At 39.7% G+C, this 144,179-nt stretch overlaps 2 protein-coding genes and 1 pseudogene across 2 annotated transcripts; 2 read left to right on the plus strand and 1 right to left on the minus strand.

The window, feature by feature from the left end:
• Positions 1–4,290: 4,290 nt before the first annotated feature.
• On the minus strand, positions 4,291–43,219 carry LOC135707976 (uncharacterized; annotated as a pseudogene).
• An 8,631-nt stretch (positions 43,220–51,850) lies between these two features.
• Positions 51,851–57,025, plus strand: LOC135708002 (serine protease 55-like). The gene is made up of 7 exons (XM_065229938.1): positions 51,851–52,221; positions 52,276–52,367; positions 52,425–52,534; positions 55,492–55,906; positions 55,964–56,147; positions 56,207–56,775; positions 56,836–57,025. The coding sequence occupies exons 1-7, from the start codon at positions 52,107–52,109 to the stop codon at positions 56,992–56,994; spliced, it is 1,644 nt and encodes a 547-aa protein (XP_065086010.1). The 5' UTR covers positions 51,851–52,106; the 3' UTR covers positions 56,995–57,025.
• A 46,231-nt stretch (positions 57,026–103,256) lies between these two features.
• Positions 103,257–109,104, plus strand: LOC135707987 (toll-like receptor 6). Its single transcript, XM_065229897.1, has one exon. The coding sequence runs from the start codon at positions 103,606–103,608 to the stop codon at positions 107,557–107,559; it is 3,954 nt and encodes a 1,317-aa protein (XP_065085969.1). The 5' UTR covers positions 103,257–103,605; the 3' UTR covers positions 107,560–109,104.
• Positions 109,105–144,179: the final 35,075 nt, after the last annotated feature.

Raw genomic sequence — 144,179 nt, forward strand, 5'->3', positions numbered from 1 at the left:
ATGGAGTCTTTCAAACGAGATATCAACCAAATTGATCGGATTAGCCATCTAGGAGAAAGCTTGCTAGATGGTGCGCGTTCACAGACGTACCAAATTTCACCTTGCCAAGTCGATTTCTCTTATTCAATTTGATTTTACGATGTCGTAATCAAACTTTCGAGCTAGATCCCACAAAGACCTATCGATTGGGAATTTTTTATGCAGGTGAAATAGTTTGTGTGGCTGGCTATTGGTCACAGACGTAAAGACATGTTGAATCCAACTTAAATACCTTTGTTACGTTAGTATCCCGGATTTCCCAGTATTTAATATAACATAAACTACTACACGGTGGGTGGTGGGTAGACTGATGCAAAATTTGACTTTTTCGCTCCACAGTGCTTAAATGGTTTCAAATCTGGTCGTGATTAGCCTCCAAAAGTTACAACTCATTTGGTTAGAAACAGACTTCGCACAAACCATTTGAAGTTCACATGTAAATTACTATGGGAAATCTCAACTTTTTGTTCATTGCCTTCTAGTCTTTTTCCATATTTAGCTGCAAAACAGCTCGATAGCTATTTTTAAAGAAAATTTTCTCAGCTACAACTTTGCTGAAGTTCGTTTCTATGTAAAACGAGACAGGAAAAAGTTATTAATTATTTAAGAGATTGGTAAACTTATGACATGATCAAGCAGCTGCTCTGTAGGCAACACTGTAGTAGCCATGTTTTTTGTGTCCTATTCAACGCCCCAGAAACACCAATGTTGCCTGCTGAGCAGTTGATTGAGCATGATCATAAGACATCAGTGCATTGAACCATTAATAACTTTCGATCCTTGCATTTAATCAAAAAGTGGTCTTCAGCAGTCTTGTAGCTGGGAAAATTTCCTACAAGTTTAGTTGAAAGCTTTTGAAGCAGACCGATATGGTGAATTATTAGATAGACATGAACAAAAATCTTGGTTTTACGATAGTAATTCCCATACAAACTTCAAATGGTTTGTGCCATCTCAGTTTCTCACCAAATGGGTTCAAATTTTGAGAGGTTAGTCAGGATCCGATTTGGAATCGTTTAAGTATTGTGGAGCGAAAATTTCAAATTTTGCATCACTCTAGTGGTGGGCTTCCCAAATATTTAAATCGATTTATCTCCGTAATTACGGCTCTGGCTGAGCGTTACCGCCATGGAAAATAATCCCTGATAATATGATCGCATTATTGCACATTACCTGCTGTCTAAGTAATGTATTTTTAAAGCATTGTGTATTGAACCACGTATTGAACAACCTTTCTTCACATTTTCCAGAGCATCCGTATGGTTTTCGGTGGAGTAGTGCATCTTTTTTATACGGATATAATTCGTATGCAAGAGAGTGGCTGGTAAACGGCTGGACAATGCGCACACTAATAGAATTCCGCACATTTTTATTGAAGAATATTCATGTAAAATTCCACATGATTTTCATGTGACCACACATAAACAGAATCCACCCAGAAGCAAACATTAATTTTATGAGTCAAATGAATAGTATGTGTGGTTACACATGGCTTTTATGTGTAAACATATTAAGTATGTGTCCGACACATAGATATCATTTGTTGATCACATTGCAAAAATTCATGTGTGGGACACATAAAAACAATCTTTGAAATTTTATCAGTGTACCATTGATACTTCGCGTACCTGCAGGTATAAAATAGACCCCACTAGCGGTCCTTAGCCACAGTAACTCCTATCCGTACCTCTCCGCGGTGTCAGCTGGGGTACGAGTAACTATAGGGAAGATCGAGTAACCAACCCCGGTGGGACCTTGGTCGTATGCTGACAGTGAAGGGGGGGGGGGGGGACTCCTCACTCCTCTCTCCGGAGAATGCAGTCTTCGAGCATCTGTTCACCATGGAGGTGCGGCTCAAAACGGCGTCTGTTTTCCATGTTAGGAGCGGCGCATCAACGTTCTGGTGCCAGCGTGGGACTCTAAACAGTGCTGTGCACGATGGTCCCCCGGCGAGACAATGGGGGTTGGTGCAGGCCCTACAAGCCAGCCATAAAAAAAAAACAAAAGTACAGGAAGCAAGCAATGTAAATATGGACCGGAACAATCAGCATAGACCCAAGCAATGGGAATGGACTAACGATTGGAAACTCGGAGCATGGAACTGCAAGTCTCTCAATGTCTTGGGAAGTACCCGCATTCTTTCCGATTTATTGAGGGTCATCGACATCGTAGCGCTGCAGAAGGTTTGCTGGAAAGGATCGTCGGTACATACGTATAGGGATGGTTATACCATCTACCAGAGCTGCGGCAATACACATGAACTGGGTACAGCTTTCATCGTGATGGGCGAAATGCAGAAGCGCGTGATTGGGTGGTGGCCAATCGATAGCAGAATGTGCAAGTTGAGGATCAAAGGCCGTTTCTTCAATGTCAGCATAATCAACTGCACAGCCTTCACTTAGCAAGTGACGATCACGACAAAAACGCTTTTTACGCGCAGCTGGAACGGGAATACGACAGCTGCGTCAAAATCGTAATCGGAGATCTTAACGCTCAGGTCGCCCAGGAGGAGACCGGTTATAGGAAAGTTCAGCGCATACCAGCTAACGAACGTCAACAGCCTTAGTACTTACGTCCAGCATAGCCTCCCATATCGATACACCTGGAGATCACCGCAGCAGACAGAATCGCAAATCGACCACGTTTTGATCGACCAAAGGCACTTCTAGGACATTATCGATGTCAGGACCTATCGCGGCGCAAAAAACGATTCGGACCACTACCTTCTAACTTTCCGTTGCCAATCACATACGGTACCGACGCCCGCCACGGAACAATCTGGAGCGACTGAAGCTGCCCGAAGTCGCAACTGAGTACGTGCAATGCCTCGACGCAGCGTTTCCGGATGAGGGAGAGCTCATCGAAGCCCCTCTTGAGGACTGCTGGAGCAACGTGAAAGCAGCCATTAACAGCGCTGCTGAAGGCGCCGTTGGGTTCGTGGAGTGGAATCGACGGAACGATTGGTTCGACGAAGAGTGTCAGACAGTTTTGGACGAGAAGAACGCAGCGCGGGTGGCGATGGTGCAGCAAGGAACCCGTCATAATGTGGAGTGATATAAACAGAAGCGAAGACAGCAAACCCATCTTTTCCGGGATAAGAAGCGCCGCCTGGAAGAGCTGGAGTGCGACGAAATGGAGCAGCTGTGTCGTTCTCAAGAAACACGCAAGTTCTACAAGAAACTCAACGCATCCCGCCAAGGCTTTGTGCCGCGAGCCGAAATGTTTCGGGATAAGGAAGGGGGTATTTTAACGGACGAACGTGAGGTGATTGAAAGGTGGAAGCAGCACTACGATGAACATCTGAACGGCACAGAGGCGGAGGACCAAGGCGGCAGGAGCTGGGAAAGATGGTATCGGAGTGGAACTTATCAAAATGGGCCCGGATAAGTTGGCCACTTGTCTGCACCGACTGATAGTCAGGATCTGGGATACAGAACAGCTACGGGAGGAGTGGAAAGAGGGACTAATATTCCCAGTATATAAAAAAGGCGACAAACTAGAATGTGAGAACTATCGAGCGATCACTATTCTTAAGGCGGCCTACAAAGTGCTTTCCTAGATCATGTTTCGCCGTTTATCGCCGCTAGCAAGCAGATTTGTGGGAAGTTATCAAGCCGGTTTTGTGGACGGGCGATCGACAACGGACCAAATCTTTACGTTGCGGCAGATCCTCCAAAAGTGTCGTGAATATAAAGTCCCTACGCACCAACTATTCATCGATTCCAAGGCCGCTTATGATACTATTGACCGTGAAGAGCTATGGAAGATTATGGACGAGATTATGGGAGCTGACCAGACTGATCAGGGCTACGATGGATGGTATACAGTGCTGCGTGAAGATTTCGTATGCGTTATCGGACTCGTTTGAAACTCGCAAAGGACTTCGACAAGGCGATGGTCTTTCCTGCCTCCTGTTCAACATTGCGCTAGAAGGTGTTATGAAACGTGTGGGCTTTAACATGCGGGGCACGATTTTCTCTAAGTCCAGCCAGTTCATCTGCTTCGCTGACGACGTGGACATTGTCGGTAGAACGTTTCAGGCCGTGGCGGAGCAGTACACCAGGCTGAAACGTAAAGCAGAGAAGGTTGTATTAAAGGTGAATACGCCGAAGACAAAGTATCGAGTTGTTAGTCAAGTTGTTGAATGGCAATCAGAAAATTGGAGTTTCGTCAGTTTATAGAAAAATAAAACAGATGAAGAAATGGTATCAGCAATGTTTTCAGCAAAAGTGCAAAGTTAAATTATACGTCTTAACTTGACGTTCGGATGAGCTTTTTACCCGGAGGTTGGCTTGGTTTCTGAAAAAGAAAAGGAGAGTGTTAATAAACATACAGTGACTCTTTTTCAGGGCCATACCCCAATCGCTGGAATCGGATTCTTGCTGATTGTAGATTTCAAGTAACTTTTTGTGAAATGCCTCCTTGTTCATCGCTAGTTCCTTCCATTGCTCGTATGTAAGATCGCCGTAGCGTTGTATTGTTTGATGGATACTGCCTTACCAAGTAAAACTAGGTCTGCAGCGACGCAAATGTTGTGCTCTCAGACGAGCTGCACAGCGTAGTGGATGAGATGAGGGTCGTCTCCGTACATGGCCCCACCACCGCATGCGTACCTTCTTGGTGATCCGCCGTTTCTGCAGCAATTGATTTACAGACCGTGGAAGTTCAGATCCATCCGAACTGTTACATAGAACGGACATCCCTTTCACGATTTGTTGTTCGTATCCCCGTATCGATTTTCGACTGTATTTCGTTAGTACGGCAACCTGTGTGCCGTACAGCATAACAGGTGCTATAACAGTTTCATCGATGATTCGCCCAATTCTGCAGTCTGGTTGATACTTTTTAAGAAATTGCATAACGGCTTTAGAGATACGAACTGCATTTCGGCATCTCGTGCGCGTAGTCATTGGCCTTTCTAATCTGGAGGTTAAGTATACCCCCAAGTATCGCAGAGGTTCTGTCGTCTTGTACGTTGCCCCGTTGATGACGATTTCCGAAAAAGCCTCGCCATTTGGCTCTCGTATAAGTGCCTTACACTTTTTCTCATTCAGGTTGAGTCCGACGTAGGATAGGTATTCTTGCAGCTTCGAATAAATTTTCACAACATCCTCCTTCGATTCCGCAATGATTATTAGATCGTCCGCAAACGCTAAAATCATGGGAAGCGTAAAACACTCCGACTGATTCAGTTTCAGATTCTCTATTTCATCCTCAACTGATTCGAGCACAGATTCCATCAGCAAGTTAAAGATGAATGGTGATAAGGGACAACCTTGCTTGATTCCCCTTCTGCGGTGGAAAGGTCGCGACAGCTGCCCTCCCCACAACACTTGCTGCTGTTCATCTCTAAGACATTCCATAATCCGATTTATGAAGAGGTCCGAAACACCCTTGCCTTGAAAGGGAGAAGAAAAGGAGAGGAAACCAGAGGTTAAATCAGATTTAGCATACGTCATTCACATCAATAAAACATACCTCTTAAAATGGCAGGTAGTGCATCAAGAGACACTTGATCGAACGCCTTTTCAATGTCAAGGGACATCAATAGAAGAGGTCTCCCATCATTCCATCGTTCCTGCAGAATCCTCTGCAACACATGTAAGTGATCAGTTGTTGACCGTTCCGGAAGAAATGCAGCTTGGTGAAGTCCTATTGACTCAATTGATCCTTGAAGTTTCTGTAGAATCCAAGACGCCTTATATGCTGTGCAGCTTAGGCTAATACGCCTATACTCATCCACCGATTTAGCGTTCCTAACCTTTGGTATTGGAACTACCAGAACTCTCTTCCACTCCTCGGGCAACTTGTTTTCGTTCCAAACTCTCACTAGAAGGCTGTGGAGCTCTTGAATCGTTCGCTCATCGCAGTATTTGAAAAATTCGGAATAGAGACCATCTATTCCAGGAGACTTCCCGTTCTTCATACTGTTGATGATCTGCTGCACCTCACTCAAGGTAGGAGGGTTAGGAATGACACTTGTAGAATCTTCAGGCAGATTTCCAGGAATCATTGAGGGACCATAGCTATTAGGTATTCACTCATCCAAACGAATTTGAACCCTATTCGACCGACGTTTGTTCTTCTTATTGAACCTCTTGAGATACCTGAAAGTGCGATTGATCCTTTCTCCGGCTGGGTACTGGTTAAGGTCTCGAAAGAACTTCTCGATCTCTTTCTCTTCGAAGTTTCTCAAAGCTTTTCTATACTCTTCATTTGCCTCAGCGAGCTTATAAGTCCATTTTGGATTAAAAGATCGATTTGCCCAGAACAAGAGTTTCTTAACCTTGGCGAAAGCCAATCGGCAGACTCTATCCGGTGGAATAGGTGACGTTTTTGCCAATACAGCAGATGCTGATCCTTGTATCTTCTCCTTTAAGAAATTCCAATTATCTTCCAAGCTGTCCTGTGATGAAATGGCTACCTCTTGCAGACCCAATCTTTCACGAAATTTCTTCTGAACACCTGTATTCTTCAAAAGTGCTACATTTAGGTTCTTCCTAGGTATGCTGGATGCCTTGAATGATATAGTCCCTCGATCATCAGGAGTGGTTGTATTAGTACGAGTCTCGATTATATTACAAATTAATAGCTTATGATCAGTTGAAACTGTACCTGTAAATGATCAACCTGACTTCTGGAAAATTCATTACCCCACGTCCACTTGAAGCTGTTGTTTGAGTTGTGTTGTGTTGATCGAACAGCCATGGAGTACAAACTCAAAAACATCCTCATCTGTTGACCATTTTCATTGAATTGTTCATGACCTGCAAAACTACCAATAAGGAGAGCTTCATCTGCAGTCAGGTTGACATTAGTCAAATGGCTGTTAAAATCTCCGGCGACGATCAAGTAACGAGTGTCAGACTGTTGGCATAACAATCTACCTAGTTCTGCGAAGAAACATTCAGCGTTTCGATTTGGACCATGAACGTTTATTACTAACAAGCACCGTCGAGCAGATCCAATCTACATAGAATGAGATACAATATATAAATGAAGTTAATAATAACTTATGGTATATTATTCTATATCATACCTTGTAAGAAACCTCTAAACACTGTAGGGATGGTCCAGCATCATCGTATTTTATAATCTCCATATCAACACCGTGTCGTATGAGAATGGCTAAGCCACGCTTCCTGCTGGATGCAGGATGCCCCAGGATCCATCGATAATTCGCAGTACTCATCATTTGGCAATCCAAGTTAACCTCCTGTAGAGCTGCAACAACGACTCTCTGAACCAGCAATGCAGCGTCAATAGTTTCACGCTTACTCACTTTTCGACAACCGTTAACGTTCCATGATGCGAAGCGGATACCATGCTTTGCGTCAATCAGGACCGGAAGATGTGAATCGGAAATCTCTTTACGCGCTAGCTTTTGTGCCACTATCAGTGGATCAGGAAGACGCCGACAGCGTGAACCAGAGGCTTCAGAGTATCGATGTAAGGCCAAGATGCTGCCATAAGCACCAGTAATACTGTCCAAATCTTCAAGTACATGTATAGTGAGAACAGGGTCACGGGCTGCTGGATCGTAACGGAAAATATTCCGTGAAGGACTATGGACATATATTCTTATTCCAAACAGCGCAGAAAGCACAACAAGCGTGGCCATGCCTCCGTCCTGGCATCCTATACGTAGTAGGAATACAAAATGGGATACCTCCTCCTGTGATTCATAGGGTAACCCACACGATTGAACTATAGAGTCGGGGTGTCTCTCAATTTCTCCGGCTATCAAATATCTAACGATAGTTAGAGTCTCCTCATATGGCAAACTACCACACAACTGATGCATTACAGAACAAACGGAAGAGTTTGGACCGTTAAACCGAACTAACAAAGCATCAGACTCCAGGGTGCGAATTCTTTCGGATTGATAGCCAGTTGGAGGAACTAAATCTAGCGCATGAGGCCTGAAGCACACCACGCTGTCATAGTGGGTTCTTGAATTCAAGACGCCACGATAGAATAAATGGTACCGTGGAGCAGCAGTAGTATCGTAATTTGTGGGAACGAATTCAACCTCACCGTCACTCTGATGAATAACAATAATTGCCTTGAAGTGATTAGAAAGGGCTGAAATTGATTCTGCTCCTCCCCAAAATCCTGGTCTTTGTAAATTTTCCATGTAGATATGCACCTTTTCCTTGATGGTAATACCAGGCTTTATGATTTCCATAGCGAATTCAGAAAGTGTTACGAAGTAGTATTCCATATTTCTGCGAATTTCTTCGACGGCTGCTTGTCTCATTTGTAGACAGTACAAAGCATAGAGTTTGTGACTCGGGGGTATCCCGTAAACTTGATGAACAATCGACCCAAAAAGGCAATTTCCATCTCCTGGGATATTTAATAACCAAAAACGGGTTCCGTTATTATCTCTCTCAAAATCCATTCCTGTTCGTAAAAGCAATAAGGGATCTAAAACCAAAATGAACTGACTGCGTGGCTTAATAAGTGTTAACTAAGAAAAGCACCGAGTATATTGAAATCAGATTGGTAGTAATTTTGGCGCAAATTGAGCTGTCAAGAGTTTGAAAGTATTTGTGATGATGATGGGTCTTTAGGGTCGGCTCAGGCATTGCAGCACATCCCTGATTCCGGGTAGACAAGGTTGCCAAATAATGTACATATGTTGGGTATGTATATGTATATGTATGTGTGTATGTTTATGTGCATTTATAAGTATGTGTATGTATGTATGAATGTATTAATTAATTAATTTATTTATTTATTTATTTATTTATTTATGACTATATATAGATGTATGTATATGTATGTATGTATAGTAAGATTTAGGAAAGCTTCAAAAAGTCTTGGACACCTTGACCGTAATCTTCTGGGACCACTTATCGTATTACTTCGGAGGTTGCAAGACACAGCGCGTCTCACTTTGCCTCAGCTAACTGGCGCTTATGGTTCGCTGATTGTCTCTCCATTTTGTAAGCCATTTGTTTATATGTGTTTTTTTTGTCGGTCGTATTAGCATAGAGGTAACTCTAAGACCACTGGGTCCCGAAGAAAATCATTATTATTTTTGGCTCACTCAGTACCAGAACAACGGTCCCAAGCAGTCCCAAGCTATTTCACTCATCCCTGCATGTTCTGCATGAATCCACACACCCCTGATGTTATCTGTCAAACTTTCATAGCGAATCAAAACAAACATAGTGTAGTAATAGAATTTCAACTAGAATAGGGTACGTTAATCGTTTGCTTGGGACCAATAGGCTACTAAAGTGGTGAGCCAATTTAAAATCGTTAGTTTCGTATTGATTGTTGGTATTAGTCTTATGTGATAAAAGTGGGCTCGATGGCCTAATGGTAGCCGCTTTTGCTTACTGGGCAGAAAATCATGGGTTTAATCCCAAGCCCCTTACACAATTGAGCTCGTAGGATTGCATAATTTCATTGTCAGGCTTTAAAAGATCGCGTCACTGTTGTCGGTCGTATTAGTCTTATGTGATAAAAGTGGGCCCGGTGGCCTAATGGTAGCCGTTTTTGCTTACGGGGCAGAAAATCATGGGTTTAATCCCAAGCCCCTTACACAATTGTGCTCGTAGGATTGCATAATTTTATTGTCAGGCTTTAAAAGATCGCGTCACTTTCCAAAGTGATTCCAGATCTCATTTATCCTCCCTACTAACAAAACGTCCCTCCTGTGACAACCGTGGAGATGCAGAGGTGTATTCGGTCTCTAGTAACAACGGTTGTCGAACTAACAATCCTTCCCTTCCCCCGATGACCGTAAGGACGTGGCTGGCGCCGTTATTGACCATATAAAGTATTGAACCTTCGAAACGTGTACATAGAGAATGGATAGCTCATCCCAGGCCCCATTCGTTTGGATCTATGTGCAATTTCGCTGGTTCTTGTCAATCACGGAGTAGCAACTGCTGAAATGTACGGTCATCCAAGCTCAAGCTCAAGCTCAATACGCCGAAGACAAAGTATCTGTTAGCTGGAGGAACGCGAGGAGAAGAGGACTCGCATAGGCAGAAGCGTGACAATCGACGAAGATGAGTTCGAGGTGGTGGATGAATTTGTGTACCTCGTATGGGTCCATGTATGGGTCCTTATCCTTAATTCAGAAGGATAGACGACGATAAACAACTGCATCAGAGAAATTTATCGGCGTATAATGGTCGGAAGCCGTGCTTACTACGGACTCCACACGACCCTGAGATCGGGTAAACTTCACCTTCGTACTAAATGTACCATGTACAAGACGTTGATAAGACCGGTTGTTCTCTACGGGCTCGAGACGTGGACGATGCTCGAGGAGGACCAGCATGCACTGGGAGTTTTCGAACGACGAGTGCTTAGGACCATCTTTGGCGGGGTATGTGAGAACGGTGTATGGAGGCGAAGGATGAACCACGAGCTGGCGCAACTCTATGGCAAACTCTGTATCCAGAAAGTTGCGAAAGCTGGACGGGTACGATGGACGGGACACATTTTAAGAATGCCGGACAACAATCCTGCAAAAATGGTGTTTGCCTCGAATCCGACCGGTACAAAACGAAAAGGAGCACAGCGAGCAAGGTGGTTAGAACAAGAGGAGCAGGATCTTGGAAGTGTGGGACGGTCAAGAAATTGGAGACAAGCAGCCACGGAACGAGTGAATTGGCGTAACATTGTGCTGCAGGTGCAATCCTGAGGGAGGTCGGACCAGGTTAAGGAAGTAAGTAAGAGAGCGGAATTATAAACAACAATAAAGCATTTGCTCCTTTTCCGTGCATAACTATTTCTGTTATTTAAAAAGATTTAGAAACTAATTGTTGATTTATGAACATGGCAGATAATAATTTCATTTACTTGATCAACACCATTGCACTACAAAATTTTCATGTAAATCCATGAAACAAATAATTATTTACGAGGTAGGTTGTAAGCTTAACAACTAACGGATTTTATTGCAATGACCGGTTGAGCACCACTCGTTCGATTTATGTTTGCATTTTTTTTTACAATCTACACAATCCCGTATATTTTTGACAGCTACCTAGAACGTACATAAGGAGACATAATTATACAGATTTACACCTTTGTTTTAACCATTTGCATGACCAATATCAAATTGACTGTCAAGTGTGCGGAATAACAAGCTGCGTGGAATAACCCACCTTCACGGTACATGTAGGGAAAATTCAGTTGATAGAATCGTCAAAAATAAAAGATAGCCATCGGTTGCAGCGTTATTCTCAGTACACATACTGGCACGATACAAAAGCCCATTCTGGGGAACAAATATAATGGGTAATAATAAGTGAAACCGATCGTGATTAAACTCAACTGCACCCAAGGAGGCAACGGAACATGGGCCGTGGTACGCCGAAAACAAGGTGGTCTTCAGTTTTTTTTCATCAAATTCTATGGAACGTTGTATCTCAGCTTGTCGATTCCACCGGTTAGATGGACAATGTGCAAGCTTCCCAATTTTGCAGGTATTCCAGGAGGGGGTTTGAACACGTGACTCGTTATGTTCCTCCTACCAACAATGCTGGGGAGTTCATGATGCAGTGCTGCTGGACTCACAATACGAACAGTTTACTTTATGCAGCATCATTTTTGGAAGATCAACCGTTGTATCTGCCATCGCTGCAGAAGTTGCGCCTAAATCCACATAAAATCCGCGATCCGGACAAAATCTCCTTCATTACTTCGTCTTAATCGTCGCTGATTACGGCTCACGTCCGCATATTTTCCCTCAAACATGTTCTATAGGGCCTTGTCTTTAAAGCCCTACAACGTACCTAAGCGTAGAGCACTCGATGTTTCCGATCATCCCGGGGGACAGGGTAGAGAGAAAGAGCATATTGCATAAAAATTGACGATGAAAATCGATCGATAATGATAATACCTACCCGTTCCGCTTTGGTCAACATCAGTGTAGGACATTAAGTATGGCTTTTGTTTGTTTTACCAGCGCAGCTTTTTTTTTGTTTGGTGCATGCACGTTTTGCCACAAGATTAAGATATATTCGCCATGTGGTTATAATCTACCTTTGCTGTTCGAGGTATTACGTGGTTGGTGGTAGGATCAAGGAAGGACAAGTAAACATAAGTTCACGAACTTATAAATTTCAAGAACGAGAATAAATTGCTATAAGATCTTCCTCATTCTTGATGCTGATAAGTGCACAATAGCTTTGCAATATGAAAGAGAAAGAGGGATATCGATGCTGGGAAGTGAGCACCAACTATTACGGAACGTGAGGTCGATCGATAGAGTTGCACGATCGAGGAATTTATTGGGAATCTGATTGGAGAGGCAATTTAGATACCACACAGAACAAATAAAGCCAGTACTAATTATTATTATTGGTACTTTTGAGCTGGACACATTTTTCAAAATCGAACAGAAAACCAATCATGGATTATGGGCAATCTATCTTCTTTTCCCTTGGGAGACTTACGCACACAACATATACCAACGTGTCAGCTGCAAAAGTAATTAACGCCAAACGGGAGCTGTATCATACCATGTGGCAGACAGTTCAGCTCTCCCGTGAGGTCAAAGTTGAACAGTAATTAGGATTCAATTTTAGACGATGTGTCGACGTATTTGAAAATAAAAAAAAGTGTGTCTCTGCATTTGTAGAAGATCTAACCATCCATATATTCCCATATTGCTTCGCTACGCACATATATTTATAAAGCACTTCTTATGCTATATGTATTTCTCCCCGTTGTTGTTGAGTGGGAAGAAACTAAAACTCAGTGAAACACTGATGTGAGGTCCATATGTGTTTTATCATTTGACGTTTTTACCGGCGTCGACTCCCGTGTTGAGCCGTAGAGTGGTGAAGAATTTCTCAAGTTACAGGAGTAACAGTTTTCAAACAGCTGGATCGCGTCAGCTCTTGATGGAAAGCTGGGATAATTAGCAAATTTAGAAATCTGTTGAACAAGTCATGGAAGTGAAATTTTAGGAAATAATGTGATTTTGGCCATTTTAACTATTTTTAGTCTTTGTCACTCGAGCTAAACGACAATTTCATCAAAGGTAAGTTGAGTTTGGCAACCATAGGCACGTTAACGGCGCCGGTGGTGTAGTGGTAAGCGTGATTACCTCTCACCCCAGCAGGCCTGGGTTCAATCCCAGTTGGCGCCGCCGGGATGTTCTGAGGCATAACATCTCTGATCACGCCTTCCTTCGGATGGGAAGTAAAGCCGTTGGTCCCCGGTTCATGAGTTGATGGGTCGATAGGTAGGGTCCAGGTGTGGGAGCTGCCTTCCTGGCACGTCGGTAGCATTGGTGCTCAGCACGGAAAACAAGATCGACGGAAAAAACAAACCAAAGAAAAAAAAAAAAAACCATAGGCACGTTATTTCGCCTTTTATATATACAGCTGTACAACGGCTATACCGGTATTTGTAAGTTCTGATGAGGCCCGTTTATAGCCAAAAAAGGCGGTATTACGTGCCTATGGTAGTCTAGTTGATTATCCTAAAATTAGAACTAACTTACCTAGAGTAAAGTTACGTGAATTACTTAGAACTAAATCCATGCTAGTGATTAGTGTTAGTTTACACCAGGAAACGTGTGCATTTCTTTGGAAACTGAATTCTTACGCTGATTTATGTTTTAATTTACGACATTGACTGCATGCACTAGAACTTCAATTCAACTATTACACATTTTTTTTTAATAATTACTCTACAATAACAGGCTCAATCGAATAAACTTTACAGAGCCGAGTTATCATTTTTGTTATACATCATTACTGTCTTATATTTAAAGTTAAAGGAACTGAACCGAATACTCGCGGTTGTCTCGAGGTTAGTGGAGATTTACAATATTTTGGATGGGAAAAGGGAGCACTATTACACATTACAGCTACTAATTAAAACAATTAAAACAACGAAATTAGTATCGCTGTAACATAATCTTAATATTGCTAAATGCAGTACAGTGAATTCCCAAACTAATATCCGTGAAGGCGTGATAGGATCCTAACATTTCCTAAGGTCACCAAAATTGTAAATTTGTGAGGAACAATAAATTGTTTACTCTAGATCAAAGCTTACCACACAGCAGATATCGGTTTTCTCACTGGAGTTGGAAGATTAGTCCCACAACACTACTCAAATAAAGTACTCAAAAAAAAAAATAAAGAAACATTCCAATGCTCAAAAAATCAAGAGTAGGGTAGAGAAATACTTCGGCCTAATCGCCCATTTTGGGCCTATCGAGCAGAAAACATCAAATAAATCCATGATCTCAGAATTAACAAATCAATTATGCGTTTGGTAAAGCTACCGAATGAAGTCAATGAGAACGCGTGATATGAAGGTTGCAACCATAATTCACAACTACAAAAGAAGCGCTTCGACCGAATCAATTTTTATCTTCATCCGATAGGCCGAAGTGAATTCATTGGCGTTTCAATGCGTTAGGCCGAGTTTAGAATCGGTAGGCCGAGTTTGGCGTCAAGAAGCAACACAGTTCGAAAAAGTAGTGTAAATTTCTGTTCAGTATGATGCACATAAATGGAGTGTCACATATCATATAAGTTTACATTATTATATCATGTAAAGTTCTGATACATTTCATGCAATGTAGCAAATATTGTATACAAAAGCCCATTGTTGTAAACAACATTGTTTACAAGTTGCTTGGTTGCGTGAAATGAAATACAAATTTACGTGAATGAATGTTTACATCACTATTAAAATTCAGAATTTTTATCTGTGAATGTTGGACTTTTGACAATATCTCAACGATTGGTTTCTCTTTATCAAATCTTACGGTTCGTACGGAAAGGTAAATAAATTTGGAAGCCATCAGTAATAATAAAATTCCGTTTGGAGCTAAGCTGCGCTAGATTAAGAAAGATAAAGTGCGGGTTGTGCTCAATAGGCCGGAAATGGGGTTGTTAACCCTATTAAAACCACCATGATAAAAAATAATCCACGGAATGTTATGAAAATTCTGTTTGATTCCGCAAATTTTTGCCACCAAAATAACGTTTCGCTTTCGTGAAACAATTTTTCGAAAATTTCGTTTCGCGTATTTCACGGAATATGCTTGATGAAAAAATTCCGTTTCGTTTCGTATCGAGCATAAAAAAAATATTAAGCATACCCATACACAAATTTTCGCGACCACATGCTCAATCAGACCGACTTAAAATCCAAGAGTAACCTGCTCAGAAAACCGATTTTTTGTTTTTTTATCAATCAATACTAACTGGGCGCAGAAATATAAATCTACATGTGTTTCTGTTATACAAGCTGAGCACAGAAACGCTTAAAGGAACATTGGGCATTTTATTGCGCACATATTAGCAAAGTTGCACTGCAAACCTACTTAACATTACGTTGATTACATTAACAGCGCCTTTAAATATAGAAATAATCTGCATTTATCAAGTATACAATTTGTTGCGTTTTAGATTTTTCCTCAAATGTATTTTTAATTCACTTTCATTTGATATATTGATCTTTGAAATCCCCAGTGGTTCAAAAGTTATGAAAAAGTCATTCTTGAAAAAAAAAAGTAGAAGGGTCTGTGCCTAGGGGCACGAACGGAAGCTTGACGTAGGACCGCTAGTGGACGGAATAAATGTGAAGAGCATTAAGTTCTTTTAATTGATCAAATCAGGCATAACATTTGATAACGGCACAAAAGCATTTGTAAACAAACATTCTAAGGCCCTTTACACGCGAACTAAAGTACGCCCACGCAAACCAATACCACTTACGGAAAAGTGATAGTTGCCCCTATGCGATGATGTAGTTGGTTTGCGTGGGCGTACTTTGGTTCGCGTGTAAAGGGCCTTAGAAGGTTTGTTTACAAATGCTTTTGTGACGTTATCAAATGTTATGCCTGAAATATCTATTACCTCAACTCTTTCCGGTGTTGAATTGTAGGCGATCCAAATTTGTAGTAATCTTTTTCAAAAAGAAAGTTGATTACGAGAATCAATCAAAATCACTTGCACCCCTGCTTCCAAGTTTGTGTGGTCGTTGGGGGCTTGTGGTTCTGAATATGGACAAACAAGCATAGATAAATTCTATTCCAACTCTTTACTGATGTAAGCTTGATGGCCCTGAAAAGGGCCGTTTTATTGAAGAGGACATCCATGGCCACTTACGCTTGGCGTGTTTAGTGTAGGTGACAGCATCACGGACCTCATTTTCCACGAACACCTTCAGCACACCTCGTAGATCAGACCGGAGATACGTCAGACACTGCCACGGCGAGCCAGACGACGGATGGTGGTTATCTCGAAGAATTTGCGATGACGATTGGCACCTCCTTTGCCACGATCTACTGCTACTATTGCTGACCACGCCGTCCGAAGCGAAAATGAGCTGATACCAGTTAGTTAAATGATCTTTATTTCTTGTGTTTGTGTGGTTTACATGTATGAATTTTTCAAGTGACACAGATGCGTCTTTTCAACTTTAGTACAGTGAGATTTTAATTATTATTTGCAGTTTCTAGTCCTATCAGGCCTATTTTAAAGTATGACCACCTTGGTGGGATTGGTTTGATTTGAATTGGAAAAAGGAGTCTACTTACCTATAACTACTATTTACAACTACAACTAACCTACAGCTACTATGTACACCTAACCTACTATATACAAATTGCTTATCAAAGCATGTTCTGATAAATTACATTTTTGTGCAAATTTAGTCTTAATTTCGTTAATTTTGGAATCTATTTTGGCAATGCCTGCCTCTTCATGTAAATTTGTTATTCTAGTGTCGAAAGGACGATCAAGAACCATCCTCAGCACTCTATTCTGAGCGACCTGAATGTTGTTCCTGTGAGTCTGTGCACATGATTCCCACACCGGAGCAGCGTAGAGGATCGCAGGTGCTATGATTTGTTTGTAGACGGCCAGTTTGTTCACCTTTGAGAGGCGGGATCTGCGGCAAATCAGCGGATACAGACACCTAACCAAGGCAGAACACTTGACTACAGTTTTCTCTACATGCGAACGGAAGAGGAGCTTTTCATCGATCAACATCCCGAGATAGGTTACATCGGCGGACCACTCAACCCTTGTGCCATCCATGATTACAGTACAAGATGGAGCCGGTTTCAGTTTGGGCGATTGCCGATGGAGGAACATGATCGCTTGTGTTTTGGAGGGATTGATTTTAATTTTCCACGTGGTGGCATAGTCAGCAAAGGCGTTAAGGCATCGTTGAAGTTTGTTCGTTATTTCGCGAGGCATCCTTCCTTTGACGGCTATTGCGGTATCATCTGCGAACAGGAAAAACACGCAACCGTCTCCAAGGGGAGGAATGTCGGAAGTATAAATGCTGTAAAGCAAGGGGCCCAGCAGACTGCCTTGCGGCACTCCTGCTGGGATGGAAAACGTGTCGGAAAGACAACCATTCAACGATACCTTAAACGACCTTTGCTGAAGGTAGTTACGGGTGATTTTAACCAGATGTAATGGGAAGTTGAAGTTACAAAGCTTGTACACAAGTCCGTCATGCCAAACATTGTCAAACGCCTTTTCAACGTCTAACAAGGCCATGGCTGTGGACTTGGATACAGCTTTGTTAATTCGGATGTTATTCATCACCCGTACTAGCTGATGATTGGTGGAGTGCCCCTTTCTGAATCCAAACTGTTCCGGAAGGAGAATGTTATTTTCCTCGACAAACTTGAGCAAACGATTGAGAATGAGTTTCTCGAACAATTTGCTCAGCGCTGAAAGGAGGCTGATTGGTCTGTAGCTTGAAGGCAATGTTGGATCCTTACCGGGTTTGCGGATTGGTATGATTTTTGCTACTTTCCAGATACTTGGAAAGTAGTGCAGTTCCAAACATCTGTTGAAGATAGCGGTTAGAAGAGACTGCACTTTCATGCTGAGTCTCTTCAAGATCAAGTTGAATATACCGTCAAACCCGGGAGCCTTCATGTTCTTGGTGCATTTCAGCGCTGAGCAAATTTGTTGTACTGTAATCATATCCGCCGGAGGCACGACACAAGGGGAGACATCTAGGTTTTGAACGCATTGCGCAACCTGATCTTCGAGCGGACTTTGGATATTCGAGCCAAGCAAATGCGATGAAGCGACATGCTCGCCGATCGCATTTGCTTTCTCCTGTGGGGTGATTAAAAGCCGATCGTCATCATTTTCGACTCTGAGAGGTGGAATGGGTTTGGGATGAGTTTTCAGGACCTTGGCTACCTTCCAGAATGGTCTGGAGCGGTCGTCCAGATTCTGGACAACACGCCCGAAACTTTCATTTCGGAGTGAGTCCATTCTGGAAGCAATCTGTCTGTTCAGATCAGCCATTTCACGTTTTTTGCCCAGATCTCCAGTCCTCTGAAACTGGCGTCTACGAACATTTCTCAGGCGAATCAAAAGTTGGGTGTGGGAATCAATGGCAATAAACTTACCCCTCACAGGAACTCGTCGGACGCACGCCTCGTCAGCCACGGTTATGGCTTGGTGGAGTCCCTCCAACGCTCGGTCGATGTCCTCCACGGTGTCAAGCGGCGGGTTGTCGATGATGTGCCTGTCTACCACGCGTCCAAACTGGGCCCAGTTAACGCGATGGTAGTCCTTGCGCAGGCTTGAAGCAGGAGCCACGTTGCAGCCCAGTTCAGCCACCACCGGTTGGTGGTCGGAGCTGAGTTCGTTCAAGGCTACCGGCTTGGACAAGCCGATATTTGTCAGGAACAGGTCTAGCGTCGATGGGTTGCCCGCCGGTGAGATGAATGTTGGTTCATCCGAAAACCAAACGGAATACAGCCCATGCTGTGAGTGGTCGAACAGGAGACGACCGTTCTGGTTCTGCTGGTAGTTCCGCCAGGCCTCATGGCGAGCATTCAGATCTCCTCCAACTACGAAGCGGGAACCGGTACGGGTGATGGTGGACAGGTCCTTCTTGAATTTAGCCGCTAGTCCACTGCTGGCGGCACACTGTCGAGGGCAGTAGACGGCGATGAACTGGACGTATCCAGTCGACGACTCCACCTCCACACCAAGGGCCTCGATGATAGAGGTGCGGATATGGGACAGAGTGTGGTATTTTATTCCTTTCTTGACGACGACCGCAACACCACCCCCCCTGGAGCTGGTGCGATCAAGCCGGATAGTGTTGTGGTCAGGCAACCAGAAGCTGTCGCCGGACTTTAGATGGGTCTCGGTTAGAAGGCCCACGTCGATGCTGTGCTTGCGGAGGAAGTCGGCAAGCTCAATCTTTTTTGCTCTTACAGAGCAAGCATTCCAGGTGACGATAGTTAGCGGTTTAGACGCCATACTGGATGATGAACTTACCGAGCACTTGGATCTGTTCGGGCTTATTGCGGCACTTACGAAGAGCACCGGACATGTTGACGAAAATTTCCATCAGTTCATCCGCTGAGAACAGATCGGGGTTGTTGTTTTGCGCTGTTGGTTGTCTCCAGAATCCAGGGGGGGATGGAGAGCTTTGACCAGCAGAATCACCGGAAGCTTCTTGAGGGGGGGTGGGTTGCACCCGCGAATTCGCTTGCCTTTGCTGGGGAGCACGAAGAGGCGGAAAATCCTCCGTCCTGAATGATGGGGTTTTGTCCTTCTTGCGTCCTGGTTGATTGTTGCTTGACGCCAGCTTTCGGATGCGTTTGAAGTCCTCGCGTTTGGAGCACTGTCTGTCAGAGCCTTGATGTGCACCACCACAGTTAGCGCATTTTATCGCCACGGCTCCATCCGCAGGGCAGTTGGAAGTGGCGTGTTCTTGAGCGCAGTTGCTGCAGCGTGGCTTGATGTTGCAATTGCGGGTACCGTGTCCAAAATTGAGGCACCTCTGACACTGCGTTACGTCACGATGACCACCACGGTATGGCTCCCACCGTACGATGATGGAGTAGATCGATCGGATGGCTTGCAGCGCATTGAGCGTCACCGTTCCTTTCTGGAAGTGCACCAGGAAAAGACAATCCGGGTACGTCTTCACGTTTTCATCTCTCCTTGTCATTCGGAAGACAGCGATTGGGGCTAGCTTGTACCGGTTGATTTCGGCTTCGACCATCTTGGGGTCGAAGTTTGGTAGACCCCTGATGACTACCTTGAAGGGCTTCTCACCGGGGATGTCGTGCGTGAAGAATTCCGCCTTGGTATCCTTCAGATATTTCACGGCCACTTCGTACTCCGCTTTGGTTCGGAGCATCACCTTGGTGCCGATCCTGCCGAGCTTAAACTCAGCTGCAACGCCGAGCGATGAAAGATCGCCAATCAGCGTGTTGAGTGGGACTTGTTTGACCACCAGTGGAGGAAGCTTCATTTTTGCTGCACTCGGGCTGGCAGCAGTTTCGTTGTCGACGGCGTCGCCGAAATCACCAATGACGCTGACGTTCGTCGCGGTGGCATCGTCCCGTCCACTCGCACCATCGGACTGGCCTTGATTTTTCTTCCTCTTCTTAGACCGCTTCACCGTGGCTGAGGTGGGATTCCCTACATCGGTGGGAAGAGTAGCGTACCTATTCGAAATAGGTACACTCAAGCTACCCTCACCGCTGTTCTTCTTCTCCGTTTTCTCTCGGAGCCTGCTCCGGGAGCGCTGTCTTCCCATAACACGAAGCGACCGACACTACTGACGACGCGATTAAACTGCGAATGTTTGGAACAAACTAGAAACTTTAGAACAACTCGACAGAGCGAGCAAAGACCGAACTGAACTGCTTGACGTTCAAGCAGAGAATGAATACCATGAGCTGATACCAGACAGCAGCGCTACTTTATATCTTTTTAGGTTAAAGCAGAATGATGTGCAACCAAGTGGTATAAAAGCTACAAAGACTCCTCCCATTATGAGTAGTTTGCTATCAAGTAGCGACACTGGCTATTTTCTTTTTGCGTACACGGCGAATGAGAACGACCCAAATTTGAGTTTATTTCACTCATAATCGCTAAAAGTGTAGGAACTCAGCAATCAGTAAATTTGTCTCATGATTTCCTGTGAAAAACCTAAAAAATCTGCCAGAAAATGAGGAAATTGACGAAAGTTTTATTCAGTCTCGGAGTAGTACCAATAGACTGAGTGAATCCAATCTTTACTTTTCTCAAATTCGGGATTTTTTCGCTGGAAAATCCTGGGAAAACATGAAGAATATTTACTCATCGCTGAGTTCCTGCACTTATTTCTGAGATAACTAAACTCAAATTTGGGTCGTTCTCATTCGCCGTGATAGATATCGGCGCCGGTGGTTAGCGTGATTACCTCTCACCCCAGCAGGCCTGGGTCCAATCTCAGTCGGTGCCATCGGCATGTTCTAAGGCATAACATCTCTGGGAGCTGCCTCCCTGGCGTCGGTAGCATTGGAGCTCAGTACGGAAAACAAGATACAAGATGTTGGTGTTGGTTTGTGTGAGCGGCCTTCGATTTGTGAGGGTTTGGAACGGTTTGTTTAGAAATGCTGATTGGCCCTATTCTATTGTTGATCCAGAAATGTTTCCTGCCGTCTTCGTCGAATTAGATGCTAGATTGTTGCTTCTTCCATCGAAAATATCCGTCCGTGGCGATACAAAATGATCAAGGTTGATCAAAACAATTTGTATCCCTGCTTCCAGTTTGATTACATGAGCATTTTGTATGGTTGGTGGTTCTGAATATGGACAAACAGGCAGATGAACTCTATTCCTACTCTTTACTGTAATAAGCTTGGTGGCCCTGAAAAGAGCCGTTTTGTTTCCAATGTTTGTGATGATTTACCCTGAAACCAAACAGAGTGCGTCTCTGTCACTTCAAAACGTAGATGACATCCATGGCTGCTTATGCTTGGCGTGTTTAGTGTAGGTGACAGCATCACAGATCTCATTTTTCAGAAACACCTTCAGCACACCTCGTAAATCAAACCGGAGATACATCAGACACCGCCACGGCGAGCCAGACGACGGATGGTGGTTATCTCGAAGAATTTGCGTTTGGTTCTGAACATTGCGATGAGTGTGTAAAATATTACGCAATTCCATCCTCCCTATTCGCACGCGCCCGAGGATCGGAGGCGAATGCCACTTCGACTTGTTTCGTCTACTTACTACTCTCTGACGACTGTGCTGGGGAAGCAGCATATGTATGTAGGTAATTGGTGGATTTGTTAGTTAATTCGACGCTTTTGGACAATGCTAAACATTTACCAGTTTTTCAATAGTTTCTTGTTGAAACTCAACATTCGGAAGCATTGTTATCAATGCGTAGCCATATTTCTAATCGATTGGTGATAAAATTATTGAAATTGGACCAGGGGAAGCTGAATTATTAACGTTCAAAATCTTTCTTAATTTGTTACATGTTCCATTTTCGGTTTTCACAAAGTGTACCCCCATATAGAAATCAAAGACGTAGTCCTACGTCAAAAAAAAATTACACCCAAAACCCAATACAAAAAAGTACAGGGCTAATATTTCACGATGAGGAACAAAACTATATTTTTTTTTCAAAACTCTGAGAACCACTATATCGTTTTGGTGTGCCCATCAAATACAAACAGTTTGTTTTGGCCAGCCGTGTGAATTCTCATGTCAGGACAGGTACATATATTTCCAATATTAGATTTCCAAATTTTCGCTTAACTTGAACTGGAGAAATGTGGCGTAGGAATATTTCTCCACTTCAAGTTCAGTGGAAATTTGGAATTCTGCTTGAATTGTGCTTCTAACAAATTAAAAAACTAAAATATACAGCCCTATGGGGTTGTACGAAATGGTGACGAAGGACTACGTAGTCTTATATAATAAATCTTATTTGTTAACTGCAGCAGGAGCTTGTGTTTTGTGTAGGAATAGGAATTTGAGCGGGGTTCTCATACTCTTTAGTATGACGCGCTTGACTTAGATGGCCCACAGCGACTCCCGAAGAGCTAGTGATTCCGATCAATAGCGGTGCGGCCTCTTGCTCCTTCTATGGATGCTCCTGTGGGCTGCAGCTCACTGCTTGCAGGGCCTAAGGCTGAAAGCCTCCTAAATAAAGCTAAATTAATTAATTGTTACTTGGGTCAGTTCCAAGAAGAAACGGCGAATTTGATCGCTGGAGGGGTTGGATGTGGTGTGGAAATAAGGGCATTTGTTGTGAGAGGAGTTTTAGGCAAGGAAGATCGGCGGTTGGAAGATTTTTTTTCGGCGAGAAGGGACTGATAATAGGGAAGGGAATCGATCTATGGCAGGTGACGATTGACCAAAAGCGCTCAATCCACCCTGCTCTCTGGTGTGCGCCAACTGCTGCATTGGGACTCGTGCGGGTAGCCAGCTTCACTGTGTTCTGATGAATGAAAGGAAATACCAAGGATTTTTAAGAAGTTTCGTGGACAGCCTGCGAGATAGTAAAGAAATTTCTGTAAAATTCCGGGCACTTCAGGAAGCTTCGAGATTGTTCTATCAGCTTGAGGGAAACTACAGGAACTTTAAAACAGTTATTGAAAATTTAGAGATATCCTGATAGCTTCAGGAAAGTCATAATAAGTTCAGAAAACTTGAGGAAAATTGTGAAAACTTTAGAGTAACTCCAAGTACTCATGGAAGATAGGTCTAGAGATTATCAGGGTGGCTCAGAGACTGTAAGGTTCTAACAATAACTATAGGGACGTCCAGACTTTTTGGCAAGTTTAAACGCTTTGAACATGAGTTTCGATGAATTCAGGATAACATCGTGAACGTCAGCAACAGCTTGAGAAAGTTTAAGAAGTTCAAGGAATTTTAAGAGATTTAAGATTTAAGAGATTTAAGAGAAGTCCTGCAAGTTGTAGAAAACTCTAAACATATTTTGTGATTTTCAAAGCAGGTCAGAAATTTTAAGGGAAGGTCAAAGATTTTTAGGAAAGTTACATTTATTTCAGGGCAGTACCATGAACTCCAGGGGATTGCAAGAACTCTAGGATGGCTTCGAAAACCTCAGGCAGTTCAATTTTCTTCAAAGAAATTACAGGAACTTTAAAGAAATTTCAAGAAACTTAGGGAATTTCCGAAAACTTCAGCAAAGTTCCAACATCTTCAAAAAAGATTAGAGAGCATTAGAGAAATTTAAATATTTTTAAGCAGTTTCATTATTTTCAGAGATATTCCAAGTAGGGGAAATGGATGCAATATCGACCTAAATGCCCCTAATTTGGGCCCATACATAAATTCAGCAATCGACTAAATTTTCAATAGCGACCAAAACTATCCATTAGTACCGTCCCAATGACGCGTTCATCTAGATCAAATTGATAAACAGCAGATTTTTAGCGATGGGCCCAATCTTAGATCCATAGGCCTGTTCCGCAGAAGTTGCATCATATGTGGGGTACCCTAAACCGTAGAAAATATCCTGTGCAACTGCCCGGAGTTCCAAAATCTTCGGGAGTCACTCTGCCTAACTTCCAGCATCAGCGATCTGCTCGGGAATGATACTTTGGTCTTGGCAGCACTAGTAACCTTCTTAAAAGAAGCCAAAATCTACCACTTGGTATAGCAGGAATTTATTTGGGCCGTCGGGACATCTCAGCTGGATGGATTCCCCCAGCTGCGCTCTGTTTTGTTTGGATTATTCATTTGTAGCTTGTTTTAAATCATTTTGTTTTCTGTTGTTCCTCTGTTTCATTATTTTATAGGGTAAGTGACCCAATAGTGGGGGAGCTAAGCACAATTAATTCTCATTTCACTAAGTTATGATACAATAAAATGCATAATACTGAAGTGTTTTATCATTTTCCGATAGTGTGGATCTTCTTCTATCATTTAACAGCGTTAACCTACTTAATAAAGTCTATTGGAGCTTGAAATTAGTTATGACAAGCTGAACGTATTTGTTCCTATAGTTGCGGTAATGTCCCTATAGTTGCGTATGGCTGTTCCTATAGTTGCGTTATATATGGTTCAACCATTTAAAATACCTTTCGTATATGGTACTTGTGTATAAGGGATATGAATGCATTGTATTATCAAACCGCATGGGGTTGATTTGATTCTCAAATGATATATAAATTATACTGGTTGGACAGTTTCACAAATTCATTGGTAACAGGGTTCCATCGTACATTTTTTTTTTTTCCCCTTTATTAGAGAGATTTTTAGCCTAAGGCTAGTTCATCTCTTGTTCCATCGTACATGCCATACATTAAATATATATTCATGAATTGCTTGACGAAAGCTCTCACGTAATAATGGAAGAAAATGCCTCAAAGAATACTTTGTTGCGAGCATTAAGGCTTCCTCATACTACTGATTGCTTAGCGAAGCTGGGGAAGCTCAACATTCAATTTACAGCAATGCAATGCATATAAAATACACGCAACAGAAGCGCCAAAATGTCAGGAAGAAAGAGATGAGCATAACTAATTCGCAGTTTATATATTTTATTGGATTTAATGAAATGGTGAGATGAAATCCAATAAGTTTTCAGATCAGCGTTTCTATCTATTTCAAAAGAAAGTATGGAAAAAATGATTAAAAATACAAACAATGCAGATTATTTACGAGCAGATAAGATTCAAGTTTTTAAACACGTTTGTTTTTTCGCGTTTTTTAAGCTTCATCGCAGCTTCTCCTGTCGCAAATTTTCACGTTCCTGTTTCCTTATGGCCGATTCCTGACGTCTACGTTCACGTGTTACTGCTTTCAGTTTCTCACCTTCAGCTTTTTCTTCAGCCTTTTTCTTCCTTTGCTCAAGAGTTACTGCTTTCAGTTTTTCAGTTTCAATTTTTCGTTCAGCACGCTTCTCAGCTTTTTCCTTCCTCTGTTGAACAGTGTTTATCTTCTCATCTTCGATTCGCCGAATCTCGTCTAAGCGTTCACCTGCCGTAAGTACAGGGTAAAATTTGCGCTTGTAATTTCGATGAACACGATTTCTTTTCGGAGTTTCAGGACATTCAAGGAAGGTGGAAATGCTCATCTTCCTTTTCATACCTCGTTGTTCGTTAGAAATATCTACCAAAACGTGTTTCTCTTGTTCAGTAACATGTATACCTGTGCCAATGCTAGATGATTCTACTGAGCATTCTAAGGCATTGAGGGACGTATTGCTAAAAGTAGCAATGTTATCTGTAAATTTTATAATTTTATGCATCAAAATCTTTAATTCATACAACTTTAAATTTACCTGCTATGGCATCAGTTAAATTTATGGTGATATCGTGTGACACAGGAAAGATTTTAACACATTCGCTTAATCCAGTATTGCTTAAATTATCCGTATATAATTCAAGCGCTGTATTCCAGAGGTCGTTGTTTAAAGCTGGTTCTGATTTGCTTATCACTTCCAAAGAGATGCATTCTTGAATCTCATCTGATCTCTCATCAAGAATTGGCAGATTAACTATAAAGTTTGTTACCGTTTTGGTTCCTGTACCCTATTGGTTCACTTCGAGCGAGAAAAATCAGGAGATAGCGAGAGCGAGGAATAGGGTATATGTGTGTTCATTGTGAATTCAATCTGTATGTCAGTTTCTTGTATGCAATATTGTCTTGTTTTGAATGTAAATATAATTAAATATGTAAGGCAAATGAAAGACCACTCCCAAACCAACGGTCCAATTAAATATTGTAACCCAGTCACACCAACAACACATAACACAGAACACATAACGGGAAGGAGTAAGGATGAAGGTGGGCGTTGGAAACAAGAGAAGGATATGGACAAGGAGTGGTGAAAAAGTGGGAGGGAGGTGGAAATCGGCTTAGGTCAAGGGGGAAGCTACTGGGTCAAACTGAAGAGAAGGTTCTCTTTCACTTTAGCCATTGCGCGAGATAGATCGATCTGCCAAGTTGAGTTTATTAAAAGTTCTGAAGAGAAGTGAAAAATATAGAGTCGCCAACAAATACCGGTGAAACTACCTAATACAGAGCCAGGACCCATTAATTACGGGCTAAACCACGAGGGCGTCCATTAACACGCCAACACCCGTGTAGCAAGCGTCCATCGGTAATACACCGACAACCACTGGGAGATCACCGTCGATCACCCGATCGAGCCCCAGTGCCACATCCGTCGTGCCACACGGTGACAACCGTCGAGCACCGGCATCCACTGTGAACAGTCCGTTCATCCGCCGCCGAAAAACCCCACCCGTTGCAGAATTCCGTCATCGCTGGCCAGCAATCTACACACCCACACTACAGACATAACAAGTGAGTGAGAGAATAAAAAGAAAAAGTGATAAAGAGGTGTTTTGTACTTTTGATCAGTGTCGACAAGCCAGGAGCCGACCTTGAAGCTCCAGGGTTTCAAGCTCAAGCTAGCCAACAAAAGAGGCGAGTGTAGCCCACCCCAGACGATCTCCGTGGCTAGACCAGAGGTTAGGGGAATCCCTTTAAACTAGCCCATCTGGCTAGCAATTAACAAGTTATGTAAAAAAAAGATCAATGCTTGTTTTTTATGAAAATAAATCACGAGTTACCTGAAAAGTCCTGAATTTGCTCAGTCGTGAGACTTAGATGATTATCGTCAGATTGATCCGAAACAGGCATTGAAGATTGGGTTTCTAAATCAATCGTACCAGCAAGCAATGCTTGCTTGCGAGTGAAATGGTTTCAACAGTTTTTCATACATGTTCTTGATGACAACCTCATCATCGGTCAAATCATTGTTTCTAACAAACTTTTGCAAACGCTTTTCACCAATGTCCTTCAAGGCGAGTTCAATGATCTTGAAAGGAATGAGCACAGAATTCGTAACATACGAAGGAAATTGTGATTCTGAAGATGTGGGAGCAACAATACTATTGGGCAGTACACTTTCTTCTCGACATACCAATGATGCCTCTGGATTGGGAGCAGATTCAGCAGACTTGGCAATGCACTTGCTGTAGTCAATACTGTCTGGATTGAAGGGGTACAGCCCACACGCTTTAAATCGATTTATAATGCTGTTTTTCACGATTCCTCGTTTCATCGCCTCCTGGAGAACCATACTGAAGTAATTTAACGTGAGAATTTCTCCATTATTTGAATCATGCCACTCAGATACTGCTGCCTTCCACGCATTCTTCAAAGGTTTAAAGATGGCTACGTCAGCAGGCTGAGTTATTCGTGTGGTATTAGGATACAATACTATAAGTATTATTCCTAAATCGAGGCACAAGTCAGCCACATCTACAGCCATGTGGGATGAATGCCCATCAACAAAATAGATTACTGGGAATGTTACACCTTTTTTTAAAAAGAAAGGGATAAAAAACTTTCTGAATATACAACTTGAAATTAGGAGCATCCATCCATCCTTTGGCACTTTTTCCAATGCCCCAGTCCGCTGGGAATGTCCGCAATAAGTCAGCACGAATCATTTGCATTGGCAAGATGATATTCGGAGGTACAATAGAGCCATCCGCTGCAAAACTGAACATCACAGTTATGTTCGTGTGACTGCTGGCGTGTTCCACTTCATAAACATTACGACTCCCACGAGCAGCTAGTACTGCTTTAGTTTTGGGATGAAGGAAGAAAGAAGTCTCGTCACCATTATAGACCCTTGATGGATCTAGAAGAATATCGGACTGGTTTCGTTCCTCTAATCCACGTTGGTGAACCAGCTCCGAATAGTACACTCGGATACATTAGCACTGGCTGTAGAAACAGCTTCTGGCGTTCGCAGTGAAATAGATTTATGTCGCTGGAGGAAACTGTTAAACCATTTACGCCCTTAAATTGCAAATATTTTTGTTAAATAAATATGCCACCAGGAGCATTGTTCGGAAAACGATTTGGCCGCGATGTAGTATCAAAGAATGTTTTGATCTTTGAAAAGAGTGTTTCCTTCACGACCGGAAAACCCTGCATTTCTTTGAGCCACACCACAAGTTTTTCCTCTTCATCTTTCGACATCACTGTTTGCGGACCTTTCCGAGCCTTCTTGCTCCATTTGTCACTGAGGCGAAACCTGATAGTGGATTCCGGAACACCGAAGGATTTTGAAGCACCGTAAATGGTTTGTTTACCATTTTTCACGTTCAAAATACACTGCCGCACGGTGTTCTCATCGTACTGCCGACGCTTGCGTGATGATTTTTTCTTTTGCCGTTCAGTTAGGGTTTTTGATCTAATTTCCGTCCTACTAAGCAGTAGCCGCGCTTTACCTCTCTTTTCTGAACGAGTTTAAACAAAAAATGGAATATTTCTGTCAAAGATGACTTCTAAATTTATTCACCTTTCCATACGTACCGTTGGATTTGATAAAGAGTGACAAATTGTTGAGATATTGTTTAAAATCTAACACTGCTTCTTGCTTCTAAATTCGTCTTACGAGTTTCAATTCCGTCCTAACGCATTGAAACGCCATTAGATTTTCTTCGTCCTACGGATAAACGTAGAAAAAGGGGATTCGCTAGGAGTGCTTCTTTTGTTTTGAGAAAAATGAGCGTAAATATTCATACAATGCGCTCTAATAGGATTTATGTTGTAGCTAATGAACTAACGCATCGGAACAAACCTATTATTGATTTGTGCACGGTGAAATCATTGATATTATTGATCTTTTCTGATCGATAGAACGGAAATGGGCGATTACGACGAAGTAGCGCTCTACCCTACCATGCTTAAAAGAAAAACACATTTCGCTAAAATATGCACTACGATTAGACTATAATAATGACTAACTTACATAAATATTTAAACTTGAAGATTAGTAGGAAGACAATAATTTTTCTCCGCCGCGAATGAATGGTAAACAAGAGCTGCGGCAGCAATTGTCAAACTTACAGCTTACAGCAATGCAGTGCGCCCGAACGTGCGGAATATACCACAACTAAAGGAACGTAATGTAATTTGTGTTCCAATAATGGAGGCACCAAATTAAAGGTTCAAATCAAATTATTGAACGATTTTCACATTCTGTATGGTAGATATCATAGTATCTGATGCGTAGGAACATATATATAGATATTATTTATGAAATACGGTATGAAATATCATTAAAAATGTGAGGCAGAATGTACAGAAAACGTTAGCGGTTGGTGCAGTTAATCGTCAGCTGAATAAAAAATCATAATTTTTTGACACCTAGTGTTTTTAAGAAGGCAATAACTGTGATAAAAAGCATGAAAACGTTTAATGTTTGTGTTTTTTTTATCCATTTTAAGTATAATTGACTTTAATTTAAAGATATAATATGTTTTTATAGCAATACCGCAACTATTGGTACTACCGTAACTATAGGAACATTTACCCTATATTGTTATTTTTCAAATAAGTTGAAGAGCCAGCAACCAAAGTTATTTACAAAATGTTAATATACCATGTATTTAGAGGCTACTCACTCTGAGGACTCTCCTTTCTCCGGAGATGAACCATAGGCTAAAAATCTCCTTAATAAAGAATTAAAAAAAAAAGGTCCATAGGCCAACATTAGAGTCATTTCCCCTATTTCGAAGAAGATCAGAGATCCTCAAAGCAGTTCCATTAATTAATTGCAGGAACTTTCAAGAAGTTCCGAAGAATTATGGAATATGGTGACAACGCTCTGATGATACAACAAAACCTGACCCCCAAACTCCTCCCCTGATCCTATCCTTCAGCAATGTAACCTCGGGTAAGCCGCGACTATTTGACGCAACTCTTACTGGACATAGATTAAAGTGAATTTTGTTACAAACAACGAACAATGAATTATCGGCTCCGTAAAGGTAATGGGATGGAGCCGTCCAAATAAACGAACTAGATAAAAAAAATATTCCAAGACTTTCAGGAATGTTCTTAAAATGTCTGTAAATAAGTGGGGTCTCTAGAGAAGTTCCATGAATATTAGGAAACATTTTGGACCGCTAGAATGGTACTGAGAACTAATTGAAAAATTAGGAAACGGGTGCACGACGTTAGGCATACGGTCGTTAGGCATACGTACGTTAGGCATACGGACGTTAGGCATAATGTACGATAGGCATAATGGACGTTGGGCATAAAGGACGTTAGGCATAATGGACGTTAGGCATAATCTACCGGATGAATTCCAGAAGGATGATAATGGAGACCGTCTATTGATTGCTGACTTCGGTGACAATAATGAAAGAGCCTTAATTTTTGGAACTCATGAACGACGTCTTGGACAGGCAAAGTATTGGGTTACAGATGGTACGTTTGCCACAGTTCCTTGTTTGTTTCGGCAACTCGTCACTGTTCATGGAAGTATCGCTCCCTCACATCAGCAGACGGTTCCGCTAGTTTTCATTCTGATGACAACAAAATCAGAATCGTTGTATCGAAAAGTATAGCAGGAAATCCTGGAAGCAGCAGGTATGTTTTTTTGTTTTTGAATGAAAAACCACAGAATTAACCATTCTTGATTTCATGATTTGTTCTTTGGCATCATATTTTATTCAACCTTGGCTGTTTTTTTTTTTGTTATTGAATGAAAAATCACAGAATTCACCATTCTTTATTTCATGAGCTGTTCTTTGAGGAAAACCTTTTCTTCTATGACTTTTGCAATATGTGTGTAAGAATATATTACAACAAACGTGTGATTTTTTATTTCTAGACGCGATTGATTTCAAGATATAGTTCAAAACTAAGCTGAGTTTTCATTGTAAGATTACTTAACCACTATCGCTACTAATCATGGATCTAAGTTAATATGTAGATACGTCACTTATGATATGATAAATAATGGATTCCAAACTGTGCTTATTAAATAAACTATGTTTGTTAAACTTGTATCATTTTTTATTCAACGCTAAGCCTAATTTAAGCATTGTTTACAGGTTTACAGGTTAAGCAGGTTATAACGTATATTATGCCTAACGTCCGTATGCCTAACGTCCGTATGCCTAACGTTCGTATGCCTAACGTATTTATGCCTAATGGGGTACACTCTTAGGAAACATAAGTGAACATTAGAGAACTTCTTGAAAATTTGGGAAAGTTTTCATATTTTAATGGAAGTTCCATGAGTTTCAAGGACGTTGAGAAAACGTCAGAAAAAATGTAAGAGCTTCAAGATAGATCAAAGAATTTCAGGGCAGTTGAATTATCTTCCAGAAATTGCGTCTACTTTTTAAAACCTCTGATAAATAATGCAGGTCTAGAGAACATTACTGAAGTTCAGAAACCTTTAGGGCAGTTTCAATAACTTCAGGGAAGCTCTGAAAACTTCAAGAAATGCCTTGACTTTCAAGGAAGTTTGAAGATCTTGAAGAATTAGTCATCCGTTTTCGGCTTTCAGTTTTGAAGTTTTTCGGATTTATCATCGTCAACGTTTGGATCCAGGCGTTGAGAGCTTCATCAAGGCTAATTTTAGTAAAAGATCGTAAAGAATTTTCAACTGAACGAAAGATGGTATAACTTTATATACTTTGAATTGTGATTGTGATTGTGTAGTGAATTAATATAGTCGGAGTAATAGTATAATACACTGAAGAAGCCTGCACATTGTAGACGAAATACTATCGAGGATAAGCAAATAAGATAGTGGGATTAAATGGAAATTACTTATACTTCTCTCTGTCTTTATACAGGTATTCCACTAATACACCCACATTAATCAGGTTTAGTGAATTAGCTGCCATAAGGGAAGAGACAAGGGAGGGAGGGGTTTGTGTTGATTCATAGATAGCTGGAGCTTAAGGCGGTTAATACTAATTTAAGTAGAATATAGGTAAAATTAGTAAGAAATTACCTGATTGCTTACGATGCTTGATTTTACCGTGATATGTTGGCGTGTTGGCGCTCTTGAGGACGCCGCCCTTTATAGGATTGACGATGAGTCTGAAGAAAATCCCAGTATGGCGTTTATCCCCTCATCAGGGAATGACGATGAGTTCACCTCCGCATTTGTGACTCCTTTGAACTCTGAACCCTATATTGATGAAACACTTGACGTTTTAGGATCCATGATGAAACGTTGACATTTTCAGACTTCTTGATTTTATTTTCATTGCCAGTCTTGTGCTTCTCCTGAAAAACTTTGTTAAAGACATTAACTTTCTATCTGGTCAGGATCTCTAGACATATCACATGCGAGAATTTCACATGTATTCTAGCGCTACGTAGTGAGAAAATTCTAAATAACTGTCCACCAGCAACAAGGCTATGATCTCTTGAACAACTTTGTCGGAGACAGTAATTTTCTATCTGGTCAGGATCTCGATATATTCTATGTTGTAATCAATTAAGTCAAATCCCACGTAGTATGATCACAGTTTACGCGGTTTCCATTTACATTTTCCCTATTATCCGCATTTTTAGGTGTTAACTGTAATCAAAGTTTAGCTTATTAAGATCAAACATGTTTTTTGAGAAATACTCGTTGGTTTCAGATCGATTGGTAACTCAGCAACAAAATGGCAATGGAAAACTCATGTGTGCACGGGAAAAAAAGAGTTCCCATATTCGTGAACCACAGCCGTGAACCATAGTTCACGGTGTATATTTGAGAAAATTTTGTTCTGGATAGCTGGCCGTGATTTTTAGTTCACGGTCCGTTCCCGTTTTCGGGAACGGATTTTTTTCCAAGTGTTGTACAAAGTACAACAGCGCGAGTAATGGAGGGTTAATTGGAGAGAACTACATTTACAGTTAACATTCCGAAATTAACAGGGCGCACATTTGAAAAATCAGTGAGTAACTAGCTCTGAATTGGCTATAACTGCACTGCTCAAAATTAATTTGGGTCGTCTCAATTTCCTCAAAAGGGGATTTACTTAAAAGTGTGTTGAATTTTCCGGGCTTTTCCAGGCAAAACTTCTCGAGTATGTGGAAAATCAGTCAATAAGTATTCTACTAGACTATAGTTGAATTTTCATAGATTTTCCTCATATTCGATAAGTTTTTCCCGGTTTTCCACGGTTTTTGTCCGGAAAATTCAACTCACTTTTGACGAAATTGAGACGACTCGACTCAACGTTTAGTTAGTCTGCAGTAGCTTTAATCATAAGCTCAACTGTAAACTTTAAATTCTCGCGTTGGACTATCTAAATCACGGAAGACTAAATGTATGTAACTTTAAAGTCCTGGTGGGAAGTCAGAACAGTCACATCATCGGAAGTGGGATTGAATGTATATTCTGTGCACTAACACATGCTTTTCCTGTTAACACATATGCAAATGGAAATGTTTATCGGGACTTGTGAAATTTCCTCCCAACTTCTTAGTCTCTATACATATATGACGAATCTTACAACAAAAGAAGCAAATCATCGTCGGTTTGTGTGCAAAAAAGTTTAGAATAAATATGATAATAAGTTTTACCATTCTTACCCGGTTTTCTTTGTCGTCTCCGGGAAAGTTTCCAACCGTTTAGCTGCTCATCCAATATCGGAACTATTTTTCCAGCATTCCTCTTCTTAGCACCCAAACAAAGAATGTTCGTGGTCTAATGTGAGCAAATAGTTTTTTTTCTTGTGACGGAAAAAAAGAAAGAATACCGTGGCGAACCGAAATCCGTACACCTAAGAAATGAATCAAAATCCGTACATGTCATACAAAACGCCTACTTTTTGTATTAGGTGTACGGATTTCGATGCTGTACGGATTTCGGTCCCCCACGGTACCTAACAATTTCCACAACCGAAGAGAAGATTTTCCCATAAGGATCTGCTTCGATGGTATTGTCTGTCGTCCAGGACGCTGCCGCCACTGTCGCCGCTGCTGCTCAGGCGAAGGACTGTGTTTTATGGCACGAAAGAGTTGTCGACGCCGCCAAGTCTCGATCACCGCAACATATGAGCATTCGGGATACAATTTGCGAACGTATAAAATATGCATAAAGTTTAGGGTGAAATGTGCGAAAGTTTTGTCTGCTCACTAACACATCCCCGCACACAAATATACCAAGTTTTATTTTTATTGCGGACGGAAGGCTATCAATTTGATCGTTTCCACTTTGCGAACAATTTGCAAATAGGTGATGGTGGTGACAGTGGATTCGAAGCGTGTGTGGCTATGGAATATGATGAGCAAACTGAGGAAGCATAGGGTAGGAGTTCCAGTAATAGTGGTGTACCTATAGCTGCGGTATGGGGCTTATGCCAGAATAATGGTGGAAAATCAGATACATTTATTTGTCATAGATAACTCAACTAAAATAAAGTAGTATGCAATTGAAACTTTAAATTAACCCAACAATGACGGGAAACACTACATTTTCTTTAAGATTTTGACACCTATAATTGCGTGTTAATAAGTGTTCCTATAATAGTAAAATTCTTCAGAAACCAATGCGTTCCACTATTATAGAAACCAATGGTAGCAACTACCACAACTACTGGAACAGCGTACATACATATCGTTTATTTATTTAATAGTCAATAAATTGTCTTCGTTTTTCCACTACTGGCTCACCCACCCCAATGATTGCTGAATTCGATAGGAAAGAAAAGTTGCTTCAAATAACATTCTGACGATGAAGTAAAGATTTCCATGATTAATTTTCAAAATTAATTCTTATTTCAGTTGAAGTTAAACTGTTCAACAGTATAAGACATTCTGTGTTTTAAAACATGAAAGTATTTAGTATCTCATTTTATATGCACCCATAGCCTTATCTTTGATACTATTTTTCCATTCAAGGTCACGTATAGAGCCACGGATTAACTCCATTCCAAGAACTATCCTGTTAACCTCACCTACAGGGTGAAGGCACGTACGTATTTATCGATCATACTCCACTTCAGTAAGACAGCTAACCTTCCGGGAAACGTAGCCCCTCGCCACTGGAGTGGAAATTGATTTCCGACTGTAAATATTTTATTGAGACTAATTCACGGAAAGCAGCATAGCAGCAACAGCAGTAGCAGTAGCATGGTAAAGTGCCGGACTGTACCGGATGCGATAGCGGTCCAACGTGGTTTCGGCAAGGGACTCCCTAATGCAATAATTTTAATCGGCGCCATTTCTCACAATCCCCATCCTAACAACCGCACTCACGTACACGGTTCGAACTGTATACTGATGGTGTCTACAGGAGCGACGGTGTTGTATGGTCGATGGAACTGAAAAAAAGAAAACAGGATCGGGTGTTTATCTAATAAAAGAGGAACCTTTCAATTTTCTAAAGTGAAAACGAGTAGGGTGTCAATCCGTTCGCTTTTGAGGCTGCTCTTTGCTCTACCCCAAACGGGATCAAACAGATCGATGAGAAAGGAGTAAGCAAAAGAAGTCAAGAGCCATGATGGCCAAAATTAAGTGACGTTCTCAAACAGCTGTAGAGTCCGCAAATTAATTATTCATTGACCTGAATTTATCAAAACGATCCCTTAGGTGCCGAATGGCAATGAGATGTACGTTCGGTCCAACAAGATCATACTACCATTCGATGATGACTGCATACCACGTTATTTGATCAGCCCTCAAATCAGCAAACGAGCACGCACCTTTATTTGCTTGGCGGGTGGAAATTTCCCATTTCCCATTTCTGTTCGGTATTGTATCAAGGATTAATGCTCAATTACGATGCTCCAGTTTTGGCTGCTACGATTCCATTTTATATGAGCAACCTCCAGATAAAAACGAAATTAATGGGCGGTTTTTCCAGCTTCCGCTTTCGTGTTGGTTCATCATGGCAGAATACTAGTAGCAAGAATAAACATTCGATTAGGTGTTCAGTTTCCGGAGTACGGAGACTGATGCTCTCCACCCGTTTCCAAAAAAAAAAACGTACCAATAAAATGTTTCATGGTGAGCTAGAAAAAGAACATCCGTTCATTTATTTGCGGTAATAAATTCTTGCTCAACGGTTCGTGTTTCAAGTTAGTATAAACCTTTGGAGCTTTTTAGTACCCACTGAACTGAAGGATTAGAATGTGGTGGATTAACGATGTATGGCTGGAGTGGAACCTTAATCGTTTTGCAAAAACTTTTCACTGATATAGAACACATCCTATTTAAAGCAGATTTTATTTGATTTAATGGACACAGATGTGTTGCCAAAATCGAATTGACACTGTATAATAATCCCAAAGCCGAATTTAGGAAGACACAAATGTTTGCGCTTAAACCGTTAGTTTTAGGTTCATGGTGTCTTGAACAATATTTTCAGTCCAAAATATCAACTTTTTAGTTATTTGTGATACCCAGCACTATTTGCAATAAAACTGTAGAACAATTCATATAAAACAACTTTGCAGAATATATCAATTTTCTATCTAACATGGTTCTCGTTTTAAACTGGTTTTAAGAAGGTTACTAAGGGTGACCCCTAATAAATTCGTTTTTTACATTATTGTATTTCTTATTTTTTTCTTTCAGTATTTTTTCCCGAAAATCGTTTAAAAAAATTTATTTATTAGCGCATTTAAGTTCTCGCTGTTTTTTTATGAACATGCAACTTTATTGTGAAAAAATGGTTCCAAATGAATCATTCAAGATATTGCCCATCGCTAGCTACAACTTTTCCAATATTTCTTGGGCTGTGAACCATTTGCGGAGTTAAATTTAGCTCGTGGTTAAAAGTGACACATCGAAAGTTATTTGCCATGTTCGAAAATCCTCGTGCTGTAGATCGACCGGTTTTCGAGCCACGGTTGTCAAAATTTAACTTCTTGTCTGTCAGAAATAACCACGCTCGGATAGCAGGGTTAATCGATAACTATCCATCTGTCAAATTTTAACCAAAAATTAAAAAATCCACCAAATGGTTCAGAGCCTTGAAAAGCTCGAATACCGTGACGGATTGAAGTGTTCGTCTTTTGATGCTATTCACGAATCAAGCCATTTTGTGATGTCTCCATATGAGCGGAACTGCTGATCAGCCAGACCATGTGCCATCGAACGGACCAAGTAATCATTGGACAGCGCAATATCTGGGAAATATGGCGTGTGGGGTAGGACATCCCATTTGTGCGTTTCCAAGTAGGTTTTAACAGCAACGTTAAGCCGAGCGTTGTCACTTTTTCGTGCCTCTGCTCGTATTGCGGCCGTTTTTCGCGCAGTGCTCGGCTCAATCGCATCAATTGAGTTCGATACCGTTCCCCAGTGATGGTTTTGTTCGGTTTCAACAGATCATCATAAATTACACCGACCTGGTCCCATCAAATATACAGCATAGACTTCGCGGCGTGAATATTTGGGCGAGCCGATGACGTAGAAGCATGACCGGGCTGTCCACATGTTTTGTTTCTCTTTGGGTTGCTGTAATGAATCCATTTTTCACTACCCGTCACGATGTGATGAAGAAAACCCTCCCTTTTTTGCCGCTGGAGCAGTTGTTCACAGGCGAAAAAACGACGCTCAACGTCTCATTGCTTTATATCACAAGGAACCCAAGTTCCTCGCTTTTGAATAATTCCCAACGCATGCAATCACTTGGAAACGGCTTGACGGTTAACTCCTAATGCTGAAGCAAGCTCTTCTTGCGTTTGGTACGGATTCTCATCGAGCAATCCCTCCAATTCAACGTCTTTTAAGGTTGTTGGCATTCCTTCACGCGGTTCAGCGATGGAAAGAAAATTGAATAAAGTAATTATGCCGAAACATAATCCATATGTATAAGTTCATTTCCTAAAAAGTTTCAAGAAAATCCGACTTAAAATAAATTTTTGGCGAACACTTTTGTCTGGTGCATTTTTTTCGAGTACAGGCCTTAGTGACCAAACGATGTGCCCGGAAGTTGTACAATGAGGTTCTTACAAAGTACGAAGGATGCATCCTCATGGACGACGAAACGTACGTGAAGATAGATTATGGACAGCTTCCCGGACAAAAGTTGTATGAAGTCACTGGTCGAGGTGATGTCCCTAGCAAGCTCGAGGTTCGTAAAGCTTATGATCTGGCAAGGTATTTGCAGCTATGGACAAAAAACCCAGGTTTTTGTGACAAACAAGACTATGAATTCCAAAACGTAAAAACAGGAGTGCCTGAAAAAACGTATTCTTCTGTACATTAAGGCTCACAATGGTCTTGTAAAGCTTTTTCTATGATTTGGATAGCCGCCACTACAGTGGAGATGTTCTACAGTGGTAGATTTTTTCGAAAAGGACATCAATCCACCCAACTGCCCTCAATTCGGCCCAATTGAGAAATATTGGGCAATTGTCAAACAGAAGTTGAAGAAAAGTGGGAAGGTGACTCGGGATGTGACAGAAATGAAGATATGGTGGAACAAAACGGCCGCTCTGGTTAGCTAACCAAGTGTCCAAAATCTGAAGAGTGGTATTCGAAGAAAAGTTCGAGATTTGATCAAAACCAAATCGGAATAATTTTTTTTTCGCAATTTTTCCTTTACTTGTATTTTGAGTACTCAACATTTTTATTTCATTCAGATACATCAGTTTTTTGCGTCCAGATATGAATCAAGATTTATACCGATTAACGTATTGCTTGATCTTTCATGTTTTGATTATGGATGGTTATTATTTTGTTTTTATTTATTTTAGTGTTCGAATTTTCGTTGTTTTGTGTTAGCTCGTAAGGGATGATATTAATTATGAATTTATTCAGTAAACGTACTACTTCCAAGCAGGTAGGATGCCTCTCGAAGGCTATAAAAATAATATTGTAGTACCGCGAAGTGAAGATTGCAGTTTATTTTGTGCCTTGGAACGACATCCTCCACCGCATTCAAAACATCATGTTCCGGGTCGGAACAAACAGTATTCAAATGCATATTATAATCATCAAGTCTCTCCGAATTCTTAAACTGACAAATTTAAGAAAATCATACTTTTGGTCACTCCAGTTTTATGGGTCACCCATAATCATGGACCACTTCCAATTGATTAACATACAAAAGTGACTGGCCCACAATACTTGGATGACTGTATCTTTAGACTTTAGAGTATTCATAAAGTTACATTAAATATTTCCTTGTGAGCCTGTGCATCAAGTTTCGATTATTCCGCGAAATATATTGGTCATTCCAGTTCAAATGGGTACACCACCTGTAGTCGATGTCACCAAACTTGGCCAAAACGCGTATTTTGGCATTGTTAACAAACGCCTTTTTTTATTTTGCTCTGAAGTGCCTAGATGCCTCTTGGCTACAACCCTGGATTTTCGAGATTTACAAAAATCATCTTTCAGAAGAGATTACTCTACAACCAAATAAGCTATGCGTGATCTTAGAACGTCAATTTGAAGGTTTTTGAATGCAGATTCTTATAGCTGTACCCAAATTTTTTTTTTGTTATAGTACCTAATGCATCTCTTTCTTGTGCGTAGCTTCAAATGCGTAGAAGAAGAACATGATTAAACCAAATAATCCATGAAAGAAACCAATAGAATTGTTTCCTAGATTTTTTGTTAACGAATATACATGAAGATTTCTGTGTAAGTAAATCTATTTCTCTTTTATGGAAGAATGAAGCATTTCACACAGCAATCGAGTATTCCATATTTGTTCATGACAGTCAACACCCCTCGGGGGCGACCCTGGCGTAGTTGTTAACATCCATACCTCTCACGCCAAAGTCACGAGCTCAAATCTCACCCCCGGACAAGTCACGAATGACCCAAGAGTGTTAAAGTGACCATAATAAAAAAAAAAAAAAGTCAACACCCCAACGACAGTGAGTATGAAAATGTGTTCGACTACAAAAATGCTAATTATGATAATATTAAAAATAAATTCAATGGACTAAATTGGAAAACCATTTTTAAGGATCAGGTAAATGTTGAATGTGCAGCTGAGGTTTTTTATAAAATTCTGTTTGACGTAATTCACGAGGAAATTCCATTGAAAAGGAGAGGACGCAATTATTCCTCCAAATATCCGGTTTGGTTCAATAATCATAAACAAAAAGCTCGCAAAATATACAGAAAACATAAAAATTGTGATAATCTCGAAAAGTATTTAAATATTTGTGATCAACTTAATGATGCAATTTCTTTGGCACTGTCTGAGTATAACATAAAAACTGAGAATGAAATTAAATCATGTCCAAGAAACTTCTTCAATTACGTCAAAACTAAAATGAAATCGTGCAGCTTTCCGTCAAAAATGACATTGGATGAAAAGGAAGGTAATAATTCTGATGATATATGTAATCTTTTCGCCACTTTTTTTCAAGAAACATACACGAAATTTTCAGATAATGATCGTGATTATGAATATTTTTCTTATTTTCCTGACTTTTCAACTACTGTTGGCGTTAATAACCTTTCGCTCCATGATATTTGGAATGGCCTACGAGATTTGGACGCCACTAAAGGTTCAGGACCAGATGGAATCCCACCTATTTCTATGAAAAACTTAGCAACTGAACTCACAACCCCTTTATTCTGGCTGTTTAATGTGTCACTTGAATCCGGTATATTCCCGAAGGAATGGAACAAATCCTACTTAATACCCATGTATAAATCAGGTAAAAAATCTGATATTCGAAAAAATCGTGGGATTCCTATTATTTCATGCATTCCAAAACTCTTCGAATCAATTATAAATAAAAACATTTTTGGCCATATAAAACAAAGAATAACTAGTGCACAACATGGCTCCGAGGCTCCGAGGATCCGAGGCCCGGAGAGCCGAGTGTCATATACCATTCGACTCAGCTCGACGAGATCGGAACATGTCTGTGTGTGTGTGTGTGTATGTGTGTATGTGTGTATGTGTGTGTGTATGTAACGAAATGAATGCGCTCAAGTTTCTCAGCAACCGCTCAACCGATTTGGACAAACTTGGCGCCAAATGATAGGTCTTGGGGTCCCATTGAACGCTATTGAACGGTTTTGGAATCGGTGAACCGGTTCCGGAGATATGGCCGGAATAAGATCCGGTGAATAAGGGCCTTCACGCTGGATTTAACGGAAAACGTATTAAAACCATCATGCGACACATCAAATTACTACAGAATTCAAAAATAAGATCAATGCAAGTCGTGTTAAGTGTTCCAGACCACATTGGACACACTTGGACATGTTCCGGGTACCCCGGGGAAGTTGCTTGAATATGAATTGAATTAAAACCCATTAAATCACATTAAAATACGATGATAAGGTGATTGGTAGCCTCACCAAATAGACTACACTCGGATATATTCCGGGTACCCCCAGGCAGTGGCGTAGCGTCACTGGATGACACGGGGGGGGGGGGGGCTTGGTCACTGATAATGACAATAAAATAAATAAACTTGAATAAGTAAGAAGGGTCTGATCACACCATAGGTGGATAAATTCGGGTTTTTAAATTCTGTATCCACTTGATTGACCCATATACAAATTAAAACAGGGGATCAAATGTATCCACTCTCCTCTACATGATTTTTTTTTCAAATGGTATACCATTGGCGGCATATCAACGATGTATTACAACAGAATAAATCATAGCATAACGGAGCAACTCCTAGCAGTAGCAAACGGTATTCTCGTTAGAGCTGTTTGATCTCCTACCAGAGTCATGTTTGTAGTCTGATAAACTAGCATCCACTAATACCTGTGCACAGATTTTGAATCACAATTCTATAATTTTGATGCGTGTATACTTTTGATAACTTATTTTTCTAGCTTATAATTTAGTCATTCCACCGCAGTTGTGATTTAGTTGATGCAAAGCAAAGACTTATAACCCGAACGGAGATGCAGATTTACATGGGTGCATTGATGAGCGGCAAAGCCTATCTTGAATAGCACTAATTTAACTGTAAGCAGTCGGTACTACATACATCAATTTAATGCTTCACAAATGCGTTAATAGATTCAGGAATGTCACACTTGCTCGTCACAACTTCGTGATGCTCCAATTTATCCCTTGTGTGAAATCGAAAGATTTTTTTTGTACAAAGGTTTACATATTCAACTAATTGGGTTGTTAGCGACTATTCGGAGGTGATATTCGTTCCTTGAGATTTGTTAATTTAACACGTTAACGCATTTTCGTTCCGCGTAAGTGGGTGTGGATAATTGTATTAAGATATTCGTGGCAATTTAGCCAATCAGTGTTATATGTTTATTTCGTGCTATACATTGCATTGCAATGGGGTTTTTAAATCTTCAAATATTGAATTGGATCTACTGGCTATTCGATATTTATTTAAATACGACTGAAAGGGTAAAGCTATCCGGAAAAGGATGTTTACTGTCTGTAGGTAGAAACAAAAAAATGAAAATAAGATGATAGAGGAAACAAGTCGAGTGAGTGAAACAGATGAAGATTCCAAATAATTTCAAAGTGGGTGGCACAACGGAACGACCGGAATTCCTATGCACCGTTGATCTCAATGAGTAACACTGCGAAGACACATGCTTGCTTACGGTACAATTTACAGCAGCGGCTTTTGAATACACCTAGTGATGGTATGAGAAAAATGAGATACTGTATGGGAGTTATGAATAGATAAACACCTACCCAACACAGATAGCGCAGCCAAGAAGTCCATTGCCTCCGGTCGTAACTTGAAGAATCTGGATGTAATAACTCACACCGAGTATGTACAATAACGGTGGCAGTGGCACGTGACGTGTGACAAAACGAAAACTAGGGAAGGTATGGAAGCGCAAACAAACAGTTCCTCGTGAAAAACGAGAACTACAGTGAGAAACTTGTTGCCCGGTGCCCCCGTGTTGGTAGTTTAGGAAGGGAAATTATACGGCCCCCTTCTCTGAATATGTTACAAATATTTTCCTGGGCGCTATGATTTCCTAGCAAGGCAATGGCAACTCAGAATAAATGAAAAATGCATGAATCTGAAATGTTCTATACGGCTGAGCTTTCCATTGAATGCATTCTTTCCGGAGCGAATGGAACCATACGATCGGGAGCAGGGCAAGTGTATGACAAGAAAATTACTCCCGGGTCTTTTCCTGGTTGACTTTCTTCTTTCAATGGAGTGCAATGTGTGTGTATGTGTGTTTTTGAGCCTTGTTTTGTTTTCACACTTTAGTATCAATAATTTATGACACTATTTGAGTTGAACTGTTATGAAGTCGTTACAAGCCCTGCTCCGGTTTCACACGTATGGTTTCTTAACGAATTGTAAATATTCTAACGTGCTGATGGGTTTTGCTGAAAAGTGAAACAGGATTTTGATGTGTGAGACTACCTAATAATAGCTAACAATGGAGCATAGTGCTGGAGCTTGTGTTAATTGATAGTTTAATATATTTCATTCATTCGTTTGACTCTCGGTTAAGTCTACACAATGTTTTGAATTCTGACGATGCACTTCCAGGTTTAACCTCCAAATTTGATTTAAAGTGAGTGTGATTGATAGATTAAGTGAGTTATGTTGTTTGTATCTGGTATGCTTCGAATTAGGGATCTCACGAACTCCATTACCACCCGATTACTTAAATTAATCGGTAATCGGGCCAGTAATGAAGCACCGTATGAAAAAAAAATCATGTAAAATTCTGCGATATATAGCGCACACGCAAATCAGCAATGCTGTATACAAGTTAGTAAGCAATTTCGTTGTTTATACCAACTACCGTGCGGGACCGAAATCCGTACAGCACCGAAATCCGTACACCCTGTTGAATTTGTTTATTTGTTTGCATAATAACAATGAAAATATTACACATGAATACAGATTCGTGTTCATTCATGCATTAGCTCGATGTTTACGTCAACAATTAAGTAGTAGGTCATAACATTAAAATAAGAAAAATAAAAATCTAATCACGTGTCAGGCTTTGCTGTCAATCGGTTGCGTTTTTCCAGTTGTTAACCGTATTTAAGTGGTTTTTGCAAGTAGTTTCCTGAAGAAGGTAAGTGTTCATCGTTTTATATCTCAATTACAAGCAATTGATCATTCAAATGGTATTTATTTATCAAAATTACTACTGTACGGATTTCGATCCATATTTAACAGCTGATTCTAAATCCGTACACATGTGTATTTACAATAACGATTCTACTTTATCCAATGTTTTTCAGTAGATCATGGAAGGTAAATATACGCCGAAGGATTTGGAGAAGGCTGTGGCAATGGTGCGTGCGGGAAAATCTTACCGGGAAGCATCCAGGGATTTTGCAGTTCCATTCACCACCATAAGAGATGCCGTATTGAATCGCTACTCACGTAAAAAAGAAGCTCCACCTACGTTCACGGCCGAGGAAGTGCAATGGGTGCTTTCTATGGCCGCGGCAGGTTTTCCTGTAGGCGAAAAACAAGTGGGAACCTTTGTAATTTGATAATAGTCTCATCCATTCTTCGTAATTTGTTTTCCAAATCATTGATGACTACATGCTTTTAAATGTAATGGTTCTCCCTTGAGTTATCAATTTAAATTCGTGTTGATAGGTTATCCCATATGTCGGAAAATTGGCAGAATCGTTCCATAAGGAAAATGCGTTTAAAGATACAGTCCCAACTCGCGGCTGGATGAGGCGGTTTTTGAAGCGTCACCCGGAGCTAGCAAAGAGAACGGCCAACAATCTTGGAAAAAGGAGAGCAATAACTGAGGGTGGTGTAAGGGAATGGTTTTTCAACGTTCAAGCCTATTTGGAAGAAAATAACATTGAAGATGTCCTGTAAGATCCTACAAGGATCTTCAATATGGATGAGACTGCTTTCTTTTTGGTGCGTGGTAAGCAACGAGTTCTTGCAGGAAAGCATTCAAAAGCAGTTCAAGCCTTGTCTGCGAACTGTGACAAGGAGAACTACACGGTTCTAAACTCGGGTTCAGCTGCTGGTAATCTTGCACCTCCATTAGTTTTGTTTCCCTACAAATCCAGAATTCCTGCCAACATCGCGAAGAGTGTTCCGAAAGGATGGTCTGTAGGCCGATCTGACTCCGGTTGGATGAATTCAGACACATTATACGAGTTTATCTCGAAGGTGTTCTATCCGTGGGCTGTTGAGCTCAAAATTACATTTCCCATAATTTTATTTGTTGATGGCCATTCATCACACGCTACGTTCTAGACGGTGGATATCTGTAAGCAGAAGAACATAATATTGGTATCACTTGTTCCAAATGCCACCCACGTGATGCAACCACTCGATGTAGCTATTTTTGCTCCCTTGAAAAAAGCGTGGCAAGAAGAGTTAAAAAAGTGGCGATTTGAAAATGATGGGGCAATGATTTCCAGAGCCGATTTTGCTCCACTTTTAGAGAAAGCGATAGACTCTATGACGAGCAAAGAATCTTCATTGATCAATGGGTTTCGTAAATGTGGTTTATATCCATTCGATGCAAATGCAATCGATTATCAATCGTTTCCGAATCCTTCCGATAAACCATTATCGTCTCCGGAACAGTTTGGACCAGAAAATCTGCATGAAGACGATCTGCCACTCTCTGATGATTGATCGTCCAGTGCCAGAAAAGGAAAACATCTCAAATTTCATGCAGTGCTTAATTTCGAAGTTGGACCCACGTCAATTAGCATCATTTCGAGAAAACCGTAATAATCTTGTTCTGTGGAAGATACAAGTTTGTTTTACCTCTGGCGTAATGAGACCAAAGGCCCACCGGAATTTATGATAGTTTATACGCCATATATAACAATCGAGGGCAGCGCCAGCGATATTTCTTCATTCATCGACAACTCCGGTAATACTTCGAACAATCTAGTATTGAATACTGAAGAAGGTTGATAACAAAAATCCAATTTAGTTTAGTTTAAATATAATCTTATAACATTATATTTTATCAGCAGAGCCATCATTCGACATAGTTGTTGAAACTAATTTGGAAACCTCTAACGAAGCCTCAACTACTGATTTGGGCTGGTCAGATGTAGAAAACGGTAAATACTAAAAAAAAAAATACATAATTATATTCGTATTTTAAAATTTATATTATTTATATCTTTGAATGAAGAGCGTCAAGAACCAGCCGAAAAGGAAAACAACGCAGCTCCCCTACAGGATATCACCAACGCGCATAAACATATTGCAGAGAGCAGACAGAAACGGGCCAAGAGAGCATAAGCAGTAGCCACCAGCGAGGAATGGGCGGAAATATACATGAAAGGAGAACTGGAGAAAATTGAAAAAGAGAACGCAAAGAAACGAAGGATTGAGGAACGACAAAAGAAAAAGGTTGAGCGACAGGAAGAGGAAGAAAGAAAGTTGGAAGCAAGAAAGCAGAAGAAAGCATTACAACTTCAAAAGGCACTGGCAACAAAGGAGAAGAAGCAGAAGAAAGTTGCGGAAAAGAAGCAATGAAAGATCTGCATTTTTATGATTTTTACTCTCTTGATGTTTTAAATTAAATTTAGCTATAGGCTACCAATTTTATTTTTCATGCAAAAAACGAAAAAAATAATTTTTGATGTAAGATCATTATCTTTATTTGTTGGTTTCTGAGATGGTTGTAATTTTCTTTCACTTATCCGCCATTATAGGGCTACCATCTTAGGAACCGCTTATTCAACTGCTTGATGCCAGTGGGTTGGTGGAGCGTTTCCATTATCGGTGTATTAAAGATGTTTCTGCAGTCTTCTCTTCAGTTTGCTATTATTGATTTGACAACATTGGCCAAGCTACACCGCTCAGTTTAGTCCCGGTTAATAATGTTTTGTAGCGTTGAGTTGGAGTACCCCCAAGTTCCAAAGTATTGCGTATCTTGCACGTTTCACATGTCAAATTTCAAAGACCTTGAAGTTGTGATCGGAGGTAAACTCTAGTAAGAATATTTAACCCAAAGCACTGGTAAAGAATACAATCTTGGAAGAAATGAATCCTTTAACATGATAACTATTAGTTAGCATAACAATCAGTTATCTTTCCTTTGAAGCAATTGGAGCAACAAATAATCTAACGTTGATATTTAAACGAGTATAGATGGTTTGGGCTCGCAGGCAAACAACTTCTAAAAAAAAATACTTTATTCAAGCTTGAAACATGTTTTTTTTATCATTGATTTGGATCGATTCAGATTCATGTACGGATTTTGATTCAACCTCAACACAGTGTACGGATTTCGATTTAAAATTGTACGGATTTTGATTCAATCGTATAACGCTGTACGGATTTTGATTCAAGACATGTGTAATTTAAATACTTTTTTTCTAATAATTAAAGGTAATTTTAAGACCTGGTGTTTGCAAATAATGGTATAATAAAGATAAATGTATAGGAAAAAGATGTGATACAGAGAATATTATGATGGCATTATTTTATATTGGACGTTAACGATTCTCTCGTGCTTAGGTAAACGGATTTTGGTCCCGCACGGTACAGCTTAAAATTAAATGGCAGAAGATTTTAAGCGATCGTAAAAATTCAGATTTTTTTTCTGCGTGACATTGCTTAATTTATCTATCACTCCCACTCACTTAAAGCCTGAATTTTAACTGTCGTGTAAAATCTCCTTTCGTTGAATTTTGAGCTTTAGTTGGCGTAAACATCAAAATTAATTACAATCTTTTATACACAGCAAAACATAAATTTTGATATTACATCCAAGAGGATGCACTTCAATCATGTCAAAAATCTTATGTAATTTTTATGGCCACAACAATAAACAAATGCAGTAAAAGCAGCGTAATGTCAGTTCATGCACTGTATTAATGATAATTTTGTCCTTTTTGGCAAGTAATATTATACCATATTTTTGACACGATTTAAGTGCATCCTCTTTAATCGATGTCAATTATACAAGGTCTGGTCCAACCGGCTTATTGGTATTAGTGAAATGTGGAAATGTTTAGTGGTGTTTGTATTTCATCGCAATGTTTATCTTTTTATACGAAACAGCTGTTTTCTGTGACGACACGTCTGCCATTCGCAGTATGGAATATTGTGCTGCCGTGACATCGTCGCTTGTTCAGCAATGTTTATAACATTTTTGCTTCTAACACCAGCAAGCTGTCTCTTGTTCCAGACCTTGTATGATTGACATAGCTCTTTGATGTGATATTAAAATAATTTTTTTGCTGTATACAATATTATAGATTTATGCGATGTTGTGAGGGGGACGACTCTATCTACGATGCAGAAAATATTGCGTTTTGCTGTATCTAGCTGATCGCACGCTGAGTAGATAGAAAGAAGATTGATGACGATACTGAAGATTTCCTGCAAAAAGATGATGTGCGATGCAAGTAGATGCTACAAATGAAAGAAGATTTTTCGAAGATTGATTCGCTAGTGTGAGCTATTTTGAGCATCTAGAATTGAGATTTAGATGTGTCGCCCCCCTCGCGATGTTGCGCAACTGTGTTTGATTGAATTGATTTTCTCGTCTCTTTCAACTGATTCTTATGTCATGCCGCTTGCATGTGTCATAGCAATGGGCGATCTTGGATCGGAACACAAAAGATCGATTCTTTTGGTTCGATTAATCGATTTTTTGAATCGATCTCAAACACGACAAAAAATGATTGGATCGATCCTTTTCACTCGATTTTTGTTTCGATCCAACAAAAAAAAAAAATTCAGTGCATTTTATTTGCAATTTAATATGTACCTGGAGTCTTCAGCTCACGTTCGGGCAGTTAAAATTGTGTCTGAGCAGATCTATGGTACCGAAAGAGTATACGATGGTTGCACACATCTGTCCCCCACCAAAACCTACCTACAAAAATCTACATATGTACAAACATTCACTTCTTATGACATATTTCAGGTTCATCAGTCCTCTGCTATGTCAAAACTGGATCGCCATATGGGGCATATCGGCAGAATCACAAAATTTATTGCATCAGCCTGTTTCCCACATTCTTTCGATCTTTTTCGATGATGGGAAAAAATCCGTAGAGTATATCCCCATGTAAACCCCATTGCTCGAGACTATTTATCAAGAATGGTAAGAAGTGTTCCGTCAAAGAGGCAATTCCTCAAAACTGGTGAAACCACACAGAATCGATATCGGCTCAATGCAAAACCCATGGCTCAATTAGCTTTCTTGGTATACCTTTCGGATGAGTTTTGGGATATTTGAATTAAGTACTCTCCGTACTAACCTGCTTTTACACTCCGACCATCTAATTGTTTAGTTTCATATGTTAATCTTTCGTTTTTTAAATTACTTACCTAATCAAGAATCCTGAGCAAAAACTTCCACATGTCAAATGAAATCAAAATAGTCATTTACTATATTCTGACGTAGACCATCAGGTAAAGAGTTCAATCCGCGGTACACGGTAAAGACCGTAAAGCAAGGAGGTGGTAGCATCATGGTTTGGAGCTGTTTTTGGTATGGAGTAGGTCTCATTTTTCGTATTAATTCCATCATGACCAGATTTGAATACAAAGAAATCATGGAGAAGGTTATGCTCCCTTATGTAGAAGAGAAAATGCCTCTTATATGGCATTTTCAGCAAGACAACGATCTGAAACACACTTCTAAGTATGTAAAGGAATGGTTTCGTGCAAACAAAGTGTCGGTTATTTCATGACCCAGCCAATCTCCTGACATCAACCCTATTGAAAATGTATGGAACGAGCTTAAAAGAAAGTAATCTGGTCAAGCATTTTGAAATAAGGATCAACTATGGACCACAGTTCAGAAAGAGTGGTATATTATACAAAAGGAAACTTTTCAGTGCTTGGTTGAGTCAATGCCAAGAAGATTGAACAAGGTTTTACTTAACAAAGGAGGGCACAGCGGTTACTAAGCGTCATTAGTCTAATAGAACTTATATGACTATTTTCAAGCATTCTATATTATAGTTTTATGCAACACACCTATTTCACTGACCAGGCATATTTTATATTAAATTCTAATGCAATTACTTAATTTTTATTACACTATCAAATGCTTAACTTTAAAGTCGAATAAAATGAAGTAGAATGAACATAACCTAAAATTTCGCATTTATTTTGCCTACATATATTTTAATGACCAGCAGTGATTTATGTTCCACTCACAACATTTACTGCGTGTGTACCACACTTTTTATTTCTAAATGATATCAATCATCACCAGGGTTGCTTCCACTCACTAGCTATAAAAACTGTTTTTCGGAATTATGCAATCATTAGATGACATAAAGATGTGTTGTACTTATAAGTAACAAGAAGAGGATGTAAAGCATATGTTTGACTCATAAAACCTGGCAATTTCGCTTTCAGAGCGTCACAATCAGCGATCTTATGATTCGTGAGCGTTCACTCAGAGTGAGCGCTCACGAGTCGTAAAATCGCTGATTGTGGTGCACTGAAAACAATATTGACATATTTTATGTGTCAAACATATACTTCACGACCTCTTCTTGTAGCTTACAAGTTTTAATTATCATTATACCATCTCATGATTTCATAATTCCGAATAAAATTTTTTTATAGCAAGTGGTGGAAGTAACCCTGATCATCACACTAAAAATAGTAATAGGTGAAATGTCATAACAAGATAGCTTATGTAATGTAACATCAACTCTAGACTGAACTTGGCACCAACTTTTCTATGATCCGTTTTTTGTGCCATTTTGAAGAGTGAATCGATTCAAAATGATTGATTAATTCGGTCAATCGATTATTTTCAAAAAAATGAATCGATTCACTAAGATGGATTCTTTCCTCAAGATCGCCCAATGCTAATGTGTCGGTCTCAGGGCACTGAAATTTACATGACTTTTCGTAGTGTGTGATTATGCGCTAATCAAGCAATGGAATTAATGACCGTATAGTCAGTTAATGTCTGACATATCATAACGGGTGCCAAGGGTTCGATTCCCCATTCGGTAAAAGGTTGTAAAATGTTACATAATAAGCTTGTGCGGTCTACACACTTGGATTATTTTACAGGAGTCAGTATTTCTTACTGGATTTTTGAGATGCTGGAAAAGTCGGTAAAAATTCAATTTACAGTTATCCGTAAGGAATCATTTCAATCGACAAAATTTATTTTCTATCATTTAATGGGATTAACATAACTATGTCTGTATAAGTTCAGATTTTGTTTTTCTATTTTTTTTCATTTTTCACAGATTTTTAAACCTTTACTGAAAAGTTCCACGATTCAAATACCCTGTAATACCTTACTGACTGGATTAGTGTGTATTTCCTTACTGAAACAAAATCAAATTGATAACATATACATAGAATCAGTTGGAACGTAAAAGTCAGTTGAACCAATTGGGAAGTAAACCACAGTTTACACTAATCCCTCCGGTACCACCCACCGCTGTTTCTCGGCTTTCCTTCAACCAATTATACTGATTTTTAGTATGTGATTAGTGTCAACCATAAACTAGTTATCTACATAAAATCAGCTCAAATGGTTGAACGACAACCGAGAAATAGCGGTGGTTGGACGGTACCACCCATCGCAAGAATGGAAGGATTACTGTAGTCATATTTATTTACTCTGCTCGTTTTTGGAACATTTTGAAGATTGTCTTCAGTCGGTTCAGAAGTGTGTTGGGTGCAAATGGGGCCAAATTTGATTTGTATTCTATCATTTGCTGCTCTGGCAGTATCAGCTGATGCGGGGTTTTTCACCAACACTCCCCCGGTGGATTACCATGCGAGAAAGTCACTAAAAGGTTAGTTGATTATTTGATTCAAAACCACCGAAAGTAAGCATAAATCGGTTTCAGACTGTCATTCAAGATATTTTCGCAGATCAGATTATGATATAATGCCAATTTACAGAGGACAATTGGTTCATATTGGAGAATTCCTACACATGGTAAAGAATATATTATTGATAAACAAAACGTAACTCATTATGTCCATCTCTTTACAGGCGGCTATTGGATGGACGACCAATGGGAGAACCGAATACTTGTGTGGTGGTTCACTAATTTCAAAGAAATTTGTACTTACAGCTGCACATTGTGCATCAAATGATAATGGGTATGGCCTTCAAATAATTAACAAATACGAATTTATGGAAATTGGTATTTCAGTGTCATTATAGGTTATTTTTTTAGATGTCTTGGAAAAGGTTACTCAAATACCATTGATAAAAAACGGAGGTAGAACATAAATAGTAGGGTGGATCTAAATATCAGTTTTTCTCAACCCAACTCAATCGATTCCAAAGCTTATTTGATTGTGAACTTGTAGTGCACTGGTTCTTTGAAGTTTATGGGGATTACTATGGGAGAAGTTAAATTTTTATACTCATCATCCTAGCCTAGAGTTTGCTATCTGTACTTAGGATAAATGAAGACTTCGACATGCATTGACTGATTTCGGTTTTGGTACGATTTTGGTACATGTCATCATACTGGCCGTCCTCGAAGAAAAAGAATCCCCGAACGCATCCGGTGTTCTTGCTCCCGCCGCTCCGATGGAAGTCGAAGGTGGTGTTGATTTGTTGAGCTGAAAACTCGGCTGAAAGTGTGTTCATTCCATCTGCTGGACAGGTACCTGCTGCCAGTTTGGGATGCGGGTAAAACCTGCATTAAGGCTTCCGTTGATTTCATTCTACTTCCTCACTCCATTTAAAATATTGCTAATTATAATGAAGTTGACATTTTACAGTCGATGAAACATGTTCCAGTTTTCGAGAACAAGGTTCATGGTATCAATCACAACGCATGAACATAAATCACGTTTGCCAGAACTAGATCTTGATTTTCCGAACAGAGTTCACGATTCTATGACTTTTGTTGCCTTTGCTGGCGTTACGATTATTTTGTGGAACAATGTTCACGATTTCATGATTTTTATTCATGATGTACTTTCATAAACGAAAAATTTACTTGTTCGGAAAATCGTGACTGGAGGTTGACGAATTTCGGAACGGATTTTTTCCCGTGTAATACTATTAAAGGCAGTGAAATTCATCAAGGCGCGTTCAAACGCGTTGTGTACACACATGTATTGTGTTAAGCAACTTTTTCATTGTAACATTAAACAACGTATAATGTTTAGTGAATACGTAGTCTAATGTTTAGTTATATCTCATCAAGAGAGGAATTCGTTTTCCGAATAATTTAGATGTAGTAGATGAAAAAGAGGGGGCCTTCCTTAGCTCAGTCGGTAAAGGCGTAGCTGTAAAGCAAGACCATTCTAGAGGCGGCTGTGTTAAATTCCCAGTTCCACTCTAGGATTTTTTCGGGTTAAACAATTTCTTGACTTCTTGTACAGAACGATTGTACTTGCCACACAATTATACTAATTCAAAAAATGGTACAGGCTTAGAAACCTCTCAATAAACAACTGTGAAAGTGCATCTAGAACACTACCGTATACGTGATAATGTTTGCACCATCGAGCAATGTCAAAATTAAAAAAAAATCAAAAATTTCGTTTTCGAGTTATTTTTATTTATTCAAAGGGGGGATGTTTCTTAGAGTCTTTAACTATGTTAATCATCGATCGAGTTTCCACTTGCTGCAATTACGGCCTTCACACGCTTCCGGAATGCAGAGCAGGTTCTAATAATGTAGTCTGGCTCCATTTCTCTCCAGGTACGGGTCAATGTTTGTCTGAGGCTTGCTGTACTCGGTTGGCGTTTAGAACAGGCCTTGGCCTTCATGACGCGCCATATTGAATAATCCAGCGAGTTAAGATCGGGGCTGGATGGCGACCACATATCCTTCACCCAGAACGGAAGATGTTCATGCAACCACTTCTGAGTGCGGTTCGAGGTGTGGCACGGAGCCCCATCTTGTTGAAATACAACATTTGGCTTCGGACCGTACTTTTATTTGATCCACGGAAGAACATACTTACTTAAAATTCCGATGTAGACCTCCGTGTTGACCTTGTCGCCTTCTGGAATGAACACCGGGTCAATTTTTTGCCATCAGAAGCCCCCAATACAAACACCATAGCGCTAGCAGGATGCTTGGTCAGATACACGTTCTTGTGCTCGTCGGCCATGTCTTTTACCGTAAGAGAACTAAGACGGTAAACATGCTCTCGTCGGTGAACAGGACTACCGGATTTTTTCGCTTAAGGAAGTTCAAGACTCGTAGCTCACGGATGCGGTTGGTAATCATGTGAGTTTTTTTCTTCCGCCCTCGACTTCGCCCCGCAATCTTCCTTTACGATCTTCCGTGCCGTAAAGTCACTGATCCCGTGTTCCTTTGCCATTTTCCTTATTGAACGCACTGGATTCACCCGAATCTTCCTTTTGATAACAGCGATAGCCCTCGGAACCCGAGCTGATCTCGGACGACCTGTGGCCACCTTCGCAGATAGTTGTCCTTTCTTTTCTCGGTCTAAAACCCTTTTGACAGTCCACCGAAACACTCCCACGGCGATTCAAATGTCTTTTTGCGACATTTGCGTGTGGGACAAATTACGAATACGCTACCACTTTGTCATGGTGCAACTGTCAAACTAAGTAAATAATTTTCTTTTATACACAGCCTACTACGGTATGAGCTATAGGTTACGTGCATGCAAAGAAAACCAATGCATTGTATGCACAGGTGAAGCGGGAACCTTATTTGTACGATGGTGCAAACATTATCACGCATATGGTAAATAAGTTGCGAACGGGTGTAAGGGACGTTATAAAAAACAATATGAAGAAGATAAATAAAAAACGCAAGAAAAGTAAAGCATACACACTAGAAAAAAAAACTATTTAGCTACGTAACGAGTCATCTTTGACGTAAATCATAGAACGTAAACAAAAATAACATGTACGCAATTAAGTATTCCGAACCCAAAACATACGCAACTCCACAAAAGGTGTGTTTGATTAAATTTATTTTCTTATCTCTTTCGACTGATGCTTATGTGAAAAAGGTCGCTTGCGTGTGGCGGTCTCAGGGCACTGGCATTTACATGACTTTTTTGTAGTGTGTAACCAACCCCCACTCTTAATCATTTATTTTTTTAATTTTCAGAGTTCCACCAAATACTGTTCGTCTTGCAGATGTCGATTTGCGTTTCATTGAGAAAGGTTCGCGAGCTCAGCAAGTCAAAATTCGGTCTATTAGAATGCATCCTCAGTACCGACCATCCAAGAAATATTTTGATATTGCACTCTTCGAACTTGAAACTGAACCATGGTTCGAGAATCTGGTATGCGCTTCATGTTTCTGGTTGGAGGAGGATGTACCTCCAGAGGAGATGGTGGCAATTGGTTTTGGTGCTGAACAATATGGTGAAGGTCCCAGTCAAATCTTGCAAAAAGTTAGCTTGTCGGTAATAGATCGAAAAAATTGCGCTGGGAGACTCCCAGTTGGTATACGAGCATTGTCAAGAGGTCTAGTGGATGCGCAATTCTGTGCTGGTGGTGATAATAAGGATGCATGTGGCGTACGATATATCTATATTTATTTCCAAAAACGCCGATAATGTTTAATACATTTTCAGGGCGATTCTGGTGGTCCGATTCAAGTCGAAAGGGCAGACCTCGACGGAACGCTCGTGCCTCTTATCGTCGGCATAATCTCATTCGGGACACCCTGCTCCAATGGTTCCCTAGGAGTATATACGCGAGTCGCTTCCTATCGAGACTGGATAGAGCAAGAGATTCAACAACCTATAGACTACCTAAGTGAGGCACAGTAGGATCAGTGCATCTATTTTGTCACTACATGATACTTCTTTTCTCAGCTTGCACACGAACTTCATCTTGCCTAAGTAGAAAGCGAGTTCACACTCCAATTGATGATCTAAAGGATCATTTTCGTCCCAGTTTTCGCATCGGTTTACTTTGGGATGCTACCGAGATCAACGACTTTCAATGCGGAGCAACGTTAATTGATTATCGTTTTGCCCTTACATCAGCATTCTGTGCCCGACTGAAGCGAAATCAACCACAGTATATCATCATTGAATCCACAGAAGAGATTGTTGATATTGAAAGTGTTATCATTCATCCGGAATATATTGATGGAATGGCAAAACATGATCTTGCGCTGCTGAAATTAACAAAATTTTTAAAAAATTTCGTAGGTCTAGTACCGGCTTGCTTGTGGCGGGAAACTGGTGAATTCCAGGGAAACGTGGACTTTTCAGCATATGCCATTAAATTAGAGAACAGAGAACGTTACAGTGAAGATGATTATCAGCGACACATAATAAATGTTGCCAGCAATGGAAAATGCATTAATCCAGAAGTCGAACAGGATAACCTATTTTGCGGAAAACATTCATTGAAATTAATCCCCACGGTGTGCCACGTATGTCTTGAGCTCATTTATGGAAGTAAGCTTCTCAATTAATACATTTGTGTATTTTAGATGGATTTCGGTGGTCCAGTATCCAGTAGTTATAATGGCATTGATTATTTATATGGAGTGGTATCCAAGTTGAGTGTAGGATGCGATGGAGAATTAGTTGCAACCAAGGTGTTCCCTTATGTTTCATGGATTGAGAGTATCGTTTTGGGATCATTATAGCGATTATACAGCGGTGCTTTGTTTTGATTGAAATGAAAATATATTAAATAACCATGTGCAATTTTGGAGAAATAATTGATTTCCTTATTATTGAGAAAACTACTCACTCGAACTAAACATCATCTTCAAGGCATATCACGTCAATTGTCAGTGACAATGTAGTCAGTGACGAACATGTGTAGTTTTTGTTTTTATTGAGCATGAGCATGATTGAACACCCAAGGATGCAACTCTGTTATTTCCAAATCTGCTGTAATTGCACAGAGAACCAAAAGACGGTGCTTGGACTAGCATTCATCCTCAATGTGTAAATACTGGTGATCTAAAATTAGCTAATACCAGCACCAGCCACGTCCAAATGGTGGTCAAGAAAGGAATCGGTAGGAATATGTTGACGTAATACTCGCTATAATGAAAGCCGAGAACACCTCTGCACTTCCATGAGAAATCACTGGGATGTTTGATAAAAGTGTTGAGGTTGCAGCAAGATTCGTTTTGGTAATGATATGCTGAATTATATATAAAAAAACAGTTACGATCAAGTTTCCATTCAACTTGTTGTTACTATGTTTCGATCCCGGTGACGACCTCACCAACGACGACAACAGCTGCTCTTGAGAAGAATTTTATATCTATCTCCAATCAACACGTATTTCCTAAAATTATTACTTCTTTTACGTACCCGTTTTTTTCGCTTGGGCTTGCGTTCTAACCCACAATCTTCTGCTCAGCAAGCAAAAACGGTCGCTCTAAGGCCATCGTGCCGCTTACATCACAACAAGCTACGACCGAAAATCGTTCATTATCGGTTACAAGAAGCTATTACAATGAAATGATATCCCCGAAAACAGTTAACAATGTCTTCCAAACCGGATTTGTCTAAATATACGCATTAGATTTCCGAATCGTTCCACCGATTTCTATTATTAACATTTTTCTACAATGGAGGCCTGAATAGATCAACTCAGTAATGTAACAAGGCTTGGGTTTTAGCCCATGATCTTCAATCCAATTATCAAAACCGTTTGCTCTATAGTAACCGTGCTTTTTAAATTACCACAATCTACGACCTACTTAACAAAAAGCTCCCGAAAGCAGCCAACAATGTCTTCCAAACTGCATCAAGCATACACCCTTTCCGAAATTCATGGTTTAAACAATTCAAGTTTTTTCAACTGCGCTTTATGCTCTCGAAACCCAACGATGGCGGTTTATTCTGTTGTGGGAGAGCTTGGGATTAAACCCATGATATTTTGCTCACTAAGCAAAAACGCTCCAGGGTCATCGAGCTTCTAAAACCAACAGCACTCCACGACAAAATATGATTGAGTTTTCGCTTGGTATGTAATGAACCACGGAGATAACCTATAGTTCATATAGTTTCAGCAATAGTTAATTTTGAATAAACGAATGGTACGAAAATACGACGGCAAATACGACGGTGCCTACGACGACGACAATAGTGAATTTGGAACTTACCACCTCCACTGGATCTTCATGTCCGCTATCTTCTTTTTTTCCTTGATTTGTTTTCCGGTGATCTTGTTTTCCGTGCTGAGCACCAATGCTACCGACGCCAGGGAGGCAGCTCCCACACCTGGACCCTACCTATCGACTTATCAACTCATGAACCGGGGACCAACGGCTTTACTTCCCTGTCCAAGGAAGGCGTGATCAGAGATGTATGCCTCAGAACATCCCGGCGGCGCCGACTGGGATTGAACCCAGGCCTGCTGGGGTGAGAAGTAATCACGCTTACCACTACACCACCGGCGCCGCTGGCTCCCGGGAGGCAATCCATCATAACACAATTTCATGAACACTTAAAACACAATTACAGCCCAAAAAAAATGATGTCTTATGCAAAAACATTCATATCCGCGGAAGAAAAACACGCAGCAAAAATAATCCATGTGTAGTTTTTGTTTTTGGTAATTAAATAAATACACTAGAGTCGCTTTTTACGCGTTTTTTTACACGGTTTTTTACGTGTTTTTTTTTACGCGGATTTCGGAATTTACGCGGTTTTTTTTTACGCGGATTCCGGAATTTACGTGGTTTTTTTTACGCGGTTTTTTTACGCGGGACGTATCACCCGCGTAAAAAGCGACTCCAGTGTACTTCCATCAAAATGAATAAGCATCTACGTCCTGAACTACCTGGGTAACATAAATGTGAAGAAGACAGCTGGAGTAAATTCTTCCGAAATGTTCAGAAATCACTTTTAACTATGAAATTGATGGCTCAATAACCAAAGGTGTGAGCCACGTAAAAGATTTGAGAGTAATGCTGGGTTCCCAACGTACAAGCAATATATCTCGAATGTTGTTGACAAGGTGTCACGAACATTGGGCTTCATCTTAAGAATAGCAAAGACTTTCTCCGAACTATACTGTTTCAAATCACTGTACTGTTCCTTGGTGCTGTCCATTGTTCTGTTCTGGGGTCTGGAATCCGATCTACCAGTACAATTATGTCCAAGCCGTTCAGAGCCGTTTTCTTCGCAACGGGCGGAGGAACCTGACTTGAAGCGCAATTTTTTTGCGAGTCGTCAATCAATTCGGACGCGTGTTTCATAAGCTCCCGCCCCGGGGGCCGATTTCATAAGCCGATGAATAAAATAAATTAATATTGTTTTTGTTTTACTTCATTGACCAAGCGTAATTTTTGCTAAAGTCATGAGTGGCGAAATTTGTGCCTTGGACGCCTCTGACGATTCGATAAAAAAAAATAGCCGACAAGGCGCTAAAATGGAGGAAGCCAAATAAATCCAGAAATAGTACACACTCAGAAATAACTAATTTTACACGCATCGGAGGCGAAGCAGCCTAAGGCTGAAAGTCTCCTAAATAAAGCTAAATTAATTAATTAATTTTACACGTTACGGAATATAAAGGATATAAAGGATGAGACGTAAACAAACATGTCATGTAATATCGGAGACTGAAAAGTTCGGTGCTCGACGAAAAGTACGTTTGATTTAGCTATATTTCACGTCTGTCATGACTCAAATTTATGTCAAAATTGACGCTCGTATATGTCACTCTCAGAGCACCTAAATTTACATGAATTTTTCTAAGTGTGTACCAACAACAACGATAGAAACAACAACAACAGTAATTACTCACACAATCATCGGCATCATAACAACAGCAATAACTCCAACAATAATGGCAAGAGCCGCCGAAGCATCGTTTTTCACAGCCGACGATCAACTACAGACCTACAATACGATTCCAACGAGGTGAAATCTTAAACCCGTGTCAAGCGAACGGATGCACGTTTGCTGCATCGACTATCCACCTACCAATACAGTTCCAGAGAGGTGAGACTCTCAATCCATATCCAACTGATGGTGACTTACCACGGCCTACGCCTGGCTCGCAGCCCAACTAGATGCCTACTGGATGCTTTTCATGTGAGGCGTGCTATGTTCAACATACGTGTTTTCGTCCAACTTTACGCACTTTTCAGAGGCAGACCATGACGATCCGGATGCGACTGGTAATGAATCCATAGTTTTAAATATTTTTTCTACGAAACTGACACGCTCCATAGAGGAAGAAAATAACGAAGATCACGACACTTTCCAGAACTAAACAAATTCGGAGCATGGATCAGGGGTAAATAATTTTGATAATAGTTTTATGAATGACAGGTTACGATCAACTTCTTCACCTAATCTTCAGACCACTACAGAAATTTTGGTATATTGCCAAAATGTTAACCGCTTGAGAAGCGCCGGCAAAATGAATGAAATTAACAAAAATTTATTAAGTTCTACTTACTCTGTCACAATGGGATGATAGTATTATATAACGTTCATAGAGACGACCGCAATTTTCAATGGTCTGGTAAAAAAAATGGGAGGAGGAGTATTAATAGCAAAATTCAGAAATCATTATGGCTACTAAATTTAAAGAATTCGAACATGGATGGGTAAAAGCGCAAGTAGCAGACGAAACACATGTCTTTGCTTCGGTATACTTTCCTCCAAACAATGCTCATAAGGACACGTATGATAAGTTTTTTTTTGGGAAAGCGGAAGAAATTTTGTCTAGTTTAGCCCCTGAAGTAAAAGTACGTATATATGGGGACTTTAACCAACGCAATGTTGACTTTATTTCTGATATAGACAATGAAAACATCTTACTTCCAGTTGTTGGGGAAAATGAAACACTCCATTTCATTTTTGCCAAAATTGAAAATTTAGGACTTATTCAAATAAACCATGTGAAAAATCCACAAAATTGTTATTTAGACCTTTTATTAACAAATACTTATGAAGATTTCTGTGTGGCTGAATCGTTAAGTCCCATATGGAGAAACAAAATATTTCACATAGCAATAAAATATTCTTTATTCGTTCACATAAATATTAGGTAATAATATAAGCAATATTAAGAACTGCAGGAAATGTTGAATGTGCAGTTGACGTATTCTACAATGTGTTGCTTGAAATAATACTTGAAAAAGTGCCAACTAAAAAAAGAAGACGTCAGAGTCATGCAAAACATCCGGTTTGGTACAACAGGAAACTGAAAAATTTTAAAAATCGGAAGCAAAAAGCGCACAAATTTTATAAAAAATATAATAATGAAGAAACTTTGGCATAATTTTTAGACATTTGCGATGAGTGAAATTTGGCCGTGAATATGGAATTTATTATTTGTATAATTTAAAAACTGAACTTGAAATAAAATCTTGTCCTAGGAACTTCTTCAATTTTGTGAAAACCAAATTAAAATCTGATAATTTTCCCTCAAAGATGTGTTTGGACGAAAGGGTAGGTGAGAACTCGGATGATATATGCAATTTGTTTGCAAATTTCTTCCAAGAAATCTTTACTACATTTTCAGAAGTGGACCGTGACCGTGAATATTTTGAATCTTATCCAGAATTTTCAAGTGACATCAGCGTAATTCAAATCAAGGTTCATGATATCTTAAAAGGTTTTAACAATTTAGATGCATCTAAAGGTCCGGCCAGTTTTTATGAAAACTGTGTTCCGCCAGTTTTTATGAAAACTTTAGCAACTGAACTTACTGCTCCATTATTTTGGATTTTCAATATGTCACTGGAATCCGGAAACTTCCCTAAAATATGGAAAAACTCGTTTTTAGTGCCTATCTTTAATTTATCTTGGTATAGCTATTATCTCTTGCATCCCGAAACTTTTCGAGGCGATTGTAAATGAAAAACTCTTTCTTCAAATTAAAAACAGAATAACTACTATGCAACATGGCTTCTTTAAAGGCCGTTCAACAACTACGAATTTGATCGAATTAATTAATTATTCCTTGAATGCAATGGAAAACGGAAACCATGTAGAAGTGTTGTACACAGATTTCAGCAAAGCGTTTGATCGAATTGACATACCCATGCTTCTTTTTAAACTTCGAAAAAAATGGGAATTCATTACGCACTCCTCAAGTGGCTTGAAAAATATTTAACTGACCGCCATCAAATAGTAAAATACAAAGGAAAACATCAAATCCCGTTGATGTCACTTCAGAAGTTCCTCAAGGCTCCCATTTAGGTTCGCTTTTATTTATTCTTTTCGTCAATGACATATATTTCATTATTCAGAAATTGAATGTTTTAATCTATGCTGACGACATTAAACTTTTTTTGGAAATAAAATATGCCAAAGACATCATCACATTCAAAGAGAAAATACAGGTATTCCATACTTGGAATAAAAGCCTGCTACAATTAAATATAAAAAAATGTAACTCAATTACCATTAGTAGAAAACGAATCCTACCCGATATAACTATCACTTTAGGAAACCAGATCGTAGAAAAGTGTGATAGAACCAGGGATCTAGGTGTTATTTCGGACTCAAAACTTGCTTTCACAGATCATTATAACACAAGTATTAACAGAGCTAACAACATGCTTGGTTTCATAAAACGTTTCTGTTATAACTTTCACGATCCGTATACGATAAAAAAAGCACATTGCTTATGTAAGGTCGATATTAGAATATTGCAGCATAGTTTGGTCTCCTTTTTCAATCACACACGAAGAAAGAATGGAGTCCGTTCAAAAACAGTTTCTATTGTATGCACTCCGCAAGTTAAGTTGGACTGTATTTCCTCTGCCATCTTACACAGCTCGGTGTATGCTCATAAATATCCAAACATTAAAAGAGCGTCGTGAATTTGCTATGATTTCATTCGTAAACGATATCGTATCACATCGCATTGATTCAATAGAACTATTGTCATCCTTAAATTTATGTACACCATCTAGGCATCTACGAAATAGAAAAATATTTGCTACAAATCGTCATCGTACGAATTATGCCAAATTTGGACCCTTGAACCAAATGATGGACACATATAATAAGCAATGCGATAACATTTACTTTACAATGACAAAAACCAAATTAAAGCAATATCTTAATTCTTCGCATAACGTCAATACATATTATAAAAACATATAAACAAACTTATATTAAATAGCACTTAAGACAACAATTAAAAAGCGGTCTACACTGATTGACGACAAATAAATAAATAAATGAATGAAGAGACCCGTTTCATCTGCCCAGATATGAAAGTCGTTGCCCTTTTGATCGATTTGGAGCCAATTTGAACTCGCTGAGGCACTTTGAGGACTTTTCTCATCACGGACACTTTACAGGGCAGAATAGATTACTCTGCAATCTTGGAGCAGATAAATGTAATCGTCCTACCTAGAGGGCTGCAAAACAATGTGCTGATATTGTCATTTCACCATACCAACTACAGCATGATCGGCGGTTTACAGCAAGTGACAGTGGTCCACAATGGCAATTTAGCCGGAATAGTATTCTGGGCTGTAAAATTCATTTTTTAGCTCTAAATCCTTTGTTTAAAATTTCTCGTGAATGTCGTCTTCAAGAAACTTTCAAAAATTTGATAAAATACACATTGTTTTACGCAATACAGCGAATCTCTAAATATTGATATTAATGATTTATGTCATTCTTATAGCTTACTCTTACATACAGCTCTGATATTGTTGAGTTCAGTCTATACTTTGCTAATTACGAGTTCACGAACTTTGCGGTTGACCTCTTCGATTAAGTTTTGCACAACCTTATTGTATTGCTCAATTAAATAATTTGCAATGTACGCCGTTTTGGATTTCTGTTTTTCGTATTATTTATCAACTTATTTTTAACCCTTCTTGAGAATTTCTCTTGATGATTGTTCAATATTTTTTAAATTGCCGAAACATAATGAATTTGACGGGATCTAGTTTTTGGCTAGTACTGCAAAGTTGTTGGTTTCATACAATTTTAACGTAACTTTACCGCAATAACAAGGCGCGAGATCAGGTCAGTAAAGCTTAGGGCATTAGTGGTTTCTAACACATATATTCAAACACTCACATACGTAAATATTCTGCATGATGATGCCAGCTGTCACAAATTTAATTGCTCTTCTGTTCATCAGTGCAAATTACATTTTTTCTTTGGTTTGTTTTCCGTCGATCTTGTTTTCCGTACTGAGCACCAATGCTATCGACGCCAGGGAGGTAGCTCCCATACCTGAACCCTACCTATCGACTCGACTCATCAACTCATGAACCGAGGACCAACGGCTTTACTTCTTTTCAAAAGGAAGGCGTGATCAGAGATGTTATGCCTCAGAACATCCCTGCGGCGCCGACTGGGATTGAACCCCGGCCTGCTGGTGAGAGATAATCACATTTACCACTACACCACCGCACAGTGGTTCCAGTTGGCCAAAACCTCAAAATTGTTGCAAATAGGCATAACACAGTTGAAATAGATGTTTTTTAGCTGTACGAAGAAAACTTGACATGCAAGACGTCACCGGTGCACCGGTGCCATTTGCAAATCAGCTGCCCGACCAAATAGTTTTCTTAAAAATTTCGACAGATTTTTTTTTGCTTAAGTCGTCCTGAACTATTCTCTTCCAGTTGCAATATACAATTCTTGACCAGGAAGCTGTTTAAAATCAGCCTTCTCAAAGAAAGATTGGAATTTAAAGAAATGGATACTGGCTCTCTTGTTTGGTAGCCATCTTGCAAACGTCCAAAACCAAAAATGGCAAGAAATTTCATAAACACACACCTGCAAAGGGCTCAAATTTCAACATCAATCCGAGTAGGAAAATAAACCAGCAATAGACCCTCATACGGTAGGAGAAAATACACTTTCGACAACTTAACAGCAGCAGTGACAAAGTCACACATTTCAGTGTCATTTGTTTATAAACAGTTGCTACCGCTATGCGAGCTGTATTAGTTCGGTGCTTCGCGAAAGCTCAGAGTAAACAAAACATCGTACATGAGCGTTCCTAACGTAGGAAACATCAAGTCATGTTAGAAGTAGACACCGCCTTTCCATGAGAGAAGTCTGTACACACTAATCCAGGCCTCCATCGTTCGGTAAATTTTGAACTACAGAACTTTTCGGTAAAAGTTTAAAAATCAGTGAAAAATCCAATTATTAGAAAATTTATTCTGAACTTGTACAGAATTTGTTCGGTTTATCCCATTTATTGATGAAAAATAAAATTTATAAATTTGCTTGATTTCTCACGTGCAACGGTCATTTGAAAATTTTACCGACTTGTTCTGCTGTTCAAAAACCCGGTAAATTTCTACCGACTTCGGTGATCTGAATTAAGTGTGTATGCCATCTTAATCTATCTTTCTAGCTTTATACATTCTGGAGAATAACTATTGTCAACACCGTCAAGCAGCTCAGTTCGGTTTAGTTCGCTCTCTCAAGTTGTTCGGAAAGTTCGTTCGCGGTTTTTTGTGTGCGTGCCCCGAAATGGGGCTCGCGAAGCCCGGTGAAGTAAGCTCAGTTGTACCTACAATGAACAGGTTTGCTGTTATTCCCATCGATGGGATTACCCAGCCAGCTGTGACGGAAAAGTGCAGCAAGAAGAGGAAGAAAAATCGAGGCCAGCCCGATGTCACTTCAACAAACGTCAGCGATATCGGAGATTTCGGTGACGCTGCCGAAAATGTAAATGTTGTCGACATGAGCACGGAAAAAGTGAAGCTACCTCCTTTGGTAGTGAAAAATGCCCATCGTAACGAGCTCATCGTGGATCCGGCGTCGCTGGGCATCAAAGCCGAATTCAAGTTGGGCATGTGGTGCTCCGTACGAAAGCGCAGTATGGCTTGGTCGTCACCTACCTGAAGACTTCCAAGGTGGAATTCTTCACCCACGACATTCTCAGTGAGAAACCGTTCAAGGTCGTCATCAGGGGCCTACCGTTACAAGCTGGTCCCAAGTGCTGGCTATCGGATGACGAGGAGGGACGAGAACGATAAGGCGTACCCAGATTGACTTTTCCTGGTACACTTCCACAAGGGAACGATGACCCTCAACCAAAACCATCAGCTCCATCAATTCCATCATCGTGGCGGCCATCGCGATGTGACTCAGTGTCAACGGTTTCTGAACTTTGAACCAAAACTGCAACGTTAAGCCACGACTCCGAATGTGCTGCGGATGAAGCTATGGCGTCCAAATGCGCCAATTGTGCGTGGCGAATGAAGCTATGGCGTCCAAATGCGCCAATGCACCAAGAATTCGACAAGCAGTGCCAATCCAGGCAAGCAGTGCCAATCCAACAAACAGGCGTCCACCAACAATCAATCAGGACGAAGGAAGGATATGGCTTCGACTTTCAGGGCAGAGGACTTTCCACCTCTTCGTGGACAAGCGATTTACGGGTGCGATCCGCCGTCAAGAAGCTTCCGGTGATTCTGCTGGATACACCCCTTCCATCGATTCTTGAGACAACCAAAAGTGCAAAACAACAACCCCTATCTGTTCTCAGCGGATGAACTGATGGAAATTTTCGTTAACATGACCGGTGCTCTTCGTAAGTGTCGCAATAAGCCCGAGCAGATCAAAGTCCTCGGTAAGTTCATCATCCAGTATGGTGTCTAAGCCACTAACTATCGTCATCTGGAACGCTTGCTCCTTAAGAGCAAAAAACCATCGAGCTTGCGGACTTCCTCCGCAAGCATACCATCGACCTGTGCCTTTGACGGGTACTATAATATATGGATCATAGGTCCAACATAGAATATTTGGTGATCCTGGCCATATAGAAAATTACTGTCTTGAGCAAAGTTGTTCAAGTGACCAAGTCCTTTCGGATGGTGGCCAAATTAGTTCAGAACTCTCACTACGTAGTGCTAGTGTGGATATGAGATTGCTAAATAAGCTGTATCTCGAAATCCTGGCCATATAGAAGGCTACTGTCTTGAGCAAAGTTGTTCAGGTGATCATGTCCTTTTGTATGGTGTTCATATTAGTTCAGAACTCTTTCACTACGCAGCGCTAGTGTGCATTTGAACTTCCTATATCCTTCCAAAAATGTTCAGGTGACCAAGTCCTTTCGGATGATGATCATATTATTTAAGAACTCTCTCACTACGTGGCACTAGTGTGCACATAAACTTCCATAATATATGTTATGTCTGGAAAGCTTGTCCATATAAGATGTTGCTGTGCAATGTGAGGACACGAAACGGATAGGGATGACGTGTAGAGAGGCTGTAAATCGATTTCGGACGCCATTTTTAAATCCAAGATGGACGCCATTTTAAAATCCAAGATATTCAAAGTTGTTTTCGTGATATACAAGCCGACAAATCGTGTAGAATGCAAAGAAATGGCTTATACGTCTTAAAGTGAAGGCCATATACGTGCAAATTTAAATTTAATTTTAAACGAGTTAATTTAACGTCATATAAGATTTAATCTGTAATAACAAATTCACTTTGAAAAGTCTTACGATGTAACCCGATTTGATTTGTGATACAGTACGATGGAAAAATGAATCATCCCATATAAGTCGGAAATTTGCATTCTATACGATTTAACTTAAACATAATGCGATGTATGCCATTCTTATATGCGATTTTGACTTAAACTGTAGCAATTTACGATACTTTCTGCACATTGTTATACGACTACTGGTTGTCTGGGGTATCCAAGTCCACAGCCATGGTATTGTTAGACGTTGAGAAAGTGTTTGAAAATGGTGGCCTTGTATACAAGCTTTGTAACTTCAACTTTCCTTTGCATCGTGTTAAAATCACCCGTAACTACCTTCAGCAAAGGTCGTTCAGGGTATCGTTGAATGGCTGCCTTTCAAATACGTTCTCCATCCCAGCAGGTGTTTCGCAAGGAAGTCTGTTGGGTCTTTTGCTTTACAGCATCCTCCCCTCAGAGACGGTTGCGTGTTCTTCCTGTTCGCAGATGATACCGCAATAGCCGTCAAGGGTAGGATGCCTCGCGAAATAACGAACAACGATGCCTTGACGCTTTTGCTGATTTGGCCATCAAGTGGAAAATCAAAATCAATGCCTCCAAAACACAAACAATCATGTTCCTTCATCGACAATCACCCAAACTAAAACCGACTCCCTCTCGTACTGTAATCATGGATGGCACAAGGGTTGAGCGGACCGCCGAAGTAACTTATCTCGGGATGTTGTATTACGAAACTGGTTATCTACAACAAATCATAGCACCTGCGATCTTCATGTGCACAGACTCATAAGAACAAAATTCAGGTCGCTCAGAATAGAGTGCTGAGGATGGCCCTTGATCGTCCTTTCGCCACAAGAATTTCTGATCTCCACCTAGAGGCGAACGTTCAAAATAAGATTTTAAAATTGATGACATAAAGACTAGGTTTGTGCAGAAATGCAACTCATCAGAACATGCTTTGAAGAGCAATTTATTTATAGTAGGTTAGGTTATATAGTAGTTGTAGGTTAGTTGTAGCTGTAGATAGTAGTTTTAAGTAGTTTCCATTTTCCAATTAAAAACAAACCAATCCCACCAAGGTGGGCATTCTCTAAACAGGGTTGCTAAGACTACCCCCTTAAACAATAACCATAAGAAGCGCCTAACCACCAATTTGGGATATCATTCCAACTTTATGTGGTATGGTCGTACCACATATGATATCGTTAGTGTATGTTACCCGTTTATTACAGTAGGAAGTAAACATTCAAATGAACTAAAGTTGAAAAGACGCATCTGTGTCACTTGAAAATTCAAACATGTAAACTACACAAATACAAGAAATAAAGATCATTTAAATTGTGAAAAATTATCAGGAGCTGTATTTTGTAGACTGTAAAAAGGAATTCTTAGTTATTTGACTGTACTGTCCTCTGCGACTGACGGAAATGGTTTATGTGTAATATCCAATAGATGTCACCACAAACAACAGCAAAATGAATTCAGAAACATGACTAAATGGTTAATTCACGATTTTTATTAAACGGTGCGTGTATTCTAGATGAAAGGAATATATTCTGCGTTGCGTTGTTGGTACTTTATTGGAATACGCTCGCTGTCAATGTGATGTAAAGCAACACAAATGAAGACAACTTGATCAGCGATAAAGTATGTATCATTTTTCGACTGGGCTTCAATCTAACGATCTCTTAAAACCTTTTTTCATTATAATATGTTAATTCATATGATCATACATTATAAGATTCACAGGTTTATTTTGAAGAGTAATTCCATGCCAGTTGACGAATCGATTTTATTTTCCCCTCTCCGAATTCCATGAAACTTTGCTTGATTGTTCACTAGGATCAATGGACCAATTCGGCCATTGCAATAAATCATTGAATGAAAACGCCATCATCTAATCGTCTGAAACAAAGTTGTAGGAAACTGGATTGCCTGTTTAAAAAAAAACATTCACATTGTTAAAAAAAATCACATTCGTCAACATGAACACACTCTTGCATATGCTTCAACTGTTCACTAGCAATTCCAGAACTGTTACAATTAACAAGCGTCCCATTTCCCATCACATCAAAATCATCTTTCTCCCACTTTCAACGGATCGCCATCTACCGCAGTCAGACTGTTTGCAAAATTCAGGAAGACCACCTCGTTTTAGCTGATGGCTTGCTTCCGAGCCCGGTTAGAGTTATGGGACTAAACGCTTCGTTGGAGGAAATAATTGCCACGCGCACATCGCAACCCAATCGGACGACGAGCAGTATAGTGTTGGGAACGACCGAGGAGTTCAACTTGAACCTCGCCTTTTTTGTTTTCTCTATCTTTGCAGCAGTGAAAGAACCTCCAGGGAAAAAACACGAGAGGGTGATAAATATATATTTAGCATTTTATTCGCTGCAGTTAGGGTCGAGAAATAAAGACGAATTGGCTATGATTGCTGGATGCATGTGCCTGCCCTACTCTGGGGGAAGAGGATGATTTGTTTTGTCAGGTCAGAAGGAATTGATAAATTTTGGCAGCAAGGGAGAAATTCCGGAGAAACGAAAGTGTTGTGTTGGATGGTTGTTTGCATACACACTTTCTTGATTTAGATGTATGTTTTTGGGGTGAAATTTGATACAATTTGTATTCGTACTAATTTAAAAAGATTGGATCAAACGAATGCATAGATTAAGATAAAATAGAACGATAAATCTCTCATGAGTATGGAGAATTGCTGCGATAATTGAGGATTGGCGTTTCATGTTTTCCAATTTCATAAATTTGTTCTGCAAAAGAACTTGTATCTTTCCATTCACAATCGTAAGTTAAGCTGCTGAAAATTTAATTTTTGTATTATGGCATTTATTTTTATTTAAATATTGATATAAAATTACAAACTATTGAAGGGGAAAAACAAAAATCAGCCCGTTTAAAAATGATCACTCACTCTGTGCTTTATCCTACAACTACGACAATTTTTTTTTAATTATGATTGTTTGGATTATTAATGTATTATTAAATTAGTTGTTAATGTTTCTTCTTCGTCCCTTGATATTTATTCTTTGCCCTCCGATTTGAGTAAATGTAAAGAAATAAAAAAAAATCATTCCCTCACTATTCATCTTCCTATGTTTGGTTGTACATTAATAGCTGCACAGCGACATCAGTCAAAGTAAAGCACACCGAAAACATTGACCTGTACAGCTGAAATGACTGTAACGTGGCTCCAGTTGAAGTTATCAACCTCGTAACATCAGCCAGTAGCTGGAAAATGCGTCCAAAAGACAACGTGCAAGTATGTTCGTACCTTCCAGCAGAAACCACTAGCCGTTGCCACCGGGCGTACGCGCGCTGCCGTGGTGGACTGGCAGCGTGCATGTAAGCATACATAGGTAAGCGGCAGCTGAAAAAAAAAAACGCATTCGTACGTGCTCCAGATGTCCCGGTGAATTCTTTGCCTCTGTCGGTCCCATATGAGTGTATTTATTTCGTGGTAGTTCCTACCTTGTAGCCTAGCCAAAAATCCCAGAATTCTCAGACCACTGATGGCGCGCGTTCCGACTACGAGAGATGGTGTGTGTGATTATGCATGCAACGACGTCGGCGACGCATCGTTTGTCGACCACACCGCACCCCGCTTTGATTGTTGTTTTGCGTTTATGATGATCATTCACCGAATCGACGGCGAGGGAGCAAGGGAGAATGAGCCGGTCCGACTAGTAATATACTCTCGAGGAACCACTTGAAAAATTACGATACGTGCGTCCATATGGTTCCAGGTAGAGACCGGTTAGAGTATTATGGCTAACAAAAGGGTTTCTTTTAAGTACCGTCAATTAAAACTCACACTCTGCGGTATTTGGCATTAGGCAAGTCGGTGGTTATGGCCAGGGATGAAATCTGTGCTCCCTGACGACGACGACGCATATGTCACCCTCAAAACACGTCATTTGATTTTTGAGTCCACATCCATGACACGACGTGCTTGTAGCTTAAATATGTAGGTTAGACTGATGCAAAATTGGACTTTTTCGCTCCACAGTGCTTAAATGGTTCCCAATCGGGTCGTGATTAGCCTCCAAAAGTTACAACTCATTTGGTTAGAAACAGACTTCGCACAAACCATTTGAAGTTTACATGTTAATTACTATGGGAAATCTCAACTTTTTGTTCATTGCCTTCTAGTCTTTTTCCATATTGAGCTGCAAAACAGCTCGATAGCTATTCTTATAGAAAATTTTCTCAGCTACAACTTTGCTGAAGATCATTTCTATGTAAAACGAGACAGGAAATAGTTATTAATTATTTAAGAGATTGGTAAACTTATGACATGATCAAGCAGCTGCTCTGTAGGCAACACTGTATTTTGCAGTGTGACATAGTAACCATAATTTTTGTGTCCTATTCAACGCCCCAGAAACACCAATGTTGCCTGCTGAGCAGTTAATTGAGCATGATCATAAGACATCAGTGCATTGAACCATTAATAACTTTCGATCTTTGCATTTAATCAAAAAGTGGTCTTCAACAAAGTTGTAGCTGGGAAAATTTCCTACAAGTAAAGTTGAAAGCTTTTGAAGCAGACCGATATGGTGAATTATTAGATAGACATGAACAAAAATCTTGGTTTTACCATAGTAATTCCCATACAAATTTCAAATGGTTTGTGCCATCTCAGTTTCTCACCAAATGGGTTCAAATTTTGAGAGGTTAGTCAGGATCCGATTTGGAATCGTTTAAGTATTGTGGAGTGAAAATTTCAAATTTTGCATCACTCTAATGTAGGTCTTGCTTAGCTTGAAGACATCATATCAAGAAGATTTCACACTTTTCCAGAAATCAAGCGACAGATACAGTAGGGCAGCGCTTGAGTGAAGTTAAAATGGACACATAGAAAAACGAGCAAATACACACACCTTTTCTTCTAGGATTGGAATCATCGCTATCAAATTTGTTCGGAGCATCAACGTTGCCAGATGGTTTTCAAGCTTATCGGTATCAAAGGTTTTAAAAAATCGGGTTTTATCGGTATTTACTATTTTAATATATCTAGATAAACATTTCAAATGGTCCTATCTGCATTGATCAATTCTCTGCATCAACTTTCTCTTTCGTCAATAACTCAGCTGCAAAACCTTTCCCTGTTGTATTTGACGTTTTGGACGCTGGAACAGAACCTTTTTTATCAAACTATATGGTAGAATTAGCGCGAAATCTGTTTGCATAGCAGTAGTTATGAAAAGAAAAAGTCGATGAAGATAATCGATTAAAGCAGATAGGACCATTTGAAATGCTCATCGAGATATGTTCTATTTTTTTTCCAATTTTGAAGAAAATAATTCCAGGCAAAAAAGCGATAAAAAATAAATTTTTGAATCGACTTTCTTCGAATTGTTTCGAATTGCGTAATTGCTTGTAATGGGCAATGATTCATATTTTGACTAAAATTCTACCATTTTGGATCTTATAAAATTTTCAAAATGGCGTCTTTTTATTTTTTTAATAAACTGAAGGACGGGAACGCTATTTTTGATCAAAACGATGTCTGAGATTAGGTTGTAGAGCAAAATATTGTCTATCTGGGGAAAATAATCAAAAAATGCTTTAAAAAAAATATAAATAAAAATACCCAAATACACTCGGGTCCGACGGGTAATCAACTCTGCACACTGTGCCGAAACACAGCATGGCACACTGTTCGGCACGATAGAGCTCATTTTTTCCTCCGTTTTTTAACGTTAGTTTTAAGTAATTTTGTTATCTAAACAATGAATATCGGCTCTGCAAAGCTACAGCAAATGAGCTTGGAAATATAAAACGCATTAATTAAAAAAAAAAAACGAGCACATTTTTACAAGTAGGACACAAACACTGCTGAGCGTAGACGTTTTGCAAATCGATGCTAAGGTTGACTACTCGGTTGAATACTCAAAAGTAAAGCTAGTGAGAGTATTTGTTTTCATACATAAAACTGGTAAAACAACGATTCAATCAAGAATTTAAGAACGACAAACCGGTATCGAGGATCACTCGAAAAAAAATCTGTAAACATTCTCTGAACCGTTGATCGCCTTAAATCTAGCATCATCTAGAAAAACTTCTATTCAATTAATTTCATCCACGCCATGTCCGGTCGAGAGGGTCTTGTCGATACGGCAGTCAAAACAGCTACAGCGACTGACGGTTGGTCAAAAGCTACCTATGGTACAAACTGGTTGGATCCCGTGATCTTGAAAATCAAAAACAAACCTGGAGACATTGAACGTCAGTTTATGCACGTTCGCAGTTAAGACGCAAATAAAGGGTGTCCACGATGAAATTGCCACACTATGAAATTGCTCTAACTTTTTAACCGTTGGGTAGAATTTAATGGAAATTTGGGTGGATTTAGTTCATAGTGCATTATTTACATCCTGCAAGTTTTAAAGTCCTGTGATCAAAACTCGCGGAAATGGAGTCGAAAGAACAGCTCGTGCGTGATAAAATCTTGCGCATTCATCACGAGAACAAGGATCTCTCGCATCGTTCCATCGCTTAAACGTTGGGAATCGCGAATTCCACGGTGTCGCGAGTGATTAAGCGGTTCGAAGAACGGTTAACCACCGATCGGAAGCCCAGAAGTGAAGGAAAAAGTATTCCGTACAACACCAAAAATCACAACCGCGTAGTTGGGGCCTTCAACCGAAATCCGAACGCCTCCGTTAGGGATGTGGCTAAGAAGCTGCACCTAAGCCGAAGTTTTGTCCAGAAGGCCAAAACTAAGGCTGGGCTTCGAACGTTCAAGGTACAAAAGGCCCCTAATCGCGACGAGAAGCAGAACAAGTCCGCCAAAACCCGTGCCAGGAAGTTGTACCTCAACATGCTGACGAAAGTTGAATGCTGCATCATGGACGACGAAACATATGTGAAGGCCGACTTCAAACAGATCCCCGGCAACCTGTTTTTCACGGCCAAGGATAAGTTCAGCGTTCCGGAGCATGTCCGCACTCAGAAGATGTCCAAATTTGCGAAGAAATTCCTGGTTTGGCAAGCCATCTGCACGTGCAGGAAGCGGAGTGCACCTTTCGTGACCCAGGACACGATGAACGGACAGGTGTACATAAAAGAGTGCCTCCAGAAGCGGCTGCTTCCTCTCCTGAAGGCCCACAACGTCCCAACAATCTTCTGGCCGGATTTGGCCTCATGCCACTACTCCAAGGACGTGCTGAAGTGGTATGCGGACAATAAGGTCAATTTCGTGCCGAAAATGTTCAACCCTCCCAACACTCCGGAGCTCCGCCCCATCGAGAAGTACTGGGCGATTATGAAGCAGCACCTTCTTAAACGGCCTAAGGTAGTGAAGACAGTCGAGGAACTGAAGAAAGTATGGGTTTACATGCAAAAAACGGTTGATTCACAGGTTGTGCAGAATCTTACGGCCGGGGTTAAGACCAAAGTGGGGGCATTTGCGTATGGACTGTAAATAAAATACGAGTAAAATGGTAAAATGAAGTTTAATAGTTATTTCTCAATCCCTGAAAATTTGATGGCAATCGGATGAAAACTCGAATTTTGCGAATCAATTTTGTGTGTGGCAATTTCATCGTGGACACCCTTTAAATATTAAACCGCATGTGGTGTCTGTTATCGTATCTTCGAGGAATTGAGTAGGAAATATTTTGTAATTTTGACTACGCTGGGACTGGGTAATGCAGTTTTGCTAAATATTTTGTCTCTCGAAGCGTACAACGAAGGATCAGAGCATGATTTTCTGCGAGAGTTTAGGTACATTTACAAGGTCTTGCCAAGGAACATCCATGATGGAAATTTTAACATTTTCCCCTGCATTTTCCCTAGTATATTCTTACCAGTCATTGTTCTCAATTGATATGGACTTCAATGGGATTTTCATGTCACGCACATCCCCGTCACCAGATTCGGTCATTTTCAGATACATCTCAGTCATCATCCTTCTTTTGAACTAGCTCCTATCAAGGGAGACCAGTGCGATGGGTGGCCTACCGATCGGCCAACTTTAAAGTGAACCCTACACGATTGCTTTTATTGACAATAATCGTATTATCAATACATGCTATATTGACGTCAATATATCGAGATTGACAATATTTCTAAATTCACATCATCAATATTATTGTCAATAATTCCCCTTCGCGTCAAAATATTGATGCGTGTGCGGTTTGCTTAAGGCCTTGCTCATTGATACAAATTTGAGTTGAGGCTGTATTAAAAACTGACTCGAGGAAGTTGCTCTTAGGGTGGGATTGAATTCTAGCCCATCAAAGTTCTCGGTTACTTAGTCGGGAAGAATTCGACAGGGAGCATGTTGCAAATTTCATGCATCATCGATCGGGTATGCCTTCGTTTCTGTGCATCTACAAGTAATCAGCAGTTCAACGGGACATCGAGCCGGAATTTGGTGGACGGGTTGAACTCCGTATAGATTTGATGGCTTCCACTTCCTCTTCCACCTCCCGATCTGCAAACGCTCTAATGAGAATGAAGATAAGCTGAATGCTTGCCTTAATCTATCAGAGAAATTAAGTATGTAAACGCAATAAAAAAAAGTCATAATTCTCGGGGTTGCCAAACTCTTGGAATAGTGACACATTTATAGGCACACTTTGATTGAAATCTTGTTCGGCGCAGCGCTTGGCACAGCTCAATCACTCGGCATGGATTTAGGTGTGCAGAGTTGAATACCCCTTGCTCAGGTATTTTTACAGGATATGTACCGTATAAAAAAGCTACCAAGGTTTTGATTTTTCACATGCTAAAATATTTTGATGATTCATATTTATAGCATGCTTATGGTATAGGCATATTTAAAAAAATCTGTATTTACACCACAAATTGTGATTATTTAAAAAAAAATTGCCATTCGATTACCTATCGCTTGAAATAGATAATGTGATTAGAATCCAGAAGATAGGCTGTATTGTTATCGAGAAATCGTTACAAACGTACCGTGTAAAAAACGTAAAAGACTTTAGTGTATTTCAAAATGTACATGCCCGATTTTTCAAAATTATTTTTCAACAAAAAAGGCTATGAAAAATGCAAACTATTGGAATGTTCAAAACCATAGACACTTGAAAACTGATAAAAATCGTAGAACAAGATCTTTTAGCTAAATTTTTGACCTCATTGTTAATACGCTTTTTTCTGTATTTTTTTTATCGAAAATGATTTAAAACGTCTCAAGCATTGTTTTATGACTATAAATTACATGAAAACACGTTTCAACAACAAGATCAAAAATTTTACCAAAAGTACTTGTTTTACGATTTTTGTCAATTTTTAGAAGTGCATAATTTTAAATATTCCCATTTGCATTTTCATGACAATTTTTGAAAAGAAAAATTATAAAAATTGCAAAATGGCATTTTGAGATATTAAGGTTTTAATGTTTTGATTTTAATTTTTACTTGAAATTAGTGTAAAAAATGTCTATAAGTATTTTTGATACAATCATAATTTAACTTTACAACGTTGTCTCGGACGTCATTTCGATCGAAATACTGTTTACGTGCTAAGGCGCCATTTTGAAAATTTTACAAGATCCAAAATGGCCAAATTTTAGCTAAAACGTGAATCACGCCCATGACAAACAATCAGTGTTGGAAAAATATCAAAAAATCAAATCTCACCAACGCCCAAGATCACGCTTGATTTTCGTGGACAAAAATCAACAAGCAAACAACTGCGGTTGATTTTGCAAGCTGTGATATCGCAGCTCGAAATATCAAACTAACAAAACTCACCAGCTGCAAATCTTAGCAAACTGTGGTGAGATTGAGTTTCATAATTTTTGCTTTACACCCGAATGCAACCGAAACTTCCATAACGGCTGGCAGCAGTCGCTTCGTGTCTGCCTTCGGTGAAGAGTAAAAAGATATAGCATACTATACTTTCTCTTTCTAAGTAAACGATGTGCAACGGAATCATTTTTGTGTCGAGTCAACTCTCAGCTTGATTTTTGCACGTTGTGAATAGTCTCGCAATATCAAAGGAGCTTGTAAAATCAATATCAAGCATGATATTTTGTTCCAATATCACGCGTGATATTGCGTGCACATGAGAGCGGAAAAATATCAATTGATTTCTGATTTTGCCAACACTGCAAACAATTATGCAAAATTGCATGCAAATCTGCGAATGTCGAGTTTTTCATATTCGTCATTTGGCAAGGAACTGCTCAAGATCAAAATTTAAACTTTTGGACTACTTCTGGAAAGGCACACATTTCCAGGGAATCTTTGAATTAGCTTCTGAAGGAAACCGAAAATAAATTTCAGAAAAAGAAGACGCTCTTCTGAAGTAAGTTTGTAGAGAGATATAAGAAAAGTCAGAAGAACATCCGAGGGACTTCCAAGAAAATACTGTGGCACTTAATATTGAAAGTAAACTTTCGAAAATATCAACACATCTAGTGGAACCCAGAAAGGTTTCGAAAATCGAATGAAAATTCCAGGAGAAGCTAGAAGAAGCTCGGAAAGACCATCCAATGGAAGTAAGAAAAAAACCTCCGAAGGTAGCTCATGGATAAACTTCCAGAGGAAGACGAGAGCAACTTCTGTGGAGAAATCGATAGATACTTCGCGTAGAAGTTTAAAAGAACATCCCGTAGAAGACGGAAGAAACTTCCTGAGGTTGTTTGGAAGATAGCTTCTGAAGAAAGTCAGAAGCTTCTTCCGAGGAAGCCAGAGGGTTTTCGGGGCGGTCGAAAGAAGCTTCTATGGGAGGTTGGTAATACAATTCCAGAAGCAAGAGATTTCTGGGGGATGTCGAAAGAAAATTCCGGTGGAAGCCGGTAAAATCGGGAAAAGAAGGAAGAGAATTTTGAGCAAAGTCAGAAGTCTGGATGAATTTGAAATAACTTTCCAAGGGAAAAATATATAGACGTCAGAAAGTTAAAAAAAAAAAAAAACATTTTGATGGATCTTCATGGTCACATAAAAGATAAAAGTATTTCCTTCTTCTTCTTTTTCGCATATCAAGCTTATTGCTTATCGCATATACGCTTATTGCGTGCTCTCAACTTAGTGTTCTAAATGGACTTCCACAGTTAACGCGCCGGTGGTGTAGTGGTAAGCGTGATTACCTCCCACCCCAGCAGGACTGGGTTCAATCCCAGTCGGCGCCGCCGGGATGTTCTGAGGCATAACATCTCTGATCACGCCTTCCTTCGGATGGGAAGTAAAGCCGTTGGTCCCCGGTTCATGAGTTGATGGGTCGATAGGTAGGGTCCAGGTGTGGGAGCTGCCTTCCTGGCACGTCGATAGCATTGGTGCTCAGCACGGAAAACAAGATCCACGGAAAAAAACAAACCAAAGGAAAAAAAAAAAGGACTCCCACAGTTATTAATTGAGAGCTTTCGATGCCAATACCAATGCATGAATTTGTATATTGCGTGGCAAGCACAATGATACTCTATACCCAGGGAAGTCGAGAAAATTTCCTACCCGAAAGATTCCCTCGACCGGACCAGGAATCGAACCCGCCGCCTCCGGCTTGGTAATGCCGTGCCTTTACTGACTAGGCTATGAGGCCCCACAAAGTATTTCCTGATTCCCATGAATGAGCCATCAGCTATTTCTCGATTCATGAGTGATGTGAAGTGATGTGAATGGAACCCACCATCAGTGCAAGGATTACCAATGTCTGCAGATACTTTACAGTTTGTAAAGTTCTGCCTGATGGTTTGTTGCAGCAGAGTGAATCAGCTTCATTGAAGACCTTTGGACAAAACGACCATCTGTAATCACGTGACAATGGACTGGTAACTCCACGAACCCTCGTATAGTCAACAATTCCTTTGAATTCCTTAGGCTGCCCCCCACCCAGTTTATAGTATAATGTGCAGACAATTCATTTGGCGTCAATGATGATTTCAAAGACACAAAAAATGGGATGCGTGGAGAAAACTCCATTGGAAATTTGTCAAATTTAAGAGAATCATTTAAATTTAGTTTAAATATATAAAATCAGATACGGTCTCACCAAGTTAGTCCAATCCGTGCTATTGTTGCATTGAAGGTCCAATTAAAGACGGTTCGCTTGATGGGGATCAACATACACTCCCGTTCTATGTAGAACCAGTTTGAAGTGTCCAAATGTAGTGATCCTCCGGCTTGGGATTGCAGATAATCGGCTGTAGTCGATTGCTGGATCCGAGTGAAGGTAGCCAAGTATCAGGTCCAGCAACTTGCAATTCCTTAAAGCGAATACGACGAACAATGGAATATCTTGGTTCCAATAAAGGTTTCTCTTCGTTTGCGATACCGTATGTCAGTGGAAAATCACAGTCAGTACAGTCAGTATCCCGTGGGTTCTTACAGGGCTGCATAGATGATTTGATTCCTTTTGAAACGGATAATAGCGTTCTTGTCCATCTTCGAAAATGTTAACCGGATTAATGAGCTATTTCTCGATTCATGAGTAGCCAAAAACAGCGATACACTAGCATAAGACATTTTTAAAGATGATTAAATTTTTGAGCAATTGAAGGCTCAAACAAATTTACGTATTCAAAAAGGTATAAGTCTCTCACTATAGTTTTATCAAACATTTTTGCGCAGGCATTTCGATTCATAAAAAAACGGTATTACATCCGTAATGTCAAAAATCGATATTCTGATTACTCTTATCTGTATATCGGTATCAAGCTCGAAAATGGGTACAAATACTGATAATTCGATACATCTGGTAGCGCTGTGGAGCATCTACCTTTGAGTGGCAGATGATGCGATTATGCCTGTCTCATAAAGCATTGGGCGATTTTGAATCATAAATCGAATGTGAAGTATCTCAGTATACAAACAATTGGATTCCAAAATAACATAGAACATCGATTGTTGGGCCCTTGGAAATCTTGGATTTCTTAATAGCGTTATGCGTCGATTTCCAGTCTCTGCACGTCGTCCACATTAATAAAATACCCAAGGCTCCATCTAAGAATTATTTAAGAAACAGGAAGCCATCGTTTTGGATTCTTATTTGGTGTCATGAATCGATTTCTGGCCTCTACATGTTATCTCTCTTTCTAATATATCCAATCCATTTTGTATGATATTTGACCATTGATTGTTGCCTCATGATCCAGCTAGAAACCCTCCAAACACGACGTGAGGAGGCACTTGTAATCGCTGATATTCTAACCGACCGTATGGATTGTTCTGCCCTGCTCGGCAAAATTAATGCTCAAGCTCGCTCCCGTGTGCTTCGAGGCAACTCTCTTCTCAGTATCCCACTCAGGAGAACTAACTATGCAGGGAATTCCGGGCTAATCGCCCTCCAACGGACGTTCAACCGAGTCTCCTCAGTTTTTGATTTTGACATGTCATGCGACTGTCTTAGAAGACAATTTTAAGATAACTTTTTATCATTTGGACACCAAAACTAGTCTGTTGATAACATACAACAAATTAATAGATAGGTCATGGTATAAATTAAAGGAACGGACCTTTTCCCTTAGTTTGAAATAGTCAGGACTAGGATTCAGTGGTAGATCATATATCCCGTAACGTACCACGAAAAGGTGATCTACACACGTTACGGAGCAGAACGCAACGTAAAGGGTGATACGGTCAAAATTTGGTCAATATCAACTTGACGTATTTCTTTCAATTTTGCATTTAAAAAACCTGAACACCCCTCATTTTGAAGGTGTGTGTGTGTAGAATGTTGCTCCTATTTTGATTTTGGAATTCACTCTTTAGTTGTCAAAATGCCGTCCAAGCAAGAAGAGCAGCGTATCAAAATTTTGCTCGCGCATCGCGAAAATCCGAGCTACTCGCACGCAAAGTTGGCAAAATCGCTAAAAGTTGCCAAATCAACCGTTACAAATGTAATTAAAGTGTTTGGGGAACGTTTGTCGACAGCCAGGAAGTCTGGATCGGGGGAAATCGAAAACCGGAAGCCGCTGAGGCGACAAAGAGAGTTGCCGGTAGTTTCAAGCGAAACCCTAACCTCTCTCTCCGAGATGCCGCAAATAAGCTGGGTGTATCGTCTACAACCGTGCATCGAGCCAAAAAACGAGCCGGACTATCGACTTTCAAGAAGGTAGTGACTCCAAATCGCGATGATAAACAAAATACGACGGCCAAAGCGCGATCCCGGAGGCTGTACACGACGATGCTGACGAAGTTTGACTGCGTGGTAATGGACGACGAAACCTACGTCAAAGCCGACTACAAGCAGCTTCCGGGACAGGAGTTTTATACGGCAAAAGGAAGGGGAAAGGTAGCAGATGTTTTCAAGCACATGAAACTGTCAAACTTCGCAAAGAAATATCTGGTTTGGCAAGCCATCTGTACCTGTGGCTTGAAAAGCAGCATTTTCATAGCTTCCGGGACTGTCAACCAAGAAATTTACGTGAAAGAGTGTTTGAATAAACGTCTGCTGCCTTTCCTGAAGAAACACGGTTGTTCCGTACTGTTTTGGCCGGATTTGGCATCTTGCCATTACGGTAAAAAGGCCATGGAGTGGTACGCCGCCAACAACGTGCAGGTGGTTCCCAAGGACAAGAACCCTCCCAACACGCCAGAGCTCCGCCCAATTGAGAAATACTGGGCTATTGTCAAGCGGAACCTAAAGAAGACCAAAAAAAACTGCTAAGGGCGAGCAGCAGTTCAAGGGAAACTGGCTTTCTGCGGCGAAGAAGGTGGACAAGGTGGCTGTACAAAATCTGATGGCAGGGGTCAAGCGTAAGGCCCGGCAATTCGGATTTGGAAAAGCGGAAGCCTAACTGAATATTTTTCCTGAATTTTATACTAATTGAACTTGAAAAAGAAATTTAATTTGATTTTTTAAATAAACGATTTCACCGATTTACACGCGTTTTCCCTTGACCAAATTTTGACCGTATCACCCTTTAGTCGCTCACTAAATCATTTTGAGCTACTGAAATCATAAACTGTTGAACACTTCTTATGGTAAATCTTTATCCCCTTTACAAATCTGCAATAATATATAGGAGCTACTTTTGATTTTTTTCAGTTACAGTTTCAAACTGTAAAAAATCAGGAAAAAACGTCCACAATTTTTTTTATCGATCTTATTGTCAAAAAACGGGTTATTTCTAACTCTTAAGGGCCACCCACAATAGTCCGTCACCGTCACCGTCACCGGCAGCGTCAACGCATCCGTCATGTACTAAAAAGGCTGACGGACGCATTGACGCAGCGCTTGCGCACAATCATGCGTCACGCATTGCGTTTTGACAGTAGCATAATCTCGTTTTAATCATTTGTTTTGGTAGAAGATTTCATATTTAAAAAATAAGTCCGAACATTCTGAATTTGGGAGGCGATTGGTGAATGGCGAGTTGGATTTGCAAGCACCGGGCAAGTTGCCAGGCTCAAATGAAGTGATGTCGTATTTCATTGTTCCCCCTGGATATGGCCCCCGGCTGCATTTCCTTTTAAGAATAACTTGCTCCGGCCATATCCAGATGTTGACCTACCTCCAATTCAAGACAACTTATATCAACGGCTGTCCAGAGTCAGGAGTGATGGTGATGGGAACGTTAGTGAACCTGGTGAATGGCGTACATTAGTTGATCCTCTGAGATGTATTAACTCTGCGGCCCTTCAGAGAGGCAACAATGCGACACGATCTGCATACGTTAACCGAAATGTGTTGGCCAAACATGTATTCACACAATATTGTTAAAGAATATAAAAAAAAACATTGCAATAGTTTAAATTGTCTACAAAGCTATTTCACTAGATGTATTTTATTGAAAAAAAAAAATCACTGACATTTGTTTGGAAATTGGGTTGGCCCTTCTTACAAATGCAAATTCCTACTAACAATGTTTTCCATGATGTGTTCAATGCAACACGGCACAAAATACGCTTCTGATTACGCTGATGTTACAAAACAGCAACATGACGCTGCGTCAATTTTGAAAATTTTCAAAGTTTAGCACAGCGTCAGCGTTTTAGTACTGGCGCGCAGTGAGCGCAACGCATCTTTGTGAGTTGCTAAACTGAATAGCGTTGGCTCAAACCAAGCTGTCAGTTGACGCTGACGGTGACGGACTATTGTGGGTGGCCCTTTAGAATTTTAATAAGTTAATTACTCAACTCTCCTTATTTTCTCATCGAGAGTAGCAATATTTGAAAATAAATTCAAAAAATCTCCATGCTGCAAAACTGGTCTTACTGTCACTGGTGGTGCGATATCTGTCGGATTCAATGGTGAAATTAGTATTTTATTAAGATACATTGGCGAATCAAAACTGGTCATGCGACACCTAGTTTTTAGATCCGCAATTACGAAAATGATGATGTACTAAAAAAGATTTCATGCAATTTGACAGATATCAAAACGTCATTCCCATTTTCACCCTTCACCCACGCGCCATCTGTGAGTCAATCGTCACTTTGATTCTTCAATTACTAATTACATAATTTAAAAAAAACTTCACCAAGCGATACAGCCCTGCCCTCCGCGATAGCAACACCAGTTTAGCGTGGACAAAATGATCCAGTCAGTCGTAATGATCGTCAGTAGGTATGATACCCACAAGCAAGAAGTATGAAAGAAAGAAAAAAACCATTCAACTCGCGGTCGCGAGTATGCGCGTGGTTTATACTTTACTGCATGCTTCACAATTTCGGGAACGCATTTCAACCTTCCATGAATCACAATCAACAGTGATAAAAAAATAACGTGCTGTTTAAGGTTTTACGCTAGAGCGAACAGTTCGCTTACTGCTTTCGGGCATCTAAAGCTCAGGGGGAATTACAACGAGGGAACATGGATCATCGAGTGAAGGGAAATAATTTCGGTACTACAAATTGTTATTTGTGTTTAATTTTTTGTGCCCATTTTCGGGCGTTTTGTTTAGTACCTTTCGCTGGAATGGCTGAGCAGAGAGCGGTAATAAGGCAAAAACGTGTTTGGCCCCTAGTCTAGCTTCTAAAACTGTGGTCTATGGGCTCGAGTGCAATGACAGACGCCGAGGTATGCGCATTTGGCTTATTACGGTTGAGGGAAGTGATGATCGTTAGTGGTGAAATGTGGAAGCGATGTAAAAGGAACAGAACTAATTATTATAATATTAGGGTGAATTTTCAGACCGGTTGATCATGGTTATGGAATAAATATCGGTTTCATTTCGCGGAGTTGTTTCGGTGCGGTCATAAGTGATCGTAATGGGAGATGTATGTTGTTTGGGGGGATTTACAAAGATTATTGTAGCTGTTGTTGCTAATGAAGCGGTTGATTGTTGAGGAATCCGAGATGTGGTAATGGGGGTATCAACGTCCTTATAGTTATTATTATCTTTATATCAGTCTAATTTGGAATTCTGATACTAAGATCTATTTTCTGATGCATACAATCTCTGATCACGGCTTGGTCCGCTGGTCCCCGGTCCATGAGTTGATGGGTCGATATGTAGGGACAGATGTGGGACCTGCCTCCCTGGGGTTGTTAACCTTAGTACTAAGTACGGAAAACAAGATCGACGGACAACAAATCATGAAAAAAAAAGGTTTTCAGAAAAACATCCAATGGGTTGTAAGAACTGTTGACGGAGGACTACGCTACTTAATGTGAACTATTTTGAGTATAATATTATTTCTTGCAAGATTCCTATAAGATTATTTTTTTTGTAATTATCTTATTTTAAAAGGTTTATGTGAAATTTTTCTTACGTTTAGGGTAATTCTTTGAAAATTATGGTGGCCCTAATAAGAGCCGTTGTGGTGATTATAGAATGGTATGGCAAGATGGAGTAGTTGCAAAAGGATACTTGAACATGCAGTTCAAAATGGAAAGCCAACAGTATTTGGGGAGGGATAAAGTCTGTCTTCTTGATGTCACAGCCGATGTTTCCTGTCAACTCAGATATTTCAGACCATCGAGGTTGGAATAAATCCTCTCCGGAGGGTGAGTAGTTGTTGAGTAGAGTTAAGGCATTATTGTTATCCAAGCAATTCAGGACGTAGATGCTAGTTCACATTAACGGTTCCATGTAATAGTGTTGCTCAAGCCATTTAATTTCGTTACCAATTAATTAATATAAAAATCTTCTAAGTCTCTTTAGTAAAGCAAGATAAGATAAGATACACATGTTCGTAACTGACAGCATTGTCATTGACAATTGAAATGGTTTGCCTTGACTGTAACTGTTAGCTCAAATGAGTGACCAAAGCAGAATTGTCAATATCACCGTGAGTAAGAGTCTAATTTGACGGCTTTCAGTGCTTCATGGAAAGCATTCACTTCATTCTTCTTAGTCGGCTGCTCTGTTGTTGTTGAACGGTTCAGTTGGAGCTGCTGGATCTTTCAGGAAGTTCTGGAATTGGATTCCTTTTCCCTTCGGTCATCAGCACCGCTAGAATTATTCCTTCCACGTCGACCTTAGGCATTTCTTTGTGATTCCCACTCGATAAATTGTTTCACTATTTTTCTATTTGCAGACTTATCTCTTTAGTTTTAATTTGTAAACAGTGGGTGACTTTTTTTTAACTAGTTCGTTTATCGCGCGGGTGATTTTTTGATATCCTTTATTCACACCAATAGATAACAATATATGCTCTTTGTTCCCGTTTGAAACCTAATGGTTTAAAATTTGCTTTTTTAATGATGAAACAACTTTATGGAATATTAACGTCACATCAATAAACAAACACTTAGGAAGTTTCAAGTTTGATTTACAGAACAGTTTCTTGAAGAGATAGCGTGCTGCATTAAATTCATTTTCAAAACCATACACTTTTAGATTTTATCGTCAGACTTTACAGAGTAAAGTGCTGAACTACTGATGAACAATATTTTGCACCATTAAATGCTGTACATATTTAAGCTAATACGGTAGTGCATTGCCGTTACAAGACTACGATAAATCAGAGTGAAAACCAAAAGGCTGTTGAATTGTTACTTAGGAGGCTGTTGACAATAGTCACACTCACCCGGGAACTTTAGAGCGTGTATAAACGTTTTACATCCGTTGTCGACAATGCAATCGTTTGGAATGAATAGAGCAGTCACTAGCTGCATGCAAATAAAAGTCACATACAAAAAATCTGAACGAAGACACCGCGTTTGTTACGTAGAGATAGTCCCCAAAAAAGTGCGGATACTCCACTGTCGAGCAAATAGTTGTGACATCATTTTCTTGTACTTCGCCCGTAAATCGGCTCTCCCGGCTTAATTGTTGTCTCGGGGAACTATTAAATCCCAGTATGTCTCCATACAAAACGGCCATTAGTGTATAGTGATCCGCGTAATCACTAGTCCTAAATATAAGTTAAACATACCTGACCAAGTGTTCCGTGTGTTATGTTCCGTTCAATAAACTTGACCAGCAGTAAAGTTAGACTGTGTGTTCTCCGTTACTGCGCCCGAGCAAAGAAACAGTGGAAGATCTCAGTATTCCGTATCCGCGTTCCGAACTGTAATCGTGCTCACCTGACCAGAATCACGACACTGGCCCAACAGACGCTTGATTGTGCGTTAATAGATGAGAATACGTTAAAGCCCCTAAGTGCTATCGATAGTAATTGGATGAATATTGTTTACTTTTTTTGCGATAGGTGATGCGATAAGCAGTGTTTTTCGAGTCATTATTGCGATTGATTGGAAAGGCAAGAGGGGACGATATTAATAATTTTATATTTTTGACATCCCCTTATTTTCTAAAAATCATACTATTGAGCATGATCATGAGCATTGATAAGCGTTTAGTTCGTAATCGCTACTGATAGCTACTGTGCAAAAAACTGAGGAAAACACATTTTGTTCCTCTTCAAGAAACTGCGATAATTTAAGGAATACATGCTTATTTTTTGGTTTTTATTACAGTGTTCTAGCAAGCATCACTGGGCTAATTAGTTAGGTACGTGCCTTTGGGATCACAGAGTCCTCGGATCAAATCTCGGTTATTACTTTTTTATTTGTCTATTGCTACTTTTCTTCTTCGCCACCGGTAGCAAAATCAAAAGCTTCTCATTCAAATAACACATTGAGCAAAGTAATTTTTATCTAAGCACACCACTCTTTCTCCGTTTCATTGTGTGTTTTCCTCAATGTGAATGTGTTTTCATAAAGCTGAGCAATCGTTCTCCTCAATGTGATAAACCGTAAAGTTAGCTCTTTGTGCTCAATTTGTGAGGAAATAACAAGCCTGGGAGAAACTATCCGTACAGCCGTCCTCAGTTTTAAGGTTTATTCAGACACGCTCGTGATCGTGTAGATTGGAGCGGGAATAACAGCAGTATGAAAGAGTTAACTAGAGCTAGTTGACTCTCTCATGGTGCTGAAAATCCATCTCTGCTCAGCACGTGAACGTTCATGGCTGAATTTACATTTAAAGACGAAAGTTGAAGCAAAGCGGAGAAGAGCGCATGGTATTGAAAACTGAGTGAAGTTGGAATTTTACTTTTCTCGTTTTCTGCTTTGAGGTGGATTCATCCCTGACTAACAACATCTCCTCTCTTGTGACCTTTGTGGGGACGCAGAGGTAAACACGATCCCCAAAACAACAAACACCACTCTAATATTCCTTCGCAACTCACACCTGATTCCAAGGAGGTGATGCTTTATATATGGATATACAAGACATTGACATTGACATTGAACGGTCACTCTCATCACATTCAGATTATTCATTGTACAATTTCACTGATTCTGATCAATCATGGAGTAGCAACCATTGATAGGATTAACTACCCCATTTCCAGCCTATTAAGCACAACCCGCACTTAGTATTTATTAATCTAGCGCAGTTTAACATCAAACGGAATGTTATTATTACTGATGGCTTCCAAATTTATTTACCTTTCCGTACGGACCGTAAGAATTAATAAAGAGAAACCAATCGTTGACATATTATCAAAAGTCTAACACTGCTTCTTGACGCCAAACTCGGCCTACGGATTCTTAACTCGGCCTAACGCATTGAAACGCCACTGAAACGCCAATGAATTCACTTCGGCCTATCGGATGAAGATAAAAATTGATTTGGTCGGAGCGCTTCTTTTGTTTTTGAGAATAATGGGTGCAAACCTTCATATCACGCGTTCTCATTGAGTTCGTTCGGTAGCTTATTGACTGAAGTATCGTACCAAACGCATAATTGGCTTGTTTACTCTGATATCATGGATTTATTTGAAGTTTTCTGCTCGATAGGCCCAAAATGGGCGATTAGGCCGAAGTAGGGCTCTACCCTATGTGCAATTAGCCAACACCGTATGAAAAAATCATGTAAATTTCTGTGATATCTTGCGAACACATTATTAACGCTAGATATGGCGTAAATTTAAACGCAATATCGCATAAATCAGCAATGGTGTATGCAAGTTTGTAAACAATTTCGTTGTTTTGCCAGTTATTGCTCAAAGATAAACGACGGGGATTTTACACGTTGGCTAAAATTCATAACTTTTTTATGTGGAGCTAAGCTAAGCAAAATTTTCCAAGAATATGAGAATATGTTATTTTCAGTTTATGAGTATACAGTAAAGCACCGAAATCTGGACACTTACTTCACAAATTCGAACGTTTTTGAACGCTGATTATCAACGCCTACCAGGCTCTAAATAATACGTAAATTTTTTCATGGTCTGAATGCATCAGTCAGAATCTTCAGACACATGTATTGTGTTGCAAAGTAGACGAAATACTGAATAAAAAAATTGATGTGCAGTTTAACGACACCTTCCGATATTCGGTACATTACGGTACTCATAGAATAGATAAAATTTGCATCGGGTTTCCTCATGTTCGAGCCGATTTTGAGTATAATCGAGGAACATTTACTCACTCATCAGGAAACCCCCCTTTGGGACATTTTCGGTCGAATTCGGCTGAATTTTGAGTTGCTAATTTTGCCATGATAAAGATATTTTTGATTGAACAATAAATGCATAATTATGAATATTTTAGAGTCCCTGAGCATGCGTAATTTTTTTTTTATAATTATATTGCTTTTTTGTTCCGTACCGTTCTGCCCGAGTTCTATCAGTAACTATTTTCTTGAATAGCAGCCCCTGAGATAAAATGTAGAATATAGGGTAAGTGAGCCAGTTTTTAGCTCTAGAGGTCCTCTGATTGGCTGATGTTAATTTTAAAATTTTATTTATTCTTTACCAACATTATTTCGATGCAAGGTTATAATCGAACATTATTTTGCCATATACGCTGACCTTACAATGGATCAGCTTAAAACAATTATGGATTAGTCAGTCTAGTGTGTTAATCAAATGGAAGTGATCTATAATTGTGCGGTCGGTGTGTTTACGTGATTAAAATCATGCAAATTTATTTGAAATTTGAGTTGGGCCCTATATGTGAATGTGTGTGTCATCCTCTACCCCTCACCCAGCTGGGGGTGTTGGGCAAATATAACTGCGCATAATTTGATCAACTCTCATGCTCCGTATTAGTCCCATTTATATTGTGATAATCATTACTTTAAAAAGGATAACTTTTGAGGCAATATAAGGTGTTCTCAATACGTTGAAGGAGAAGTATGTAATTTTGTACTCAACATGTTCAGCAAAACATCACACAGACACCCTTATTTGCACTATCTATTCAGGGATAGAAGGAAAAGGAGATTCACCGCAGTCAACTGAAGCATGAAATGGGTAGCAAACGATACACTGTCGTATTTTGTTGTTGAAAATTGTTACATTTCTAAATACGTTTTATCATATGTACTGTAATATTTTTTAATTAAATGGATGAATCTCACCAAATGTACAAATTGTTCCACAAGCAGCAACTGGTAACGCTTAAAAACCGAACTATTCTTGGATAAATCATTGAATTGGATATCTCAAAAATCACTCAAAGACTGCTTTATACACACTTGAAACCTATTACAACACAAAATTAAACTTTTTAAATGCAAACATTGCCGAATTCACTGAAAAAAAAAACACGCTGCAAGTTCGGCAAAACTGGAATTTTAACTGGCACACGTACCCTATTTATACCGTAACACATCACGTTTTTTAGATGCCACCCACATTATGAATTTTTGTTGTTTGAACGATCTTGGGCCTAACCGAAGCATGTGGCACTGTTGCTGTCAAAGAGTTTGGCGCATGCCAGATCAGCGAGCTTGCAACTCGAAGGTGATTGACTGTCTGAAAGACACTGTTAAATTTTAATTATCAAAGGTTTGAGCGGTAAAACATTGTAAAATATGTCCCAATCTACAAATAGAGCGGTTCAGTAAAAAACGTGCCGTGTTAGGACATAACGGGTCATGATTAATTATGTAATGCATAATTTACGAACAATTTAACAACCCCTAACTATCTTCTAGACTTAAACTTAGGAGGCCACATGAATGTCAAATATGGTCTGAATGTTTGGGCCCTAGACACTCGAGTTATTGTTATAATCAGTGCTTTTTTTTTTTTTTATCTAGTTCGTTTATTTGGAAGGCTCAATCGCGTTAGCTTTACGGAGCCGATAATTCATTGTTCACTGTGTGTAACAAAATTCACTTAATTCTATGTCTAGTAGGAGTTGGGCCGATTACTCGCGGCTTACTCGAGGTTAGAAGGGTACATTTTCGAAGGATAGGATCAGGGGAGGAGCTTGGGGTAGGGTTTTGTTGTCTCATCAGAGCGTTGTCGCCAGTATGAACGGTAGTGCTGTTCTAGCTTCGTCCGGAGTTCGACCGGCTATGGTGACCAGTGGGCGACGATGAGACTCATCGAGACGGGGGGACAAGACAAACAAAAACTAATAAAGAGAGACAAAATACAAAAGGAATTAAATTCTTATACTAGACATTTGAAGAAAAACATAAACGGACTGCATATAGCAGAGATCACGGGTTGCCAACACGTCTCTGATAGGAACATAGGGTTGTCTTCCTTGGGCCTCGAGGGTATTCAAAAGTCGCTCTCTGGCGGCGTCATTATCCGTACATTGCCAAACTGCGTGTTCGATGTCATCGTAACCGTTTCCACACCGACAGATGTTGCTGTCCACGAGGTTTATTCTATTGAGATGAGCATCTAGCGAGTAGTGGTTGGACATAAGTCTACTCATCACGCGAATGAAGTCACGACTTAAGCCCAAGCCTTTAAACCACGCTCTCGAAGAAACATTAGGAATAATTGAATGTAACCACCGTCCAAGATTTCCATTGTCCCAATCGGTTTGCCAACTCGAAAAGGTACTCTGACGCACTAAATGGTAAAATTCATCGTGTGAAATTTGCCTGTCATACAATTCGCCTTCCTGCGCGCCCACCTTTGCGAGAGAGTCCGCCTTCTCATTGCCTGGGATTGAGCAATGTGAGGGGACCCATACAAAGGTAATCATATATGATCTTTCGACCAGCACACACATCTGCTCCCTTACCTTTGAAAGGAAATAAGATGAGTGCCTACCTTGTTTCATCGACCGAATAGCCTCAATCGAACTGAGACTATCCGTGAAGATGAAGTAATGGTCTGCGGGCATGTTGGAAATCATCCCCAATGCGAAGTTGATTGCTGCCAGCTCAGCAACAAAAACGGAACAAGGTTCCTGAAGTTTGCGGAAGGCGCTAGAGTTTTCATTGAAGACACCGAAGCCAGTGGATCCATTGAGACGGGACCCGTCTGTAAAATATCTTTTCATGCAATTGACTTGTTGGTACTTTTCAGTAAAAATACGCGGAATAATAATAGGTCGAAGTTGATCGGGAATCCCATGAGTTGCTTGTTTCATGGTCAGATCATATTCAATTGAGGAACTGCGATTGGTGAAGTGAACACGGTCTGGAGTATAACAAGGAAGACACATATCTGATGATATGTAGTGGTGGTAGATTCTCATAAATCGAGATTGTGTGTTCAGCCCAAGAATTTCTTCAAAATTAGCAATTATAAGTGTGTTCGTCACTCCGCATTTGATTAGTATTCTGAGAGAGAGCTCCCAGAAACGGTTCTGGAGGGGTGTTACTCCTGCCAGAACCTCGAGACTCATGTTATGCGTTGAGTGCATACAGCCTAGAGCAATACGCAGACAACGATATTGAATTCGTTCCAATTTTATTAGGTGACTTTTTCTTGCCGAGAGAAAGCAGAAAGAGCCGTACTCTAGAACAGAGAGAATAGTTGTTTTATAAAGCGTTATGAGGTCTCCCGGATGAGCACCCCACCATGTGCCGCAAATTGAACGGAGAAAGTTGATCCTCTGCTGACATTTTTGCTTCAAATACGTAATATGGGCATTCCAAGTGCACTTTGAATCAAACCAGACCCCAAGGTACTTGAAAGACAATGATTGGGTAATGTTTCTGCCCAAAAGATTAAGCTGCATTTGGGCTGGGTACCGCTTTCGAGTAAACACTACCAGTTCAGTTTTCTGCGGTGAGAATTCGATCCCTAGATTCATAGCCCAAGAAGACAAGTTATCTAAGGAATTTTGCAATGGCCCTTGCAAGTCCACGGCATGTGGACCTCTTACGGAAACCACACCGTCATCTGCAAGTTGTCTTAGCGTGCATTGTTCTGCCAAACAGTTGTCGATATCTTTGACATAAAAGTTATAAAGAAGAGGGCTGAGACATGAGCCTTGGGGCAGGCCCATGTAACTAATTCTGGAAGTTGTCAGTTGTCCAAGAGAAAAGTTCATTTGCTTTTCTGACAACAAATTGTACAAGAAATTATTTAAAATTCCAGAAAGTCCACATCTGTGCAGATTGTCTGACAGAATTTCAATGGAAACTGAATCAAAAGCCCCCTTAATGTCCAAGAATACTGAAGCCAATTGCACCTTGTGCGCAAAGGCCAGTTGAATATCTGTGGAGAGCAGCGCTAGACAATCGTTTGTTCCTTTGCTCTTGCGGAACCCAAACTGTGTATTTGATAGCAAGTTATTTGTTTCGACCCACTGATCGAGTCTCCGAAGGATACAATTCATTCCTTCTACACTCAACCTAGCTAACAATGAAGACAACCTTAACAGATAGACCAACTACCTGGATGAATTTGTATTTTGACATAAACACATTTTCTTGATCAAGGCAACCTCTGAGTATCGAAGTCAACATTTGTTTTTATTCATTCGTGGCTGGATGTTGATTATCACCTGTGTTGTTGTCAATATCAATCTTCATCTTCATCTTGGTGCGGAAGATTTTGAGGGTCAAATGCAAAATGATTATTTTCATATTACCCATATATAGCGCTGTTTAACGTGTTCTGTTGTGTTTTATACATAGATTGATGGAAAACTATTGCCTCATGCTTAATTGATGATAATATCGAGGTTTTAGGCTCTGGAGTAGGCATAATTCAAAATAATAATTTTGTTCAAAATGAATTTGATTATTTTGCTTCTGAGGATCACTTCTGATTTTGACAATTTTGGGTTGGATAATCAAGCAGTGATGAATATCAACAAACGCGTATTCGTTGATGTATAATGAACTCATTTGTTTGCTTCGCTCGTACTTCACAGCGAAGATACTCAAAATGACCGTAATTCATCCACACTGGGTTGAAGCGATACTCCTTGCTTGTGATGGTAAATGATAAAAACAGACACTGGTTATAATAATGAAAAACTTCTTCTTATTATTATTCTTCTTCTTCTTATTCTTCTTCTTCATCGCATTTCAAGCTTATTGCTTAACGCTTATTAGCTTATTGCGAGCTCTCAATTTAGATGCACTTCCACAGTAATTGAGAGCTTTCGATGCCTGCACCATTTTTGCATTAGTATAATTGTGTGGCAAGTTCCATCATACTCTATGCGCAGGGAAGCTGAGAAATTTGCCAACCCGAAAAATTCCTAGACCGGACCGGGAATCGAGCCCAGCTACCTTCAGCATGGTCTTGCTTTGTAGCTGCACCTCTGCCGACTGAGCTAAGGGATATCCCAAAACGTGTTATATTTTAAAATTGAATTTGGATTTGGACTGTTTTTAATCTTTTGAGTTGTTGAAAGTGTTGCTATGGAACTTTCACTCACTGTAGCAAGACAACTGTTGGTAGACTGTGGACTATCCTCGCTGTACGACTTGATCAAGTTTAATAACCTCTAATTGTTCTCAACCTGCCATTGTATAAAGGGCAAAACTCGGTTTGGATGAATCCGTGGGCAACATCGCCCACGGGCATCAACGGGATAATCTTCTTACAACAACAGGATCATACAACCGGTAAAAACACAGGCCATCCAACATTCTTCAACGGGTATTCAGGACAGCACTCTCGCCTTTCCTTCGTCACACACCAGCTTAAACCCCATCAACCACGAAACACAATCTAGCAGCTCCAACTAGAGGGATCTCAGCAGAGTAAAAAAGGACTGCGTCCACTTTCCGCCACCAATCGCTCGCGACACTATGGCTTCGGTTCACCAGTACACAGCCTGGAAGACGCAGTGCCTGCTCCTAACCGGCCGAATAAACTCGTGACCAATGCTGAAATTAGAACCGACAACTGTACAGACCAAAAAATAAAAAAAACGCGTCTAATAGCGCCCACGGCACACTTCGATTGCATTTCTGAATTTTATGAGTTGTTGAAAGTGACATTACTTGGAAACCTCTACTTATCATTGCTTACTATGGTTGTCTACTGTTGTGTTCTAATGATTTCAAATTTTTAGAGAGATACTCAAATGGAACGAGCGCACAGTGGGACGAAATCAAAAATAGTGGGACATGGCTATTTGCGACGAAACTATTGAATGTAGCATTTTTATGTCTTCTAGAATGTTTGATCAATTTTTAAATACTTTATTGCAGTGGAGTTTTTCTGCATTGAGCAACAATGTGCATTATTAGAGCACTTAGAACTTTGTAGAATATTGAAAAAATTGAAAAATTCAAACTAAAAGGTTTGGCAAAAAGAAAAGTATTTAGGTGTACTTCATTTTCACGCTAGTACTTCATTTTCACCCTATAACTTCGTCCACTTGAGAGATAGAAAATGGACGTATTGACAAAGTTTCTTAAAATGACTTCATCTACAATGTTTCCACAGGTGTTCATCAATTTCAACAAGACAAAAAACGTTATTTTTTATCTGAGTGTATACAAGCGGCCAGATTGTTTTCATGATTGTCGGTATCAAATGATTAAAAAATCGGTATTTATCGGTATTCACTATTCTTTTTTTGACTAAAGTTGAAAGATGTACTCGTCGGAAGAAACTTCTCGGAAATATTTAAATTATTCTCTTAATGGTACAAACAAAACTTCCAAAGGGAGAATAAAGAAGATCTTGTGGGGGAAGTTTGAAGGAAGTTCTAAAATATATCTAACAAACATCCAATGGGGATCTTCCAAGGCAAATATTGAGAAACTACTATTAATTTTTTTTAGAAACTTGCGCAAAAATATTCAAAAGCCAGAAAAGTTTGGATATCGGAAGCCAATCCCGGAGGAGCCATTTCCAGGGGAAGTTAGGAGAAGCTTGGAAAAACCTTCAAATAAGGCAGAAAAAACCTACGGAGAGTGACTTATGGATAAACTTCCAGTGGAAGGCGAAATAAACTTCTGGGAGAACTCGATAGATACATCCAGTAGAACTTTCATTGAACTTCTTGGAGAAGACGGAAGAAACTTCCAGGGGCATCTGGGAGAATCTTCCTAAGGTAGATTGGATGAAAATTCTGGAAAAAGTCGGACGCCAGAGGACTTACGAATTAGTCGACTACTTCAAGGGGAAGATGGGAAAATATTTGGAAGAAATAGATTTCTGGGGGATGTTAGCACAATATTCTCTGAAGTTCCTCACGTGCTCTATTGATCCAGCAATTTTCCTGATATTTATAAAACATCCCTGAAAATTTCAAAATGTTCCTGAAGTTTTCGGAACTCAGGAATGGTTGCACTTCTGAATAACTCATACTCGGAACTCCTTGAAAGTTCTTACAATTTTCCTAAATTTAATGGAGCTATTTTGATCTCTGATCATCCTCGAAGTACTCGTAACTTCCTTGATTATTATGGAACTATTAGAAAATCTCTTATCTTCTGTAAAAGTCCCCGGATCTTCTTAAGGGCTTTCAATTTATTTATTTTTCAAATTAATGAACATCAGCATTAAAATTCTCTGAACTTCCCGCTATTTTTTTTACGTTTTCGAAACAGCCGGTAAAAACACAGAACTTTCCTTAAATTAAGTTCATATAACTTCTCTTACGTTACCAAAATTTTCATGAACCTCTCGGATCTTAACTGACGTTTTCGGAACTTATTAAAAGGTTCAGAAATTTCCTTGAATTTATGTGCACTAATGCTTCCCTAAAGTTATCTCAATTCTCCTAAAACAAATGGAACTACCCTGAAAACCATTAAATTTCTTTGAAGTTCTTTGGACTTGTGAAGTTTCCAAAATATTTCAGTTACCTTAAGTTCATTTCAGTTTTCTGGGCTTTCCTGAGGTTCCCGGGTTCTTGGATTTGAACAGAAGTTAATGAAACTGTCTTTAATTTATCTGAACCTACCCAAAAGTCCGAACTATTCTGAAGTTTCAGAATTTCTGAAAAGTTCCTGAAGTTTTCCTGAAACTAATGGAACCACAATAAAATTCTGGGAGCATTTCTGAAGTTCCGGAGAAGTTGAAAAACACTGACGGGAGGAGATGGAATAACCTTTCGAGCGAAGCCAGAAGAAGCTTCCAAGGGAAGTCGAAATAGCTTTTCATAAGGAATCGGATAATAATTTGCAGGGTAAGGTGGACGGAAATTCCTAGGGAAAGTTGGTAGAAACTTCGAAGGGAAGATTAAAGAAATGTCAGGAAGTTCAAAAATTACTGTTTTATGGACTTATTTTTCCACTGAATAAAAGTATTTCTCGATTTCCAGAAATTACTGGGATGGAGCCATCAGCTGTTTTTCGACTCTTTGGTTACCAAAAACGGCGAGGAAATGTAGGCATTAGTCGAAAGAGTATAAAGCATAAGAAATTTTTTGAAGATGGTTTTTTTTAGAGCAGGCTCAAAAATTGTAACTTTCAAAAAGATAAAAGTCTCTCACAATAGTTTCCTCTGAAAATTCAGTGCAGGCAGGCAGTAATTATTTTGATTATTAATAAAAAAAATCGATATAAATAGGTATTGAAGCTCAAAAAGCTATATTCTGAGAAACCTTATCTGTATATCGGTACAAGTTTGAAAATCAGCATAAATACCGATAAATCGGTATGTCTGGCAACGCTGGTGTATACCCCCTTAATCAAAAATGTTCACTTCTCAATTAAATAACTGAAAAAAAAATGAAGAAACACTCTAAAAGACATCAAACTGCTAAACTCAATAGTTTCGTCTCAAATAGCCATGTCCCACTATTTTTAATTTCGTCCCACTGTGGAGCGGTAAAACATCAAGTTAGCGTTATGCAATGTAATTGAAAAATGTTCGCATAGTAATTTTCTATAAAAAAAAACTTCTTGACAGCAACAATGCCATATGCTTTGGCAGAATGTATAGGAACAAGATCATGCAAATATATAGGAATTCATACAGAGGGCGGTACCTAAAGAATGTGATATGTTAGAGTTGAGAATGTTTTTCACTCTAACTTAGGGGACCACAAGAAAGTCAAATATGGTCAACCTCCTTTTAAACTTTCTACGTAGTTATTGAACATCCTCTTCCTCTATCTGCGTGGTGGTGTTTTTTGTTTAATGACCCTTCCCTTTAGTACGACACTGGAGGGAAGGGTGAATTAGATGTTAATTCATTTTGGAAGGTGATGCGATCTTTTAAAGAATCGCAAGGTCATTAAAGTTAAGAGGTGTCATATGAACTACTGTTTTTGACGTAGGAATACGTCTTTAATTTCTATATTGAGGGCAATACAGTCAAATAAAAATTCAGACATGTAACGAAAAATCCCAAACACGGATGTAACGATAGAGCGCCAATCGAACACACGACACATTGCGTATGCTCACATGAGCGAGCTCAATGTTCGGTTGACCGCTCACCATTTCACCAATCAAAGGAAGGGAGGAGAAAAGCAGCGGTAATAAAAACACTTGCCAAATCGTTTTCTTTGTCATTTACTTTCGAGCAATGGACGGATAAGCTTCGGACACGACATATGAGTGGAACAGCACGTATTGCACCAATAAGAATCATGACTGATCGGCATCGACTTGAATTAGTGTGAAAGAGCCAAGTAGCGCTAGTTGTTCTTTTACAACAATCCAATTCAATACTGGCCGGAGCACGCCTTGGTCTGGTGTGAATGCTGCCATATACTTGCAAACAGGAACGCTCCAGCCCGTAGTAAAATGTTGCATCACTTCTGATCGGCCACAGATGTGTCATGAGATCCACCGCTGTGGGCCATCATCGTTAAGTGCGCTGCACGTTACAGCGTCACCATCATCGGCGTCGTGAAGCAATGTCATCTATGTACCAGGTCCGGGCGAGTGGATTTGCTTTTTTAGGGCCAACAAACAACAAACAAATGGCCCTTTTCAGGGCCACCAATTCGAATACAGAAGGAGTTAAGATAATAGATTTTCGAATAATTAAAAGAACTAAGATCAAACACGTTTGCTCTGACCACTCACGGACTTTGCGCTACATATTCCAGATTTTAGATGTAAAATATTCATCACCTATTTCTCTTACCATCGGCTATACTTACTGATGTAGGTAAGTAGTAATATCATCATTCAGAATTTAAGGTCACAAACAAACTTTTAAAATTACAGGAATGAATAATCACGGCAGCCGTCCCAAAAAATCATAAGGACAACAAAAATAAATAACAACCCTTCTCAGGGCCACCATTTGAAAAACAACCGGCCCTTTTCAGGGCCAACAATTCAAAAACGGAAAGATTTAAGATAATAGAATATCTTAAGATAATAGATTATCGATCAATTAAAAGAACTAAATGCTCGTTCCGTCCACTAGTCCTTCGACAAACTTTCGTTCGTGCCCCTAGACACAGACCCTTCTACTTTTTTTTTGTCATAATACCGAATCGATAAAGTGACTCAGTGAGTAGGGTAGTTATACACATACATTATGTTACTCAAACATGCCCTTAAAACCAAGGGTTTTCTATTGATCAAAATTAAAAAAAATAAATAAATACAGTTTTGTGAATGTCATGACATTTTTCATAGCGGCCGTTCATTTTAGTTTGTTTTCGATATGATCATAATGAAAAGGGTCAAATGTTAAAAACCAGTATCTCGAAAGCTTTTTCCTCACCATAATGCATAATCAACTGCCCAGCAATGCAGCAATGCAATACAATGCAGCATCGATTCTTCAGACTTGAAATTTATGAATCTGGTAAATTTCTTTCTTCTCCACAATCCGGTAAGTTGCTTCCATCTGACATGATCCACATCCAGTTCATTAAAGAAATTATATATTTCACTCAAAGTGGGGCTCTGCTAAAGCTGAGCTTGATGGTATTCTTTATTTCAAAGACGCCACTCATCATCACATTTCAAGAACAACATGTGAAAAGGCCATACAAGCTTTTTGTAAACAAACCTTATTATGCCCTTTTCTCGCCACCCACATGACACCCACGAAAACCATCAACATCGCCGGATAGAGGCAACTTTCCCCTTCGCGATGAAGTTGTTGTTTTGCATGAGCGACCCTCGGTTGGCGAGAAAAGGGCATATAAAGGTTTGTTTACAAAAAGCTTGTATGCCCTATTCACATGTGGCTCTTGATTTTTGCATCCAATGGTAACCACAAAGCGATCGAGCTGCAGGCCAAGAACAAAAGCGCACTGAACAATTACTTGACCGATGTAACAACCTGTCAATAGTGCGATCGACACTGACCGCTGCGTCAACTGCTGAAAGCAGTCCCTTTGCAAATTCTAAGTAACTATTAATTGAACTGCTGCAAAATAAAACAGCAAAAATCGTTATCTTCCATTTAATTCCACTTATTTAATTTTGGTATCCATGTTCGTATTTCGACTACAATGTGCAGTCTTCATCAGTGCCATTCCCACTAAAGACTTATTAAAAACTAACCCCCTTAAGTACTCATTCCCTAGGGAAAAGTGTCAAGATCACGAGCAACTTGCAGAATCGGAACCTACCTAACTAATGACTAAAGATTTAATTAAAGTAAAGGAGAAAAATCTTTACAACTCTCTTATAAGGAAATATCCAGTGCACTCCTTTGATATTTTTTTTCTCTGAAAAACCTTATATTGAAATATGGTGATCATTTAAATATTTGCTTGAAACATGATATTAAAATCTGCCAAAATTATGTTTGAACACCTGTTTATGCCTCAATTAAACTCCATATTCCTACTTCATAAAACCAAAACTTGTTAAACACCATGTTTATAATAGTGGGTACCATAACTCGAATAAAAGTAATTTAATCTTACCATTCGAGCAGTTCAAAATGACGTTTCCTACTCCTTCAATAGTAATATTTTGAGATTTCCCTTCTCGAACTTTAGGGTAGTAATTCATTGCCTTATATTCTATAAATATCTGTTCCAAGGTCACTTAAAAGCATGACGATTAAGTTAATGATTGATGCTTGAAAAATATAATTCTAAACAGCTATTTTTTTATCATGAGCAAAATCCTTGCCTCCAATAAAACCACGGAAAAACCACTACAAACACAAGATCCATCCTGTAGTTAGTTTTCCGGGAAACTGGCTGTGCAAATCTCGGCAAGATTATGGAGACCTGACAAACCATTCACCTGAAAACGTATAGCTCGGTGTTGTCGAACAATTTAAGCAGAACATAATGTATCATTGAGCAATGCTTTGCCTCAGAATATTTCTTTTTAATTAAATATTTGCTTCTATATTCTTGGTAACCTTCACGAAATAAGCTATATTCACACATAATCTGAAATAGATCCGGCTTAGATTCGCTCGGAAAACATGCATCATATGCTGTTGGCTATTTTCCCTACGTTCAAAGTTTAATAGCTCCAGGGTTAAGACATTATCGGTTGTTTCTATCCATTATCATGAAGGGTCCGGAAAAAAATCAACTTTAGCCTCTAGCAAACACATTCACTGCGGAATCGCTAATTGCTTTAAAACGATCTTGATCATCCAGAAGAGATATATGTAGGCTACGGTCGGTGGCCGGTACGTTATTGCGAATAGAACACGAAAAATAAAAACGGCCGTGAAGGCACGGAGAGGAAGTAAAAGTCGAGAAGCCACTACCACATAGACCAACCGCCACCGTCATCCGGAAGTGTACTTATGAGAATCATCCAAACCGCCGGTACCGTCAGTGTCTATACCTTCTCGGTGGATGCAGAGCGTGATGAATAATGTAATCCACAGAGAGCAAAGAAAGCGGAGCTTTTACGCTCTTTTCCACAAGTGATCATCGATTGGATGAACTTTTGAGACATTCATGAACTGAATGAACGGATGAAGTTGGGGAAGTGATGCGTTCATTCCGAATGGATTGATGAGAGCGGTAAATGACCGTTGGATAATCCCCAAGACTCCAAGTGTACTTGGGTGGACAGGTTTTGCGAAGAGCATAACATAAACAGAGACTATTTTCGATCCCCGGAATGCATCAGAGACAGAGAAAGAGAGAACGAAAGCGTTCATTTCAGCTGACTGGTGCCGAGCGTGACGGTTTGTGTCTCGTAACGAACCAGTCAGTCGTTTCCGAACCGCGAATGTGAGAAGACGCTTGTTTCAGTTGCCGTTGTCAGTGTCCGTGTCTGGTCTTAAATACGTGCCACAAAAACAGTGGAGAATGAACGGTTTCCTCTCGTCATAGGAGTGAAAGGAAGGCAACAAAAAATCGACCGTCTGTTATTGTGTTGTGCATGGTTGTTGATGCCGCGCTCGCTAGATACAAGGCGAAGAATAAAAGCATTATAAAATTAGTCAGAAGAAAAGAGGAAGAGCGGAGAAATAAAGCTGGGCCGTCAGGGCGGTCCACAAGGGGAAGAAAATAGATGTATAAAACAATCTTGTGTGTTAATGTGTTTTCCATCGGCTAAGCTCCATGCTACGAAGCAGAGTGTATTTTTGTTGATGGTGGTGTGTGCTTATTTATAAACGGATATCACCGCCGAGGGGAGCCTCTGAGTGGAGCCCCCAGAAGAAAAGATTCGGTCGTCGGGTCGAAACGAAAAATAAGCGAAACGGCGAAGAATTCGAACAACAACCATCAGTTTAGTGTGTTTAAAGGTTTCTCCGGTGGACTCTTACACGAACACCCTCGTTTGTTTCACGGATAGAGTGAATTAGCTTCGTGTGAAAGAGCGACGTGTGCTTCTCGGAAGGAATTGTGAAGCAAAAGGCGAAGCAAAAAAAGTGACCGACGCACGACCTCCGGATCCGTGTGTGTGCGCGAGCGAAGTACTGCGTGTATCGTATGAGATGAGTGAATAAAACAGATAATTTTGTGTATTTTATGCTCCGATCGAAACTAGAACAGCACGTCTCTTACTAAATAACCGTGGCAAGAGTGGCGTGGATTCCGGTGCGAAAGAGTGTGAACCGTTCGACAGAAGAGTGAAAATGCCAGTTGGTGACTTCGGTGATGAAGTGAATGAAAATTTCTGTTTGAAGTAGATTAATTTGCGATTCAGATTGCGTCTGGCGGGGGAGACCGCGCAGCAAAAATTCATCAATCTGGCTTCGGCACAGGGAAGCGGTGCGATCTTCTTTCTACTCTGTTGTGGATTCGTGCTTCTGCGGTGCTGTACACTGGTGACCGCAGGACGCAACAACTTTCTCCGGCACGATGATGCCCTGCCGAAGGGATGCACCTGGACCGGTGCCGTACTGGAAGTTTCGCAGGAGAAAAGATCCGACGAGCTGCAGTGCAAAATCAAAACCATAACCAAGACCGAGAGTCTGCTAGCTAATATAAGTAGTTATCAAATTGATAGGATTAAATCGCTCAAGCTAGAGTGTAACGACATAATGTTCTTTGAAAGTTCCTTAGAATCGACTACGACGCCTGGAAACTTTCTAGGCAATCTTAACAGCTTGATGCGGCTGTCGATTGAGTACTGTAAAATAAAGTACATCCCAGCGATGGCGTTCTCGAACATGAAAGTTCTGAAAAGTCTATCCCTAAGCACCCACAATATTGACTGGTCTGTGATGAACCTCGAACTGCATCCGGATAGCTTCCGGGGACTGACCGAGCTTAAAGAGATGCACCTGGCGGATAATAACATCTGGACTCTACCGAATGAAGTATTTTGTCCGCTTTACACTTTGAGAGTGCTCAATCTAACCGGAAACAGACTGAGTGACTTATCTCAGCTGTCACTGTCCGACTGGGGCAAGGGGCCGATAGCTCCCGGAAAAGCGTGCAACACGGGTTTGGAAGTGTTGGACCTGTCTGGAAACGACATCACTCTTATGCCAGATAATGGCCTATCAGCGTTAAGATCATTGAATGCGCTTTATCTGCAAGATAACCTACTCAAAGAAATTGCTGACAGAGCATTTGTCGGTTTGGGTACACTTGAAGTTCTCAACCTTTCCAACAACAAACTCACCGCCCTCACTCCGGAACTTTTCCTATCATCGCGCAAAATCCGCCAAGTCAACTTGCAAAACAATTCTCTATCGGTGATGGCACCCGGTGTTTTTGAAGGGTTGGACCGGCTTGAAATGTTGGACCTTTCGCGGAATCAACTGATTTCAACTTGGGTCAAACGTGACACATTTGCTGGCCAAGTGCGCCTGGTGGTACTAAATCTCGGATACAATCACCTCTCGAAAGTGGACCAGCATGTGTTCAAGGGACTGTACAGTTTGCAAATTCTTAACCTGGAGCACAATGCCATCGAACTGATTGCCGATGGTGCGTTTAGTGATTTGAAAAATTTGCATGCGCTCTTCATCTCGCATAATCGGTTGCGACAAATTGAACCGTACCATTTCAGTGAGCTGTACGTTTTGAATCAGCTGATATTGGAATCGAACCAGATTGCGTACATTCACGAGCGTGCCTTCGAGAATTTAACCCATCTGCATGATCTGAGTCTGAACGACAACCGGCTCGAAGAGATACCGTCCGGGATGAAAAGTTTGAAGTTTTTGCAGTCGTTGGATTTGGGCAAGAACCAAATAACCGAGATTAATAATTCCTCCTTTGAGGGACTGGAGGAGCTCATCGGACTGCGGCTGGTGGACAATCAGATAACGGAAATTTCTAGAGATACGTTCTTTGCGTTGTCAACCATCCACGTACTGAATTTGGCCAGCAATCGGATACGGCACGTGGACCAGTCGGCTTTTAGTTCAAATCCGACACTGCGTGCCATAAGGTTGGATAATAACGAGCTAGAGGATGTGGCTGGAGTGTTTACCTCACTCACGTCACTGGTCTATTTGAATATTTCCGACAACAACATTGGCTGGTTTGATTATTCGCACTACCCGCAGTCGCTCGAGTGGTTGGACATCCACAAGAACAATATCTCCGAGCTAGGCAATCGGTACGACGTGGGAAATTGGTTCCAGTTGAAAATGTTGGACGTTTCGCACAATCGCATCAAGCACATCAACTCGAGCTCGTTTCCGAAAAATATCGAAACCTTGCTGCTGAACAACAATCAGATCGAAGAGATTGCCCCGGAGACGTTTACTAACAAGGAGAGCATTGTGAAGGTGGTGCTATATGGAAATCACTTGCGCCGCTTGGAAATGTCATCGTTGGCGCTAACGTTGGTTCCGGATACACGGACAATGCCGGAGTTTTATATCGGTGATAATTTAATCCATTGCGATTGCAGCATGGAGTGGTTACAACGAATCAATGAACTGAGTTATCTTCGCCAGTACCCGCAGGTGAAGGATCTGGACTCGGTGATGTGCACGATGGAACACGAGCGAGGTGAGTTGGTAAGACCACTGATGGAAATGAAGGCCAGCGAGTTTCTATGCAAATACGAGAGCCATTGTTTTGCGACGTGCCATTGCTGTGATTTCGACGCGTGTGACTGCAAGATGACATGTCCGGATCGGTGCAGTTGCTACCACGACACAGCCTGGGAGTCGAACATTGTGGACTGTGGTAGTGTCGGACTAACGGCAATTCCGGTGAAAATCCCCATGGATGCCACCGACATCTATTTGGATGGGAATAATTTCGGGCAGCTGGAAAGTCACGTTTTCATCGGGAAGAAAAAACTCAAGTCGCTGTATCTGAATAACAGTCACATCGATGGGCTGAATAATAAAACGTTCGGTGGAATTCCGGCGCTCAGTGTATTGCACCTGGAGGACAATGGGCTGGAAAGTATTAGCGGAGCCGAGTTTGAGCAGTTGCGTGATCTGAAGGAATTGTTCCTAGATCACAATGCCATCAGTGCCATCGGAAACAAATCGTTCTATTATCAGAAATCATTGGAAGTGCTTACGATAAGTGACAATAAAATCAGTGAATTAAAGCCCTGGGAACTGATGCCACTGGGCGGTAAGTTCCGGCTAATCTCGTTAAGTGGTAATAAACTGGCCTGTGCTTGTGAATCGATGAGTAAGCTAGTGGACTGGGTCGAACGGCAGTTTAACGAAACGGACGGACTAAGTGAATTTCAATGTTCGAATAATAAATTACTGAAGGACGCGATTAAGGAGTGTGAGAGTCACAAGAGTGCCCCGATTGCGACACCAACCGTGCAGCGAACGATTATCGATAATGATTTTATAGACTACTTACCGCTGTTGATTGCCGTACTAGCCGGACTAGTGCTGACGATTCTTCTGGTGACGCTGGTGTTCATCTTCCGGAACGATGTTTGCCTGTGGGCTCACTCTCGGTATGGGGTAAGGATCTGCAAGGATCCACTCAATACGATGGAACGGTGCGAGGATAACGAAAAACTTTACGATGGTTATCTTGTTTATAGTGCGGCCGATGCCGATATGGTTACTAGTCAAATTGCACAAGAATTAGAGCATAATGGTTACGCACTTTGCCTGCACTACCGGGACATTCACTCGGCTGCCTTTCTGGCCGATTCCCTGCAAGGAGCTGCCGATGCATCCCGTAAGCTGATTCTGTTTATAAGTGTCAAATTTATGCAGCTCGAGTGGTCACAACCGGAGTTCCGAGCCGGGTTGCAAGCAGTGCTGGAACTTATCCGACCATCCCGGCGGAAACAGAAGCTTATCCTAATCACTTCGGTGCCACAATCGATGCTCACGATGGACCCCATAATGGACATACTCACGCGAACCTGCACCGTTATCTCGTGGGACGATCGGCGCTTCTGGGACAAACTCCGTTTTGCCATGCCGGACATTGGCAAAAATTCTCCTGTAAATAAGGCCCCCCATCGCAAAGCCATCAACATCCGGTATACTCCGGCCCCAACAAATCCTACCGCACCGACGGCCACCTGGCCCAAGCGCCTCAACTCCGAAGTATGCGTACAATATCCCCCACAGTCGGCTCATTCTCCCAACCACAGTACTTACAATACCGAGGATGAACTTTCGACTGCTTCCTCGCCGCAGTACGAAGCCCCGACGCTTCATCACGCAGTCGGAGGAGGTCACGCGATGATTCCCTTCCACCTTCACCATTCACATGCCCCATCGGCGCCATCACACCACATTCCACTGCAGCAACAACAGCAGCAACAGCAGCACCAGACCAGTCATTCGCCGCACCTGCAAAACTACCCCCACCATCCTCAACACCACCACCAGCAGCAACATCAACAACAACACCATCAACTGAACCTTCAGCAGGGAAACGCCTCCACTGCCATGGGAGCTCCCGTGGGCTACTACCGCACCAGTAAGTCCAACAATACCAACACCCTAGGCCACGTGTACTCCACCATACCGGAGTCGCAATACAACACCCATCACTCCAATCGCAGCGATAGCAATCGACCGTACTTTGTGTAATATTTACTCTACTTTTAGCTCTTTTTTCAAATCTACCACCCCTCCTCCACCCTCTTAATTCTCCCATCTCATGTGTACTTCATTCCCCATTCATTCGTACTCGCTTTAATAGTCCTACTATTATTAAAAAAAAATGCTAAATATTGTGTATACAAATTGTTTACAACACTACTACTCTGTGAACTACTCGTAGGCTAGGTCAAAATGAAAAAAATAAAAGACTTATTTGATTAGAAATCTCCCTCTCCGACCCATGCAGCCCAATCAAAACCCTATCGCTTTCTGTGCAAGCGAGCATGATGCGGATGCCAATATGATTTTCTCGTACCCATTTTGATTTCTACTTCTTCTTTCAATAACATAAATTCATCTTGGAAAGCGCGAGAGCCCACGACGCATCATAATCAGTCTGTTTGTTGATTTGTTTTAATTGAAAGTGACCGCGCGCAGCTTCAGCCGAGGAAAACATGACCGGGGAACAAAGGCAAACATTATCTTTCTGGGCGGGAAATCAAAATTGATACGCGAGTAAATATGCATAGTGGTACTGATTAAAGAGTGGAATGCTGTTGAAATTTGAAATCGAGTGGAGGATGCTCAATTGATTCTGGGCGGCATTTTTTCGTGACTCGCTCTGTCTCGCTGTCGTATATCGCTATCTGGGACAGCGCGGGACATTCATCGTGGTTGAACAACGGTTTCACTGACAGGTTACAATTCTTCAGTGCTGTTGACCGTTGACGGGCCGGATTGGGAAACGATGACGGAATATGCGTGTGCGGAGGACAGAGTAACGACGATGGACACTGCATGATAAGACCTTGGACCATATGTAGTCCGAAATGAGCTGATACATTTAGATAGCGGGCAGAAAATTGTTTCTGGCGATGCCGAGCTAAGTCACACATCGATGTAGGTATGTAATTTGATCGTGTTGCGATAGCCGGCAGTGTGACAGTTGATGAATTGACTATTGTTGGGAGTGGAATTTTTGCGTGTATGGGACGTGACGTGATTAGTTTGCACTTTCGATTGGATCCGGAGTGATGATGGAGTGTATCCGCGATCGGAAGTGTTGAATTTTCGGAGAACGGGAAGAAGTAACTTCGGTGAATTTAACTCTTGACGTGTTGTTATGAGAATCTCGAATAGTTTTTCAGTAAGCATAAAAAGCTGAGGTACTTAGATGATTTCAGAACAGTTTTGTTACATACAATACTTCTGATCGATTCTCAACGTTGCGCCACCATGAGATCAAGCTCGATTTACATCGCTTCTTCTTTGGTGCCTTTCGTCTAGTGGGGGTACGCGTACTCCGGAAGCTTATTTTAATCTGCGAGTAGTTTTGAAATGTTGTATAGAAGGGTCTTGGAAGCTTTATTTTTTGCGTAATTTTCAGCTAAAAAAATTGCTTATTCAGCTGTTGATAAACTCAAATTGTTTGTTGGGTAGCTTTTAAACCCGTTTAAGCCCAAAAACTGAAACTCAAATGAAAGAGGAGCACCTTAAATTTGTCATTTGGTGGTTGTTTCAGCGATATTTTTTTTTTTTAATGTGCTCAGATCAATTATGGCCTTTTTTTTAAATACGTAGAATTTGAATATTATTTTAACGAAATATGTTTATGCTAGAGTTGTATATATTTCTGCTCTTATGAAATGTTAACCTTTTGATTGGCACTAGATTGCGAACAGAGACCGACGTTGAATAGAGGAAAAGAAGATGTTAACCTTTAGAGGAGCAACTAGGGCTTCGCCACAACGAGGAAGATGATATTGCTTTGAGTGAAAGTGTTCCCAGATTACGCATAATTTGTTTAAACAATTATGTTTAAAACTTGTCGTATCTTCCCGATTTTTTTGAATCCTGGTTCAATTCACAAAAAATTTAAGTTTGATGATTATCATGGAACATTTAAAAAATGAGCGTTCATTAGACATTAGAATGTTGTTAGCAGTCTTTAAATTGAAAGTCACCAAGCATTCGATGAATGTGTGTGATTGGAACAAGTTTTCAACCTCCTGCTACGCACTATTCTTTCGGTTTTTATTTTGTTACCTAACACACCAGACAAACTTTTTTGTTTGTTTGTTTATTAATTTATTTGATAAAGCTCAATTGAATTTACTTTACACAGCCGAAGGTTCTTGTTCACTATATTCTTCTTCTTCATCGCATTTCAAGCTTATTCCATATCGCATATTAGCTTATTACGTGCTCTCCACTTAGTGTTCTAGATGCACTTCCACAGTTATTAATTGGGAGCTTTCGATGCCTGTACCATTTTTGCATTGATATGATTGTGTGGCAAGTCCAATCATACTTCTCTGCCCAGGGAAGTCGAGAAAATTTACAACCCGAAAAGTTCCTAGACCGAACCGGGAATCGAACCCAGCCACCTCCAGCATGGTCTTGCTTTGTAGCTGCACCTTTACCGACTGAGCTAAGGGAGGCCCCTTTGTTCACTATACAAAACACCGTAAAACTATAGTCAAAAGGTATAACACACTTTATCTTCCGCTATCCCAAAAGCCTTCTCCATCAAGACGGGAGCCACTTCCAGTGGTTTAATTGAATGGCAGTATCGCCAACGGGGGGCATAGTGCTTCCATTGCAGCAATAGACGCAAAGTGTGGTCAGAACTCACACACTCATCACTAAACGGTTGCTTTCCAAAGTCGACGACGCATCGACCAAAAGAACAATGAGGAGGACCAAACAATGGTTGCTGCCGATTGTACAGACGATCGAGAGTAGTCTGCTTCTGTTGGCAGCCGAGTAAACACTCAACCAGACAAACTTGACCCACCTCACTGTGTATGTTCTTACTTTATTTTTGTTGTGACTACACTTTTCTTTTTAGATTGCCCGGTGAAGTGGTTGACATCCATTAGTGATTTTAATTGAGAAAAAAACGCAATTTTTTGGCTCAATATAATTAACTTTACACAGCCAAGGATTCTTGTTTACTATACAATACATTTTAAAACTATAGTCAAAAGGTACAACACAATAAACATTTTATCTTCCGGTATCCAATAACTCAACTAACATTTTCAGCTTTATAAGCCAACTTTTCCAGTGTTGTGCTGTAAAGTAGCTGAAAAGAAGCGCAGATACAGCAATAAGCATAAACTATCAAAATAGTTTTGGAGAGTGTTTACTCAACTTTTTCACAACCATTATTCAATTTGTCAGTCGCACTGAATAACAACAGCCAAAAAACGGTAATGTCTCTTTCATACATATACTAATCAACTTTCAACTTTTTACTGCAAAACAAAGCTAATAAAGTGAATATATTACTCATTTGATGGCTTCTATACAACCAACCACTCTTGCTGAATAACATAAACATCAAAAGTGCTTTTTCAACAACTAAACATCCTGTACTCAGTTAATAAACTGTGTTAGAGCTACTTCGCAAGCATTTTCACAGCCAACTAGGTTTATTTTTAGACGTATGCAGTTTTACAGCTTTTACTCTGCTCCTTTACAAAACTGAAGTAACTAGTCGAGAAAAGTGATTCATGTGCACTTATAAAAAGTCTCTACTCAGCGGTGTTGTTATAGAAGGGCATGTATAAATGAAATGATTAAAGCGTTTACATTGTGAAAATTGTTAGTTGGGAAGCCTCCTCCATCAGAACGGGAGCCGCTTCCAGTGGTTTCATTGTATGGCAATATTGCCAACGGGTGGTAGAGTGCATCCATTGCAGCAATGGACGCAAAACGTGGTCATCACTCACACACACGAAACGGTTGTTTTCCACAGTCGACGACGCATCGACCGAAAGTTCTGCTGATGAAGAACAATGAGGAGGACCTCACAATGGAGGCCGAGTAAACAGACGTTCACGTGACACACATCTAGAGTGGCCTGCTGCTGTCGACAGCCGAGTGAACACTGGATTCCATAGGAACCACTTATGATTTTTCACCACATGGATTTATTATGTATATCCTAAGAATGAACTATAAAACATAACTCATGTGTCGAAATAATTAAATTCAAAATTCAGTTTATCAAACTTAAAAAGTATTATAAAATGGAGCAGACTGCATTCGAACCCTGAGCGTCAGATTATTGAGTCCGTGATTTGCGCTTACGTCTATCAATGCTTGGAAAATCGGATAGACTAAAGGCATAAGTCGTGTTAATGGGATTCCCATATGCCATAGTACGAACCAGTGATGGCCTCATCCTTTGCAAAATGATACGGAGCAAAATGTCATCCTTGATATTGATTTTACAAGGTCCTTTGTAACTGCGAGGCAACTCATCACATGTGAAATTGCAGCTGTGAGTTGACTCGACGCGAAATTGATTCCGTTGCACGTCGTTCTGTTTTAGAAAGAGATAGACAAGTTTGCAACTCTCTTTACTCTTCACCCAATACTGGTGCCAGTGGTGATGGAAGTTTTGGGTCGCTTTCGGGTGTAAAGCAAATATCTGGAAACTCAAACTCACCACAGTTTGGTGATAATTGTAGCTACACACTTAAAAAAATTCATGTAAATTTAGGTGCTCTGAGACTGACATATACGAGCGTAATTTTTGACATAAAATTGAGTCGTAATAGACGCAAAGCTCAGCTCAATCAAACGTGCTTTTCGTCGAGTACCGAACTTTTCATACTCGGAGCACTTAATTTTACATGACATGTTTGTTTACGTCTCATCCTTTAAGTCAAATATGGATTCCGTCACGTGTAAAATTAGGTATTTCTAAGTGTGTAGTTTGTTAGCATGATTTTTAGAGCAACGATATCACAGCTTGTAATATCATCCGCTTTGGTTTGCTTGTTGATATTTGTCCATGATCAAGCGTGATCATTGGATATATTTAGATTTGATTTTTGATATTTTTGCACTGTTGGATCACACCATAATAGGATCGTATAGGCATATCTGGTACTTATCCTTCTATTTATTTGCTTTTTTTTTTTTTCTTTTTCAGCCATGCCAATTTTCGATATATGGCCTAATGACTGTTTGAACTAGTGAACATTAGCCTTAATGGCCATTCAGCATATCCTCCGGCCTAATGACCCAGCATCCATAATTTTTTTTTTAAATTTGAATATTTATGGAAAAACAGCAATGTTTTGGGAATTTTTCAATAGTGATGCAACGAATATTTGACATTCAATGAAATAGGGCTCTAATGTTGACCAATGAATCTTAAATTGGGACCATCACTAAAAATCTGCTATTTATCAATTTTATCTAGATGAAAGCGTCATTGGGACCGTACTAATGGATTTTTTTGGTCGTTATTGAAAATTTAGTCGATTGCTGAATTTATGCATGGGCCCAAATTGGGGCATTTAGGTCGACATTACATGCATTATCATATCACACATATCAAACTGCAAAGTCTTTAGGTGAGAAGGTGTAAACCCCTCAATACCTGGCTTAATACCACTATTAGGTGCATCTCTAATCCTATTTCCTCTACAAATTTGCGAAGACACTATTTATGCAGGGTAGAGATTTTTTCAGAATTCATCATAAATGCCTATTATCGTCATATTGCGCAAAAAACGTCAAATTTATCAATGAGTCAACATCTTTGCTTCTTTAATTGAAAAACTACATAACATCAAATATATTAAATTAACAATATGATCCATTCATGCCTTTTCCTTTGGTGACCCGAAAAATATTGCTTCACACACCATCTAGCGTTGAAAAGGGTCAGCATCAATCGTCCAATTACATCGAGGGGTGCGATTATAGTACTTGTTACAAAAAATAAAAGTCAAAATATTTTCATTACTTAAATCCTGTATTTTACAGGCACATTTGTCTAACGTGTCGCTGTTGTCATCAATTAAAATAATATGCATTAATACGAACATGCATTTTAAATATTATACAAATTTTCAATTTTTTTACCTTTCATTGAAGATTAGCAAATACATTGGTAGCCTTTTTGGCCACAGAGGCACTTTCATCGTTAAAAAATCGGTTCACCAGCTAAACTTAAGAGTGTATCATATTGTTAATATCATATATTTGATAACATGTTCTATTTGAATCTGAATGTATAGTATGCATTTTAAAACCCATCGTTTTTTTTTCCCAAAAACAAAAGAAGCTCTTATCAAATCCATTTTGTCTGCCTTCATCCGTATGTCGAAGTGAATCCAATCACGTTTCAATGTGTTTGGACAAAATTGCAACTCGTAAGATGAATTTGGGATCAATTTGGGTTGAATTTTAGTTTCAGCTGGCAAAGTTTGACTCAATACAATTGATCATGAGAAAATTGAAAAAGTTGTTCGTTGCATAAACTGCTCATGAAAAGCTAAATTGATCAAGATCAAAATAAATTATACCATTTCTTCATATTGACGTACATAAAGGCCTTAAACTTTCAAAGGAAAGTAAGCAGAATTAATTCTAGCACCAAAAACACACCTCGATGATTTATTTCATATTGAAGTGATATGGTGGTAAGAAGTACCAAATCCCATGCTGGAAAAACGATGATTTTCCTCAAATTAAGAGCATATAAGCTGTTTGCTCTGACTTGAGTAATTAGCTTATTTGGCGCTTAAAAATTGCTTTCCAGCTTCCTAATCCGATGAAGCAAGATATGCTAAATACTTATCTGAATAACTGTCCCTGAATTCAACGATTAAATCGATTGTCCTGCATGTTTATTAGTATGCAGCGTGCTTCTTAAGATGAAAGAGGAAATGATGTCCAATCTATTATACGAAGGGCATGTGCCTAATAGAAATTGCATTTATACTGATTATAATTAACAGTCTTCACATAGACAATATATAGTGTTTAAATTGTGTATGATGATAATGATGATATGGAACTACCACTCACTGTAGCAAGACAACTGTCGGTAGACTGCCCAAGTAACATTGCAAGTTTTATCGTGGATTTAATGTGTCCTACAGGTCTCAATCATAGTTTTCAGAACCCACATAGATCTAAAATTGTTAATTGGGTGTGGACTCGCTGTTCGATTTGATCAAGTTTAATAACCTCTAATTGTACTCAACCTGCCATTATATGAAGGGCCAAAAACGGTTTGGGTTAATCCGTGGGCCCTATCGGCAACGGGATAGATGAGAATCTTCTTCCAACAACAGGATCATAAAACCGGCCAACAGGAGGATGTCCCAATGAGTGGGGAGAAGAGCCCGCCCTCTTTTCACAAAATGTTAAGGACATTTCCTCTTTCCTCATCCATTTCGCTTCAATCGTGCGCCCTGGTGGACCGTTCCGTACCCGTATAGTGTTTTAGTTGTGTATGGATCCTGAAAGTTATAACAAGCATGTTATTTGCCCTGTGAATAATTGTGTCGTAATGGTCTATGAAAGTTAGTTTGGAGTCAAAGATAATTCCTAAAGCCCTATCTTTTCACAATTCTCTACAATCTGAATTCCAAATCAATTGTAATGTTTGAATTGGATTATTTTCTGCTAACTGATATTTGGTTGCATTTATTTTACAGTCAGTTTCAATAGGCTTATTGGTGTCTTCTCCATTTATTTCTTATTGGATTGGATATGGTTTATCACTTTTATATATTGAGAGAATGAAGAAAATGTCATTTGCCTACAGAATAAAAAGAAGCGTTCCCAAATGAGAGCTGTGAGGTACTCCTGAAGTGACGTAAATTGGATTTGATTTCTTCCCAATGAATTGAGTATGTATGTTGGTGGTTAGTTAAATATAATTCAAGCCATTCCAGGAATCCTGGCTCACTTCAATGTTTTTTTTTTTTATTTCAAAATGTTAACACTTGCAAACGCTTGCCATTGTGACCATTCGGTCCTTTGGAAGAAAACAGTTTTTCTAATGTTTTTCAAATGCAATTTGAACGGTTAACTTGATTTTCCCAATAAATAGCATTAATGAGTTTTTGATTTTTTTTTTTTAATCATAAATGTAGAATAGCAGTGTAGGTAACAGCATTGTGTTTGGATCAATTTCGTCAATTTAGAGGCAGAGGAAATGTTTTAATTAAGATTGATAGAATTTACATAATTTATCACTGGCTTCCTCACCGATTTTAAGCATGGGCAAGTTTTCAAATGTAAACACTGTATACCATTCAACATAATTATTGAACTAACATATGAAACCAAGCATTGATCCGTGAAGATGAACTAACTTGATTGTATCCGCAAATCAAATGGCATAAACAACAAATGTAAGTGTGAATATATTACATCCTCTGCATGTTTTTTTACAACAAATGTAATGGCAGTTCTTACAATGGACTGTTGCGTACAAGCAAGTTTTTCTAGAATTAAAATTTTGCATGAAACTTTCACTAGGTGGTTTTCTAGCCACAGTGCATTTGACAAATTAAACTTCGATCGCTATCATAAAAATTACAAAATATAAAAAAAAAAACATTCCGACGACCACATTACAGAATCTGTTCATTTTGAAAATCATTACAAAGTCTGTTTACCTGTTATGAAGATTTGTAATAGAATCTTACCGTTCACGATTGGGCGTATCTACAATAATGCAGTTACATTTTCGATCAACGTATAAACATTAGGATTGTCGAGAGAAAGATTCTCATTTTTTTAATGATATGAATTTTAGATAAAATCAAGTCCTGAAGGAGAACCGAGAATTTCTAAATCGGACCTGGTTAGCTAAAACACCTGACAAATCCGTTTGTAGTACAATGTTCATGAAAATATGTTTTATCTCTCAATACTCACTGATTGGTTAGGTAGGTTTATTCAGATATGAACCACTGATTATGTGCAAATTAAAAGCTTGAGCTTGAACTTAAACAGTTTGTCGTTCAGTTGATCAAAAATGCCAAGCTAATTGAAATACCAGAATTTTTACTGGAGTGTGTGTAAAATTCAAAAATTGACTTTTCTATTTTTGGAATTAGCGTTGACTGATGAATCGATGCGTATTGATGTTCAGATGTTTCGGTGAAGTAATCATTTTCTATCAAATTCAAAGCCTTGATCAAGTTTGTCGCTAGCTGCCCAAATACTAATTTCATCACATTCGAACATCTCCAAAACGTTATCTTCCGATTCACTTTCGATTGGATCTCCTATGGGATACAAGTCAAAGCCATCATGTTATTCAGATTACCACCTAGATAATCGATAATATTCGAAAGCAAAAAAATAATAATAAAGAGAATCCAATTTGACCACCGATAGCTAAATACCTAGAATCGGAAACCAGTTTGACTTTCTCACCATCGCTCTCGCTCATCCCCAGACGATTGACTATTAGAGGAATTCTTCCCGGTTCCCTTCTCGTCGTCGCTTCTCAACACCACACGCTTTAGGCCCGAAACTATTATCTCTCAGTTCTCTCAGAGGAGACGTCACGCCATCACCATCACCATCGCCGCTCCCCGACGCGACCGACCGTGGAGATCAAGATTAACAAAGCGGAGAGCCAGTGTGCAGCCTCCACTCGGAAACCAGCAAGCAAAGCCACACAACAACGACGGATAATAACAAAACGTGCGGGAAGAGAATAATTTCCCCCCTTTGCCTTCCTGCCATCAACACTCCGACCAGCCAGCCACAGCCAACGTTGCTGCTTCTACATATAAGCATCATTCAACCACGCAGCATCCTTTGTTGTGGCTGATGGCGGCATAAATGTTTGGCTCATTTATTAGAACCGTTTAAGATTTATTTATTTTTACAATTAGTCATTGATTATTTTCAATGGACAGTGGTGTCCGTTCGCCGTTCGTCGTACAGTGGTCGATGATTTTAGTAGCGTGAGGCGAGGGAAATGTGGGGAAAGTCACACGTTGCTGGTGATTTGCTGCAACAGTGCACCACACTTGGCTAGTTTGCAGGAAATTACTATTTTAGACTTAATTGGCTAGTTTTGCAAACCAAAAATGTGTTCGTGATGCAAAAATAAATACAAAGTTCCTTTCCAGTAAAATTTATATTTCCGCAGGAAAATTTACATCGTTTGAAAAATCCATGTAAATTTCTGCGATATATAGCATCCACGTTAAACGTTAGATTTCGCGTTAAATTACAACATATTTCATGTAAATTTAAGCGCAATATCGCATACATAAGCAATTTAGTTGTTTATGAGAACTACAGCTCAAAATTAAACAAGAGGTGATAATTCATATTAATTTTTTATGTTCAATACTTATTAGTGATAATGATACACAGATAAAAATTCTGAATTTTAATAGTGATGTAAACATTCATTCGCGTAAACTTTTATTTCATTTCACGCAACCGAGCAACTTGTAAACAATGTTGTTTACAAATATGGGCTTTTGTATCAAATATTTGCTACTTTGCATGAAATGTCTCTGAACTTTACATGATATATAATGTAAACTTATATGATATGTGACGCTCCATTTATTTGCATCATACTGAACACTTTTTTTAACTGTGTAGGAATATCATGCCCTTTATAGTTCCATGCACCTTTGTCTATTGGCTGTCCTAGTAGTTCCATATAATGTTTGAGCCATTTGTAGTTGTCCTAGAGTATGCGCAACTATTTTTTTTTTAAATCTTATCCACTGACCTTGCTGAAAGGTCCTTTTATATAGCACAACTTTAAGGTCTTTCCGAGGCTTCTCGAAGGTCTTCCGAACTAAAACATTGCAAGTGCTGTAGTCGAGCACGATCGCGCACGGTTGATGACTAACTAGGCATTGAGATTAGATGAGTATTTAAATTGTGCCAAAACCCAGCATCAGACTCATCAAAACACAAGAGAATTAAAAAACAAGATCATATTCCGGGTAGCCCTGAAAACATTGCCAGTTTCTACTTGGGGCAAAATCCATCATGCGATGCGTCTAATCACATCATAGTTAATAACCATGATCAATGACAACCCAACCAAGTGCTCAGGATCACATTGACCATATCCGGCCATGCTCCGGGTGCTCCCGAATAAGTGGGCACATTCTGACTAGATGTGGGCAAAACAGCTCATCTGGTTGAGAGGACCAGACCCATCCAGCTCACTAAGGGGACCGACTCTTTTGAATAGCTCTTCAGCTCATATTGAAATTTTAGAAATTTTGACACAAAATCCAGAATCAAAAATGAAATGAGTGATTTGGTGATCCTAAACCAATATAGCTACATATGTTTAAAACTATATAAAATCTTAAAAGTAGTTTGAACCAATAAATCCATAGCTTAGGGGGGTACATAGTTTTTGAACAGTCCCTATTCTCACTATTCTCGGCTTCAGCTCCAGATCATCAGCTCAAATCCGGATCCGGATCTGAAACGTGAAGAATCGAGAGAAAAAAGATCCGATGAGCTAGACGGAACCAAGAGCTGGACGGGTCCGAGAGCTGTCATCCTAAACAGCTCCCAGTGAATCGGATTTGGAGCTGAGCCGTGAGGTAGAGAGCTGCATTTTGCTATTCAGCTATTTTTTTTTGTACTGATCTTGCACCCCCCCCCCCCCCCCAGAGAATGATGGGAGGAGAGGTGAGAGCACATATGCTGGAATAACATCTCACTAAAAGCCGGGTACGTAAATACATTGGATAATACCAGTAGAAATTTAACATTACATCTCCCATACAGCCGCTTGGAAGTTTACTTTTACCGTATGTACATGGTGTATTACGAATGTATCTTGGTTTACGTGCTGGCTATTCAACGCGTAGATGGAGTAATTAGGCCTTTTTTGAAAAGCTCCGCTACCTGAGCAGGAGAAAATAACTTATGAATACCTAATTCTGACCTGATCCTAAAATTTGAAGTTGATTAGCCTGTTATAAGAGGTAAAATATCAAAGAATAATATCAAAAAACTGCATGCAAAATGCTTTGTAAATTACAAAAAATGATATTTGGATACCAAACAAATACAGGGTTAAAAGTAATTCCTGTCAGTAAAGTATATGGTCATAAAAATGAGAAGATGATGTGAAATTTAATTTTCAGTGTATTTCCTGTTTTGTGTATCTATAACATTTGTCTTAACTTAGTCCAAATTAAATCTTTCTCCCTGGCCTTTAATTACGAGTCGCATCCGTTTTTGAAAATCGTTACAACTGGCACGCACAATATCTTGAGGCATTTCGTCCCATAGTTTCACCAAACGTTGCTCAAAAGTTTCCACGGTTAGTCCCTTGGTATTCCCTAGTTCACCTAATATGTAGCCCCATGCAAAGAAGTTGAGAGGATTCAAATCGGGTGAGGAGGCAGGCCACTCTTTCGACGAAATGAAATCCGGGAATTTGGCCTCACACCAAGCCTGTGTAACTTTTGCCTGATGGGACGGTGCAGAGTCTTGTTGGAAGCAGTATGGTGCATTCATATAATGTTTTTGGACGAAGGGAAGCAAGTGGTTCTACAAAACATTATCGTTTATTTTAACACCAGGATCACTGAACAGCAATGGAACTTTCAATGTTTTGGGGAAACATCTCCAAACCATCACCATGAAAACATTCTGGAACCTTTGAACAGCCAGTTTATCACGAGGAATATCAGCAAGATATGCAGCATATACCCGATCATTTTGCTGGTTGTGGTGATCCTGTAGCAGGAACATTTTCTCATCCGAAAATAGAATTTCGCAATCACCAGTTTCCGACATCTTTTGACTCTAGCTATGGCTATTTTTTGTAAGCATTCAATCCGAAATCATCTTTCAAAATACTCCTGATCATTGGCTGAGACATTCCGAGTTCTTTGGCCATATTACGCCCAGACTTACAAGGATTTCGCCGAATTCGCTCTCTCACTCGATTGATAACTTCCTGAGTCCTGACACTGCGTTTTCGGCCTGGTCTGGGAGGGATTTTCCACGAATCGTTTTCTTATAACCGTTTAATGGTGCGAAAGATGAATCTTTCGTTTATTCCGAGTGGTTTCAGCGTCTTCAAAATAGAACACGGTCTATGATGCTTCAAAAACAGGGTTATCGCGAGTTCCCTTTTCGCGTCCATGATTATCACGAGTATCAAACGAATGAAAATTCAAAACAAACTTGCATGACGTGTTGACATTTGAACACACTCTAAAAGAAAAATATGCAGACATGTATGTAATTAACCCATTTGATACTACAATTCCTTAACAACACTGACAGGAATTACTTTTCACCTTGTACATTTCTGGTATCGTTTTGGTATTGCATTCGCTTAATTTGGTATCGGAATGATATTGTGGGTATTTGGTATTTATGCTCTTATTTCGGGCTAATCCATACCAATTTAAGGTATCGAAATATTCGTTCTTGCTCGGGTATGAGTTCATTTCTTTATTTAACGTCGGTCTCTGTTCCGCAATCTAGTGCCAATCACCGACGGTAATCGATTGCCATCCATTGACGGCAATCGAATGTGCAGGAAGGCAGCTTCCACACCTGCCTAGGATATCTCATCCATTCAAACACACATGGACCGGGACCAACGGTTTTACTTCCCTTCCGCAGGAAGACGTGACCAGAGATGTTTATTCCTCAGAAAAATCCCACTGACCTCGGCTGGGATTGATCCCAGATCCAGGGGAGTGTAAAAGCAGTCATCCTTACACTGGTTCTGGTTCTTGGGTATAAGTGATTAATTGAATGGTTTAAACTTGTGAGATGCGGTTCCTAAAAAATGAACCGCGGGTCATCAGCTCACTTCAGAGAATCGAGTCTTTAGAACAGCTTGGGACCGGGTCGCCCATCCCTAATTCTGACTAAACTCGGACCAAATCCCAACATCGCGAGCAAGAACTGATAACATATGTATATCTGAACGAGGTATGATACCTTATCAAAAAATGCGTTGGTTATCCGATAGCTATTATGATAACTAAATTATTTATTGGACGAAAACTCAACATGCGATACATTAAATTTCATCAAAGTTAGAATTCAAGATCCTGTTCCGAATGGGACATATTAAGTGTCCAGGATTACATTTATTTATTTATTTGTGTTCAATTAAGAGCAGACCGTTTCTACATTGAGGTACCCTGGAAGGAGTTACCATCTTCAAACTAGAGCTAAATCCTATCATGCGGCTCATTTAATTACATGAGATCTCTAGGACATGCTCATTGTTGGTCACACTAAGAACCCAACACCTGTACATGTTCCGGATACTACCCAAGAAGTTTTTCAAATTTTGAGATTGTACAGGGTTTGATTGTGCATTCATACCTCCCACCAGTGTTTTTTTTTCCTTGATTTGTTTTCCGTCGATCTTGTTTTCCGTGCTGAGCACCAATGCGACCGACGCCAGCAAGGCAGCTCCCACACCTGGACTCTACCTATCGACCCATCATCTCATGAACAGGGGACCAACGGCTTTACTTCCCGAAGGAAGGCGTGATCACAGATGTTATGCGTCAGAACATCCCGGCGGCGCCGACTGGGATTGAACCCAGGCCTGCTGGGTGAGAGGTAATCACGCTTACCACTACACCACCGGCGCCGCTTGTCGCACCTGTGCTGATAAAAATAATTTCTTCTACACTCAACTTAGCTGAAAATGAAGACAACCATAGCAGATAGACCAACTACCTGCATGCATTTGAATTTTGACATAACAACGTTCTCTTGATCTAGGCAACCTCTGAGTATCGATGTCAATACTTGTTTTTCGTCATTCGTGCCCGAGTTCGTGCCTAGATGTTCATTATTGGCAGTGTTGTTGTTAATATTAATATTCGTCTTTTTTTTATCTAGTTCGTTTATTTGGAAGGCTCAATCGCGTTAGCTTTACGGAGCCGATAATTCATTGTTCACTGTGTGTAACAAAATTCACTTAATTCTATGTCTAGTAGGAGTTGGGCCGATTACTCGCGGCTTACTCGAGGTTAGAAGGGTACATTTTCGAAGGATAGGATCAGGGGAGGAGCTTGGGGTAGGGTTTCGTTGTCTCATCAGAGTGTTGTCGCCAGTATGAACGGTAGTGCTGTTCTAGCTTCGTCCGGAGTTTGACCGGCTATGGTGGGTGACCAGTGGGCGACGATGAGACTCATCGAGACGGGGGGACAAGACAAACAAAAACTAATAAAGAGAGACAAAAGACAAAAGGAATTAAATTCTTATACTAGACATTTGAACAAAGACATAAACGGACTGCATATAGCATTAATATTCGTCTTATCTTTTTTTTCCTTGATTTGTTTTCCGTCTATCTTGTTTTCCGTATTGAGTACCAATGCTACCAACGCCAGAAAGGCAGCTCATACATCTGGACTCTACCTATCGGCCTATCAACTCATGGACCGGGGACCAACGGCTTTACTGTCGCGCCGCTATACCTCTCATCAAGAGATGAACTAGCCCCAGGCTAAAAATCTCTATAATAAAGAAAAAAAAAAAAAAAAAAAATATACCTCTCATCTTGGTGGAGATGATTTTGAGGATAAAATGAAAAATGATTATTTTCATTTTACAGAAATATACCGCTGAAGAACGTGTCATGTTGATTTTAACACACAGATTGGTGAAAAATTATTGCCTCTTGCTGAATTGACGATAATCAAGCACTGGTGAATATTAACATATGCGTATTCGTTGATGTATAATGAACTCATTTGTTCATTTTGGTCGTACGTGGCAGCGAAGATTTTCGCAAACGCAATTCATCTACACTTGGTGGAAGTGCTACTCCTTGCGTGTGATGGTAAATGATATAAATTGACTCTGCCTCTCACGCAAAAGTCGCGAGACTAAATCTCATCTCCGGACAAATTTTTGCGATGGCAATTTTCTCGATTTCCCTGGACATAGAGTACCAGCATAGAGGTAACTCTAAGACTAGAAGGTCCCGAAATAACGTGCTCAACTTTTTGGCTCAGCTCTGGTAATCTCTTCGGTCCCAAGCTAATCGATTCACCCCTCGAAACATAGGAAAAACCAATAACCCCTCATTTTATCTGTCAAACTTTCATAGCGAATCAAAACAAACATTGCGTAGTACTAGAATTTCGACTAGAATAGGGTACGTTAATCGTTTGCTTGGGACCAATAGGCTAGTCAAGTAGTGAGCCAATTTAAAATCGTTAGTTTCGTATTGATTGTTGGTACACTGGTACTTGCCATACAATATACAAGTTTTGGTAAGGTTATCAGTGCTCAGAATTAGCTGAAGCTCAAGAAGAAAACGAATTACCATGCTCCCAAACAATCTCTGATTGTAACAATTTTCATCGCTATCCTAACAATTCAAACGTCCTAAATTAAAAACTTTCTTTTCGGTATAGAAAACTACCCATTTAGAAAACGCTTTAAATCATGCTTTTGTGACCTTAATTTGTTGCACTAATGGACTTACTATGACTTGATAATTCAACTCCATTGCACCAATTCCTTTATTGATAAGTGTCCTTTTTCCTGTTTCCAAGAAGCATTAAACACTCTCACACCACCTAATGACTTCCAAATGATAAAAATTGGTGCCATTCTCCTGTTCAACAACCATAAACAATATCCAGTCCATTAAACCTACCACGAAACAGAAAAGTGGACACAATTCAGCCAATTTGCAACCGAAGTGAACCCACGCATCCACGTGGCGCTATCAGTGCTTCTACCTGGCGGTGAACACATAAAACGAAAAAGGCTACCGTTTTTATGGTTCTACGTGACAACGACACACCGGGAGAGTGGATTTTCGCTATCACTTCTCCTCCCTGATTTCTGTTGGCCAAGTTAGGTTAGGTGAATTTTCCATTCCAAACGAATCTGGGAGCTTGATCGTTTCTGGGAAAAACTGTCCCAGAATAAAAACGAAACATCGTTGGTAATAGCCACCACAGAGTGTGAGCACATCGTGAAGATTAATGGTTTGATTGCCGTGCGCTCCAGAAGCCTGAATGGATGGGCTGGGGGAGCGCAATCAAATTTTTATTTCGATTCAACCCAAAGACGGTCGTTCTTAGGCAATAATTTTGCTTTTAATGCAAACGAAATCTCTATTAGTTATCGCCTATTGAATCAGACCTGACTTTCTGAATCGCCATCAGCAGTTGGAGCGTGGTTACCTTTGAAGGTATTGCCGCAGGGGGGCGTTCAGTCACGAAAGGTGGCGACAATTTTCCACGGAAACGCGCAATTTACACGCTGCTGACTATGTAAAATAATCTCCGTCAGTGCATGTGCGACCAATATGGCAAAAGTACAAGCATAGCTGCAGGGGTTGCAACAGTAATTAATAAAATAAATAGCGAATCATCAATCAGTCGCAAAGCAGCGAAAACCAATCTAACGGCAAATGGCTACAAACAGTGCGTGGCAATGCGGTAGTACGCTTTCAGTGTAAAGTAAACGGCCCGAAGGGTCCATGTGGATGTCGCACACCCATTGCCCAGTAATTACAGGAGAAAAATTATCGCGGCGGTGATTGCGATGACTGGAACACTAGTCAACTGGACGTCCTCGTCGTTGCTTCTGTTTCTATGCCGTCCTACATATCGAGCTACGATTTGACTTATAGTGGGGCATATTTAAAGTCAACACCTTTCGGCTCTGTGCGTGTTGCAATTTTCTGCTAGGCGGTTTCCTTTGGAATTCTAGGAACATGACACGTTGACCGCAGGGGGTTCTTGGGTTAATCATCATATAACGAAGCGGTATTGTGATGCATAATCTTCTTTCACAACCGTCCGACAGATATCAGCAGTGGGACACAAAGAGTGTGACGAGAAGATGACTCTAAATCTAATTCTAAAAGCCGAGACTCAACAATCCTAAAATGGTGCAAATCAAGTATAATAGGGCATTGACGAGCTCGAATCTGTCTGAACCCGTGACGAACTTGATACTAGCAATATCGGCATCTGTACTCTTGCAATAAAGCAGTAGATACAATGAAGCCTATGTACGTCTATTGACTTCAAGTTTATTTGGCTCATAAAAATCTCGAGCACTCCCAACCACTGAAATTATTCACACTTATTAACGTTGTGCCGCAGTCAATCTCAATTGCCCACGTTACGGGCCCAGACAAGCAACAACTCGAAAATGCTATAAAATTCAATTAAAACTAATCAACACAGTTTATCACCCGAGCAAAGTTCGCCAGGCGGGACCCTTCTAGTGTAATTCCTCATCTCATTTTTATTTTCAAAAATTTCAAGAAACTATCTTTAGGTCACACACGCGTCTATCTTCGCTTATCAGCGTAATAGAGTAAGGAAAAAAGACCCTTTCATTCGATCAACAGCAGCTGCTCGTAAAAATCTCACCCGTAGATTGATCCATGGGAAATGGAAATAACCACAACCGTCAGTTCAGATGAAAAATAAACTTTTAATCCAAATGCATTATCGCTCGTCGCACAGAGGAGCTCACTGCTCATTCATAGACACAATTGACGTTTTACTAATCTATGTGTTTCCTTGATCGGACCATCCTTTAATTAACGAATGAATCATCACAGCAGCAGCCTTTCGATTTATAGAAAGCAAACTACGCAATAGTTCTAGTTTTTCGGTTTCACAAAGGAACAAAACTTAACATAAAAGCACAAAAGTCATTGTTAAAGATTATCAATTGTTCAAAAGCAGATTATGTCTTAGATATCATTAATGCAGTAATGTTGAATCAAGCAAGCAAGCATTGATGCACCAAGCACAACAGAAAAAGTAGCAAGAAATATTGACAATTAGAACAGTACCGTCAAAAATAAATTGAAGTGTGGTTTTATCGAAGTAAATTAAACCCATGTTAAAAATCGTCAGCGGTGCACTGCAAAACTCACAAACACACAAACAAAAAAAAAACAAACAAAAACAGAGGGAGATATTTTAATTGAAACATTTTTAAGCAAATATTTCATCACCATAGATTACGTACAGAATTTTTAATAGAATGTCACGCCACAACCGACGATGAAAAGACAGCCGTAAATTAATTATGAATTATTAGAAACTCGTGTTTCGCTACACCAAAGTGGCGAACGTTTATAAATATTGTAAATGTGAATGAATATATTTTAAATATATTGTATATTGTACAAAGTCGAAATTCGAGCAAGTATGCATAATTATAGGCATTTGAAAATATTCTTTATTTTATGGCAAAATATGCATTTTATATGAGAAGGAAAATAATAATTTTTCGAAAAATTAAACTAGCGTTTTATTTACACTATGAAGATGATGACATTTTATTTCAGGTATCGATCATTCCATTGGTAAGTAAGTTTCACTGATGTCATCGCTGGTGGAGCTAAGCATTCAATACTCTGTTGTCAGGTCACCACATATGACATGCTATTTCCACAAATGGTTTGTATAAGGACAACACACATTTCATTGTATATTTATTTTGCGTACGAAGCTGACATCGAAACCAGTGAGCTGAGGGCCCATAAAACTTCCTTGAACACAGGATATAGGGGAAATGCAGGTAATGTCGGCCTAAGTGTCCCTATCAATAGCAACCAAACATATCCATTAGTAACGTCCCAATAACGCGTTCATCTAGATAAAATTGATAAATAGCAGACTTTTAGCGATGGGCCCAAATTAGGGACATGTAGGCCGACATTACCTACACACCAAAAAAATCTGAATTTTACTGGCGATGTAAACATCCATGCATGCAAACATTCATACATGTAAGCTTCCTTTTCACGTAAACTAGCAGCTTGCAAGAAATGTTGCAAACAAAAGAGGACAGTTGCATACAATATATGGAATATTGCACGACATGTCTTATAAATTTACACGATCTATAATCTAAACTTGTATGATATATGACGCTCCATTTATGTGCATCATAGTAACGTAAATTCACACTGCTTTTTTTTAGCTGTGTACATTTCCCCTACAAATACAAAAAAAATAAAGATTAATTTGCAGATGCGGAAGGGCTCATGAAACATAATATTTCTGTGCATAAAAGCTAACAAAATGAAATTAAATGATTAGAATACCTTAAACCGCATATTTTGGGAAAATGCTGGATAAATAGCATCATATAATTGAATTTCAAACTCAACCCTTTGAACTTTGCATAATTTTAATCTAATAGACATCGTTCAAATTTGTGCTGGGATCTGACCTTTTTGATTCTTGCCTCATTTTTTTAACAGGCATATTTCACAACAGTTTTCACTTTTGCCATAAATCTGAGCAATAAGACGTCTTGAGACCTTGGATGAAATATAATATTTGAAAAAGCAGGTTCATGTTTTGATGTTAGCAAAATATATAGATTTCAACCATATCAGTATCATATCACATACAACTTAGTTGGGGCCTCAGATAGCCTAGTCAGTTAAGGAACGGTTTTACCAAGCGGGATTCCAGTCCGGTCTTCACAATATTTAGGGGGCCTCATTTTGCAACGATAAACTTGCTCATATACAGTCAATCTCAAAATTGAGCATACACCCATGACGAGAAAAAACTTTTCGATAATTTTGGGAGGATATAATTTTAAAACCTTACCTCGAGACAACCGCGAGTACTCGGTCCTTTACTTTAAATATAATATAGTAATAATGTATAACGGAAAGGATAACTCGGCTTTGTAAAGTTTATTCGATTGAGCCTGTACAAATAAAGTAAAAAAAAAACTTAAAACAATATGTTTTCTGTTTTAGTTCAATTATATAATTGCTCAGCTTACAAAGTATGCCCTCCAATTAAAAAAACAACTTTTTCTACAAATTTTTATTCGAATATAATCACAGAGATGAATCATTTTTTATCTTGCAAAATTGAGCGTACACCTTCAATATGCCCCAACCAATTGTTTTATGAACACAATCATTGCAACTTAACGTGGATTTTTGTTACAGTGCATATGTATGTCAACAACTATCAGCTGCTTTGGCAATGATCATATTTTGCTGAAAGTTTGTTGTGTTTGGATCGAAATGGCGACCACCAGAAAAGAAACCGATATTCCTACGCGTACCCTAGTGATTAGTATGTGCCTTCGTGGGAACTCGTTGCGGGAAATAGCGGCTGCCATTGGAAGAACACATTCCACAGTGCAGAAAATTGTGAACAAGTGGAAATTTGAAGGAACTCTGAAAAACCGCGCAGGCAGAGGCCGCAAACGGATCTTGACCGGTGCTGACGAACGGGGAATCGTGCGAACAATTCGAAAAGAACCTAGAACAAGTATTCAAAAATTGGCCAAAGAGGTTGCTGACAATATTGGAAGACCCGACAGTGCCCATACCATCCGGCGTGTGGCACACAGACACAATCTGAGGGGACGGGTTGCTCGGAAGAAGCCTCTCCTCTCAAAAGCGAATATTAGGAAGCGACTGGAATTTGCGAAGGAACATGTTAACAGCCTATGGAGTTCTGGAACAAGATGATGTTCACCGACGAGACGAAAATAAATCTATTTGGATCCGATAGAAGACAGAAGGTATGGAGATAACCGAATTCGTTGCTGGAGGCCAAGCATTTGAGGCCTACTGTCAAACACGGAGGAGGCAGTGTCATGCTGTGGGGTTCAATGGCGGCCAGTGGAGTGGGTACTATGGAGTTTATCGACACCACGATGAACAAAATAGGCTACTTGAACAACGTGAATGTGTATGTTCATTTAAAAAATGCTTCGTTTTGACTTGCGCAATGAGGCCCTAGGTTGTAAATTGTTTCGACTTTCCTGAGCATATAGCATCATTGGTACTGCCACACAATATATGAATTCATGTATTAGTTGGGTGCCATTCAATAATTATGTATGCACTTACGGGGAGAGTGGGTTTTCGAAATTTTCTTACGTTTTCCTACATGGGTTGAAGGGGGTCTCAGAAATGTTTTACGTAAGAATGAACAAGTCATATACAGATCATTCAAATTTTGCATATAAGAGCTTACATAGGGGAGGGAGTTTTTGTTAAATATTACTAAGTAAACTTTAGCCCACTTTGTAATGGAACAAACTCTTTTGCTTATTACAGCACTCCTAGCGGACGTTTTCGGAAGCTTTTGACGTCTATTTATTGACAAAAATAGCAATAACAGTGTATTTTTTTTATCAGTTTATAAAACGCTCTTGTTTAGGAGACAGTCACCATGCAAAAGGAGCGTAGAAACAAATCGTACCCAGTCACCTGGAAAATCCATCTTGGTCCGTGTCCAATCTGGCTAAAGTGTTGAATTTTCCTAGATACCTCATATGGCGCGTGCTCAAAACGTACAGAGAAATCTTGGCGACGAATCGGAAGTCTCAAAGTATTGGCCACCAAGTTGAATACCGTGTATTCGCTGAAACCTTGGACTGATTCAAACGTCTTCTCATGAATCTTACTGAGAAACAACACAAATTTTTCACTTACGACTCTAAAACTGAACGTTTGTTCAAGGTTGTCTTGAATGGTCTGCCCAGTGATGAATCCCTGGATCAGATCAAAGATGAACTGACAATATTACGTGGAGTTGATCCAGTCCAAATAATAAGGAAAATGACTGGCGATTTGCACAAGTCCGCATCGTGCTTTCTTGCCGTGTGGATCTATTTGTTATTTTTTTTTCCTGAAGGAAGTGTTACTACTATCAAAAGCCACAACAAATTTAAACAGCACTTTTCAGTGCTCAATATGCCTGTAAATGTTCTACCTTGTTTGTCTCTTATTCCTCTTCGATCCATGTTTGGACCCTACCCGAGGTAATCCTTCTTGGATAGAGATTTGTAAAATTCCTCTTCGATCCTTAAGATTCTTATAGTAATCTGCTTTGAAGTCGATTTGGATAAAAAATTTACTGCCGCCATGGCGCCTAAACGCAAAAGAAAGGGGCAAACTCTTGATCTCCCCTCTGATGAAATTAATTTGAGCAATCAATTTGATTTGCTCACGGATGATGAGCATGATCCATCATCCAGCAAAAATTCTAGTAAACTTTCCAGGCTTAATGCCAAGAAGGAAAATATTCCTCCTATTGTGATAATCACTTCCGATTTCCATGCTCTTCGCATGGAACTTTTGAACTTCGTGAAAGTTAAGTTTTCTCTACAAATTGGACGTCGGGGTGAATGCCGTGTATTGGCTGAAACCTTGGACGGATTAAAATGTCTTCTCAAGTATTTTACTAAGAAACATCATATTTTTTTTTAATTACGGCACCAAAACTGAACGTGTGTTCAAGGTTGTCATGAAAGGACTGCCCAGTGGTGAATCCCTGGATCAGATCACCCGAGTAGCACACTTTCATCACAATAAGTTACAGCAACTTGTTTATGACTGAAAAAGGTCGTATATAAGTTTCTACAATTGATATGTGACAAGCGTGCTACTAGGGCAAAGATGAACTGGCAAAATTACTTGGAGTTGTGCCACTCCAAGTAATCAAAATGAAAATGAAATCCCGTCTTGGCGATTCGCCGACGGGATTTCTAATGATTTTTATTTATGTCACTTCAAGTCTAGTGAACTAAACAACCTTAAGGCCTTAGAAAAAGCTAGCCTTAAGCTCCATGTCCGAGTGAAGTGGAAACACTTCAGGAAGACTGGAGGAAATTCCCAAAACCTCACCCTGTGCCGTAAGTGCCAGGGATGGGGTCACGGAACTAAAAATTGCTACATGTCAGCTAAATGTATGAATTGTGGTGATTCCTCTCACGCAAAGGACGACTGTCCTGTGCAGGAAGATCCTAAGAAATTTAAATGTTCAAACTGTGGTGAAAACCACAAATTCAATTTTTGTGAATGTAAGACTCGCAAAGCGATCCTACAATCTCGTTCTAAGCGACAGGTAGGAAACGCTCCACGTTTCCGACCAGGTATAAATTCCTCTGCTGTTAACAGCGGTCAGCGAGGAACAAATTCTACATTCGTACCCGTAGGTACAAATATCACCCCTGCTTCAAATTCTTCATCAATACCTACTCCCCTCGCTGATAACAATGCGATTAAAAGGAGCTACCTATGCTGCTACTGCAGCGGGTAGAAATCAAAATAATAATCAACGTGATTCTAACGGAAATTTTGAATTAGGAAGCGATGCTGCTCCTAAAATGGAATTTTTACAGAAATCGTTAATTGAAATAATTCCTGATATGCTTAAACCTAACTCCTTGTTTGATGCTATTCAAACTGGAGTAAAATTTGCGAACAATATTGTTATTACTTTGAAATTCATCAATAGATTTTAAATCATTAAATATTTTAAATTGGTATGCTCGATCTCTTAAAGATAATGAAGGCGAGCTATTTATTTTCTTGAGAGTTCTTTCTTCTTCTTCTTCTTCTTCTTCTTCTTCGCATTTAAAGCTTATTGCATATCGCATATTAGCTTATTGCGTGCTCTCAACTTAGTGTTCTAGATGCACTTCCACAGTTATTAATTGAGAGCTTTCGATGCCTGTACCATTTTTGCATTGGTATAATTGTGTGGCAAGTCCAATCATACTTCTATGCCCAGGGAAGTTGAGAAATTTTCCAACACGAAACACTCCGGGACTGGACCGGGAATCGAACCCAGCCACGTCCAGCATGGTCTGGCTTTGTAGCTGTGCCTTTGCCGACTGAGCTAAGGGAGGCCCATAACGTGCATATTGCCGTTATGACTAGAGAGTTAGAGAGTTCATAACGTGCATATTGCCGTTATAACTGAAACGTTCCTTAAACCTGACCATAAGGTTAATAAAGACGCAAATTATTTCAATTATAGAAATGATCGTCTTGATGGACCCTGTGGTGACGTTGCCATCATTGTTCATAGACGAATCAAACATAAAATTATTTCTTCATTTGAAACTAAAGTTTTTGAAACTTTGGGTGTTTCTGTTGAAACAAAATTTGGACAACTTACGTTTATAGCTGCCTATTTGCCATTCCAATGCGTAGGCCAGCAAAAGAATTTGCCAAAGGGTGACTTTCAGAAACTTACCCGTCATAGGTCTAAATTCTTCATTATTGGTGATTTTAATGCAAAACACCGCTCATGGAATAATTCTCAAAGCAATTCCAATGGTTATGTTCTGTTTGATGATTGTTCTGCAGATTATTACACTATTCAATATCCCCAATACACCCCAACATGCTTTTCTTCAGCAAGAAATCCCTCAAGTATTGATTTGGTCTTAACTGATTCATGTCACGTTTGTAGCCAATTAGTTACTCATGCTGACTTCGGTTCTGATCATGTCCCGTAACTTTTGAAATACCCCAAGAAATAATGTCTAATCCCAACAGCTGTACTTTAAATTACCATAGAGTTGATTGGGAGCAATTTCGAACATTTATGGAATATCGCTTTGATCCAAATATTCCTTTGAAAACCAAAGATGAAATTAATTATGCTCTTGAATCTCTGACTACTTCTATAGTTGAAGCAAGAGCTGTCTCAGTACCCAAGTGCGAGGTTAAATTCGATTCAATTATAATAGACGACGATCTTCAGCCCTTGATCCGTCTGAAAAATGTCCGAAGGTGGCAATATCAAAAAACACGCGTTCCTGCCATGAAAGTTATCTGGCGAGATTTGCAAAAAAACAAATTAGAAAACAATTATCTGCCCTGAGGACCAAAACTTTTGAAAATAATGTTTCTAAACTAGACCCGAGTTCCAAACCCTTGTGGAAACTCATAAAAAATTTGAAAAAAAAAACCTCAAAAGCCTATTCCAGCGCTTAAAAAAGGTAGTAAAATTTTGATCACAAATTCAAAAAAAACTCAGAAATATGATAAGCAATTCGAGATTCCCCATAATTTCTGATTGGGTCTTACTAGTTATATTGAAAATCAGGTTGCTCGGGATTATCTGAATATTTTCTATCGGGAAAATATTTTTGATGATTGCTGAGGGACTGATTTGGACGAAGTAAAGTCTATAACTAAAAAGTTTCATAATATGAAAACTCCAGGTGATGATGGAATTTTCTATATCCTCATCAAAAAACTCCGAGAGAGTACCTTGTCTTTCTTGGTAAAATTATTTAACAGATGTTTCCATTTGGCATACTTTCCTGATAAATGGAAAAATGCAAAAGCAAATTCAAACAAATCCAGCTGAAGCTTCTAGCCACCGTCCAATAAGTTTGCTTTCTTCAATAAGTAAACTTTTTGAAAAGATAATTTTGAATAGAATGATGCTTCACATCAATACGAACTTTTTTTTGCAGATGATCAGTCTGGATTTTGCCATGGGCATTCAACTACTCATCAACTCTTAAGAGTTAACAATTTAATTCGTTCAAACAAATCTGAAGGCTGCTCAACTGGAGTTGCTCTTCTAGACATAGAAAAAGCATTCGACAGTGTTTGGCATGAAGATTTGATTGCTTAATTGAAAAAAGTTTAATGTTCCCCTCTATAATATGAAATTAGTTAAAATTATGTAACTGACAGAACTCTGCAGGTAAATTATCAAAATTCTAAATCTGATCGACTACCTGTTAGAGCAGGAGTTCCTCAGGGTAGCATTCTTGGGCCTATAGTGTATAACATTTCACTTCCTACCTCCCTGATTTTCCTTAGGGTTGCCACACATTTTTGTTCGCCGATGACACATGTAATTTCTGCTAAAGGAAGAAGTCTTCGTGTTATTTGCAGCAGACTGCAGAAAAGTTTAGTTATTTTCTCTTCTTATTTACAAAAATGGAAGATTTCTCCCAACGCTTCCAAAACTCAAATTATAATATTTCCACATAAGCCTAGAGCTTCGTTTTTGAAACCTAGTAGTAGTCACATAGTCACTATGAACGGAGTTCCAATTTCCTGGTCAAACCAAGTGAAATATCTTGGATTAACACTTGCCCAAAAATTAACTTTTAAAGATCACATTGAGGGCATTGAAGCCAAATGTAACAAATATATAAAATGTTTGTATCCTCTTATAAACAGGAAATCCAAACTTTGCCTGACGAATAAACTTCTAATATTTAAACAAGTTTTTAGTTAGGCCATGTTCATGCTGTGCCAATATGGTCTAGTTGTTGCACTACCAGGAAAAAATCACTTAAAAGGATTCAGAACAAAGTTCTGAAAATGATTTTGAAGTTGCCTCCCTTGTACAGTACTACCGAGGTACATTAAATTTCGAATGTTGAGACTTTAGAACAAATGTCCAACAAAATAATTAATAATTTTCAGGCAAAAATCGTTGCAATTCTCAATTGCAACAATTAATTACCTTTATTTTGAGATAATATTTAGTTTCAGATTTTAGTTTGAAGATGTCAAATGTTATACTGACGTGCAGGTATAGAAAACCTGTTTAAAATACTGACTTGTCACGACAGGATCAATGAAAAACATTTAGCTATATATCATAACAATGAAGGCTGATAAGTTAATGTAGTTGCCGGAGCATCTAGATTAAAATGAAACGTAATATAACTTGAAGATGGAACAAATAAAGAGCTAAACATAAAATAGGTTCACTTTAGCATATTCGTTTATATTTATAAAGCCATTTTTGTTTTGTCGACTTTATTAGATTTTGGTTTACAGCATACAGCTTGAACGGATTTATAGCAAATGAACTCCCCCTTCATAGCTGCACGTAACGAGCAAGTAGAATGTCTCATTCATCTGGACCAGACCAATCACCCGCTTTGACCTACTTTTTGCTGATGCAAAATAATTATTTAATCAAAGGTTATACCATTCGATACATCTTTACCAAATTTCCCCAAATTACTTGGTATTCAAACATCTGCCACCTTTTGACGGCGTCTATATTCCGATGTCCTAGTGCCGCAGGTTGATCATTAATTCTCTTACAATGTATGGTACCTACGTCGACGTCGCCGTCGTTCTTGAACGAAACCACTCGACAAGAAAGACAGATGAAAATCGTTTCCATTATCTGCAATCACCGACGTCATCCCGGCCGGCGACTGTCAACCTATATTTAGCTTCCGTCACCAGCGGTATCGATACGCACGCCCTCGGATCGAAATTCTTATTGAACAACCGTCAACCAACAAGCAACCGACTGATTGAAGGCACTTTGGCCGTTCCTACATACTGTTGCATGGTAAGCAAAACGTAAGTGCCTCATTATTATTTTTTGGCAACCCTACACACAAACAGAAGCATCTCCATTGCCCCATTCCAGATTCCATTTTTGCCCATCGGCAAACTTCCCGGGTTGCAAGATGACACAGTAACGTTCGGATCTCAGATGCTTACCTTGCTCGAAGCGGCACAACAGCCAGATATGACGAAGAGGAAAAGTTAAGAAGTTGACATAAAACTCATACGCATCACCTTTCCTTTTGTGGGGGGTGAAGGAGAATACAGTGATTCCCATATTTTATGAACACATTGTGTTTGCTTCCTATAATTCTGTTCACTGCTTTCAAATATTGAATTGTCGAATTAGATTAGACAGCAACGAGTATGATACAAATTGAGACGTTGAAGTCGTGCTGATAAAATCGAGCCACCACTGTATGGGGAGAAAAGTAACTTGTCTTAATACGATCGAACAAAGAGAAGGGATTAGGAAAAGGAGGATTCCGCAGTACGCAACTACCGCGTGTTTCAACTGATTGGGGGAGAAAATCAGGTAGAGCTCAATCTTCTTAGAAGAAGTAAGTTGAAGTATCCGTGTACGATTCAGATGAAAGAGAAAGGAAAAGTTTTATATTACATTATGATTAGCTGAGGCGTCTGAACTTCTAACAGAACTGCTGATGAACCCCAAAAAGTCACATTGAAGAAAGCAGGTGTGCTTGTAGAGAATGTAAAATTGGTTTATTCTGCTTCCATGACGAATGCCTACAATAACTTTTGGATCCGATAGACTTATTGACATCGCAGGAATTCCTATCTGTGATGACCAATTTACAAATTCAGTCCCAACATGTATCGTGTGACCCATTTTCTATATACTGTAAGTTGGTACACAATACCTGCCTCCTCTTGCAGTGCAGTTGTAAAATTAAACACGTCAACGCGACCCCCGCCGCATTCCAAACAAATATCAACAGGTTCGTGCCTTAGAGGTGGGAAAAAGACAGCCCCTCCCCCCCCCCATTCCTTCACCATCGCGTCATCAACCGGTCAGTTGATTCACAAGTGCCACTCGCGTTGGCATATAGTCTACATATTGTATAAATTAAACTCCACGATCTCTGAGCCTCTCTCTCTCTCTCTCACTTGAAGCGCACTCGACTCAGCCTTTCTTCCTCTGGCCAAGCTGCCGCATGACCCACCCGCCCGATGCAAATCGCATATCGAAACGGTCACTTTGTGTGTGATCAGCGCTGCGGAGTCAGAGAAAAAATAATTTGACGCTTGAATTGAATTTGTTTTTCACACTTCATTCTCCGCGCTTCACGCCAGGTTGGTTTTCGAGATATGGACGCTCTCTCAGGCTCCCTATACAATGGTTGCAGTCCGGAACCTGGCGGAAGAGTGGGTTGCGCAGCGCGGGTACTTCACGATCTTTTTGAGTTGATTCCGCATAATCGATCTCTTTGATTTGTCCAATCGCTCGCGCCACAGCGCGGCCAAGTGCGAACAGATTGGTCGGCTCAGCTAGCGGCTCCAAAAGTTCCGCTAAAAGTGTTTATACGAGGGCATTCAAATGTCACCCTGATGGCTGGCGGTGTATTTGGGCTCAATTGATTTTCTTCGATTTTTAGTTTTTGGAACGGCGTATCAAAAGCGCGTCGTTCGAAATTTGTATCCGACTTTTTCGTGCGTCTTCCCGGATTATAAACAGTCGAAGATGGATGGTCATTCAAGATATCAATTTGCGAATACCATTTTCAATTGATTCATTTCAACCTTGCTGGATACTGGAGGGCATCATTTTTGTTTGACTTATTTTTGCTCTTCATAACGTCAATCGTGCTCCACAACTCATGCTTAGGGCAGATGAAGTCGGTTGGGTTTGAAAAACCCAGAACCAAACGATGGGATCCGAATAAGGTTGAACAACGGTTCTGGTTCGTTTGAACGACTGTCATTTCGATAAATGCCATTGGATCAAAATTGAATAATAATCGTTCGACCTTATTCCAGTCAGCTGAAGCAATGAAATAAGATAATCAAAAGCTAAGAAATGAGACTTCACTTTTGACAAAACGAGATCGGATTTGTCCAATTTGTGAGAATAAACAAAAATAAGTGTCGATGAAAAGAATATGCTGATGCATTATGAAGTCCAAGTGTCAAACAATTAAGCGTGGCCAGCAGTTTTATTTTTATTGATACGTTACCACACCGTTCGAAAAATTCATGTAATTTTCTGCGAGATATAGCGCACATAAAATTTAATGTTAGATTTGGCATAACATTACGCGATATTTCGTGTAAATTGAAGCGCAATATCGCATAAACTAACAATATATTATGCAAGCTTGTAAACGATTTTGCTGTTCAAGCTCAAAATTAAACGAAGGGAGATTTTACGCGCAGATTTTTTTTCTGTGCACTTTAACCATTTATTTGATCTATTGTAGTACATTCCCCGGTTTTATGTGAACCTGATCACTCAAAAAAAAATCTGAAATTTAACTTTCGTGTAAATTCTCCCTTCATTTAATTTTGAGCTATACTTGGCATAAACAGCGAAATCGTTTATAAGCGTTCATACATTATTGCTCATTTATGTGATTTTGCGCTTAAATTTACATGAAAAATCGCGTAAATTTTTGCCAAATCTACCGTTAATTTTATGTGCGCTATATATCGCAAAAATTTACATGATTTTTTCGAACGATGCAGTGAACAACTACTACGAGAAGTAGCCATCAACACCTGACTTTAGGTATGTCCCCAGCTAGAAATTCCATGTATGAAACGCTCCACACCGTTTGAAAAATTCATGTAAATTACTGCGTGATATAGCGCACATAATATTAACGCTAGATTTGGCGTAAATGTACGCGATATTTCGTGTAAATTAACGCGCAATATCGCATAAATTACCAATTTTGTAAGCAAGCTTGTAAACGATTTCACTGTTTATGCCAAGTATAGCTTAAAATTAAACGAAGGGAGATTTTACACGATAGTTAAAATTAAGATTTTTTCTGTGTACCTACCTTACTAGGAGATCTTCATTCCTTTATTTAACGTTGGTCTCTGTTCCGCAATCTAGTGCCAATCACCGACGGACATCGATTGCCATACATTGACGGCAATCGAATGTGCAAGAAGGCAGCTTCCACACTTACGTAGGATATCGAATATGGGCCGGGACCAACGGCTTTACTTCCTTTCCGAAGGAAGACGTGAAGAGAGATTTTTATGCCTCAGAAAAATCCCACCGACCTCGGCTGGGATTGAACCCAAACCCATTGAGGTGAAGCTTACTAGCAGATGAAAACCATATTCCAAAAGGTAACTGCTCCTTATCAAAGAAATTAGCTCTTTTATTAAACAGTGCGAAACAAACCCCCGTTGGGGATTTTGTTTTGTTTTGTTAAGCTACGGTTAAATAGAAACTCTGTTATTGCCATTCAATCAAAATGCGGTGAGACTATTTGTTGTTTTATTTTCCTGTTGGATACATTTCTACTTCGTCCAATAATACGACCTACCGTATGCGTGATAATGTTTGCACCATCGTACAAATAAGGTTCCCGTTTCACCTGTGCATACAATACCTTGGTTTTCTTTGCATGCACGTTAGCTATACTGCCCATAATGGCATATCAGTCCCATATGCATAGGAAATCAAGCAAAGATGGGACTGATATGCGATTATGGGTAGTATAGCTCATACCGTAGTAGGCTGTGTATGAAAGAAAATGATTTACTTAGTTTGACAGTTGCACCATGACGAAGTGGCTGCGTATTCGTGTTTTGTCCCTCACGCAAATGTTGAAAAAAGACATTCCAATCGCCGTGGAAGTGTCCCGGCGGACCGTCAAAAGGGTTTTAGACCGATAAAAGAAAGGACAACTATCTGCGAAGGTGGCCACAGGTCGTCCGAGGTCAACTCGGTTTCCGAGGGTTATCGCTGCTATCAAAAAGAAGATTCGGGTGAATCCAGTGCGTTCAATAAGGAAAATGGCAAAGGAACACGGGATCAGTGACTTTACGGCGGAAGATTGCGGGGCGAAGTCGAGGGCACGGAAAAAACTCACATGATTACCAACCGCATCCGGGAGCTACAAGTCGAACATCGTCTGTTCATCGACGAGAGCAAGTTAACCGTCGATCTCGTATCAAATTCCAGAACCGACCAGTAAATTAGTTCTCTTCTGGTTAAAGACGTGGCCGACGAGCACAAGAACGTGTATCTGACCAAGCATCCTGCTAGCGTTATGGTGTTTGGATTGGTGGCTTCCGATGGATCAAAAAACAGTACGGTCCAAAGCCAAATGTTGTATTTCAACAAGATGGGGCTCCGTGCCACACCTCGAACCGCACTCAGAAGTGGTTGCAGGAACATCTTCCATTCTGGGCGAAGGATATGTGGCCACCATCCAGCCCCGATCTTAACCCGCTGGATTACTCAATATGGCGCGTCATGAAGACCAAGGCCTGTTTTAAACGCCACCCGAGTACAGCAAGCCTCAGGCAAACATTGACCCGTACCTGGAGAGAAATGGATGCAGACTACATTATTAGAACCTGCCTTGCATTCCGGAAGCGCGTGGAGGCCGTAAAAGCAGCAAGTGGAAACTCGATCGATGATTAACATAGTTGAAGACTCTAAAAAACATCCCCCCTTTAAAAAAAAATCAAAGGCTAAATTTTTGAGAATTTTTTAAATTTTGGCATTGCCCAATGGTGCAAACATTATCACGCATACGGTATAATGGCGATGCTTACTTTTATTTGTATGGTGAAACATTAAATTTTATTGTATTTATGTCATAACAACGCTTGGGGGAGCCTTATAAGCATAATGATTTTGAATAATCAATGATCGTTTGTTAAAGCTTTTTGTAATGAAAATACATATTTTCCGGATCTCATAAGGATTTTAAGGATCTCACAATTAAGAAAATTCTAATGTTAGATAGTTCTCAGGGTAATATAATTGAATGAATTTTGTAACTAGATTTTTTTAGATCATCTATATTTAATCATCAATGAAACATACGACATAGGTACCAACACCAGGGTTGCTTCCATTCACTTGCTATAAAAAAATATTTTTCGGAATTATTCAATCATTAGATGTTATAATGATATGTTGTACTAGTAAGTAACAAGAAGAGGGTGTAAATTATGTGTTTGACTCATAAAACCTGTCAATTTCGCTTTCAGAGCGTCACAATCAGCGATCTTATGATTCGTGAGCGTTCACTCAGAGTGAGCGCTCACGAGTCGAAAAATCGCTGATTGTGACGCACTGAAAGCAATATTGACTGATTTTATGTGTCAAACATATACTTCATGCCCTCTTCTTGTAACTTACATGTACTAATTATCATTATACTATTTCATGATTTCATCATTCCGAAAAACGTTTTTTTATAGCAAGTGAGTGGAAGTAACCCTGACCAACACTAAATTCTAATACTTTTAATTTATAATTTCCAAATTGTATGATTTTGAAGTATGGAAATAAACGGCGCCGGTGGTGTAGTGGTAAGCATGATTACCTCTCACCCCAGTAGGCCTGGGTTCAATCCCAGTCGGCGCCGCCGGGATGTTCTGAGGCATAACATCTCTGATCACGCCTTCCTTCGGATGGAAAGTAAAGCCGTTGGTCGACGGTTCATGAGTTGATGGGTCGATAGGTAGGGTCCAGGTGTGGGAGCTGCCTTCCTGGCACGTCGGTAGCATTGGTGCTTAGCACGGAAAACAAGATCGACGGAAAAAACAAACCAAAGGAAAAAAAAAAAAAGTATGGAAATGTGCACAAACATTTAGGACAAAAGAAAAATTCAAAATATATGTCGATGAACAATTTTTAAAATTCTGATAGGTAAAATAAAAATGGTTTTGAGATCCCAAACCCAAATGTTTTCAAGATTTTGTAATTTAAAAATAGATATATTTGATGCAGATTGTAGTATAAGTTCTTAGAATTCAAATGTTAATAAAAGATTATACTAACTTTTATTAAACTAATATATAATGGTAGATTCTTCTTAGACTATAATTTCATAAAACTTATAGAACATGAATAATATTTTTTTTATACTATAAATATGCCTGACAAATATTCGACCATTTTTTTTAGTATTGAAACATATTAATTAACCAAAAGTTTCGAGCTCGAGGACCAACTTTGAATCTACCTGACTTCAAAATAAAATCGTTATTAAAGATCTTAGGATCTAGATTCTGAGGCTTTCATCATTTTTCGAGTGGAAAATTCTTCGGGATAAGAATAATAACAAAATTAAGATTTTGAAACTAAGAACAATCTTGATTCTCAGTTTATAAAATTTAATGTTCATTAATTTATTTGATAAGGCTCAATCGAATTAACTTTACAGAGCTGAGGATTCTTGTTCACTATTTAAAACTTCTTAAAACTGTAGTCAAAAGGTATAACACAATGAACACTTTATCTTCTGCTATACAAAAAGCCTCCTCCCTCAGAACGGGACCAGCTTCCAGTGGTTTCATTGTATGGCAGAATAGCCAACGGGGGCAGAGCACTTCCATTGCAGCAATGAACGCAAAACGTGGTCATCACTCACACACTCATCACGAAACGGTTGCTTTCCAAAGTCAACGACGCATCGACCGAAAGAACTGCTGATTAAGAAAAATGAGGAGCGCTACACAATGGTTGCTCTCTTAGCTCAGTCAGTAAAGCCGCAGGTACAAAGCAAGACCATGCTGGAGGTGGCTGGGTTCAATTCCCGTTCCGGTCTAGGAATTTTTCGGGTTGGAAAATTTCTCGACTTCCCTGGGCCTTTAAGCCTACATTAAAATTTCGTTCCTCGAAGTTCCCTGTTTTGATTCCAATTTTTTTTCTATCTCTCTTAATTCTACGATATTTCTGGAAAGACCGCCATCATTTACAAATATTCATGTTCATCTGGAAAATTCTTTGAAATTTGACGAAGTTCGCAAAACTTCCAAGAAGTTCATTGAGCTTTTTTGAATCTTTGACAATGTGCAACGAAGTTTCCTAAGCTGAAGCGAGGATCCCTGAAGATCTAAGAAGTTTGTTGAACGAATTTTAGATCATCTACAAAATTCCCTGCCCTTATATGAAATTTTATGCAACTTCTCAAAATGCTACAAAATTTTCAAAACTTCAACAAAGTTTGTTGCACTTCTACGTTTCTCGTTGATTTGTTTCGTTGAAGTTCCACGTATGGAATTTATTGAACTTGTGCATCATCCCCTGAACTATTCCAAGCTCATGAGGCTTTAAAATGGTATCCTGAATTTATATGAAGATCCCCGAACAATAATGAGGATCCCTAAACATATTTTTTTCTTTATCAGAGTGACTTTCAGCCAGTGGCTGCCTGAAATTAAATAATATTTAACTTCTACGAAGATCTCAAAACTTAAATAGAGTTTTCACTTTTGCGCAGTTTTCTGTATTTTTCCTAAACTCCCTGAGTTTCTATTTTTTTTTCTGAAGCTCAATGAAGTTCCAAGAATTTCAACTAAGTTTTGTTAATTTCTATCTGACCTTTACAAATTTTACAAAGTTCCCTGAAGGTAAAGAAAAATCCAGAAATCTTGGTCAGTTATTGTTTCTTCTAGTCAAGAATATTAAAAAAAGAAAAAAAAAATCCATAAAAAGAAATCTCGAAACTGCTTGACAAAATACCAACGTATAAAAACACCCAAAATTCCAAAGGGGGGCCTAGATAATTCACTGGCACCCCCAGTAGCTACGCCAATGTTCATCCGCGTTTTCACTTCCTTCTACTCTACAGTGACCTGGACCCAGTAAAGATTAAAAATCTTATTGCTCTACTACATTCAATTATGTTTTTACGAGATTTTATCTTCCTATATTTTCTCTCATCAAGTTTCATAACATTTGATTGCAAAATTTCAGAGGATATTCACACTCTGAAGGCAGATAATAGCCCATTACGTAATCAACTAGAAACGCTAATCCATGAGGTAAATGCTCTCAAACAGAGAAGTTTGGAAAGTCACTTGCTCATCTCTAATGTGATCAAAACAAACGGTGAAAACCTGAATGTTTTGATCGATCGTGTTTTATAATCAGCTAAACATTTCCTACAATGTGACGAATTTTCTTGGCGTTTCCCGTCTAAAATCGAAAAATCAAAAACGTGTTCGACATATTCTGGTACGCTGTATCAACGTTAGTGTTAAGGAACAGTTTATGAATGCTATTAAGAAGCGTCCATTTACCTGCGAAGAGAAGGGCCTAGGATTGAAGCAACAGATCTATTTTAATCACCATCTAACACCAATTATCCAGCGAATTTTGGGTGCTGCGAGGAAGTTTCGGAAAGATCATAATTATCGGTTTGTGGGGTTTTTGCATGGATCTGTATTTACTCGGAAAGATGAAATTTCAAAGATAATCAGAGTGAACGAAATTCAAGATCTGCCTAGGGTTTAAGAAAATGTTTATTATTTCCTTTTTTAATAAGTTAGAATGGATAGATACGCAACAGAATTTAATTTATCGGGTAACTGTTTGAATATATTACACTTGAATACAAGAAGTTGTAGACATAAAATGGAAGGATTAAATCTAGTAATAAATGATCTACGAAGAGTACATGTCAGCGGCGCCAGTGGTGTAGTGGTAAGCGTGATTACCGCTCAACCCAGCATGCCTGGGTTTAATACCAGTCGGCACCGCCGGGATGTTCTGAGGCATAAC

This window comes from Ochlerotatus camptorhynchus, unplaced genomic scaffold (genome assembly GCF_037179485.1).
Source record: "Ochlerotatus camptorhynchus isolate MF236.1 unplaced genomic scaffold, CSIRO-AGI_Acam_v1.1 ptg000324l, whole genome shotgun sequence".
Lineage (NCBI taxonomy): Eukaryota > Metazoa > Arthropoda > Insecta > Diptera > Culicidae > Ochlerotatus > Ochlerotatus camptorhynchus.

What these genes read in the sequence shown, in the direction of transcription:
- LOC135708002 (XM_065229938.1), top strand. Translation starts at nt 52,107, where the DNA reads ATGGGGCCAAATTTGATTTGTATTCTATCATTTGCTGCTCTGGCAGTA. An exon ending in TTGGAGAATTCCTACACATG is followed by an intron (nt 52,368 to 52,424) that starts GTAAAGAATATA and finishes ATCTCTTTACAG; the next exon opens with GCGGCTATTGGATGGACGAC. An exon ending in ACAACCTATAGACTACCTAA is followed by an intron (nt 56,148 to 56,206) that starts GTGAGGCACAGT and finishes TTCTTTTCTCAG; the next exon opens with CTTGCACACGAACTTCATCT.
- LOC135707987 (XM_065229897.1), top strand. Translation starts at nt 103,606, where the DNA reads ATGTTCTTTGAAAGTTCCTTAGAATCGACTACGACGCCTGGAAACTTT.